Below are 115309 nucleotides of genomic sequence, written 5' to 3' on the forward strand. Positions count from 1 at the left end.
TCACAATGGATTTGCATATTATCACTGACATTACTTCTTGCATACAGCTACCATAGCAACAACTTTAATTAATTTTTTGCAATGACTGAAAACTAATTTTCCTAAAATGGATTTAAGCCAGTTTCGAATGGTTTTCAACCAATCAGAATGCAGCAAATTAATAAAGGTATTTATGAATTGATGTTTATGTGTTGATGAACCTAGGCCCTAAGTTAACTTTCTGACACTTTGTCTAAATGTAGACCTGGAGTTTAGTATGTTTGATTGTCTTACCAACGTTTTTCTTTATAAATTTCGGTGTTTTTCTAATCATTATAACTATACATGATCCATATTCTTTTGTGTTTTTTAATTTTATTTTCAGTCTGTAAGATGAAACATGTTCAATTCAATGGTGCACAACAGAGAAAATTGGCAAAAAAACCAACAAAGGGCTTTGGATTTTGTGGCCAAGACTGGAAAGCTGACTAATTTTTTCACTCAACTTACACAACTTGATCTTCCAAATCAAAACCAGTCTCTGCCATCAGAAGTCACTTGTATTGCATCTGACTCTGACAAGTTTGTAGTTGAACCACTTTGTTTACTTTGATGGCCCGGCATGGCCAGGTGTGTTAAAGCGTTCGACTTGTAACCTGAGGGTTGCGGGTTCGATTCCCTGTTTATCAAACATGCTTGCCCTTTTAGCGGTGGCGGCGTTATAATGTGACGGTCAATCCCACTTTTCGTTGGTAAAAGAATAGCCCAAAAGTTGGTGGTAGGTGGTGATGACTAGCTGCCTTCCCTCTAGCCTTACACTGCTAAATTAGGGACGGCTAGTGCGGATAGCTCTCGTGTAGCTTTGCGCGAAATTAAAAAAAAAGGTCGGAACATCATGATTACGTTGAGGTGTCACAGGCTGGCTCAACTGGCACAACTCTTACAATTGATCTCACTTTGCCTGTAAATGCTTTTGATATCTCTAGTGTTAATGTTGATGAAAGTTTCTCTACAAGCAGTCCGAAGCTGAAATAATTGCTGAAAATGAAACTCTACTGGACTATGGTAAATGCTTTAGTCTACAAAAGATGAAGAAACTAAATCAAAAGATCCAGCGTTGTGGCTCAATTTCTCTGCTGATGATGTGGCTTATTAGATTACTTGTAGATCCACTGACTGTCAACACCACAATGGGCCATTTGGCAAATCTTGCCAGACTTTCAGTAGTGGCAAACCAACGAGATACTGTTCGAAAAACTTTTCTTTGGGATAAAAGCCAATGGTGAGCAAAACAAGAGAAAGTGGTTATTGTATTCACTATCAACGGGGTTTACTGCTTTGTTTGTGAACTTTTTGTTTCTAAATTTTCTTCGCGTTTTGTTGAAAGAGAAGAGTTCAGTGACTGGCGAAATACTATTGTAATTAATCATCATGAAAGAAGCGCTACTCACCGAGACTGTATGCTAACATATCTAACTCGCAGACAAGGTTTAGGCTTGCGACAAGAGTTGGAAAAACAAATCAAAGAAGAGTGTAATTACTGGGAACATGTCTTGGAGCGTGTAATAGCTGTTGTTCGTACGTTAGCTGAACGTAGCCTGGCTTTTCGAGGAACAAATGATAAATTTGGCTCACTGCAGAATGGGAATTTTTAAGGGTTGCTTGAGCTCTTAAGTCAGTTTGATCCATTTTTAGCAGGGCACATTTTGAAATATGGAAATTCTAGAAAAGGAAATCCTTCTTACTTGTCCAAAACCGCCTGTGAAGAACTCATTGAATCAATGGCTCAGAAGGTCCACGTGTTCATTGTTGATGAAGTAAATTATTCTGGTTATTTCAGCTTGTCAGTTGACTCGACGCCAGATCTGTCACATATAGATCAGTTAAGTGTTGAACTTCGATACTTAGAAGATGGGCAGTCTTTTGAACGCTTTTTAACCTTTCTTTAACCGAAAAGCTATACCGGTGAGGAAATTGCAAACCAGGTATTGCAATACTTACGTGAAGTTTGCAAACTTAATTTTTCAAAATGTAGCGTTCAGTCTTACGACAATGCTGCTAACATGTATAAGGGGATGCAGCAAAAGATTTTAGAAGAAAAACGTTTACCATATACGTACCCTGTGCAGCCCATTCACTAAATTTGGTAGGCCGAAGTGCTGTTAATTGGCAGTTATTTTTTTTCTCTACAATGCATTTCCTGTATACGTTTTTTCCAGCCTCAACCAGTCGGTGGAAAATTCTTAAAGCTTGTCTTGGAGAAGAAAGTGTGTTAAAATCCCTCTCTGATACCAGATGGGAGGCACATGTTGTGGCAACAACAGTAATTTTGTAATCTTTCTTTAAGATTGTGGAAGCTTTAGAATGTCTAGTTGAAGACCAGTCACAAAAGGGAGATACTAAAGGAGAAGCAGAAAATATTGCAAACAAGATGCAAGAGCCAGAATTTGTTTTTATGTTGATTATTTGGGATGAAAATTTTCAAAAGTTTCATAAAGGAAGTCAAGTTCTGCAAAATGAGGATGTGAACTTAAAAACACGTGCAGATCCGTACGGGTCATTAGCTGGCCAGTTACGCACTTTTAGGGATGACTTTGGAAGATTTGAAGCAGTTGCAAAAGAAATACTACCAAATGTTGATTACAATGCAGCTCAAACTCACAAACGTGTAAGAAAGAAGGTACTCAATGACGGAGATGCACAAGAAGTTGATCTGAATGGCAGAGATAAATTTCGTATTATCACCTTCTACACAGTTGTTGACAAACTAGAAACCCAGATGAGAAGAAGAGGAGAGGTGTACAAAGAAATAGCAAACATATTTTCTTTCCTAAGTGATGAGCCAAATGATGTCACTTTATCTGCTGAAACTGAAAGGTACTCTCAGTGTTCCCAAAAGCTAATTGATGCTTACCCAGAGGACTTGGACACTAATCTTTCTACCGAGCTTCAGCAGTTTCACTCATATGTGCACCAAAAGTTCAGTGTAACAAAAACTGTAAAAACCAGTGTCAGTCATGCTGAACTTTATAAAATAATTTCAGAAGATAAAATTAAGTGTGCGTTTCCAAACGTAGACATTGCGTTGCGTATATTTTTAACATTAATGGTCACAGATTGCACAGCTGAGCGTTCATTTTCTCAACTCAAGCATATTAAAAATCCCGACAGAACAACTATGCGACAAGACAGGCTGGATGCCTTGTCTCTGCTATGTATAAAAGCAGATTTGCTACGCCAAATTAGTTTTGAGGACTTGACCAAAGACTTTGCATTTAAAAAATTTAGAAGAAAACATTTTAAAATTTAAATTAGTATTAAGGTATAAGTGAATAATTTGCTTACAGGGTTTTAAGTTCAAAGTGATAAATTGTTAACATCAAAGTGAGAATTTTTGTGTGTGTTTGTGTGTGTGTTTTCGTTTAGCAAAGCAACATCGATCTACCTGCTGAGCCCACCGAGAATTTTTTGAATAAAAGGTTTTGAGTAAATGTTTCATTTTTGTTAACATCAAAGTGTGAATTTTTAACATCAAAGTGTAAATTTCTTAACATCAAAATGAAAATTTTTAACCCAGAGTAAAAGAAATATACAGTAAAATATATTTTTTTAATTATCATTAATCAAATACGTGATTTCCCTCATCATTTCTTAATAAAAGGCCTTAGTCATTGCTTGATTTTGATCCATGCCCAATCTGTTAAATAAATAAAATAAAAAGTTTCATTTAAAATATATTTGTGGGGTCTGGCCTGGTGTCTGACCTGAAAGAAAACTGGAGAAGGATCATAAATTTTCAAACTTTTATTTCACTTTCAGCACGTATTGAGCCTTAATGTCTTGTCAGTTAATGGAAGGTTCGAGGGGAGCACCAGTGTTGGACTGTTTTTAGGACATCAGTTACCATTAATCCGACCCTGACATATACAAGTATATCTGGCTACATTTTATTTATAAATAAGCCAGATAATAGACTGAAGAAGATTCATAAATGGATTGTTTCCGTTGATCACAATGCCAAAATTTGAGATTCGAGTAATTGTGAAATTTTGCGTTAAAATTATACAATCAACACGAATGAATGAACTTGTACAGTATCAAGAAAGAGATACTCAGTTTAATCATAGAGATATTAACTAATAAATAGTGAATTAGCATTCTAAGAAATTTTGACAAATGCAATATTTTATTGTATATCTGCCATCGAAGCAGTATATCTAGAATTTGAAGATCCATCCTTGTAGTTAGTACAGCGCAGTAAACTTATTGTGCAGCAGAACAAATACATATTTCTCAGAGACTCAATTCATAAATAACATTCAATATTTTAAATTTAAATAAGGACAAAGGAGATTTTTACAACTACTACTTGTATTGATAGAATAACTCAGTGAAGGTTAAATAAATAACAAACTTTTATAATGCATAGTAAGATTCATTAACAAAAGGTTAACGGAAAGTTTATACTTAGGAACTGTAAAAATAGAATTAGTACATATAAGCCGAAAATACGTTCGTGGATCTTCTTTTCACTAACAAAAGACACATTTCAGGACCTTGAATTTCTGCGCAAGGTGAAAATGTCAAAATGTCGATGTCTATTTTACCATTTGCTCTCTTACATTTTAGTTATCCCACCTAAGTTGTAATAAAGATTTTATCGTGAGTGCTCGAATGTTTTTTTAAATTTTAGTGAATTTATTTATGAAAATAGAAAGCTAACTATTATTGTTCATACTCCTAAAAATATAATGTGCGCTATCTGTATTGTGCTCACCTCTAGTTTGAATATTTTTTTTTAATGTCTCAAACTTAGTGCCCCTCGGCGGCACAGCGGTAAGTATACGGATTTACAACGCTAAAATCAGGGGGTTCGATTCCCCTCTGTAGGCTCAGCAGATAGTCCGATGTGGCTTTGCTATAAGAAAACACACACACACTCAAACTAACCCTTGGAGATTAGTTTCAAAGAAGAAAAGTTCTCAAGTATTTGGACTGTTAAACAAAAATTTGAAAGTTTAAACTTTCCTGCAAAAAACCTTGATTAGAAACTACTGTTTAAGCCTCATCCCAAAAATAAGGCGTAAATAATAATGTTAGCTTGTAGTTTTAGTAATTACGAATAATTGATAAAAATAACTATACTGTTATGAACATGCAATTATGAACACATATATATTTTTTTAATCCGAGAATTTCAAAATACTAGTAAATATTCACAAACATTTTCACGACCTGACTCAGAAGAGTATCGTTATTTTATTTATCGTTTGATTTATTTAGTTGTTTGAGATAAACTAGGTGTCGCCATCTAGTGGTTACACTAATTAGATTTGAAGAGTAACTGCAAGTTATTACAGGAATTTAATGAATTCACGAAAACTGACCCGTAAATATAATTAAATGGCTCATCTTAGTCATAAGTCGCGAGAACGACTAAAATTAGACCATTTAATTCATTGGCATGTTTGGCATAATAACTTTAAAGAGCTGGATGAAGAATTGACAAAGAACGAGGTAGGCTTTACTGGGCTTTTATTTTTAATGTATTTTATAATCGAATCACATCTGTAAAAATAAATAAGTACTGTACTGTAGTTCTATTCTTCGTGTTATGATCTGGAACTCCTACTAGTAATAGTGAGCAGGAGTAAGAAAGATTAACATCTGATCTTTGATTGATTGAATTTGAGTTGGACTTCGCTTTTTGTTTCACGAGTAATTAAACTTCTGTAATGTTTTGAAAGTTTAAGTTTTAACTGTAATCTTAATACCAAGTTTATTTTTAGGCTAAAGTAGGTTTACCGCTATTTTGATTATCGTGTAGAATTAGAAGGAAAAACAGGACTTCATTAGAGTTTCTGAATCGTGTTTCATTGATAGTGCGATGAAGATCTACTGAGGCAATTTCTAACATAAAGGAAAAGAAATAATATAAGCTCTGAATACAGGTTTTAGATAAATAAAGTTTACTAGTTATGTTGAGAATAATAAATGTAAAATATAAAAAATATTAAGCTGTAATATGAAGATGAAAGCTAACAGTGACACTACAAAGACAGCTGTATGTTTAAAACATTTTGCTAGATGTTAAAGGTATTATTTTTTGAGCAAAAGAAATGAAGGCAAAAGGTTAAATATTTCTTAACTTAAAACTTGAAAATTCTGAGGATGAGGGCATTACAACATAAGTCACAGACACAAGACTGTTTAGTTGAACAAGGAGGCTGTCCCTGTACACCAACCATTCCCAAAAAGAAAGACTCAAACCCTTTTTTATTTCATCAAAATCCTTCTTACACCTGAAAAGTGTTCTAAAAAAAACAACTGATGGCAAACAAGGTAACTATTTCCATGGGTCAGACACCTTGCTAGAAAAATAACTGGAGCTTAACCTGCCTTTCAAATTCTAAATCCTCTCACCCTATTGTTTTTATAATACAGCACAAAGAAATTTGAGGCTTTTAATTTTATCTCAGTAATATCTTGTATAATTGTGATATTTTAAGTTAAAACAAAATAACCTCTTGTATTACCTTTCTTAAAATTTGTTTGTTGGTGATAGTGGTGCTTGATCATTTTTAATCACTTGGGAGAAACTAGTTGAATCCCTTTCCAAGGTATTTTCAGTATTATTATTATTTTTTTTTCATAGTTAATTTATCTTTAATTTGTCCACTAGTGGGTTCACACAAAGTATATAGATGTATAAAGCTAAAATATATATATAACTCAGAATTTAAGAACTCTAGGCTGTCCATAAATATGGGGGTCAATTCCTTGTGGTGGACACAATCAAATCTTCAGTGTGCTGTGGTGTGTAATACACAGAATTTAAGGACTCTAGGTTGTCCATACATCTGGGGCTCAATTTCCTGTAGTGGACACAGATTTTTAATATTCAGTGTGTTGTGGTATATAACACATGGAACTTAACGACTTTAGGTTGTCTATCTGTTAAAGTAAACTGATAGAAACCACACTGTGATCTTTTATCATTCAGTTATTTATCAAGCCTTCCCTTAAATGTACTGGATCCACCATACATGAATGCAACCCTTTCTGAAAGTCAACTACTCTGTTAATGTTAGAAAAATAAAACTGTCTTATTTGAAAATGGCTTCTACACTACTTAATTTATATTTCTGTTCTATAGTTCTTTCATTTTCACCAGTAAATATGAAAACAAGAAATAAAAAGATGCGTCAGTGCTGCTAGTTTCCTTAAAAGTCTTAAACATCTCAGTCAGATCCCATCTTACTCTTCTGTTTTCATTGTAATCCATTCGTGTCTGACAACTTTTCCATTCTAAATATTGTGGCTTTCCTCTTTCCAACAACTCAGTGTCCTTCCTCAACTCTTTGTTGGTTTTTCTCCAGGATCCATTCCAGTAAATTCAGAAATACATAATCATTCTTAAACTAATTAAACATTGTTGATATTATTTACAGTTTGATATAGGAAAGAGAGATCCGAGAGGTCGGACACCCCTTATGCTAGCTGTTACTCTGGGGCATCTGGAATCTACAAGAGTTCTGTTGAGACACAATGCTGACCTAAGTGTGGAGGATAAAGATGGTTTCACAGGTAAATATTTATTAATGTACAATGTTAGTAATTTTCCTAACCCTAAACACTCTTTGGGAAATATTGGAATTGATTTGAATCATGTCGGAATCAATCTCTTGGTGGTAAGTAGAAAGACTGAGGGATTAGTAATTGGTAACTTGCAACTACCAGACAATGTTTTATTCAGTGTTTTAAAAATTATCAAGAATCAGATATGTAAGCCTTCTTTTATTTTTGGGATAATAATAAACAATTGGCAGGCATCTGGTGGTTTTAGAGTTGTTCTTGTTTCTCCTATTTTTAAGTGGGGTAATAACAGTTGCTTTGAAAGTTATATTCATGTCAGGTCTTACTTATGCAGTGGTAAAATATTATAAGATGTGATAAAAGAAACTTTCCAAAATCAGTTAGTGAAGTATTATAAAACAAAGCCAATGTGGATTCACTGAGTGGAAAATTACTTTTTCTGTTTTTGTTACCTAGATGATGAAAGAGACATATACTTGATGTAGTTAGATTTTTAAAAATATTGTGAAGAGGTGCTACATAAAGGAGAAGTTAAGAAAACCATGTTGATAGGGGTTGGGAGAAATTGGTCATTTTGATTGTAGTGTGATTTAGATGAAAGAATACAAAAGTTTGATATTATTATATATTGATAAGGTCCAGTCAGATAGGACCATGCTACTAATGGAATGTCTTAGGGGACAGTACTTGGGCCTTTGCTTTTTCTTGTATACGTTAATGATACTAAAATGGACATAATTAGAAAGCTAAAGTTTGCTGATTATATTAATTCTAGGATGATCAGTGATGTCAAGAAAACCCACTTGTAGAGAAATATATATGCAAAAACTGCTCGTTGAGTTGAAAAAATATTTTACGTAGAAGAGCGAACAACGTTTTGACATTCTTCTGTCATCGTCAGGTTCACGTACAAACTGAAAACCCCTACATAGAAACATAAATCATGTATTAACAACTTTTAAAAAATACAACAATGTGCATAAAATATGAAGACAGATAAAAAGTAACTAAAAAAAAGAAAATGCTGATCATACATTAAGCAAAAGAATCGGGAACTTCTGACTAATCATAACAAACCTGATGATGACTGAAGAAGGTCAAAATGTTGTTTGCTTTTCTACGTAAAATATTTTCTCAACCCAAACGAGCCGTTTTTGCATATATAATTCTAGGATGTTTACGAGTGCATTGAGTATGCATAATAAAGAATAACTTGGATAGATTGTTAAATTGGGCAAAAATGTAGCAAATGACCTGTAATTGTAATGAGTGTAAGGTAATACATTTCCATTAACATAACTTAGATCAATTATTTAGTATAGATGGGATCCCACTCAACAGTGTAACTAAAGAAAAGTATAGTCGTTGATAAGTCACTTAAACTGTTGAGGCAGTGCTTTGTTATAAGTAGTAAAGTTAATAGAAATGTAGGGTGTAACTGTGGACATTTTGATCAAAAGTTAAGAAAAAAAGGTAATATCTATTTGAATTCATACAGGGGATGGACAGAAAAGTGTCTCCTCTTGAAAATGTTAATTTGTTATATCTTTTATTACTTAACAGAAAAATATTTAAAACTGTTTTTTTAGAACCCACTTGATGAGATCTGTTGAAATATGACCTCAAGTCCTAATTTTAACACTGGCTTTTGTAATTACCTTAACTTTTCATGATTTTAGTTACATATTCTTAGAAAAAGTGTCGTGCACCTGTTGTAGTTCTCAGATCTTCATATTCCAAATGGCCTATAAAACGATCAATTGAATTTCTTTGCTGTTGTGAAGTTGTTAAAATATATTTTAGAAATAAAAGAAACAGTTTTATGGAATGACCAGGTCAATCATCTGACACCAATTAAACTGAAAATGTATGGGCTGAGTTAAACCGATTAATGAAATATTGCAAGCCAAACAAGGAAGATGAACTTTTAGAAGTACTTGAAGGATGGCAGTTAATGAATAACTGTTTCCATGTCAGTGTGAAACAGTACAGAAATTCAAAGAAATGCCAACTACATATTAACCTATAAAACCAGTTTATGTTATGAGTTTCATTTTCACCCTAAATTATTTTTTAATGAAAGTAACTGAACATACCTTGTTTATGATTTCTTGAAAGCCATCAATATACATAAAACACTAGCCAACTGTCATACATTAAAGTAAGGTAATATCTACTTTCTTCTTTGAAAGAGGGCCTAAGTTGTAAAATACCAGACAGCTTGTCTCTAATGAAAGCTATCTACATGATTACTGACTTACTATAATATAGTCCTTCTAACTGGACTACAGTGTATTAGACTTGTTTCTCCATGTTGTTTGCTCTGCACTTCAACCTCAGGCTGAAATCAGTTGGGTTTGAAAGTATACTTCTGTGTAAGTCATTATCATTCTGTTATAAGCACTTGCAAAGATGTATAAAGCATTTTTCTTCACAAATGGTAAAGGCATACACTTACCTAATGTTATGTCTGTGTTTTCTCTACAGGTGCTGCTTTAAGATACTTGTAATTCTGTGTACCTTCTAAGTTTGTGTATTCTGTCCTTAGTTTTATACAATGTGTTATGTAGTTATGCATATGGAGTTAATTAAATCCAAGCATGAAATATACATTATATACCACCTAATTGTTATAGTAATGTTCTTTAGTGATACACGAAGCAGTGAGTACAGGATACCCAGAGCTGGTCCAGGAGATCCTAGACCATCGGGACTTCCAACGATATAACAGCAAAGTAGGAGGAATACCACAACTTCTTAAACAAATACAGGATGTGAGTAATGTTTATAACCATCTGTTTCATGAACATATATATACAGTCTATAGTATCTATTGTTAGGTAGATCACATGCATACATTCTGTAGTATCTATTGTTAGGTAGATCACATGCATACATTCTGTAGTATCTATTGTTAGGTAGATCACATGCATACATTCTATAGTATCTTATTGTTAGGTAGATCACATATATACATTCTATAATATTTTATTGTTAGGTAGATCACATGCATACAGTATATAGCATCTTATTGTTAGGTGGATGACTTGTGTATACAATCTGTAGCATCTATTTGGATGACTTGTGTAGTGGATGTAGCATCTATTTTCGAGTGGATGGCATGTGTACGCAGCCAATAGCGTCTGTTGTTGGATGGATGACGTGCATGCACAGCCTGTAGCATCTGTTGTTATGCAGATTATTCAATTTACTTCAATTCTTCTGTTAGATCATCTTTCCTGTTGGTTATTCATGAAATGCATATGGTCTGTAGAAAGTTATAAGAAGCACTTGTAGAATATTTTACACTTTCCAATATATTGTACATCATTTCCAGACTTAACAACATAACTAGTGTGTGTGTATATACATAAATATACTAAGTTTGAAGGGTTCTTATTGGTTTCTCTTCATCATTCTGTACTAAATACAGAATAACCCTAGTCTGATATGCAAATATGTAGGTGGATATCAATAAACCTTTAATTTTTCATTTTTACTGTTTACTATCATTGCATTCAAAAGAGGATACAATGCTGTTGAAATGTTTAGTTTTCTTTGCAAGTAGTTCATTTTGATTGGAAAAATAATTTGATAAATTATGGTAAAACATTATTGACATGGCATGCTGGTTTAGGTGCTTAATATGCAATCTGATAGTTCTGAAATCAAACCCCAGTCCTAAAATGGTTAACAGGGCCACAAGCTCCCTTGGTCTAAAAATTTTGTTTTACATAAAATAGTGTTAGACTTCAAACTATTGATGGTAAGGTTGTCAGGGAAAAGGCTATTTATACACCCTTGTGCAAATTAATTGAAACAAGACGGAAAATTACAATTTTTCAATGTTTTGTGTTTTATTTCTGAGAATCTAAAAATTACTCACAAATTAATATGTGATATGACTGCCTTTATTTTTTAGAAGATCATTAATCTGCTTTGACATCAAGTCCACGAGTTGACTGCAATCTTTACTAATTTTTGAATCGCGGTACAACACCTCAATTAGCTTATCTTTCATAGTACAGTCTTTTTCACAAAGTCTTTCTTTACAAATTGCCCAAAGATTTTCAATGGGATTTAAGTCCGGAGAGTTTCCAGGCCAGTCCAGCACCTTTATTTGCATTGTAGTCATAAAATTCTTCACAAGTTTCGATGTGTGGCATGGAGTTAGATCTTGCTGAAAAATGCCAGATCCATCTGGAAATCTTTTTCACTTCTGGAACGACTCTGCAAAACTTCGATGTACTGTGGTCCTTGCATCATACTTTCTATGATATGTAAGCCTTCAATGCCATAGTAGCTGAAAAAGCCCCAAAACATCTTCTTTAAGGGATGCTTTATGAACTGATTGATGTTAGATTCTCAAAGTTTCTCATCTAGAGATCTGCGAACATGCAGACTTCTTTGACCCTGTACGAAGAAATGAGTCTTGTCACTGAATAACACTTTCCTCCATTGTTCTTGCATCCAGTTCTTGCATTTGAGACTCCATTGATGCCGTTTTTTCTTCATTGAGTTGATAAGAAGTTGTTTTTTGACTGATCTTCTTGCCCTTCTAACGCAATTTTGAATGACGTAATATTCCTCAAAATTTCATCATATATCCCAAAAATAGATCGACCATACTGTAAAACACAGCTAATGAGGCTGTCTGTGTGAAAAAATGACTGGAAATCAGCGGGTCCAGCGAGCCTACACTAGCCATATGCTGAAAATATTGTAAAATGACCATTTGTTTCAATTAATTTGCACAAGGGTGTAACTGGTGACTGTCTTAAAAAAAATTTTTTTTTTACTGTCTCAGGATTGTGTATTATGTAACATGCATGAGTACTAAACTGATTAAAGCAAAGAAAAAACTAATGTACCTGTAGATTTTTATTTAAACAAACAGTGACAGAATTATTTCTGTGTTATGAAATGTCCACATGCATTATAAAAGCTCTTATTTTGTTGTAGAATTGAAATGTGGTAGTTGTGAAGTATATTTTTGGTTCATGTTTGAGAAATACTCTATGTTAGAAGTAACAAAAATGCATCTTGCATTGCAGACTCCTGATTTTTATGTAGAAATGAAATGGGAATTCACCAGCTGGGGTAAGTATCTAGAAGTGATAAATTACTTTTGTTATTGGTCAATCTCATCAATATGTTTGTCTGTAAATAAAAAACTCAATGAAAGAGTAATGTATAAAGTCTTACATTTTTCATATTGCATTTTGTTTTTGAAATTTATTTATATATGTACATTTTTGAGCCATAAACAAAATATGCTGCATATTTTTTAATAAGATTCTAGGGTACAAGCAACAATGTGGGATTATAAAAGGTATCCTAGGTTTTTGAGGTGACTGCAGAAGTAGGAGTAACATTGCAGTAAGGATATGCCATCTATCAGTCTTAACCTCCATTTATCTATTCTCACATAAGAAGATTATAAATTAGGAGAGTGAGACATGGGTGCTCAAGCCCACAGTGTTCTATATCTAAATCATCTTTCACTGCATGCAGACAGTTGTGGGAAGGTGACTCCTCTCCCAAGTTAAAATAAGAAAAAGATAACATAAAAATAAATATATGTAATAAAATGAAAATAAAAATAAAATGGAAAAATAAGGAAAATAAGGTAATACCATTTGGGGTGAGTAAGATAAAATTTATCTCTTGAAGTTAGCATTCCTGCCCTAGTGTGGTAGAGGCACTAATTAGCACAACATCAGTAAAGTGATAGTTTAATGTGACTGTCGTGCTTTTATATGTGGCTCAAGGTGTACATCCACATAAAGTAGTGCCAAATTCTTAGGTAACCTTATTTTTTAACTAAATATAATTATTAATAATTTTTAGTAAAATTTCTCTGAATTTACTTTTTTGTATTTATTACAGAATAATAATTTTATCTAAAATTTGTTTATTAAATCCATCAACTATTAATTTTTGTGTCAGTATTTCAAAATTATTAATAACATATTGTAATTTATCACAAATTTTACAGTATCTGAATGACTGTGAAGTTATAATGTTTATAACTGATGGATATGGTACATTACTATGTAAGAAGGGTAAACCATAAATTGGAATATCACAATCTTTTCTTTTGTCAAAAATTTATGTTATTTTTATTAATTTAATTTCTAAATCTAAAAAATGTGTATCTGTATTAGCAATTGAAGTATTTTCAATTTCTAATTCTACTGGATAAATGGTGTCAATAACATTATATATTTCAGAATTATTTATGCTAATTAAATCATCAATATATCTGTAAGTTAAAAATATCTGGATTTGTATAGTTTTCAATAGGTATATGTTCATAATAGTATAAATTCACTATACAAGTTGAACAGTTAGCTCTTATCACTTGTTTAAAAAACTGTTTATTGAAAAATATATAATTATAAATACAGAAACTTAATATATCTTTATATTTTTGGAACTATATTTTCTTTTTTCCAGTTTATAAAGGGATAACAATATTGTTCTATTAATGAGTTTAAAACAAAGATTAAATCTTTTTTAATGGTATTGTGGTATATAATGTTGTAAAATGAAATGCTCACACTTTCTTAGACATTCTAAAATTGGTTTGTTACTTTTTATTATCCAAAACATATGTCTTTTATTGTTAATACTTACATTTTCTATTTTATCAAGTAAAATATTAAGTAATTTATTTAATAATGTAGCCAGTTGTTTGGTAATTGCTTATATTGAATTGGAAATAAATCTAAATTTAAATGGAAATTTATGTAATTTTGAAATAGCATAAGGAAATGGCAAATCTACATAATTCTTATGTAGAAATATGTGTAGTTGTAAACCATACTATTGAATAATAACTTCCTTTTTATGCATATTATGATATGCTACATAGAATTAATTCCACTTTGAGTGATTTCTGTGTGTATATAAATGTTTCTTGTTTGTTCGGGTTTGTTCATATTTAATATTGTTTTGAGTCAGTAAATCTCGCTATTCATTATTTTTTTTTTTGCCTGACATAAAGTTTAGTGTTTTACATTCAAAATTTTACTGAACTACTTTTGGTTATGATATACGAATTAATATGGCATAAAGACTTAGCTAATAATCCACATATTAATAATATAAAAGTTTTAAGTTATTAATTGTATAAGGAGATGTTTTTAAAAATCCTGAATGTCTCATAGTGTCACAAGTAACACTTTTGTTTGTGCAGTTACTCTTCTCAGTTTTATCTATCACCATTTCAAAATGTATGAAATTAAATGTAAATTATTTGCTATAGAATCATTATTGCTCATACAAACTGTTATGAGCTTAGAGCTACTTAGAATAAATTAATGTAGTTTCATGTTACAATTTGAAGTCATTGTAGAAAAAAAAAAGGTAATTTAATTTTTTCTAGATCACACAAAGGAAATTTGAAATGAGGAAAAAGTATTTTTACTCTTTCTGAGAGTTACAAGTATTAAATCTATAGAGATTATAAATGAGTACAGAGAGTTCACATGGTTGGTCAAATTGACTGAGCCTGTGTTGAGAGCTAAGATGGGGTTTCTCATGTAAGGAACTTGTATCACAAAATTTGTAGATACAGTGTGGGTATTATATGTTGCCTTATAATGTTACTGATTTATTTTACAGTTCCTTTAGTCTCCAGAATGTGTCCAAGTGATACCTACAGAGTTTATAAAAGTGGTGAGTTTGAAATATCATTTACTCGCAAGTTCATAAAATCTACCTATAAAAAGAATTGTTTGAAATCTTTCCATTGAATCTCTACCGTCAGTTTTTCCTGATCTTTGGTTATAATAAAATTATTGTGATCAAGATTCTATGCTAGAAATCTAATACAAATATTAGTTGTTCCAGATTGTAGTAACATTTATATTGTGGCCAAAAATGTTCAATTCCTATCTTTACATCCATTCATTGGCACAGAGGTAGGTCTGAAGAGAAGACTTGTAATGTTAAAAATCAGGTTTTGATAGGCATGGGACAGACAGCCCGTTGTGTAGTTAGCATTATGCTTAACAACAACCAGATCTGTTTTACAGTACTAGAAATGAACTGTGTATTGGTTACATAATAATACGGCTTTGATATCAACTTCATTGTTACAGAAGAAGTACATTTTTTTCCTTGGATTGTATTTATGATTACAGTAACAATTACTAAAACTGTATTCCTCATCAGTACTTAATTACATATCAACAGGTTGTTCTGTAATCACTGTATTACACTTTGGAGCTGTGTGTCTGGATGATCTTTTTGTAAATGTGTTGCTACCAATTTCTTGTCCTACCTAAATAATAAAATCAGGTCTTTAGAATTATAAACAGATCTTGGCTGAAGTTAAAACTTGCATATCTTATAATATGAATTGTCCCTTCCCAGTCGGGAAACTTGGGCAGTGTTGCAGTGTTTGTTCGTTGACATGTCATCACTAAATTATAGGAAAACATATTCTACTGTATTTATTAAATCCACAAAGTGATGTTATCTGTGTAGAATACAAACATTTTAAATTTATTATGTTTATTTTAAGATTAAATATCTATTTTATGGAGTGAAGCTTGTTTGGTTGAATTATTAAAAATTATTGTGTTTTAGCTGTAGATTCAGCAGGTGCAAAGTGGAGTTTAATTCCCAACAGGTGTACTATGGCAACAGTTGTAAACATATTTATTCAAAAATTTTGAAATATCCAAATTAAATTCTCAGTGATCTGTTAAAAAAAAGTGTATAAATATATATAGTGAAAATAAGTAGATTTTAATGAAGTTAAATAGTAAGAATACAAGGAAGGACTGTGTTAAAAACAGTAAATCCAAACCTCTGACTATATTAGTTTGTTATAACTCAAAAAACAAGGAAAAATAAATTAAATAAAAAATACTGCACCAGCTGAAAAGATCCCAGGGTACAAGCTACAACATGGGATTATAAAATATACCCTTGGTTTTGGAGGTGACTGCAGAAGTAGAACCCACATTGAGGTGGGGATGCACTGTGTATCAGTCTTAACCTCCATTTGCCAGTTTCACATAAAACAACAATAAAATAAAGAAATGGCAATAAGAATTAAAATGAAAAATAATAGATATAAAAATAAAAGTTTTTGACTCCAGGCATTTAAGTGCATTTCTTTTGTGACATTTGCTGATTGGTAATTGGTTATATTTATGTATATTATGGTAACAGCAAAGTGTTTTGATTACATATATAATGACAGTCAAGGCACAATACAATAAAAAAGAATATTATAAATTTCAGCATCATTTTCTTGTAGTACTATAGTATTATCTGTTATTTATGGTAAAATCACAATTTATGAAATCAAGTATAAATTTGTTTTTGTTTTTAGAATTTCAGCCATCATCCTAAAAGTATACTTTGTTCTTACCAGTGTGTTTTAAAGATATGATTTGCTCTGTAGGGTCCAATGTTAGAATAGACACCAGTTTGTTGGGGTTTGACCATTCCAATTGGCAGAGAGGGAGCAGAAGCTATATATTTAAAGGCCACAGTGGGTACCACTCTTTTTTTTTGTGTGTGTGTATGTGTGTGCGTGCGGAAAGTTGTTATTAATAATACTAACGAGTAGAGCCCTTTAATTGTCAGTTTAATTTTTAATGATTGTAACTGTGAGAATGACTTAAAGTAAATAAACTTTAATTTTTGGTTCACTTATTGATTATAAGTTATTTTTAAAATGGGTTCAATGTTTCAATCACAGTAAAACTTGTGTAAATGGAAATAATTGCACCAGTGATTAAAACATTCCCTCAATGTAAAATTCGAAATTTGTAATGAAGTGTATTAAATAAACTTTATTTCTTTGGTATTAAAAATCAAAATGAAAGAAGGAAAATGAAAGAAAGTGTTATGCTGGATGTATTGAAGTCACTAAAATGTACAAACACTGGCCTATATGTTTGTATGATCCAGTTTGATAATATCAACAGCAGTTTCCAAAACTTGCAAGATTTGTGTTTTATAAATTTTAGTAGTTTTATTTTATGCAGTGTATCATTGTCCTCTTTATAGTGATTTGATTATGAAACAGCATTTTATGTACTTATTATTCAGTTTATGTGATGAAAAGCCATTAATTGTGCATCAGTTTTTTATCATCATTAAATTCGTTTTAGTGGTTGAAATGGTGATGATAAAGGCAGTTTGCTTGAATGCACAATATTTTAATTTTTTGACACAAAATTCAGAGATGCAACTCACCAAAAGAACAGTTTATGAAGACCTACAGCTGATGTGACAGTTTAGCATCCAAAGTTTTAATCTTCCATTGATGGGGTTGAGTTATTTGTGCACTACAACTTTGTCTGATAGTGTTAGGTTACTTAATAGTGAAAGATTGCATAGCCAACCTCATTGCTCATTTTCTAGAATTATGGGTGACCTTACCTTGGCATTTCTTTTTTGCAGTAAAAGCAAAAGATGCTGAAATTCATGTTTTCTCACAAGTATTTATAAATGCTCTTAATGTTCTTTCTTTTATCTACTGTTTTGATTTTCCTGCCTCTAGATGATGGTGCGGTAATGATGGAAGTTGACCATGAGTTGGGCCAGGTATATGTTGAACAGTTGGGGGTGGTACCTCCACATGTAGCAGACTTTTCAAGCACTCTCCGTTCGTCTTCTGAGGCAGTGTCCACTCGATTAACCACCCCTATCATTACAACTTATATTAACATTGACAAAATAAGCTTTGAAAGGTAGGCTTATTCTCCCCTTTGTTAACAAATACCTTTTTTCAGCTTGCTTTTAAGACTCTGCTCTCATCATTACAATGTTTCTAACAGATACAGAACTTGGTTATTAGTGAGAAGTGTAATTGTCATTTTAAGTAACACTTTTATTACTATTCAATTTGTAAGTGAAGGTTGACAGAAGATGGCAGTGTGCTTTAAGTGAAATATTTACTAGTATTAAATATGTTTCCATACATGAATATTAACTTTTAAATTATTCTGTGAATTTTATTTGTTTGCAGGAGTAAATCTGGCATTTGGGGCTGGAGAAGCAATAAAACAGAAATGATTAATGGTTATGAATGTAAGGTAGGAACAAATCTGTAATACAGTGTTTATAATCTTTATAGAACATTACAAGTTATCTACTGGTAGGAACAAGTTTGTAGTACTGTGACTGAAGTTTTATTAAACATTCCAAGTACCTACTCGTAGGAACTTGTTTGTAGTACTGTGTTTGAAGCTTTATTGAACATTACAAGTACCCATTGGTAAGAACAAGCTTGTAGTACTGTGTTTGAAGCTTTATTGAACATTACAAGTACCCATTGGTAGGAATAAGTTTGTAGTACTGTGTTTGAAGCTTTATTGAACATTACAGGCTACTTACTGTAGAAGCTTGTGAGACTATTTTTTAGTTTTTGTTCTGTTGATTTGGTCTGATTGGATTTGTAATCTGTAACATGGAAGATGTCATCATCACACAACATAAGATGTCTGCAGGATCTTCTGTTCCCTTCTGTCTTCTCAGAATGTTTCATAGTTTGTTCTTCTGTGTGTGTGTTTTTTTTATGTGTTGGTTATGTTTTAATAAAATTCACTGATATTTAAAGTAAATTTACATGTTAATTTAGTCATACCACAGTAATTGAGATTTACTGAATTTTAAAGAGAAAATAAATGTTTATATTAAATACTTGTAATTAATTCTAAATGGTTACACCTTTCTCATTGTGAAACTAAGAAAGAATAATAAAAATAACCAATGAAATTCCATTCTTATTTTAAGTTGCTGTTTTTTTTCTGAGACAAATAAAATGTTTTGATTTGGGGGACTTGATAATCTTTCTTTTAACTGTGTTTGAAAATGTAGGTTTTTGGAGCCAACAATGTAGAACTTGTAACAAGAACTCGTACAGAACATTTAACTGATGTTGACAAAGCTCGTCATAAATCTGCTCGATCTCCATTCCAATCATTTTTAGGCATCGTTGAGTCTGAAAATAAAGGTGTACCAGTGGCTATGAATGGAGTAAGTAGATGTTTTCATTTGTAAGTGTTAGATATATAAAAATAATGTTGGTAATGTATGCATTATTTATTGAGTACAAATTTGAAGAATTGAGTTGTAAAAGTGGTATTATAGCTTAACTTTTTTCCATACTGGCTTGTTTGATGTGAGTGACCTTTTAACCACAATGTAACCATTGTAGTTTCTATGCTATAAGTTATAATGTGTATTTTCACAAAACTTTGCAATCTTTCAGCAAACATTACATGTCTTTTGTACACAAGAAATCACGTTTTTTAAATTATATTTATTCAAGATTTGTCATTGGGTATATAAGTCAGTATTGACTGCTTCGAGGGCAAAGTGATTTTCATGTTAACATTAAAAATATTTCATCTAAATTTGTCAGATTTCATTTGCATAACCTCTAAAATCTGGAAAAAAATGTTTTTTTTTCAGTAAAACTGTATATTTTATGTTATTTTCTCTGTCATAACTTTGTATGGACAAGGTGAATTTGATTGATCTTATGACCAGCATATAAGGATGCAATGTAAATATAAATTATCTTTTGTTTCTTTCAGTAATGACTGCATAGGAAGCTACAGTTGTTCATCCTAAAGAAACTTTAAACTCATAACATTTTACATCTGTTTACACTTTATTATGTTGCTTTATTGCTCTATGAACTCTAACTAATAATTCCACCACAATTTGTGAATCATTCAGCAAATGTTTAGCTCTTATTAACCTATTGAATGAAATAACACACAAGCTGCTTGCAAGCATACCTGGTGAATACGTTTTTGATATTATTTTTTATTATCTGATCTAACCAAGTAAGTTTGTAATTATTATGTTTTAGTTGCTTGTATAACAATAAATAAAGAAAATACATGAAAAAAAGAAATGTAGTACTTACCTTTGACCTCTTGTTTTTTAGCTGTTGATTGGCTATGAAATTTAAGCTTTTGTTTACTTATAATAGTTGTACCAGTGTACTATATAATATTTGCCTGCTTAAATAATACACCTTAGAATAGAATAATAGCATACACAAAGCGAATAATGTCCAATAATCATCAAAATTTAATTAGCTTTCTAGCTTATACAGTAAGAGCTTAAAATAATTCCTTTGCTACTTGTTCTAAACACCATGAAATAAACTTTTGAACAAAGAGGTAACTGGCAGTTTAATGTACTGACAACAACATAACATTATACATCATTCAACAGAGTAAAACTTTGTTTCTCTATTTGTTATAAATGATATGAAACATCAAAAAGAATTATTGTCAATTTGTGAAAGAGAGGTGCAGTTGGATGTGGCAAGTTGGTCTGATTTTCTAGTTTTTAAGATTTAAGGCTGTAAAATTATGTGTTACCTTAGTTACATCAATATTATAATGAGTAATGTAAGCTAATTTTGTACATCAGAGAGGGGTGGTAAATAAATTATAGATGGGAAAGGGAAAACCTGGAGCACATAGGTCACAATTTCCATAGATGGAGATTAAAAAAAATTTTCTCATAAAATTAAGAACTTAAAAGTTTATAATATTAATAATTAATTTATTAACTACATTTTGATGTCAAGTTTATTTATATACATAGATGATACGATAGTTTGATTACAATTCTAATGTAACTCTGTAAAAGATCATGAGATGTGCACTTTGACCTACTTGTGATGTGAGGGATAATTAACTTTTGATCAGAGCAAGCTTCTTACTTAGATCAGAAATAAAAATTATCCTTTCGAGGAGTATAGCTAATTAAATTTATTATTTTTATATTTTTACTTGTAAAATTTAGATTGCAGTTTTCATCGGACATTTTTTGCTGTGAAGTTCAGTTCCTCAGCAGATGGTGTGAACTATTAGTAGAATAATTTAAATTATCTGGAACACAGTTGTCTATGTGAACTCTTGTTAAGTGTCTACTCAGGCTAGCTTTTTTGTAGATTCTTTTTAAAGGCCATTACGCCTTAAAAATAATCATTAGAAATAATATAGGAGTGTCATGGGCATGTGCATCAGGTTGGTACCTGTATTGTTTATTTTAGTGCAGTGCCACCAAATAGACTATTTATGCTTTGCTACTCACGAGAAATTGAACCCTGGATTTTACTATTGTAAGTTCATAAACTTACTATTGACTCGCTGCAGGATAACATCACAATAAATACATGCAGATAGGTGACAAAATTTTACAACAAAGGGTTAAATTACTTGTACTTGAATACAATGAGCTTACTGTTGTCACCACCAATCAAAACATGCAGAATAAGATAATGTCATTCAGAGAAATAATGCAATAACCTGGAGATGACCAAGGGAGGTCAAAACGTTGTTCTCTCCTTATCAGTAAAAAGTTTTAATACACACACCAACCATTCAGATACATTTTTACTGTAATAAACATACTGCAGTAACTTGAAGTGACAAGTATGATATAGTAACTTGAAGTAATAGTCATACTTCAATAACTTGAGATAAGTAGGTGAAATTAACTCAATGAATGGATAAACATGGTAGAGTTGCGATAAATATGTTACAGTAATATGAAGAAATGATAAACATGCTACAATAACATGAGAAATGAATTAATATACAATTTGAAATATTTCCTACAAAAATAAAATGGTTAGAAACACCAAGACACTCAGCCAGCATAACTTGTGCTAGAAAACACCTAACACTGAATTATGATTTATAGCTTGATTTTTCTCTAAGTTAATGGTCTTTATGTCAGTACTCATTGTGGTACTTTTCCAGTACCATACCAGTATTGACCTAGTGGTAAGCATTTTTTTGTGTTTGGTTGCCTCAAAAATATTCTCCACACTTGGGGCCATAGTGATGGTCAGTTCCATTATTTGGTTAGGCAAAAGTAACACAAGAGTTTGTAATAATGCTGTTAACCAGTTGATTACTTTTTGGTCTATTGTTTCAAAATTAGGATAGCTGTATACAGGCATACATTTCACTTGTTTTAAAATTATGTATATTAAAACAAGTCAAAGGCATATAAAGATGTTTGTTATATGGTTAATCGCTACAATTGTATCCAGGTCTTTAAATAATCATCTCTTCTCATCAGAGTCCATGCAGACTAGTTCAATTACATTAGAATACAATTTACAAGATGAATTATTCTTCTACACTCTGTTATTACAGTACAATTGGTGATATGCTCACTTGTATTACACTGTTGGTTATTACAGTTTTATCCAGAGCTTTAAATAATTCTATTTTCACCAAAAGTCCAAACAAATTTGCTTTATTACTTTAGAACAAAATTGAACAAGATGAATCATTCTTCTTGACCCAGTTATTACAATACAGTCAATGATAATTTACTTTTAAAATCACCATTACACACTCTTTATGGCTGAACTCACAAACACAGTCTAAATGTATTTGACAATATCTATCACTAACCTCCTATGTAATTAGCTTTGTCTAACTTACTAGAACTATGGTATTGTATGAGTATTTATAGATTGACAGAGGCCTAGAATGTTCCACATAACAAGCAAAAATACAGTGTTGTAATACTAAATTGAAATGAAAAAAAAGACAAAGACTAATGACAGTGGTATAATACAGTAATTTCCAGTTCATAAAACTTGAACTATGCAACATATGATTTGTAGAAAGTTACATAAACAAAACTGAAAATGGCTAAATTTAACATTCATGCTATACTTAAGTTAAAATAGTCATGCATATCAAACATCTTCCTACCTTTGTTAAAAAATTTTGAAACAAACAATCAGTTTCCAGTACTTATTCACTGAATGCACTATACTGGGAAGGTGACATAGGAAAGAGTTTTCAGATTAATTTAAAATGCTAATGTCACATTTAAGTGCTTATTAAGTGGAAAGAATAATTAGCAAGGAAAGTGTAAGTTACAAACATGCATGCACCTTTATGTTCTTTAAGCTACTATGATGGTTATGTTGATACTTTACAACCTCTTGAACAAGGTGGTTAAACAAAGTTTACACTTATCTATCTACAACATACATTATTAACATAAGATAACTACTTCTGCAAGACAACTTTTAAAATGAGTTTGTTGTATATGGTTGCTACTTAATTTTTTCTGGGTTCTGTAAATTTGGTGACACTTTCAGTTTCTTTTTTCAACTGATTGAGAAGCCCATTGTTCCCTAAAAATATTTAGAATGCAAGAAAATGAAGCAAATTGGGTGATAATTGCCCGGTTCAAGGTGACATTTGTAGCATAGACAAGGAAGGACAGAAGTTCTGCAAAGGTAGCACAAGTATATTGGAAAATAACAAAAGAAATTTGTTCATTATAGACATGTTTCAACTTTTACAATAATTTACCCATATTTTGTGATCTTTTTGTACATGGTTTCTGCTATAGAATTGACAGTGTTTCATCCTCAATTTTAACCAGATTTTTGACATCCATTTCACCTTCATTTCATCTCAAATATTCTGCCTAAACCTTTTCTAAAAGCATGTTTGACATGCGGTTTTGTTACTTATATTTGTTTGTTTTAATAAAGGCTTTTATGATGTTAGACCATGTTTACTAACTTTTCAAGACATATTCATAACATAGTAAAACTCAGATTTCTGCTAATGTACATATATAAAGCTTATTTTGAAATTTGAATTCTTCAAGGACACGTCAGAATACAGGAGTAATCCTTGTCACATAACACCAGAGGAATATTTTGACTCCAGTGTAGATCTTGGAAGACGGGATATTGGACAGCCACGAGAGGTCTCCACTAAAGTTCAGAAATTTAAGGCTAATCTCTGGCTATGTGAAAATTATCCTTTATCTCTTCAAGAGCAGGTAAATGTCATTTATATAATCAATCTTAGTCTCAGTAGTCATGTTATATAATAGCAATGTACATGCATAGCCATGACCGGGTATTTTATATTATTCTTGAATTTTATGAGATATAACTGAAACAAATCCTGAATGTGATTTACATCTTTTATTTAACATTATTTAATTGGCAAAACTACAAAATAGTTATACAAAAGTCAGCTGGAAGCTATAATTATAGTACTTAGTGTGTGTTGTGCATTCTATGATTCTTTGAAACTTTAACTCTTTTGTGACATGCTGGGTATAAAATAAATAAGTTATATACATATTGGCATACACTAAGTATCTATACAATAACTTTTAATGCAATATCTCCATCTTCTCAACATTTGGTAGACTATTAATAATGATTACAAATCTCTTGTGTACAAAGTATTTTTAATGATGTATTTCTACAAAAGATTTGTTTGTGAAATTATTGTCTGTTTCGTTACTAATCTGAGTGTGAAGTAGTTTTCATGTTATGATTAAAAAAAACTATTCTTCATCTCAAAAAATCTCAAATATTATTTGTGTAATATCTAAAACCACCTAAATACAATTCAAACATTTGTTTTCAGAAACAGTTTATATATCTTGTTTGTTATTTTCTAAATCCTAACTGTATGGAGTCTGTTAATTTGACCAACCTTGTAACCACCATACAAAAATTATGAAGTAAATATACTCTTCAAAAAAAGAAATGCAAAAGGCAAAACATGAGACACATTGTTAATAAGTTTATTCCGGGTAGTTCTGTATGACATGTGTGAAACTTTGCACATTCACTGCTGAACATCCAAAATCTGCAAAGGCAAAGTCCACGCTCACTAGTTGAAGTTTAACGTCACTCAACGTCAATAACGAGTATGTCCCCCATGAGCATCAATAACTGCCTGGCATCTCTTGCCCATGGAAGCAATGAGATGACGAATCACGTCCTGTGGAATGGCTGTCCACTCAGCCTGCAAAGCTGCTGCAAGCTGAGGTAGAGTCTGCAGTTGAGGTTGTCGCCGTCGCAGACGTCGGTCCAACTCGTCCCAAAGATGTTTGATGGGGTTTAAATCTGGTGATCTGGAGGGCTAGGGAAGAACGTTGATGTTGTAGTGTCTCAAGAAGACAGTGGTGAATCGGGCTGTGTGAGGACGGGCGTTGTCATGTTGAAAAACGTCGTTGACGTTCACCATGATGGGTTGCACATGGGGCCTAAGAATCTCGTAGACGGTTGCGTACGGTCTGATCGGGAAATCCTACGCAACCCTGGTATGGTTGAGGCAGTAGACGTCGCAGTGATGGTCCTATCCCGAAGGTGACGTAACCAGATGTTGCGATCTTGTGTAGGCGTGGTCACATGAGGTCTGCCAGATCGTGGACAGTCATGAGTTGATCCATGTTGTTGGTGACGATTCCACAGCCTTGTGATGGTGCTTGGGTGGACATTCACAGCTCTGACAACATCTGATCGAGATTTGCCTGCTTCCATGTGACCAATGGTGTTGTTGCGTTGTGCTTCAGTCAGTCTTGGCGTAACTGTATTGCGTGTCAGTGGCTTAACACTGAGCTATGGAAACCGAGAACCCGTCACTTTTATAGGGATTTTGCACATGTTGCACTTGCAGAATATGCAGATCTCTCAAACAAATTTATTGGACACGCATGCGTTTTGGCAAAAAATCCTATGTTTTCCTCCGTTTTCAAAGTGCACAACTTTTATTGTCATTTTGGTATGACAGTCAGTGCCTTAACACGTGTAACCTTACATACTCTGAGCTTATAACGTTATTACATATATTTCTCTTTAAAATAACAAAAATATCCCTTTTGCATTTCTTTTTTTGAAGAGTATATAAATTATGCTTTTTTTTTATTGTTGAACAACCACAAATTATAAGCACAAAAATACAAACTTTTAGTCTAAATAGCTTAAATCTCATCAAATTATACATCTAATATTACTTTTATTGACCTTTTGACTACATCTGGTTAAATTATAGGTCTTGAATTGACAAGGTGCATGTGCATTTGTCACTGTATCCAATAGTATGAACTGATCTTTACTAAGTGACCCGTCTTGGTTGTGTTTTAGTGGACAAGTATTTTATAAAATAGTCATATTTCAGTTATAATACCTCATGTATATACATTATTATTTTTTTACAAATGAGTTCTTAAACTTATTTTTAATAAAACATAGAACAGTAAATAAAGAAGTAAAGCAAACAATTATTTTTGTACTTGTTTGCTACTTGTAATACTTATACAATTTTGCACTTGGAAGATGTGAAACAAAATAATTTCTTTAATGTTTTTTACATACTTCTGAAATAACCACAAATCATAACTGTATGGGTGGTGATGACTAGCTGCCTTCCCTCTAGTTTAACACTGCTAAATTAGGGACAGCTAGGTCAGGTAATCCTCATGTAGCTTTGAGTGAAATTCAAAAAACAAAAAATCTTTTGATATTTCTGAAAATAAATTGAGATTTAGACTTAACTGGCAAAAAACAGTTAGTCAGTTATTAGATGCAGATTTTGATATCTGTTATCCAAATATTACAGAATCTTGTATTTAGATTTTTTATTAAACTGTTTTTCTGGAGTTTATATGGTGATGAAATAAAAGTAGAATTGAACTGTCTGTAGTCATGAATTTGAATGACTTAATGATTATTTAATTGGATTTTAAACACACTTCTCAGCTATTTATATCAAAATGTTGTTAGTCCATTAGTTTGTTATTACAGGTTCTCTTATAGCAAATAAGTCACTCAAACTTTTTTACAAAATATTTAATGTCATTAATTGCTGATTGTGTTTCCTGTGTATTTAACATAGAAAAATGACTTCACCCAGTATGTGGAACAGTTTTTTTACTGGTTGTAAGCAAAAATCTAAAACAGTTCAAAATGATGCAATATATGGGCCAATGGGTAGTGAAGGGTATAAAATTGAGTTGATAATTGAGAGGTTTTTTTTGTTTTTTAATTACATTCTTGTGGTAAACTGTTATAGATCTTACCTATTGTTGATCTGATGGCCATAAGTAGTTCCCATTTTGCCAAACTGAGAGATTTTATCACCCTACAACTTCCTTCTGGTTTTCCGTTAAAATAGGTATGGTTTGAAATCCTTGAGTAACATTTATGGTAATTGAAATAAATATTTTGAGCATAAAGATATTTAGTGGTTAGATAAAATTACTCAGACACATAAAGATATGTAGTAGTGAGTTGAGTTAGTTTCTCCATCTTAAAGACGTGTAATGTGTTTTCTTATGGCAAAGCCACATTGGGCTATCTGCTGAGTTCACAGAGGGGAATCGAACCTCTGATTTTAGCATTGTAAATCCATAGACTTACCGCTGTAATAGCGGGGGATAGATGTGTAATGACTGGAGTAAGTTACATCAGTGTAAAGATATGTAATGATCAGAGTAAGTTTCTCCAACATAAAGACATGTAGTAAGCACGGAGTTTCACTCATATATATATATAAAAAATTATAAAATGAGATTAAGCATCTGTAATAGGTGTAATTTCTTTTATTTTTAACATAAGAGTAATTATCATTTTATTAATACTGTGAGATAAAGTTTTAAAATCTTTATAGTGTAATTCATAATACATCTGTACTTTCAGAAGTATGCACTACCAAATTTTAGTTAGGTTATTTGTATCCTGTCTGACAGAATCACTTTGGGTAATGTTATTTGTGCCCTATCTGACAAAGACACTTTGGGTAATGTTATTTGTGTACTGTCTGACAAATTTTATGTTACATAGTAAATAAATGATAGTTCTTCCTTGAAAGGCCTGAAAAGTTATCAGCTATATTTGCTGGTGGTCAAGTATATTCTAATTTAAAATTAAATGTCATCAAATTATTGGAATGTAAGTGGATTATTGGACTGCTGCATTGGTTTTAATAGTTTACAAGTACTTAATATTTAAAATTACATTCTTGTGCCCTCCAGTGGCACAGCAGTATGTCTATGGACTTGCTCTGTTAAAATCGGGTTTCAATATCCATGCTGAGCAGAGCACAGATAGCCTATTGTGTAGCTTTGTGCTTAATTCTAAACAAATAAATACATTCTCACTTCATTGTTCCCATAGTAATATTAATTTCTCCATACAGGATGGTTTATAATTTACACAAAATTGACAGAGAGTGCTTGTAGAATGATGTTCAAAAGAAAAGTGTCTTGTGACAGAAATACTCTGTGATCCACCATTTTGCTGCCAGATGGTTGTTTGAGAATATCAACTTTTACACTCCTAGCCTGAAGGGGTCTCCTGTCAGTGTGGTTATTGTTGGTATTGGATCTCTGTTACTGTCTTCACTACTGAAAGCAATCTAAGATGCAGCACTGTTATATCCATTTGCACTGTACAAAAAAATTAACACATGTTCTGTAAGTTTAAACTTAGACATTCTTAAAGTGTATCCTTTTGGTGCAAGTATCAATGAAATGTAGGCATCCAGCTTTCTTCTTCAATTGTGCAATCATTGGTGCAACACAAAATGTCACTGTTGTAAACATTTTTCTTTCGATTATCTTCTTTCAGGTACCCTCCCATTTTTGAGATGCTCAGATGGCATTTTGCAAGTTACAAATTAGTCTTTAGTTTCTTATGGGAAAAATTAGTTTTGTACATCTATCTTTTTGAGTTTTGCAGAGTCATTGTTTCAAAATATGATTGCTAAAATTCCTAGATTAAAAGAAAATCTATACCTAAATTATCTAGAAGTTTTTAGGTACTCGGAATGTTTTGAAATATTGTTGGTAATTTGTACTGGTAATTTAAAATTTTTTGATAAAAGGATAATTTTTTCAAATTTATCCAATAATAATATATATCTCATTTTGTAATTTTTTATTCCTCCTTTCACTGGTTAACAGAAATTCCCATATTCCATGTTCTCAATGCCCGGATCACCTTTGAGAACATTTTTGCACTGGATGAGCTAGTGTCTGGGGTTACACCAATCAGAGATGATAATGCCTGTGCCTGTGTTGTGGATAAAAATTGTTTCGAATCTCCTACTGGTTACGTCCGATTAGGTACGTACTGTGTAAAATGGAAGAAACTGAATTAAGGTTTGTAGAATACAGCATCTTCACTTTTCTGATAACTTGATAAAATGTATTGAATTTATTCATATTGTTTAACAAAATCCTCATTAGGTGTATTTAAGTGCAAGAAAACAAAACAAGTATGTCATGTTATGAAGATGCAAATCTACATTAAGATCTAAGATGTAATAACAGTAGACATGGAGAACAACAAAAGTATGTTGGCTCATCTAGGCTGTCCCACCCACAAAACTAAAACTATTTAAATAAAGAACAAATAACTTGAAGCTCTTACCATTCAAATATATATCAAGCTTTTCCTCAAACTCTTTTAAATTTACTGCTTCCACCTCAGCTGAAAGCAACCCATTCCAAAAACCAACCACCCTGTTAGAAAACTAAAGGTGTTTTACCTGAATATAACCCCTACCTAGAGATGGAGTGGGGTGAGAATGCATGGACACTGTACTTTCATTTAGATGTAATGCTGTACTGCCACTATTTTGGATGAATCTAGCTTATAAGATTATGCCATAGATTTCACTTTTGGTCCATTCTTTCTAATAGCACTGTTCCTACCCTGCTAGAAGTAGTTATTGTCGAAAAGTGTTATGAGTAACCTTACCACAGCTTATCAAAATCTAGAAATATAAAAAGTAATATATTTGTAAAATCCAGAAAGTGTTTAAAACAATGTATGAATTAGTATTCACTCCAGGAATAGGAGCTGGTAGAAGTACAAATTGGATCATAAAAATTCTTTTTTTGTGCTTGGATGATACCATGTGTAATTTTTGAAATTTGTATGAAATGTTAAATGAGTAATGTGACAAAGATTGTTGGGAGAAAGTATCTTGAAAAACTTTTTGTAAACAGACAAGGCAAACTGTATGAATGTATTAAGTATTTACTAAATACATGCATACATTAGGTTTCATTTAGGCATTCACTAAAACTATTACATTTCACTTTTGTTGACCCGTGTACTTCCATAATCAGTGATGGCTCAATGGATCATTTAGGAAGAAGTAAAGAAAAACATATACTATACAAACAAACTAATGTAGGTTTTCCTTTGTTAACCTGAAGATTACTTTATTTTAATTAAAGTTTTAATACCTGTACCAGCCGTCCTTAGAATACATTCGTACTGTAGGTTTATTTGGTATTAAATGAACACGTAAGGATAGAACACTGAAAAGTATTAAATTTACTTAAAACACACACACAGCTGTTTTTTGCAACTTTTTGTATGAGTAGGGTAAACTAGACTTAATGCTTCAAATGTATGTTTATATACTTTGGTTGCTAGTAGTTTGGCTTCTAAAGAGTCGAGTTAAATGTGAAAGGAAGAATGTAGATGAGGCAGAATATTGCAAATGAAACTTGTGCAAATGACTATCCTGAAATGAACAATTTTTTTTATTGTCACATTCTAGCATCTCCGAGATATCTTTTTAGTTTCAAGATATCAAGGTATGGATTCATGTGAAACAAAACCATTCTTTGTGTTTTAATTAAAACATGTTTTTTTTAACAAAACGTATTCTTAATGGTTCTACTTCTTTCTGATTCATTATCATATACTTTCATCTGCATTATTCTGGCTGTAGTGTAGCTGGAGAGGAAGGAACACGGAAACGTTGCGAGCCTCACAGAGTGGCAGGTGCGTGTGAGAGGTGCTGGAAGGTGGGAGAGAGGAACTCTACCGAGCTCACTGCAGGGTATAGTTGAATGAGGAGAGAGGGAGACCGTGCACAGTTGGCTTCAAACTCCATCGATCGTTTGACTTAGATTTAAACAGGCTTTAACAGTACTTATTCTTTGCATGAACTTGGGTTAAGTTGTTAGATGAAAATAAAAAAAAACATAATAAATGAAAGACATCAGTAAAAGTCAAGCTGTACAGTGTAAGAACTCAAAGTACAATATTGTTCAGTCAGTTACCAGTAAGTGAACCAATTCACACGGTGTATAATGAATTAAGCTCGATACTTGGGACAAGTAACGCTTGAAATGATGTTCTGGCTTAATATAGAATCATCCTTAGGTTATTTGTTTGTAAATGCAGTTCTTTAATACTTACTGAACCAAAAATGTGGGCTGATAATTTTTTGAGAGACTAGTATTGGGCTGTCGAGCTTTAGCAGTGTACTTGCTGTAACTGAAGAGAAAACACATACAATACCCAGGACTCTATTCCTGCAGTTAGAACTAGTAGGTGTGGGTCTTATTAAAGCCTAATAATTCTAGCATCAGCCTTTAGCATGAAGCTTGTAGCAGACTAGCATGGTGTCAGGTAGTAGCCAGCTGGTTACAAGTAGGCTAGTCCTTCAACAGTGTGCATGAGAGAGTCGCATGTGATGTAGTTAATTTCTTGCCTGCGTGAAGAAAACGAACTTTGATGTTAAAAATATTAATACACTTACTCTTCTTGACTTGTGTTACAGGGGGTGACAAAGAAATCCGACACCTCAGCATTGAGACTGATGAAGATCTTCTTCAAGCTGCTATTGAACAATCTCTTCTAGAAGCAGGCAGTGAAGAGGAAGAGGTAATTTACAGGAGTGTTTCAGTGATTACTATTGACTAGAACTTGGGTCTATTCTTTTTGGAACAGCACATACGATCTGTCTTGTTAGCAATTCCAATCAAGTGTTTACAGCCTGTATTGAAAACAGCTAAGTAACCAACGTATTAAATGCAGTAGATTTAATGATGTACATATCTAAGTAGAAACAATTCACCAAACATAACATTTTTAGTCAAATGTTGTGAAACGTTAGTTGAGAACAGTATTTGTGTTTTGGATGTTAGTGCATTTAAGATAACTGCTGTTCCAGTTCTTAGGTGTACTTCGTTTAACATACTTCATATAGTTTCCTACTGTTTATGTTAAAAAAATTAACTTGTTGAGGTGATGTATCTGATAACTTACTAATTAATGGGTTTCTAGGCCCTACTGATTATGCTCTTATTCTGTAAAAAGTCATAAATTTAAACCTCTTTGTTAATGTTTATGAGAAATGTGTAATTTCAAACTTTTTTTAGTCTTATGAGTGAACACGGATACTTTTGTAATGCATCTGTTTTTTACGTACATCAGAGACTTGTACGTTTTAATTAAAGTTTGTCATATTCCACGTAGACCTGCATACTAAAATCAAAATCAACATTCCTTCTTCAATACAAGGTCAGTCAAATGGATTGAGTTTGTGTATATTAGGTTAAAGAAACAACAGTGATATCCATGTTGATTGTGGGCTGCACATAACAAATCTTTCGCTTGAGAATTGGTGAAGGAAATTTCACGTTAAAAATACTTAGTTGTTTGATTGGATTATAAACAATTTCTTATTGTTTGTATTATACAACTGTTTTAGTTTTTACTTCATCTGTTGTTTTTTTTAAAGCAGAATAGCATACCACTGTAGTTTGATTATGATTATTTTATGTTTTTCTGGTAATTCTTTTTATGATATTCTTGTTTCGTAGGTCACCATATGGGAGGCACTAAAAGCCCATCGACCTTTGTCTGAAGACAGGGCTTTACAGAGGTAATAGGTTTGAATATATAAGCATCAACGTTTTCATACTTTAAACCTATATATACATCTTGAACCCCTGTACAACCTTTTTTACTGCCTGGCAAATTTATTTGACAGGAAAAGTTACTACATCAAAAGCCACATTATTTCTTATTTTGACATATCATGATTTAGTGAGTAGCTAAATAAAATGAAAATAAGTAATTTTTGGCACATTGAAACAAAGCTATGTTAGGTACTTAAGCCTACTAATAGGGCTGATGATAATTACTAGTTGACTTAACGCTATAACCACGGGTGTCACTGATGCCATTTTTCAACTGAGTTGCATTGAAAATTTAATTAAACCACTTTGATATGAATGTATTTTAATAAAATTAGTATTTCAAGTACATTAAGTTCTCGAACTTAATCCATTCCAGAAGGCTGTTCGAAAAATGAATCAATTTTTCCATAAGAAAAACTGTAAATTAAATTAATCCGTTACAGACCTCCAAAAATTATGCATTATGAAGCATTTTAAGTAAAAATAGTGCTTATTTATACCTGTATAATAATACTTACATGCATAAAGTCACCCACGAAAACTATAAACACAATAAAAAAACAATAAATGAAAATTTAACTGCACTTTACCTGTGCTGAGGAGAGCTGATGGTGTAAGTGAAAGGTGGTGAGGAACGTAGAGAGTAGGAGGGTTATTATTTGTTTGGAAGGGGAGTCATCTTCCTTAAAAATGTCAGGTAACTCTCCATCTGGGGTTCTTTCTCTTTTCTGTCTCTTTGCACTGTTACAGCCTGCTTGAGACTCACCAGACCTATTTCTCACTAAAAACTTGTTTAATAAGGTTTGTTTCTGCCTGCATTTTAAAATGTTTCTGAAGTGTGACATGACATTGTCATTGAAAAGGTTTATGCTGCAGTTTGCTACAGTTTTGTCAGGTTGAAATTTTTCCACAAAACTTTGTAACCCTCCCCATTTTTCACACACGTCCTTGATTAGTGAACTAGGAACATCCTCTCTTCCCTGCTCCTCATCTGAAAACACTTCCTCAGTTGCCTTCTGTTGCTGCTCCTTCTGAAGGTCTTGGAGTTTCTTCCATGGTGAGCTCAGTGTTGTGGTCTTCTACCAACTCCTTCACATCATCACCACTCACATTCAAGCCCATACACTTGTCTAGTGAGACAATATCCTTGACAAAAGGCTCAGCCTCAAAGCCTTCAAAGTCTCTATCTGCTACTGAGTCTGGCCACAATTTCTTCCAGGCTGAGTTCATGGTCCTCAAAGACACTTCCCTCCAGGCTTTGTCTATGATCCTCAATCAATGGAGGACATTAAAGTGATTTTTCCAGAACTCTCTGAGGGTAACTCTGTGTCAGAGGTCACTTCAAAGCACCTTTGAAACAGTGCTTTGGTGTAGAGTTTCCTAAAGTTCAATATGGCCTGCTGGTTCATGGGCTGAATGAGAGGAGTCATGTTAGAGGGCAAGAGCTTCACTGTAACGAAACTGTACTCCTCCACCAACCCGTCATCCAAGCCTGGTGGGTAAGCAGGTGTTTTGTCCATCACAAGAAGGGCCTTGAGTGGCAACTGTTTTTCCGTGAGGTAATTCTTTACACTTGGGGCAAACACTTCATGGACCCACTCCATAAAAAAATTGCCTGGTTACCCATACCTTACTATTAGCCCTCCACATGACATTTAGTTTACTTTTCAGAACATTATTTTTCTTAAAAACCCTCGAGTTCTCAGAATGATACACAAGTAAAGGCTTAAGTTTTAAGTCCCCACTTGCATTACTACATAACAATAGAGTTAGCCTGTCCTTCATTGGCTTGTGTCCTAGCAGTGACTTCTCCTCCTTAGTGATGTAGGTCCTCTTTGGCATTTTCTTCCAAAAGAGGCCTGTCTCATCACAGTTGAACACTTGTTGGGGAATAAAACCCTCAGCTTCTACATAGTACTTAAAATTCCTAACAAATTTATCAGCAGTGTCTTTGTTAGAACTGGCACCCTCCCCATGTCTCACCACACTATGTATGCCACTTCTCTTCCTACATTTTTCAAACTGCCCCCTACTAGCCTTAAAGGCATCACTTGTATCAGCACTCATTCCAGGGGTGTTTTTCAGGAAGTCAGCATGCAACTGCTTTGCTTTCTCACAAATGATGGTCTCAGAAATGCTATCACCAGCTAACTGTTTTTCGTTTACCCAAATCAACAACAGTTTTTCTACCTCTTCCATTGTTTGTGATCTTTGTTTCGCAAGCACTGTCACTCCTTTTGCAACATCAGCTCCTCTGATGACCTCTATTTTTCAGTATGGTGCAGACTGTAAACTTCACCATACCAAACTGTGTAGCAAGGTTAAACACGTGAATACCACTCTCATACTTCGCTATGAGATCTTTTTTCACCTCTATTGTGGCTCTAATAACTTTTCCTTTTGGTTTGCTGCTTTTATTATCCTTCTTTGACCCCATGGTGGTTTATTTAATCAATATGTTTAGAAAAATAACAAAAAAAAAAGAAAAATGAGAACGTTCACAGCAGATTTTAGCGGAGATGTGGACTGAGCAGCAGGTGTGGGTAAAATATTTTGGGCAAGCTTGGTGTGGGTCGTTCTGGGTCATCAGTTGGGTTATTTCAGGGGTTCAGGCCACGAGAACTTGGTTTGGGAACCGAGTTTATGTTCGACAACCGAGACATTTTTTTTCTGAAACAATATATTCGAACACTGAATTGTTTGAGAACCGAGGTACCACTGTACTTAAGTTGTATTCCTTTATTTTCAAAAGGAACATTTAAAACTGCAAGTTTTTACTGTCACACGATCCACTCAAGTCTAACTTTTACAAGCTATTATACATGATACTGTGAAAATAGAACAAAGACTGTCAGCATAGAATGTCAAATTGAAGTTCCACCTGTTTTTCATTAATGTCTGGAAAATTTCCAAGAATTTCTAATAATTCTAAGCAAGGGTTAGCCACACCCACTTGTAAAGTCAAAGCTGTTTCCAAGTTACAGTTTGAAGTTGAATGACATACTTACAACCAATCAAAAGAGGAGCACTATTCAGTTATAGACCTGAAGAAACATCTTCCAGTGTATGGATCGTAACTTGAGGTATAAAAGAAGCTAAATCTATTGTTCTCTTGAGAGGTACCTAGTGCTTAGCAAGTGTTTCTCACCTTATATGTATCAGTTTGTTAAACAGTTAGATTGCATTTAGGTTTTAAATTTGTATTTTAATTAGTTATGTATTACTTGTTTGTAAATGCATATTTGTAAATTTTAATATTGTTTACATTCAACTTGATGTAATTTGACCTTTGGAAATGTCTAAGCAAGAAGGCACCATTCACATGTGCAAGCATTAGTGAAATAATTTTGGATGACTTTTTCTCTATAATAACTGTGGGGTCATGTTGGCAGGGACAGGTTGGCATACCTGCATCAAGAATAAGACAAATAATTTGAAAGAAAAATTAAAAATAAACTTAAGTAAAAAGATAGACTTGAAATTACCTTTATGACAAAAATAATTACTAAATACTCTGGGGTTGAAAGGTGTGTACATTTATAATATCTAGAGTCTAGAGTTAATAATATAAGAGAGAAAATGAAAAATAAAATGAAAACATTTACTTTAAAACACATTTGATGTTTGCTTAGGAGGTTCTAGAGATTATGCAAATGAAACTGTAAGATAATAAATAGTATTTTTATGTTCAAAATAAAAATAACAGTGAATGTGAACTATTCAGACAAATAATTACATTAAATAACAATTGTTTTATCATAAATGGTAGAATAAATCAAAATTAAATGTTTTATTTCACCAAAACTGCATAATCTTAGGATTGTTTAAGACAAATTTAAAACTCTTTCATCAAAGACTTGAACTATTATTTATTGAACTATTTAGTGTTGATTTACTAATATGTTTGAAGTTGATTAGTAAAATATGTTCAAGACATCTTGTTTCTTCTTGCAGAGCCATACAGGATAGTATGAACGACTATCAGAAATGCAGTAATTTTGCTCTTGTGTCCAACTTTGAACATAGGTGTGCCCTCCAGCAGTCCACTGATCTTTCTGAGGATCCTCAGCTGACTCTAGCACTTCAACTTTCTCACCAAACTGCACTGGAGGAACAGAACCAAAGGAAGGAGGAGGAAGAACATATAGCAAGAGCTATACAACTGTCGCTGTCGGAGAAGTAACCAGTGCTATGAGTGACTGTTTTAACCTTTCATACAGTGTTTTAAACCACAAATAATTGTAGTACTTATTGTTGTTATAATATTAATTAATACATTCTCAGCAGGTTGTTTCCTCGAGTGTAAATGAATAGTCTTCCAGTGATGAACAACAAAACATTTCTGAGGACACATCCAGCAGTGAAACTTTTAATTAATTGAAAAACAAAATCATCAGGGAATTTAATTGTTTGGCAATCATTAGTTATTTGTTTATTTGTTGATCTAAGACCAGAAGTCAACACCATGTAGTATTTAACTTTTATTTTTGTGCTTAAAGTTTTGCGATTCCATAGCTAGCTGTTTTCATTAGCATATGAATATAAGGTGTTTCTGATTGCCTTAGTGGCCCACATAGTTTATTGTGACTAGTCTGATGGCTGTGAACTCAAATCTTTTGAAAAGTGAAAAGAAACTAGTGTGGTTTCAACATTTTCAAACTTCTGTTTACTTTACTTAGAAAGTACAAAAGTAATAATTTTTTATGTTGCAAAATTATGCCCAACAAGAAGTATGAAAAAAACAAACAATGCTGCATTTCAGAGTTGATATTTAAGGTTTTATTTTGTATTTATATTAGAACTCCAATTTATGTGGCAGTAACTATAAGTTAATAGATGCTATAGCAAATGAAAACAGCTAATATTGAATTATGTAAATAAAAGAACTGATACATAAGTTTAAATGTTTTGAAATAATGAAAGAATTAGAATTATATCGGCCATCATCAGTTCTAAGATCTAAGTCGAAATGACTGTTTTGTTATTATTTGTTTTTCATAGAAAACTGTTCCAATCCATTTTGGTCAATCTAATTTATGTATAGTGTATAATATATTAGTTATTGATGTGAACAGTTTTAAATACATTAAATTAGATTTTGGACATTATTAAAAGATCTTTACGATCCTTTGTGTTTTTTTCAAGGAACTTTACTGCTAAAAATGGCAGGTGTAAAAACTTTTCTGAACGTGCAGTTTTCGTTCAGAAAGATCCAAAACTAGTTACACTAGTAAACAATACTAGTTCTGTGGTAATTTATGAAATATACAGACACACACACACACACACACAAGTAGCTTTTAGAATGGCTTTACTTTTTTTTGAAACCCGAAGTAGAAGTGGCTTTTGGATTTTTCCCAAGAATTTGTTGCTTTTTTTCTTAGCAGTACTTCAACTTATACTGGAGGCTACAAACCTTTCAGTAGAAGAAATAAAAGCTCACAAGAAAAAAAGATATAAATTGAAATAAGTTCTACTCTCTTTGATTTATAGAGAAACTATTTGTAGCATGGTCAGTCAAAAAGTGAGAGCTCACAAGAGGTTCCTGTGGATGAAATAGTCAAGTAGATGCTAATTAGGGTGATTCTGATTTTGACCAGTGGACCCAGTACACCAAAGTAGTTTCTGTTTGTTATTATTATTGTTATATATATTGCTCCTTTATTCTGTGTGTGTATAGACTTACTAATCCTAACTTTTTTTGATGACAAGAAACCCACTTGAAATAAAAATATACCTCAGAATGGCTGGTATGGGTATTAACACTTTTACTGATAAGGAGAGAACAACGTTTTAACCTTCCTAGGTCTGAAGATGACCCTGGAAGGGCGAAACGTTCTCTGCTTGTCAATAAAAGTGTTAATACCCATACCAGCTGTTCTGAGATGTATAAACCTAATTTTTGTTGTTTTATTAAATTGGTAAGGAATGACCACTAAACAAAACTTTTTATGATGATCTTAACAGTTTGATATTATTAAATGTGGGATTTTGTAATATATGTAATGTTTTAGTGTAAAAATTGTATTACTATTTCATGGAATGTCACTTTCAGTTGGATAAACCAAGAGGAACCCTTGGAGTAAATGGAAAACTGAGAGACTTTTTATTGATTCTTTTCATAAGAAAAATGGATTAAAATCTAAAATAAAGTCACAAATACAGACATGCGTGTATAATGATATAACTGTGACTAGTGACTGAAGAATCGATGTATGTTAAATGCACACTTAACCAAATGCTTTAGATACATTTAGATATTTAGTTTACAATCATAATTGATTATGATTATAGTTTTTTTGTGACCGAAAACACTGTAAAAATTAAGTTTGTGTTTTGCTACAAATATTGATTTTTGTATCAGTAAGCAGAAGCTGACAGGAATGTACCATTTAAAACTCTGTCAGGATGTTGTTGATAGAGAGAGAAAAACAACTTTTATTATCAGATTTGCTGTTTCATGGAAAATGTTTCAAAAGAAGGTAAGGTGATAATATTGCTGTGATGTAAAATGTTTGTCTTTCTCTTGAGACACAGATTAGGATAAATAATTCTACGTAGATCAAAATGCTGCAAGCAACACATTTGATAATGATAAGAAACTGAGAAAAATAAGTGAGAAAGCAGAGCTTTCAGTAATTTCTTTTATGCATTGTGGTGTCTGGTGAAACTGTCAGTTAAGGATTGTTTTACTAACCTCAAAAGGTTAAAGATTTTTTGACATTGATTTAAAAGTGTCTATTTTTAGCACTTAAAACATTCTCTCAGTCTTGGAATCGGTTGGCCTGATCTAAACAAAAAGCTTCTGAATAGAGCAAAACATTACATTTTGTATTGTTTATACAGGAGGCTATTTACAACTGAATATTTTATTTTTCCAGTCAGAGTTGGTAGTAAATAAGTAACTTATTTCCTAAAGCACAAGATAATAGAAAGAAAGGTCATGTATAAATAAGATGAATTTGATATATCTTTAGTTTTAAATCTCATTGTATTGTTATATACTGGAATGTAAAATGTTATTTACATGTACGTATCAACTGCTGTTTTGTATTCTTTTATTAGTGAACTAAAACAATATATAATGTCTTGTACAAAGGACGTATTCTTGTACTTAATGAATCACTTGCATTTAAATGATGCATGAAGTAAAAGTTTTATTTCAAAGTAGGTCAAGTGAGATCAGCAGTTGATGAGGGGATTAGACTATGCAGAAGTCCACCAAAACTAAATCATAATGGTTGTTTGGCAGTTGAGGTATAGTGTGGAACTTTTTATCCAGTTGAATGGCAAACTAACCTATAGTTAAAAAATTATTTGGCATGAATAAGTGATTTTTAATAAATGTCTGATTGCTGCATGTAGCTATTTATGTGTCTTAAATAAACAGACACCTTATAATACTTCATTTGAATATAATATTTGGTGGTGTTTTCAGGGTATAAACAATGGTACTTGGTTTGATTAAGGTATATATTCTAGAACTTTGTTATAATGATTTTTTTCTGGTATGTACTGAAGTATAAGTAAGTGACTTTTTTCACTTCTGTGTACAGTACACGAGCAGACACAACTATGTTAATATCCTTTCCTACTTTATCTTCCATCTTGACTTGCTTCACAAAGACGTACAGTTGTTTCCACATTCTTTACTACATTTATAGTAGTAAAATAATTACTTTCATCTATGATCAATCCAACTAATTCACTTCATTTACATAGTCACAAAATATTTGCTTTCACTTCTGGTTTTTTGTATCTGATGTAGTTTTATACAAAGGTGGTTTGATTGAACCTTGGAATTAGTTGACTTCACAGCAAACAGATGTTTTATAATTTATTCTAGAAGAATTACTCTACATCAGATCTACTAACTTGGAAATATCAAGGCATAGGTCAAGCTAGATGGTATGCAGTTGGGAGAGACAGGGTGGTTAGGAAGTGTGTTTTTGTGACGTACTTGATTTTTAATGCGCTGTAAGGTACGTAAAGAAGGACAAATAAAGAAAAAGCCATCTTTCCTTATGATCATCTTGTCCACTTTGATATTTGTAATGATCAAAAATCAACAGTTGTAGCATAAATTTCAAATGCTGTTCACTAGAATGGAACACTAAAACTATGAGCATATATAGCTATTGCAGATTACTAAATTGAATCCATTTGGTTTTGTGCTGGTTTTCACACAACATTCTCATAAAAGATTGTTTTTTGAACAAAATTAATGTAAAGCAGAAGGAATTTATTTAATGTTTTGAGCTTTGCTGTGCTTATAAAATGTTCTCAGTGAAGTAGAAACTGCATCTCTAGTTTTCCTCAGAGATTGGTCTGTAAGAAGATGGATGATTTCAGTGTCTTCTTTTGAATGATCAAAGGCTTGCAATTGCTTTTTGTCCTCTGGTTTATATTAACAAGAAGAAAACACTTTCTCTGTCAGCACTGCTATGTGGAACAATGAGCTCGGCTAAAACGACTCTTGCGAGGTTCCTGTATTTTGATTGTTCATTTTCGTATTTGTGGTCAGGTGGCAAGCCCAACTCTTTGGTCACTTTGTCATGGTCAGTTACACTTAGAGAAAGATTTTCCAATTGGCAGAATACAACTCCTAGTGATTATGGTTAAGTGATGTTCCTGTCACATTCAGAAGAGAAATAACTTCTTTGTGAAGAATTTAAGTGGATTGAAAGAGACTGATTATCTTTGTGACACACTGACAATATGCCTCTATGGATGTACTTCCTCTTCTTCAATTTACAGTTGTGCCTTGGTGTGAAGGAAGCTCTTACATTTCTTAAAATATTTATTCTTCTGTCAACTTCTAAGTCCTAGTTTCTCTTTGCACTGCCCCCCAACTAGTAGTAAACATCCACTGATAATTCTTCAGTTTTGATTATGAGTTTAGCAGCAATGGCAACTCATAAATGGAAATTTAGACTAATTTTTTTTTAATTGGCAATGTACAAGATAATTATTATTTGTGAACATATATGAAGAGATGCGTTCATTACGATTCTCTGAGAAACCCAAATTACAAAAGGAGCTGACGATTTACTTTGTACTTCTATCTTTGACTGTTTTCACATGCTTATTGGTTCTTACATATTTTATAATGTTGTCAGTGCTACAGTGACTGGTTGATATATCTGCTCTACAAACGTGATAAGTGGTTGTTTTATGTTTTTCAATTAAAGACACTTATTCAAAGTCCAAGTCTTTAAAAGATTAATTTTCCACCCAATGAAATGACAGGAAAGTGTGAAAAAAAATAACTGTCACAGACAAGAAGTTTGTTGGAATAAAGAAAACATGTTTGTGCAGAATTGCCAAAGATGAATTTCTCCAAGAGTTTTTCTGTGTAACAAAATAAGCTGAACTGCAAATATATTTAAAGAAAGTGCACAGTAGATTTACAAAAAAAACAAAAAAACTTGTGTTAGATGTATGTTAAACCAGTCATAAGTATAAAGTGAGACATCTACTTGTATAAAGTGTTATCAGTTTTTTCTTTAATTTTCACTATATCGTGTTTAATAAATGATTGGTTATTAGAATTCTTAGTTCATATATTTTTTGTTACAAGTTTTGTTGTTATTATTTTCCATGAAATGTTAAAATCAAACTATACTGAAGTAACACAAGAAAGATGTGAAACTTTTGTTTGTTGTTATATTCTTCCCAAGATTTAAACATTTGTGTAATAAATATTTCATCAAAATCTGTAAGGGTCAATTGTTTAATACATGAAATCTTGGCCAACATTATCTGATGTAGGAACTCCAACATTACTTACGAATGCTGTAGCAGTATTTTGTTTTTTGAAATATGATGAGGCTTTGTATAACTAACTTGGAACAAGTTTATGCAGTTGGCCCTTCGGAGCTAACTTGGGACAAGCTTAGAGAACTTGAGACAAGCCTTTCAGAGCTAACTTGGAACAAGCTTGGAAAACTTGACAAGTGTTTCAGAGCTAATTTGATACAAGTTTGGGGATGAGGCCTTTCAGATCTACCTTGAGATATACTTAAGGGTATAACTTTTCAGAGCTAAGTTGAGACAAGCTTGTTGGTAAAGCCTTTCAGAGCTAACTTGGGACAAGCTTGGAAAACTTGACAAGTGTTTCAGAGCTAATTTGATACAAGTTTGGGGATGAGGCCTTTCAGATCTACCTTGAGATATACTTAAGGGTATAACTTTTCAGAGCTAAGTTGAGACAAGCTTGTTGGTAAAGCCTTTCAGAGCTAACTTGGGACAAGCTTGGAAAACTTGACAAGTGTTTCAGAGCTAATTTGGAACAAGTTTGGAGATGAGGCCTTTCAAAGCCAACATGGAATAAGATTGGAGGTGATGCAGGAAGGCCTCTCAGAGCTAGCCAACTTGTGATAAGTTTGGGAATGACATTTCAGAGACTAATTTTAACTAACCACAAATACAAAATTAACAAGTGACCAAAATGGAATCGTAGGTTAAATCTAATCTGAATATCACTTAGTGGTACATCTTATCATTCAGAAGATAGTAGTAAGTATGAGGACTTGTAACTCTAGAATTCATGGTTCGACTATGAAGCAGGCACAGCATTTTATAGTGGTTTCACTATCTGTGTATTTCTCAAAGGGAAGGAGAGATTGGGATTATAAAATTCTGGCATTTCCAAAAATATTTTGACCATGTTTATTTTTTATGGTGAATATAAATTTCACTTTTAAATGTTATTTAAGGGTAAAAAAATATCAAATTAACTACAGTGATAGATTTTAACATAAACTGATTATTTCAGACGCTATTAGGAACAGATCTTTTGTTTAAAAAATTTCTAATTTTTAAGAATTTAATTGTACATGTAAGCGATTGGAACACGATTATTTCGAATATATAGAAATGTATGAATTAATAACGTCTAAGTTTTTACCTTAGAAGCTCATGAATTTGTTTTATTGGATCTAGTTCAATCATGTCTCGACTCCATCGCTTCAAAGCTTATAAAACGACTTCTCACCCATGTGATATTAATGTTCAGTTGGTGTACGATTTATTGTGATGCTGTTAGATCCTGAGTGTTGCATCAAAATTAAAGAAACGTAAAACCCAGTATTTGTTGGGTTTTTTCTCTAGTGTCCAGTAGTATCGGTAGGTATCGTTGTCATAAATGTTATTTACATCCTTGTGCAAATTAATTGAAACAAGACGGAAAATTACGATTTTTTTCAATTTTTTTGCGTTTTATTTCTGAGAATTCAAAAATTACTCATAAATTAATACATGATATGACCGCCTTTATTTTTCAAAGATCATTAATCCGCTTTGGCATCGAGTCCACGAGTTAACTGCAATCTTTACTAATTTTTGGATCGAGGTATCACACCTCAATTTTGGCTTCAATTAGCGTATCTTTCGTAGTAAAGTCTTTTCCCCGAAGTCTTTCTTTACAAATCGCCCAAAGATTTTCAATAGGATTAAAGTCCGGAGAGTTTCCAGGCCAGTCCAGCACCTTTATTCGCGTTGTAGTCATAAAATTCTTCACAAGTTTCGATGTGTGGCACGAAGCCAGATCTTGCTGAAAAATGCCAGATCATCTGGAAATCTCTTTTTCAATTCTGGAACGACTCTTCTCTGCAAAACTTCAATGTACTGTGGTCCTCGCATCATACCATTTACAATATGTAAGCCTCCGACGCCATAGTAGCTGAAAAAAGCCCCAAAATATCTTCTTTAAGGGATGTTTTACGAACTAATGGATGTGAGATTCTCGAAGTTTCTCACCTGGAGATCTGCGAAGATGCAGACTTCTTTGACCCTGTACGAAGAAATGAGTCTCGTCACTGAGTAACACCTTCCTCCATTGTTCTTGCATTCAGTTCTTGTATTTCAGACCCCATTGATACCGCTTTTTCTTCATTGAGTTGGTAAGAAGTTGTTTTTTGACTGATCTTCTTGCCCTTCTAACGCAATTTCGAATGACGTAATATTCCTCAAAATTTCGTCATATATCCCAAAAATAGATCAACTGTACTGCAAAACACACCTAATGACGCCGTCTGTGTGAAAAAAATGACTATTAAAGGAAATCAGCGGGTCCAGCAAGCCTTCACCGGCCGCCATGCTGAAAATATTGTAAAATAACCATTTGTTTCAATTACTTTGTACAAGGGTGTATATTTTTAGTAGTTAATGTACCAATGATGTTTGACTTATATTGAACATTTGCTTTCAACTGATTCTGAAAACGAACAATTTCCGTAAAATTCAGACTATAACATTAGTAATAGAAGCAGTTCTTTAACTATTGTAATATTGGAACTAGATGGAATAGTCGTTGTATGATCGTTTTTTTACGTGTGATGGTTTTATTATTATTTATAAACAGGGGGCGCTTTCAACAAATATTTACTAGTTAATATAAACTATCAAATTGGGTACATATGTATTAATCACATAATTTACTGAATGCAGCTAATTTTCAAAAGGAATTGTCAGGGAGCTCTGAAAAAAACTTGTTAATTACGTATTTGTAGTTCGTTAGGATCACGTGATTTATAGAAGCGACTGTGTACAGTTATCTTATTCTGCAAGAGTAGATGAAAACAAAAATACAAGTTTCGGCCAATTGAAACTGAAGTATTTCTGACTGGTTCTCAATACATCACTACTGTATTATCAAACCAATACTCCACGACATGTGCGGCTGTTCTTTCAGAATCCTGGCGAATAGTTTGATGTGCTTTAGGTTTGTTCTCACTGGATCTATGCCTCATAACTTGGTCAGCAAGCCTGTCTTTCTTTCCTTCTGTAACTCTTCCCCCCCCCCAACATCCAGTAGCACAGCGGCATGTTTGCGGACTCGCATCGCTAGAAACCGGGTTTTGATACCTGTGGTAGGCATAACACAGCTAATTTTGGAGCTTTGTGCTTAATTCCAAACAAACATAAAACAAGTTTATCAGAAACTAGCTGCGGAGGACACAAAATATACGCTGAGAATCTGAATGAAGAGAGAAGACCAAGGCCAGTTACGTCATTCTTCTCTCCTTCTCAACGACGCCATCGGCCTTGGTCTTATCTCTTGTCTCCGAACGGTTTGGACATGCATTTATCCATTTGCGAACCTCAAAACTTAAATCATAAGAAGACAACATATTATCAGTATTTTTGGCGATTTTTGCAACCGATAATTTTGATGTATCAAGAAAAAAGGAAAAGTATTTGAAATGCTGTAACCCTAATAATCCAGTTATTCTGTTTCGCCTCTCACCGAGTTCCTTTTGATCCCAGAACGCAATCTACCTTAAAATTATCAAAAGGAAACGCTAGGCGTCGCCTTTAATTGGAAGTGATTTTCCTGAAAATATTAAGGTGGAGCTAGCCTTATTTTTAGAAACTGTTCCTTGTAGGCTAAACGGAGCAAATGATTTTTTGTTTGTTTTGTCTTTCGATAAATATTATCAGTTCAACAACGTGCACCTCCATTTTAAAATAAACATTCGTTAAAAAAGAAAGGTTTGCGCAAACTCGGTTATGTCTACCTTTCCTATTGGACAATGTGAAATCAGACTGCACGACACGAAATTTTATAACGATAAAACCTGGAGTCAGTGAAGTAACTGAAGCGCTGGAAAGCGTAACGAGTAGTTTGTGCTAGCGGGGAATTTTGAAATTATGCGTGATAGAACTTCGAGTGCACGTTTAAGCACGACTGCTAAACAGAAGACCAGACTGGTCGGTATTACTTTGTAGCTAACTCTCTACATTGATCTGTGGGATGCCGCTGGAAAGGAAACGGTCGTCTCGCCGAAGTAGGAAGGAAGTCCATTACCTCACGGAGAAACGCCGGCATGCCAACAAATGTAAGACTTGCTGCCGCAAGTTTACGGCTTTGATGTTTTCTCACGTCGGCTTGTGCGGTCTAGTGGTTGGTTACAGCATCATGGGTGCTTTCGCTTTCCGAGCTTTAGAGGCTCCTTACGAAGAGGAAAAAGCGAGCGAAGTGACCGAGATGCGGGAACAGACGGTAAAGCGACTGTGGGATATTACGTACAATTATAACGTACTCTATCGAGAAAACTGGACCAAAACTGTCACCTCCGAAATCCAAGACTTTCAGTCGGCCTTAATAGCAGCGGTCAGGGACGGTTATGACGGCAAAGGAGTGGAGGCTGGTCAACAGTGGTCATTCTCAGGGGCCTTCCTGTATTCACTCACTGTCATCACCACCATTGGTAGGGAAATTGGAAATTTGACTTTGGTTTACATACAGATATTTACTACTTTTGGCGCAAGAGTAATTTCAAGTTCAAATATAAATCAAACAAAGAAACGCTGTGATGCCTAAATTTGAAATCACGATTTAAACATTTCAAATTACGTTCTGAGGTTTATTTTGCAGTCAAAAAGATTACCACCGGTTTAGTTGGATATGTTTTTCACATTACTTATATGCTTCGTTGTTAGATAATGCTAGTTAAATTCAGGTTTTGGCCACCAGATGCAAAGTTTAATGTCTCCGAGCTTTCGAAAAGTTTAAAATTTACACCACCAACAAGTTCGCAATTGAGCACAAAGCTGTACAATAAGCTACATGTGCTCTGTCCACCACGGATATCGAAACCCGGTTTTTAGAGGTGTGAATCCGCAGTCATGCCGCTGTGCCAACAAGAATGTATTTATACGCAAACCATAGCAACAGTGTAACGCCATAGGTAGGTAATCCCTCTTTTAGAACATTCTAGAAGGTGGGGAGACGTATTAGACTTGTCTCCATCTCTGTATCGGTTAACTTGTCGTCTGCTTGATTATATTTTCTATTTCTGGAAACAAATTCTTTCACAATACAGTTAAGTGAAGCCATAGTGTCGAAACCTAGAAGGGGTCGCTCTCTCTCTCTCTCCTGCTTACACGTAGTGTTTGTCACTTAACATACCTGTTGCTTCCAATAAGTGGAAAATTACTGTATGTTTTTAAAAAAACAACAGAGTATTAAAATATACACGTGCATCTATCTATATGTTTTATAGTTTGACATTTTGAACCGAAAACGATTTGAATTTGTATCATTTATCAGTTATACTTGAGAAAATGGAAAGCCAAGTTGATTACGTTTTTTAAAAAAACTTGTGTACATGTTAAATGTTAGAAGAAAGTTATGAACGTTTTCGAACTCAAATTACAAATATCGATAACAATTTATTTGCATACTTACCTCTATATAATTCAGTAATCTAATACATTTTTACACACTCTGTATTTTCCATAAAAATACAAGAAAAAATTTCAATAATCTATTATAATTACAAATTTGGAAAAGAATCTGACAGTGCTAGACTTAAGTAATAACATAAATTGGGGTGTGGGTCTCCCCTTTTTCACTTTTACGAACCATAGCACGCGAACCACAAGTCTGACCATGCTCACCATTAAACGTCACTTTCGTTTGACGTCGATTTCGCTTATTTTTCAACGTGCGTCCTCTCTCAGCTGAGCACTCATCTGAGTCATTAGGGCAGTAAAATTAAAGTGACTTCTGGAATGTTTACCTATTTAAATCTTCATGTTTATTTCCTGAGCTGCATGAAGTCTAGATATGTATATAGATAGATATATTTTTGTATAGTTGGAAAATTCGCAACATTTATACGTAAAATATTTTAGTCTTAGCAAATGTAAATGCGTCAACACCACAGTCCTTCGCCAACTGAAGTAAGCCAATACACTCGTTAAGGGGATGTAGTAGTAATCACATTAGACTCACGTTCATTCTCTGCACAGAACGACTGGTAATACGACCCGTGCCTTATTCGGTACATTTTTAAAGACTAAATTATCTTTATATACTTGACTAAAATTTCTATTTTCGCCATATAAGTGTACACTGTTTTTAGATAAAAAAAACAAATAGATTAAAACTAATTTCGACAGTAAAACGACTTTTATTTAAGTATTTATTTAAATATTCTGTGATATTTTAAGCATGCTCGTGATCGTTACTGTTACGAGAGGCGCTTTACGAAATTAAAGCCCTCAGACGTAGAGGTGCGCCACAAACATGCGCAGTTTATGATTTTTTTTTTTCATGGACTTGAAAACAACTGAAATGAATATGCCTAAAACAGTTACATAATCATGACATTTTTTCCGTGAAATAATGTACATTTTACACGTAACATTGATGCAGTTCGTTATATTGATAATCATTTTTAAACGTCGACAGATACTTAAAAATGTCCGCATAATTTTCCCTATGTATATGTTGTATAACAGTTTATGAAAAAACTCATCAATAGTTGACATGAGTAGTAGCCCACATTATAGCTATATGGTTAATAACTCCATAAACTACGATAATAAACATTTACAAAGCGATACATAATTAACTGCACTTTCTCTTAAACTTTTCGCTCCGTGTTATTTAGACAAGTAATGAATGCATTTAACTTCAAGATATCTGGTTTTCACATCTGAAACAAAAAACCAAATGGTCCACTACCACTGTTTTAAATTATCACGATATTTTAAAACCAGATATGCACGCGCCAGAGTTGTGTATGTTTAATACGAAATTTTAAAAACGTTGAATAAATGGTTTGCCAGGTTCGTCAGTATTCCATGCCAGATAATCCGCTAGACTTAATCAATTTGCCACGTAATCCACTAGACCTAATCAATTTGCTGCACAGTCCGCTAGGCTTAATCAATTTGCCACATAATTCACTAGATCTAATCAATTTCATGAAGAGTCCAGAATGAGGGGCAAGTAATGAATTCACTTTGTACATACTTTCAATACGTCAGAAAAGGTGGCGTGAATAATACTGACAATGTGTATCACAATTAATAAAGGCTAGTAGAATACATTTTTCAGAAGTTAAAACATACTTTTGAAAGCTTACATATGTTAATAAACTGAAATGTCGTAGGGCGTATTAACAATAACGTCATGTTTATTTTACAGTGAATCTCAGATCATTCGACAGTGTAATATCTCTAGGTTTAAACTTATGACTTGAAGTGCGGATCACAGCTCTTTATGAGGAAGCATAATCTTATAACAAGATTGTTAAACAATATACAAACAAAGGGCACAACATTTTAAACTACTTTCTCCTAGCCGAAGAACCCAAATAACAACAAAATAGTTAAGACAAAAACAGACTCCAAAACCACACCACATCCCACTGGATCAGCATCCTCAACTACAAAATTAAGGTTATAGTCATGGAAGAGGACCTTTTGACACCTCCCCCCAAAAAGTCATTTTGATGAAGCTAAAAATAAGACTTACAGCAACCACACTCGACACCATAGTTGTGTAGCTTTGAAGATCTGTTTAACACGTAGTCTTAGATGCCGGCGTTCACGTACGATAGAAGGTCTTTGGAAATGTTTTCTTGATGCGTGGTTTAAGACTGACTTCGCCATTCCTCGAGAAGCTTTTTATAATAAACATCACGATGTCGATACTAAGTTGTTTAATAGTAGCCATGAATATGAGAAAGAGCATAAAATAAAATATTTTCAAGGGCAACACGGGAACTGAAGCATCATTCTCACGAAGTGCAGTTAACCCTCATTGTACAACAAACAATAAATTCCAGAAATTTAAATCATGATAACAAAGTACAAGTTCTAAGGTTAAAAGCCATGTTAACAAAGGATAGATTCCAACCTTTCGTAGTCACGTTCACCATCTCAGTGGAGAAATATTACACTGCACGTTGAAGCAATGTAAAAACCGTTACAATATTTTGTTTAATATGAAAAAAGAAAGAAAGCGACACGTCTTACACCATGTCGAAACGCTTTAGTTGAGGACTCTTCAATGTGAGTCCAGCTCCTTATGTAGAGACACATTTAAAATTAAGTGACGTGTTTCGTTTAGCAGTCAGTTGAGCAAAGGAGCTTTCTGAGTATTTTTGCACTTGACACTTATTTTACGCTTTATCTAACATCAAAGCGTTTAACTTTGCTATAAGATAATCAATCAATTATCCAATGTTTAAACGATAATTAGAACCAGCTACTCGAATACTTGTCCGACGATACATGGGTCTTGAAACTTTGTACAACGGAATTTTGTTGAGGTTGTGTTAATTGGTAAAGTGCATGATTTTGGTAACTACTGCGTATAGAGGGAGATGAACATTAAATCACTTTCAATTGATGTTTCTGTTTCTTCTGAATTAAGCACAAAAGCTACACACTGGGCTATCTGCCAATCAAGGGTATCGAAACCCAGATTTTAGCGGTGTGAGTCCGCAGACATACCGTTATGCCATTGGGGGTACTTGTAATTGAAACGTTGTAATATGTAAATAGTCAAAACAAATATTTGGCACGTCATCAAAGTTGTTTGTTGTTTCTTTTTCTCGCTGTTAGGTTAAATGCTCGGTTTCTCATATCGAAAATCTGGCATTAATAGAAACATGCGAACTAGTGATGTCGCCATATTTAACTTTTTTCGAAATTGTAATTGAGAGTAGAAGTCAGTGTTTTGACATAATATTGTTTTCATGGCTAACTCCGTTTTTCTATTTCTTAATTTATACCAGAAAAAAATAATAAAACAACTCTAGAGCAACGTAACGTCGCATATTAACTCCACGCTGTTAGACTGAGACTGTTTTCAACAATATGTCGGCCCGACATGGCCAAGTGGTTAAGGTACTCAACTCGTAATCCGAAGGTCGCGGGTTCGAATCCCCGTCGCTCCAAACATGCTCACATTTTCAGACGTGGGGGCGTTATAATGTGACGGTCAATCCCACTATTCGTTGGTAAAAGAGTAGCCCAAGAGTTGGCGGTGGGTGGTGATGACTAGATGCCTTCTATATAGTCTTACACTGCTAAATTAGGGACGGCTAGCGCAGACAGCTTTTGTGTAGCTTTGCGCGAAATTCAAAAACCAAACCTACAGTACGTCATCAGAACGTGAGAGTAAGATACAGTACCTCTCTCTCCAATTAGGCTAGTTCCCGTTGAATTCTACTGACTAATTGGATGTTTTTCGGCATGATGGTCACCCTCTTTGCGTGAATGGCACACAGGTTAGTGTCTTCGAAGAGACCCACCAAGTATGCCTCACTGGCCTGCTGGAGAACCATGACAGCAGAACTCTGGAATCTCAGGTTAGTCTTGAAGCTTTGGGCAATTTCTCTCACCAGTCTCTGGAAAGGTAGTTTTCAATAAGCAGCTCAGTTTACTTCTGGTATCGACGGATTTCACGGAGGGCAACAGTTCCGGACCTGTAACGATGAGGTTTCTTTACACCTCCTGTGGCTGGAGCAGCTTTAGTGGCCAGTAGATTTTCTTACATTTTTATCCGTGCTGTATTACAACTACGTAGAACTGTATACTCTTCGACTTCCGTGTTGCGAATGATCATCGTTCGCGCTCTACGTCTGCAAAATTTTTAGGACATACATTTGACTCAAAACTAACGTTGGTAAACCACATAAATAATATTAGAACAAACATTTAGCGAAGAACAAATTATGATAAGAGTCTAACTGGTAAAAATAGTGGAGAAAGGGCAGATAACATCGTAAAAATATATAAAACATACATTAGACCCGCAACTGACTATGCAGTCCCTGCATGGATAAATGTAAGTAAAAAACTACTACAAACAATACAAAATACATTACAACAGCTTATAACGTACACATATCAACATCATCTGAATTTATGCATAAGTACGCACACATAGAAGCAATAGCAGATAGACTCCTACATAGTACATTAAATTAGTTTGACAAAAATTGGAGAAAAACGAACTAGTAAGCGAACTAGACAGATACTGCATACATGATGAGGATAGTCCTAAACACCTTTCCCCAGTGAATATATATTTTCTAAATAAAAAAAAAAAGCCACCTATGAAATAGGCTCCACATTAGCTTATTGGTTAATTACTAAACACTGAAAGGTTTTTTATGTATATGTTTTATAGTTAACACCTACCTAAGAAAAGTGTAAATAATTATGGAACTATCAAGAGGAATGATTTAGTTGTATGTGTAGGTAGTACATGGACATTGTTCTGAAAGGGGCCTGAGTAAGTGCGGGTTACTCTGGCCCTCGTGTACAACGTATAAATACATTTGACAGATGTAAAAACAAATATAAAGGAAGGAGGAAGAGGTCGATGAAACCTGATCCTCCTGGGTATATAAGCAAATACACAAATACCTATGAGAGAGAGATCGAGATCACAACGTGATTTTAAAGCAGTAGCCATACCAACCAACACTGCATGATCATATACGTAAAGGAATGAGGAAGAGGTCAAAGTGTACCTGACCCTCCAGGGTACATATGGTTACCCAAATCCCGAGAGAGAGAGATCACAACCTGACGTCACACACTAACTCTACGCTGTTAGACAGATTATTTTATATAACATATCATTACAATGTGACGTCACATATTTACTTCACGATATTAGACTTAGACTATTATCTATAACGTAATCACAACGAGTACAATTTTTAAGGGAAGGGGTAAATATCAAGAGAGTTATTTTTGTAGTTAGGTCTTTAAACTGGTTAAAGGTTTAATTTAGTTCATATTACAGCATTTAAGGAGGTCTTACACCATCAACTGACACTTCAACTAAATTCCCTGAAACTTATCTTCCACTTACAGCGAATGGCATTCTTTTGCAGTCATTGGCATTGTAAAACAAAACCTAAACCAGCATTACTTTATATTGTAAGTTAGCCCTTTGTTTATGCAGCTCTGTGAGAGTTGATCAAATAAACATATACCGTTTTCAGTTGGAAACTTGCCATGGAAACCGTGGTGAACCATTGCGTAAACTCTGTTTATATTTTTATTAGATGCCGAAATTAGATTTCAGAAGTTCCTTTCATATTTCTTCGAATAATCGTATAATATTCTAGCATATGTAATTCTAATGTAAGGAGCTGATACTAGTAACAAATAAAACAGTGATTAATATTTTACTGGTGAGCTGGAAATAACATTTAAAATGGGGTTAATACTTTTATTATTTTTTTGAAAAAATGCAAAAATAATTAACGTTCAGTTCTTAAAATAACAATTAATTGCTTAATTGTAACTATGATTTAAAATTTTCAGGGGAACATGTCCCCGTCCGCCGCTAACGTGCTACCTATTATTAACGTGTATTTTGTTATAGAAAGGCCACTTCGGACTATCTGTTGAGCCCACCGAGGGGAATCGAAACGCTGATTGTAGTATTGTAAATCCAGAGACATACCCTGTACTAGCGGGGGGCTCTATCTGTTAGTAGATCGTGCGAAATTATTATTGCCCTGCAAAATTAGGCCTCGCATTTCAGGGATACCATTTCCAAGTTCTAGTAGCTAATAATATTATTTTCCTTTCAAAGCTGCCATTTCCAAGTTCTAGTAGTCACTAATATATTTTCCTTTCAAAGCTACCATTTCCAAGTTCTAGTAGCTAATAATATTATTTTCCTTTCAAAGCTGCCATTTCCAAGTTCAAATAGTCACTAGTATTATTTTCCTTTCAAAGCTACCATTTACATGTTCTAGTAGCTACTAATATTATTTTTCTTTCAAAGCTAATTTTATTCTGAATTTGAATGATCATATGCTTTGCGTTAACATATCTACTCGTATTTATTTGACATGTTGCGATAGTTAGCTTACCCTAACGTTGTAGAAACACACCTCATTTTTGTTACTGTTCATTTTCAAATAGAGCTTGGATTCTCATCATTTGTGTTTCTAAGGTTAGTTAATCTCGTTGTCACCACCAGGGAGAGTCTTAGCACCTTGATAATTTAAAAACACCAACATGTGTCTACACTAATCTCAGTCCAATTTGGGTGATTTCCAGGCATATTTTTGCCGATTTCCCCAATATAACCTACAGGAAGTGACGTCACGCAAGGACACGGATCATGCTGTTTAAGATGCAAATTCCTGTCCGTTCTCAACTGTATTTCAAACACAAGGTGTCTTCCCCCCTTCCTTTAGTGTAGCATTTATGTCTTTTCATCTTTTCAAGCAGAGTTACAGAAGTAAACGTAACACATTGAAAAGCAACAACAAAATTGAACATTTAAGAATCTGTGAATAAGACAGAACATAAACGTTCCATCACCAGTGGAACAGCAGTGAGGCTAAATACTTATAATGCTAAAAACAAACAAACTAGGTTTTAATTCCAGTGTTGAACACAATATTGATAGCCTATTATGGTACTTTATTCTTATTATTAACTTGAACAACATATTTATTGTATCAAAGGTGTTTTTAGTTCTTTTACTCACCAAGTTGAACCTATATTTGTAAAGGACTTGAAGAAAATTGAATAATTCTTCTACATTATTCAGTAGTCGTTTGGGGAAATTCCATGAGCAATTTTTTGATTTCTTTTTTAATATAGCCTACAGTAATTTATAATAACTATTATTCTGACAACTGGAATTACAAACACTAGAGTAAGTTCAGTATTAGTATACAAAGGTTGATTAAGTTTTACTGAAGATATTTTGAAACCTCAACATGTTATAGTCTAGTCCATGTTGCCACATCGATCATGCTCTATCTGAATGGCTGCGCATCTTGGCAATAGTCCTGTAACTTAATTTTCATAGCAAAAAGCTCCAGCGTAAGACATGTCCAAAGCACACCATACCACTATGATTGCTTTCCCAAACCCATCTAGTGAACGAGGAAGACTTTCTCAGAGCCCGTTCCCAAAAGTTATCCAAGGACATGAACAAACTTTGCATGAAGCCTCTTGTGATCCAGACTGATCTGAATGCATGATACTGAGGAATGAAAATAATCTTTTTACAGGAGTTTTATATGTGGATGTACCCCAAATCCCCAGTTAGTGTCTTGAAAAATTGAATAGAAAAATCATGAAAAATATACTGAAACGCTGAAAATTTCCGTGGCTTGTATCTTTAAATACTTCTGGAAAACACATTATGTCTTAACAATTGGTGTGGTTTATCTATCATGATTTTTTTGTTTTGAGTAAACAATATTTTTGTCATTTTAAATGGATGGGCGCAAGGCTTAGTAAAGTTACTTTTTGTTTGAGATCTCTCTTATAATTGGCGTGTTCTTTTTGGATTGCTCATTGTTCATGCTGTCTAAGTTGAAAATACCAAATTAATAATCCAGTACTATACGTCATGAACAGTTAAAGAAAAAAGCAGTTGATTAGTAGGTTTTTAAGAGCAAAATCACATTGGACTATCCGAACCACGAATTTTAGGGTGGCAACTTCGTAGACTTACCGCTACCTACCGATAGCCAAGAAAAACAGTAAAACCATATATCTATATATTTTCTTCTTCTATTAACTCAACACTCTAATACAAGCTCAAGCAAACGTGTTTATATTTATAGTATGAATAATTAAACCAGACAAAACTTTCAATCAACTTTACTCAACCCTTGTGTAAATAACATAATTTTCGATTCCGAAATCTATCAAGTTTTAATAAGCCTACAATATTTCAGTTTTCGAGACAACATACATGTAATACTCGTTCAACACACAGGAAAGACAGGTTCCACAGGGTAGTGTCATAGGAGGCAGATTGAAACGTAAACCCTCTGTGTCACTCCACAGAACTTCCTGAGGATAAGTGTCAGGATTGGTGACACTCGGACTAAGTGTTCACTGGTTATAGGTGGACAAAATGCACGAGGAAGATAGGGGCAGTCCATGGAGTGACGTTGGGTAGTGGTTCTCAAAGTGAGAGTCATGGCTCCAGGTTGCCGCCAAAATATGAACCGAAAACAAGGATGCTGAATTAGTTTTCATTCTAAACAAACTATAAGCATATAAAAATTATGTTGAATTAATTAAACAATACGTCGAAAGGAGATTTTTTTGTTTTTCAATCACCATGCTAAAATTATAGGTTGGGGGGGTCAAACTTTTTTATTCACATCAAGGGAGCTTTAAACTAAAAGGGTTTATGAACCACTAACATGTACGAAAAAGACGTAAGGAGCTCATGGGGTGACATAGAGGATTAGATCCTTATGTCAGTTCCCTATGATACTCCTTGGGAGGGGGGCTGAGGGTAATGTCAGTTTTGGTAACAATCGGTCCATCGATTTTCCAGTTACAAGCGGACACACACGCATACTACCTGTATATCAGACACTGTCCGAAACATAAGCTGTGCATTAGACACTGTCCAAGATACTTCATGTATATATGACATTGTCCAAGACATCACCTGTATATCAGACACTGTTCGAGACATCACTCGTATATTAGACACTGTCCAAGACATCTCCTGTATATTTGATACTGTCCGAGATACCTCATGTATATATGACATTGTCCGAGAATCACCTGTGCATTAGACACTGTCCAAGATACTTCATGTATGTATGACATTTTCTGAGACATCATTTGTATATTAGATACTGTCAGAGACATCTGTATATTTAACACTGTCCGAGACATCTGTATATTTAACACTGTCTGAGACATCTCCTGTATATTAGACACTGTCCGAGACATCTCCTGTATATTATACACTGTCCAAGACATCACCAGTATATTAGACACTGTCCGAGGCATCTCCTGTATATTAGACACTGTCCGAGGCATCTCCTGTATATTAGACACTGTCCGAGGAACATCTCCTGTATATTTGACACTGTCTGAGGCATCACCTGTATATTAGACACTGTCCGATACATCACCTGTGTATTAGACACTGTCCGAGATACCTCCTGTATATCAGATACTGTCAGTGCGTTTGTTCGCAATACCGAGATAATATTCGTAGATAAAGTAATAGTGATTTACCTTTCTAATGTAGACAAACATGTAGAACTTAAACTCCACCTAAAAGTAAGGTTGTTTTAAACTAGTTCATTCATGTTGGCAGCATACCCAGGTCGGCGCTGACTCGACGAATATTTTTAGCGACAGCCAATTTCTCTTTCCTCGACTGAGTCGATATGTCAGCAACAGCGAGGGACGTTGAAAATGACTCGCTCAGTTCCGGCGTTTTATGTGGAAACGAATGAATAAAATACCAAAGGAAACTCTTGGTCGTATCCTGAGCCAACATGTTTCTTCAATTGCTCGACTTGCAATATCTGGGTTACGTATTCAAAACCGTTACCGAAAATGCTCTACCCTCTTAACCGGAGGGAGGTATTATGATGTTACAGTGAATCCCACAGTTCGTTTGTGAAGAGTAAACCTAAAGTTGGCGACTGGTGGTGTTGTCTAGCTACTTCCTCTAGTCTAGTGTTCCCCGCTGGGACGGCGGTAAGTCTTCAGAGTTACAGCGCTAAAATCAGAATTTCGATTCTCCTCGGTGGACTCGGAAGATAGCCCGATGTGGCCTAGCTATAAGAACACACACACACACTAGTCTAGCACTTCAAAATTTGGAACGACTAACGCAAACAGAAGTGGAATAGTTTTGCGTGAAATTAAGAAAACAACAACAAATAAACAAGAAGTTCTTACAAACGTAATCCGAGGGTGGCGGGTTTGAATCCATGTCACACCAAACATGCTTGCCCTTTCAGCCGTGGGGACGTTATAATGTTACGGTCAATCCCACTATTCGTTGGTAAAAGAGTAGCCCAAGAGTTGGCGGTTGGTGGTGATGACTAGCTGCCTTCCCTCTTGTCTTACATTACTAAATTAGAGACAGATAGTGCAGATATTTCTAGTGCAGTTTTGCGCAAAATTCAAAAACAAACCAAACGAGTTGTTTACATGTGCTCCACTGGCTACTCGGCAGTAAACTTATGACGCTAGAATATGTGGCTCATTCCCCGCAGTAAACAGAGCAAAAGTAGCTCATTGAAAAACTTTGTGCTATAACAAACTAATCTTGCTTACATTACGTGTAGAAATATAACACAACGAAAGATTGCCTTTCACGTTATTTACACGGTTAGCACAACGAAAACACAGTAATCTTGTTAAATAACCCTCACCATGAAAACAATGAAATATATTGTTAACAGTTTTATTTCAATGACCAGTTCAGTTTTTAAATGTTTTTTGTTCACATATATTAAGTAGACAAGAGAATGTTTTCTGGTTTGTTAGTATTGCCCCTCCAGTAGCATAGCGGTATGTCTGCGGACTTACAACGCTAGAAACCAGATTTCAATACCAGTGGTGGGCAAAACACAGATAGCTGACTCTTCTTCCACATTATTCAAGATAATCCTGGCTCTTTTTCCAGATAACTCAAGATTATCCTGAGTCTTCTTCCACATTATCCGAGATAATCCTGGCTCTTCTTCCACATTACGCAAGATAAGTAAAGGATAAATGGAATTTGTAATAGACAAAACCATAATAATGAAATAATGTCAATAACATACCTAAGCCTATTTCCTGTGTAATGTTTGCATGCAGTCTTGGCTTATTCTTAACAAAAATCAAAATACTCAAAACTGTTCAAGTACCCTTTCTTGCCATCGGAAAAAAAATTTTTGGATAGCTAATTGTATGTCTTGAGTCATCGACAAATGAAATTCAACTCTTGCAGTAACCTTAATAATTGGCTCCAACTGTCTTAGTGTGTCATCAGCAGATTGTGAATCTGCTTCCAAATCATTGGTATAATATTTGTCTCGATGTGTGACTAACAGAATGTGTAACTGTAACTGTTTCCAAAACAGTGAGAAAGTGCTTGATTAGGTAAATATCATTAGCAAGTTGCAGAACTGTTTCCAAACCAATGGCTCAGTAATTGATTAAAAAAAAAAGAATGCGGAGCTACTCCCAGATCACTCACATGTTGTTTATCTTAATATTTCATTAGTAGATTGTGGAACTGTTTCTAATCCAATAAACAAACTTAAAAACGAAAGCAAATGGCCAATTATCGTTGATTTTGGTTCATCACAATCATAAACTACGAGTTCTGCTATTGAATTAAATATTGTGCATCGCAAAGTTATGATGTTCCAGTGTAAAGATGTTTGATCAGAAACTTTTCAAGACCAGTATGTAGGCTAGATGGCCATTTGGATTCATTATTTTTATAGCAAGACACGAAACAGTTTTCATGCAATGGTTTCCAATGGATCAACAATATCTGAGGAAATATTCTGGACCAACAAGACGTCAGGCAATATTTTTCGTATAGATGAGTCGTTCTTTACACTGCAGGCAGGCAAAAAAGATTTTATTCGTGTGGGAAATATCTGGAGTCAGATGCAACCCACTTTCACACTGGAATATACCGAATATACTGGTAGTGTAAGCTTGGTCTAAAGACAAAAATAGGTGAACGTACGAGTTTACACGTCCTGTGAATGGTACCACCAGAATCACATATTACAGGCACTCTTTGTGTGATCGCATAATTTACAATTAGAGCTGCTTTGTTTATGGCATCCTCGCAATTTGAGGATGTCGCGCTTTCAGCTATAGGAGCGTTATGACGTAACCGTCAATTCCACTATTCGTTGGTAAAAGGGTAGCCCAAGAGTTGGCGATGGGTGGTGATGATTAGCTGCCTTCCCTCTATCTGTTCTCTACCCACCATGGGTATCTAAACCCCGTTTATAAGATTGTAAGTCCACAGACATCCCACTGTGTCACTGGGAAATGTGCTACTTTTACATTTTTAGGTTTGGTTTGGTTTGTTTTTAATTTCGCGCAAAGCTACACGAAGGCTACCCATGAACTTGTTTGATGATTTTTTTAGGCTAATTGGAATAAGAAGAACTGAAAAACTATAACAGGTGCACAACACTTTATGGGAATATGTAACTAAAATCACGAAATGTTCAGGTATTCACGAAAGTCAGTGTTAAAATTAGGATTTGAGATAATATTTGAACAGACTTGGTTGAGTGCGTTGTAAAAAACAGTTTTATGTATTATTCTGTTATCTAATAAAAGATACAAGAAATTAATAACATTTTAAAGAGGGACACTTTTTGTCCTTTTCCTGTTTATATTTATGTTAATTTGTTTGTTGCAAAAATATGATATTTTTTGTATGCGAAAGACTTGTAATGTTAACTGAAAGACTGCCAAGTTTTGTGAAGATACGATCATTATATTGAAAGTTAGAAATATTAAATCTATAAGGTTTGTTTGTTTGTTTTTGAATTTCGCGCAAAGCTACAGATAGGTTATCTGTGCTAGCCGTCCCTAATTTAGTAATGAAAGACCAGAGGGATGGCAGCTAGTCATCACTATCCACCGCCAACTCTTGGGCTACTCTTTTACCAACGAATAGTGGGATTGACCGTCACATTATAATGCCCCCACGGCTGAAAGGGCGAGCATGTTTGGCGCGACGGGGATGTCGAACGCCTTAACCCACCTGGCCATGCCGGGCCGTTTTAACTCAGAGATTATTCACTGTTTCCACACTGCAAGTTTCTATCATAACAAGAAAGAGCGGCTAAATTAGCTTAAAGTTGCACATTTTGACAAACTTCTCACTGCACGCGAATATCAGTTTTCAAGACTATTTTAATTTCTTTGGTAACATTTTCCATGCAAATATCAATTGATCTCAAGGTTTGGCTGGATGCTTGTGGACTTATGGCTTATTAGTGTTCATCTGCTTCCAGTTCTTTATTATTAAACTATTAACAGATCAAAATATTATGTCTCAGCTCCATTGCAATGGATTTTTGAGTTGATGGATTGTATTTCGTAACAAAACGATTACATTAACTTTGCGAACTAAAGTGTGATTAAGGTGTGGATTCGAAGCCCATTACTGTCCAAATCGTATTCAATAGATAAAATTAACCATGGACTAGGTATGCCACCACCCTCGCATACATGGCATTAACAGGGAGGGGCGTATGCAGAAATCTATAAAGGGAGCGATGATACTTTTTGGAGCAGCGAATCCACACTGAGGTGTTTGAGACATAACCCCCTTCGGAAAAATTTCACTCGTTGCACCTCAGTTTAAGTCGTATGATTAGAATATAAAAATTATTTAAATAGCGCAGTTACCCTCATGTACACTCAACGTTATACGAACATATCACAGTGACTAGGGTTTAGTACGCCATTGGTCGCATTTGTCGTGGTTCTCTAAGTACATATATATATTTGTCTGCCATAAATACGAATTATTTACTCTCACGACATTCGAGTGTGGGAAAGATCAACTCTGATATATATATATATGTGTGCGTTTGTTACGCCCACACGAATTTTCACAACTTATAAGGTCGGTAATCGCTGTCTCAACTTAGATATTCATATTAATTGTTGCGCAGAGAAGCGAGAATGAAGACCAAAAGTAACTAAATGTGAGTTAAAGAGAAATAGTTATTTTAGATCAGTCACTTAAAGCCTGAAAAGTTCTACCACGATGATTAATTTGGTATTAAATGGCACTGCTTCATAATACACGCTAGGACAATAAAGACTTCTGTGGTCCATAACAGAGGTCCCTTTCAAATCCATTTCGTTTTTCTTTTCTTCTGCAAACCAGATGAGTTAGTTAAAAGTCCTGTAATTAATTAAACTCGTAATTAAAGAGCTTAAACAAAGTCGCTCTTACGAGCTTCTGTAGATTTGGTTTTATTCTGCCAATAGGATGCTCAGGTAAGTGGATTAAATTAGAAATGTAATGTTTAAATTCAGATGTAAGATAAGACAAAGATAATATCACGTTTTAAGTAAACATCAGCAAGAAAAAAAAGGTACTGGTATTGAATTAGCTGGAGAAGCGCATTCGAAAGTATAATTTTCTTTTTTTAATTTCGCGCAAAACTACTTGAGGGCTATCTGCGCTAGCCGTCCCTAATTTAGCAGTGTAAAACTAGAGGGAAGGCAGCTAGTCATCACCACCCACCGCCAAATCTTGGGCTATTCTTTTACCAATGAATAGTGAGATTGACCATAACATAATAACATCCTCACGGCTGAAAGGACGAACATGTTTAGTATGACTGGGAGTCGAACGCCTTACCTACCTGGCCATGCTGATCCGTCGAAAGTTTAAGTTCTAATGTGTAGTGTTTATTTTATTGTGAAGACAAAGCTGTAAAAACGTAACGTTTGTTTTGTTTATTTGTTTTTGAATTTCGCGCAAAACTGCACTAGAAATATCTGCGCTAACCGTCCGTAATTTAGCAGTGTAAGATTAGAGGGAAGGCAGCTAGTCATCACCACCCACCACCAACTCTTAGGCTACTCTTTTACCAACGAATAGTGAGATTAATCGTCACATTATAACGCCCTATGGCTGAAAGGGCGGAGATGTTTGGTGTGACGAGGATTCAAACCTGCGACCCTCGAATTACAAGTCAATTGGCATGCCCAACTGGCCATGCTAGGCCATATATGTATATGTAATTTCTCATATACAAAACTTAAGCCTGACAGACGATAAACAAATGGTCCCGTTAGTTATTAATAAACTTAGGGTTACTATTTTGCATTTAAATATTCCAAGCTGCATCATGTTTTAACACGATCATTAGCAAGTAATGTGAACTGAGACACTTTATTGCATTTGCGCGGGTTAAGAAACGAATTATGCTTCTTTCTCTGATGTCTGTTAAAGGAAGGCAGTCGGTAAGCAGTACCTACACACTCACACACACATACTATTCACGCTAAGGAATTTTCTCTTAAAAAGCACCCACAGTTTCAAGAGTGGATGAAAGCCAATAACTGTTATTCGTGTACTTAAGGCATAAAGTACACGAATTGTTTTTAGAATTTCGCGCAAAGCTACACAAGGGCTATCTGCGCTACCCGTCTCTAATTTAGCAATGTATGACTAGAGAGAAGGCAACTAGTGATCACCACTCACCGACAACTCTGGGGATACTATTTTACCAACGAATCGTAGGATTGGCCGTCGCATTATAGCGGCCCCACAAACATGTTTGGTAAGATGGGGATTTGAACCCGCGACCCTCAGATTGCGAGTCGAGCGCCTTGACCACCTGGCCATGCCAGGACTCACTCAGATATTGATCTGAAATTTTAGCCGACTACCAAAATAACCATTTGTTGTTAAAATGGTATTTCACGGTATTGTATAGAGTGACCAACATATTCATGCATTTATATATTGTTCTTTCCTTTTGCTCTCCCCCACCCCATGTCACAGCATTAGACTGCTGGCTTATAACGATAACAACTGAGTCTAGATACCCACAGTGAGGACCGTACAGATAGCCTATTGTGTAGCTATGTGCTTAACAATAAACAATTCTTCCCTTTTATTTTTGTGTTTATGTTTATTACTCCCTCACACACACACACACACAAAAGGAGAACATAACTTGCATTATTATTAGTATTTATTGAATATAAAAATGTGTGTATTATAATATTACAGAAAATTGTTCAAACCTTCTTAAAGACAATTTTTTATTTACTGGTTTAAGCCTTTTTTTGTGAATATCGTTGTTACATTGACTTGAAACGAGATAACGTTGAACTTTTGTTCACCACACCACTTAAGTTTCTGTGTTCTATTACAGGTTACGGTAACATCGCAGCAAAGACCAATCTGGGGAAGGTCGTGACCATTTTGTATGCGATTGTAGGAATTCCATTGATGTTCTTATATCTGACCAACATTGGTGACCTGTTGGCTAAGTCTTTTAAATACATTTACCGTAGACTGTGTGACTGTAAACCAGAGGAAAGTCGCAGACGTTACCGCCAGGCGAAACATTTCCATGTTCATCATATCTTGCTTCAGGACAACGTACCCAATTCACACAACCCTCTCGAACCATCAATACCCAACAAGTTCCCCATTCCGCAGCCCACTGCAGAGGAAATCAAGATGGAGGCCATTCCGGATGACCCATCAGAAGAAGAGGATTTTGGGAAACCGAGAGCCAATGTCCCCATAACTCTCTGTCTGGCTTTGATCACTGGCTACATATGTGGAGGAGCCTTTCTATTCTCGCTCTGGGAAGGATGGAACTACCTTGATGGCGCTTATTTCTGCTTCGTCACTCTCAGTACTATTGGGTTTGGAGACTTGGTACCTGGTGACACGGTCGTCTCGGGCACGACCGGGTCACAGGAGAAGTTAGTAATCTGTTCCCTCTATGTGCTTGGGGGCATGGCCTTGATTGCCATGTGTTTTAACCTTGTCCAGGAAGAGGTCATCTTCAAGGTGACGAATCTTGGGAAGAGGCTTGGTATCGTAAAGGACTCTGATGATTCTGATGACTGAGTTGGCAAAAAAAAAAGAACACTTATTCTTTTAGCTCGTCCATTTTCATCAGTGGATGATATAATAATTGGTATTGCTTAAAAATATGAGCCACTTATCAATGATAAGGTGAAAATGGTTCGGTTTCCAGTACTTCTAATTTACCGCCGTGAAAATATCACTTCTACAAAATCGCTTAAACAGAGGGACGTCAGAAATTAGACAAGTTATCTAGTGGTTTGCACCATTTAACTCCTGAATGTTCGAAAAGTGTTATAAAAGTGAACAATAATCGTAATAAAGCACTGGGTTCTTGATCCTCAAACAATACCACTTTAGAATTAAAATAGGCCTTATTTTTATTGCATGAAATACTGACAGATCTGCGAAAAACAAACATCTAGTGACCAAATGACCAGAAACCACCAACTTTAACATTTCGGTGCACAACAGTGAAGAGGAATAATAGACTGTAGTCAACGTTGATCGAAGAACAGGACAAGATACGATGTCCAATGATAATGTCGTATGTTTACGCTCACGATTCCGACCGCATTCGCCAATGAATCATGGTTTTTTTTTTGTATCGTTCCAAGACGTAATAAAACGTGCCTTAAATGAATGTAACTTTCTATTTCGATGGGGCCACTTTATCGTTATATAACTAACGTTTTGAGTTTTGATCTCAGTAAAAAAATGTTAAGAATCACTGATGATCTTACTTTTAGCCTGCTGATTTCATTTTGTATTCTGTGTGTTTGTGGAAAACGGAAGTTACAAAAAAATGAATTTGTACTCGACTCCTCCCCTCTTTTGTGCTGAACTACTTACGTGGTCGTCGCTATTTTGTAAACATGTAAGGATAGGTGTACTGTATGCCACAAAATATCCATGTAAATTTCAGTTCCAAAATAATATGTAGGCACGAGTAAAGTAATTACAACTGTAAAATGGTGTCTAGCCTCCATGTTTTTCTCTCGATAATTTTGAACGAAAAATGAAGTTGTGTATGGAAATAATGTACTACCTTGAGTTGGCTTGACATGGCTTAGTAGTAAGGGCAATATGCGGGTCACGGGTTTGAGTACCAGTTATTCTTTCAGCCACGGAAGCGTTATAATATAACAGTGAATCCCACTATGAATTGATAAAGACAAACCCATGAGATGGCTATTGACCAATAGATGTTAGTACATCATCATAGTACACTGTCTCTATAGTTTCGTAAAAACCAGTATTGCAACTCCAACCAATCTGCGCTAGCCGTCCCTAACTTAGGAGGGATAGGTTACAGGGAAGTTAGTTAACTAACATTGCCGGACCTCAACCGTATAGTCACAAGATTAATGTTATGTTTCACTAAAATGTAGGCTTAAATTTTATGTCTAATAACAAAAAGAAAGAGATAGCTAAAGTTAAAACACGCAGTTCTCGCCGAAATTTACATTTTTTTCTTGGCCAGGTAATTAGGGCGTTCAACTCGTAATCTGAGGGTCACGGGTTCGAATCCTCGTCACATCAAACATGCTCATTTTTTCAGCCGTGGGAGCATTATAATGTGACAATCAATGCTACTAGTCGTTGGTAAAAGAGTTGGCAGTGGGTGGTGGTTACTAGCTGCCTTCCCTCTAGTCTCACCCTGCTAAATTAGTGACGGCTAGCGCAGATAGTCCTCATGTAGCTTTGCGCGAAATTCGAAAACAAACAAACAGTATTTTCTGAACTTTAAACAGCAGCGCCCCATAACTTAGTACATTTTCCTTTGCGTCCTCCCTTTCAAATTAAAATAATTTTTGCAAGTGGTAATAGCAAATATCAACATTTTATTCACTTGTTTCTAACAATATTTTAGTGAAATAATGCTTCTAAGGAAGGAGTAAATGCGAGAGCAGGCTTTATTACCAAAACCTGCCTCCCACTTTCCTCCCAGGGTGGGCGTCCCACAGTGTGGAAAACACCGAATTACCATGTTCTTGCGTCATAGGGAGTACTGGCAGAGATGTATAAAACACGTATATCCCGTGAAACTCAAAGCTTATGGAAATACATCTACTTACCCGTATTTGGTTATTTCCGATCTCATTGCCACCTTGTGACGCGCATGGACTTTAACGATCGGGTTAGAGATTCTGTTGTAGATCCTTAATTTAGAATTGCTGACCAAACATAGGCAAATGGTTAGCAGCACCCGTCACCTATTTGACTCTTCTTAAATAAATAACGATATTGACTGTGACAACTCTAACGCTCCCATATATGAAAGTGCGGATTTCAGTGGCATATCTCGGTTCGAGCCTTGAGCCTAACAGCTAAGCTCTTTGTTTTCTGATTCAAGTACTTTTATACTTTTATAAAAAAGTTACAAATTATATATTTCAACTTAATATTACAATTTACTGTTCACAGATGGCGCGTGACAACTGTTTTATGATAGGACTATACATTGTCATCTTATGTTTACTTAGGAAGTTAGGAGTTTTCCGTGCAATGTGTATGCTCACCATATCTGTTTGCTTGTTTGTTTGGGGAATTTTGCACAAAGCTACTCGAGGGCTATCTGTGCTAGCCGTCCCTAATTTAGCAGTGTAAGACTAGAGGGAAGGCAGCTAGTCATCACCACCCACCGCCAACTCTTGGGCTACTCTTTTACCAATGAATAGTGGGATTGACCGTCACATTATACACCCCCACGGCTGGGAGGGCGAGCATGTTTAGCACGACGCCTCACCATGTCAAGAAAGTATTTACGTTAAAATGTCTAGGTGCAAAAATATAAAATATAATTAGTGTAAACGCGCCAAATTAAAATGACTTTATTGGTAAACACTAAAACAACGTTTCGGACAACAGTCCTTCATCAAGTTTCCAGCGAGAACAAGTTCTTAAGCTATGAACGAATTAATTGAAGTAACACATGAAGATAAAAAGTAATAATAATAAACCAATTATTCGGTGAAAAATAAAAATTAATTAAATAAAAAATGTATATACATATATATATCTTCAAATTTCAACTCGTAATCGATTTGTTCACTGCAGAGTCTGCGCAGTCGTAGAAGAGACCGAAACGTATGACGTGGACGAGAAAAGTCGTAGCGGAGAGAAGAATGGGTATAGATGGGTTTGTAATGTACTGAAGTCGATAAATATGACGTCATTCAATGGAGATCTAAATGTTTAAAAAAATGTAAAGTCTTGGGGAAAACTGATCATGTGAAGGCAAGTATAAGGTCTTACAAACTGACCATGTGAAGGTAAGTGTAGGTCCTGTGAGAGACTGACCATGTGAAAGTAAGTGTAAGGTCTTGGGAGAACTGATCATGTGAAGGTAGATGTCAGGTCTTGGGGAAAACTGACCATGTTAAAGAAAGTGTAAGGTATTGGGGTAAACTGACCAAGTGAATGTAAGTACGGAATGTATCTTATTGACTAACAGCCTTCCTTTTAGTCTGTTATTCCTGATTAGGGAGAGACAGCGCAGATAGTCTTCGAGCATGTTTGTGTGAAATTGAAAAAAAGTAATTATAACAATGGTTGCAAAAAGTAAAAACAAAGTAATCGTTTCAAAAGAAAAGAAAACAAATGTTACGCATTTTTAAACAAATAAGTTTATATAATTTATCTCTGAGCTGTTTTGTAGTTCATCTATGAAATAAATATGTTGTATTTTTCGTTCGAAAAGCAAGAAGAAGAAAAGAAGGGTTGGTTCTTTCCGATTTCTAGTTTCTCCTTGGTACAGCGATAAATCACAAGACTTTATAACGTTAATAACCAGCTTTCGAAAACCAAGTGGGCATAGTACAGATAGCCAATTGCGTAGCTTTGGACTTAACAATAAACAAGCAAAAAATCGACATTGTTAACTGATCCAATAGCTCTTCTTTGACGAAAATTCTAGACTTGTAAATGTGTATTGACTTATTAGTCCTAACGATTTACGGGACTAAAAATGAAACGTTCCAAAAAAAAAATCAAGGGGGAGCTCTCATTAGTTTTTTTTTTTTTCTAATCACAGGAAATAAATGTTCTGTAATGTATATTTCTTGCCGAGAAAGAAGATAATCAGCAACTAGCGGATGTTCGATCTCTCTGCTTACCCTGGCGTGAAATACAAATGTTATTTTTTTTCAACGCGATAACCTTGGACATCTTAATAACACGTAAAGGGATTTGCTCAACATTACGTGCTTTTGAGATCAATTATAAAATAGGGCGCGTGCCAAGAAAAAACAAACAACAACAAAAAAACTATATTATCTTGTTGTAGAGAAAGTTAGAAGTCCGTGAGTAGTAGATGGTGCAATGAATTCTATTAAAATTCTAATAATCAAATTACCTAATAATCTTAAAAGAAAAGAATAATTCGCCATCTTACTAAACCTTGTCGTCATACTGCTCAGACGTTTTTGTTTTCTTTAAGAGTGTTTTGGGCTGTTAATAAAGTGTAACGTTAAAATACTGTTTCTTAAAACTAAACCTTACTGTTGTGTTAGTGCGTCCACTAATTTGTACACTTGACTATTGTTTAGAGATTTTTTAGCAGTTTGTCTTGTCTGTTTACTCATATCTTGTTCTGTTGTTTAAGCACAGATTTCGTGTTTGTCATAAAGTTTGTCCAAATATTTAACTATCGATCAGCTGTGTTCCCCTATCTAACTCTCAGAACGATAGGCCCGGCATGACTAGGTGGTTGAGGCACTCGACTCGCAATCTAAGGGTCACGGATTCGAATCCCCGTCACACCAAACATGCTTGCCCTTTCAGCCGTGGGGGCATTATAATGTGACGGTCAATCCCACTATTCGTTGATAAAAGAGTAGCCCAATTATGGACGTCTAGCGCAGATAGCCCTCGAATAGCTTTAGGCGATATTCAAAATAAACAAAAAACAAACTCACAACGACACTGACCTGTGTATCTAAGCCTCAGAACAACATTGAATGTGTGACCTACCCACCCCACAAAACTACACTGATTTGTGAATCTATCCTTTAGAACGACACTGACCTTTCTGTCCATCTAGACCCAGAACTCTATTGACCTGTGGCTCTAATCCTCAGAATTATAGTAATTTATCTCTTCAACCGATTGTTCATCTTACTTAATAAACGCTTTTAGCAACTCTGAGACAGAAGTAAAAGTAATACAAACTTATCTCTTAATGCATAGAGAAGTTGACGGACTTATTGTTGACAGTTATTGTAACTTGATTCTGATTGGTGTAACAGAGAACACGCTTTTGCAGCTTATGTTGGTTTTTCAGCTAAACTATTACAGATGTAAATGAACTGGTGAAACCTTTGCATTCTTTGATTTTAATGTTTAATCCTTGGGTTTTGATATCCGTGGTGGGCAGAGCACAAATAGCTCATTATGTAGCTTTGTGCTTAACAACAAACAAACCAAAATCAAATTGTTTTAGAATTCTGAGCAAAGCTGTATACAGGGGAATTTCCGCATAACAATTGCTAATTTTGAACTGATGGAATAGCAGAGAAAGGCAGCTATCCATAGCAGCCACTACCAATTCCTGGGCTACTTTAATTGTTTGTATTTTTTTGAATTTCGCACAAAGCTACACGTGGGCTGTCTGCGCTAGTCGTCCCTAATTTAGCAGGGGAGACAGCTCGTCATCACCTCCCACCGCCAACTCTTGGGTTACTCTTTTACCAACGAATAATGGAATTGACCGTCAAATTATAAAGCTCGCACGGTTAAAAATGCGAGCATGTTTAAATGAATATCATGCTTATAATGCACCCACCTCCCAAAAAAATGCAGGTGCGTTTACACCGCTACCAAAAGAGAATCGACCTCTAATTCACAGAAACACTACAAATAATAGAATCATAATCTGTCTTTATAAGTGTGTGTTTTAAACTCCATCCCAGTGTCACAATTTCTAGTAGTTTTAAGCCTGCCAGTATGTATACACAACATCTATAATACTGAAATTTATATCGAACCTTGTTCTTCCAGCAAACATTTATAAAGTATTTCGTGTTCCAGTCCAGATAAACGTTTCATCTGCCAGCAAGCTTCTGTAATATATATCATGCTATAATTTCTAGTTATACATGACATGCTAACACACACACATATATATAACATACATTCATGAATAACTAATATTATGGTGTGAACTAGATTAAGTAAGGGAATTTATCTGTCATTAACAAATCAGAAATAGTGTAAGAGTTAGTAACATGTATTTATTATCATTACTTAAACTATCTTTATGAGTGACGTAACTACGAAAGATGTTTCCATCCATAATCTAGCCCCCTATAAATTATAAAATTTACTTATTTCTCTATACCTGTAATTATGATTCGTGCTCCCTTTCTATGCAATTGTGGAAGCTGCAAGGGCGTACCTACTCCACTGTTCCTTTCTCTAAAGTAGAAAAAACCCACTTAACCAGCTAGCCAATTCCCAGCTATTGTTCCCAGAGCAGGTTAAATAACCACACAGGCAATGGAAGATTATGTAATGATATGTTAACCACAATAAGTCATATCCTTCATACCAGCAGCGATGCAGTGCCTCTGTACCACTTCAAGTCAGGGGAGCGTTGCGGCACACCTAGCACTCTCACTTTCTCCGCCCTTGGGTTTAGCTTGTGTATATTTTATGAACGAAAATTTTCATAAGAAAGTATATTCTCTAGAATTACAGTCCAGGTGTATGTACCCCATTTTGTCGGGTTTCGCTCAATACACAGGCCCCTAATTATGCTGTTGAAGTCAAAACTAACGTGTATTACATTTATAAATCCAGGAAATAAGTTAGCTCAACAGTTATTGAAGTCAAACTTAAAGTGTGTTACGTATAATAAATCCAGGAGATGAGTGAGTTTTTTTTTGTTTTTTTAATTTCGCACAAAGCTACTTGAGGGCTATCTGCGCTAACCGTCCCTAATTTAGCAGTGTAAAACTAGAGGGAAGGCAGCTAGTCATCACCATCCACCGCCAACTTTTGAGCTACTTTCTTACCAACGAATAGTGGGATTGACCGTCGCATTATAACGCCCCACGGCTGAGATAATATGTTTGGAGTGATGGGGATTCAAACCCGCGACCCACAGATTAGAAGTCAAATGCCTTAAACACCTGCCCATGCCGGGACTCTCTCTTCAACAAATCCCACACTCTCGCATCGCATTGACCGTCACATTATAATACCCCTACTGATGAAAGGGCAAGCATGTTTGGTGTGACGGGGATTCGAACCCGCAATTCTCAGATTACAAGTCGATCGCCCTAACCACTAGGCCACGCCAGGCCTAGTTCAGTCTAAGTGAATATTTCTTGTTTGTTGACGTATGTATGTATATGCTCTTCGAAGTGAGAGGAGTTCATTACATATAATAATATAGAGTTAAATGTTACAAAGAAAAGATATACAAATATAATTTAGTACACCTAATACGAAAACGTTCCACGTTATTAATAAGAAACAAAGACGAACAGAACCCATCACCGTCTAACTGATTGAATGGTGAGATTTGGTCATCATTCTCATAACTCAGTCCTGAAGCGCGATTCTGAGTAATGTACTCTAACTCTTTGTGTCAAAACCCCTCTCACGTGGGTAATTCACGTGTGCAGCCCTCTGCCATCAAACTCTTAAAATAATTTAACCTTTAGTTCATTCGTATCTCCTATTTCACCCTAAAACCTCAGTTATTAAACACGATAGAACTTTCTATGCTAAGTGTATTGTACTGACTCTGAGATGGAACACTAAATGTATTGTACTGACTCGGAGATGAAACACCAAATGTATTGTACTGAATTGGAGTTGGAACACTCAATGTATTATACTGACTCGGAGGTGTGACCTGCAACTTTGAAATACAGATATATAACTTAATATTTGTTGTTATTTATTTTTCTTAGAGCCACTTTGCCTACCCACAAGCTCCATGGTAATTATATTGAGCTTATAACGTTATGAATCTGTTTTCAATATCTGTCTTGGGCACAGCTCAGATAGCCCATTGTGTAGCTTTACGCTAAAATTACAAAAAACAAACTTGAAACTATTATTACAAAAATAATAATAATGCTCAAACCCACACACACACACAAATAAAAACACAACAATAAAAACAGATGTTAACCTATATGAAAAACACCTTATTAGAAGAAAATGTTACACCATATTTAACATTGTACTTCAACAATATAGTGTCAAACATATCTTATGCATTATTATATCAAACGTAACATAGAATTGAATATCACGTATATATTATACTTAAACATTGTTGTATTGCATCTTACATTGTAGTTTCACAGTGTTATATCATATTATACTTAAACATTGTTGTATCGCATCTTACATTGTAGTTTCACAGTGTCATATCATATCATACACCTCTCTTCGTTATTGTTGTATCGCATCTTACACTGTCGTTTCAAACTGTCATATCATATTATACACCTCACTTCGTTATTGTTGTATCGCATCTTGCACTGTAGTTTCACAGTGTCATATCATATTACACACCTCACATCGTTATTGTTATATCGCATCTTACATTGCAGTTTCACAGTGTCGTATCATATCATACACCTCACTTCGTTATTGGTGTATCGCATCTTACTCTGCAGTTTCACAGTGTCATATCATATGATACACCTCACTTCGTTATTGTTGTATCGCATCTTACATTGTAGTTTCACAGTGTCATATCATATCATACACCTCTCTTCGTTATTGTTGTATCGCATCTTGCACTGTAGTTTCACAGTGTCATATCATATCATACACCTCGCTTCGTTATTGTTGTATCGCATCTTACACTGTAGTTTCACAGTATCATATCATATTATACGCATCACTTCGTTATTGTTGTATCACATGTAGTACATTCATATTATTATATTTCCTCGTACACCGTAATTCGACATTTTGATACAGATCTGCTAAATGAAAGCCATTGACTTTGCACGCGAGTTTCATGAACATAAAGTGACCTGTCAATTACCACAGGGCCCGGCATGGCCAAGCGTGTTAAGGCGTGCGACTCGTAATCTGAGGGTCGCGGGTTCGCATCCCGGTCGCGCCAAACATGCTCGCCCTTTCAGCCGTGGGGGCGTTATAATGTGACGGTCAATCTCACTATTCGTTGGTAAAAGAGTAGTCCAAGAGTTGGCGGTGGGTGGTGATGACTAGCTGCCTTCCCTCTAGTTTTACACTGCTAAATTAGGGACGGCTAGCGCAGATAGCCCTCGAGTAGCTTTGTGCGAAATTCAAAAACAAACAATTACCACAGCTTCTAACATTTCACCGTAGCTCAGAGCAACTTGCGGACTAAACAGTCTTGATAAAGAACCTTTAATGGAATTAGTTTACACAAATTATGGCTGTTTGTATTGTATACTACCAGTGTTTCAGAGAGTACCGAATCTTTCATCACATTCATTCTGTGGCCAGTGGTTAGTTTATATTTAACTGAGATAAAGAAAGCAATAGCTTTACACCCCAATTTAAAAGTGTAAATATTTCCGTGTCATTCACTCTCTGGTGTAATATGGTGACTGTGATAATCAGATTTAGTACGCTCTTACGAACTCCCTATACACCCACACTTTTCCAAACATCCTGTGCACCTATACTCTTAAAAACGCCATATGCATCTATACTTTTACAAACTTCCTACGCTCTTTTGAACACCCTATGCATGCACGTCGTTTTACACTGTTTACTACTCTGATATTGTATATCTACGCCAAAGTAAAGAACTATTTTAACATGTTATCGAACAATGATTTCCAATACAACAGTCTTTTCTGGTTGAAAATCCCTCTCACGTTCAAAATTCTCCATTCACATTATTTGGAACTAGGTTACAGATTAATAAGTACTTTGTTTGTGTAGACGTTTCTCAAATGATTTACTGCAGTTTGGACAATGAATAATTCTGGTATGAACTTCAAATCATGGAATAATTTCACACCATAACGAGATAAGAATGTGTCAGGATCAATAAAGATAAACCTATAGCACACTTTTGATTGGACCTTCATGCGTATGAGTTTATCTAGGTGTTGAAGTTCTTCTAGTTGTAAACCAATTTAGTGTTTAATTTTTTAAAGAGTATCTAACGTAAGAGAATTGTTTCGTTTCTCTGTCAACGTTTCTATTTCCAAAATCAATTTAGTCCTGGTAGTTACAACTATGTAAGTGGAAAAAAGAAAGATTATTGGATTCCTCTATAAAAATATGTGTTCAAATTTATTGGGTCCTGATGGTAACAAAACCAAAATCAACATAACTTTCAGCAAATGGCTTTTCCATGTCACAGATATGGGAAGGAAACCGAGGAGCTTATTCGAGCCTTTCGTGGTATCTAATTGTTATTTACTATATTTTTCCCATATTTACTAGAATGTTTGTCTAACAGTAGTTATATTTCCTCGTGACAGAAAACAGACATTTAAAATCAGCTGTCTTAACACATCCACCTGAATATATTATCAACTAATTCTTTTGATGGGAAAGTCCGAGGAGATGAGCACACACAGCACTGATACATTGCATTGTTTGTGTTCTAGTGGAACTTTCCAGAAGAAACTGTAAAGCGAAATGTCGAGTGTCCGATTAAAGAACTTTAACAAATTTGGTTTTATAAAGTCGGTTACTACTGGTATTGGGCTTGGCATGGCCAAGTGGTTAGGGACACTCGATTTGTAATTCGAGGGTCGTGGGTTCGAATGCATGTCGCACTAAACAAGCTCGTCCTTTCAGCCGTGAGGGTGTTATAATACGACGATCAATCCCACTATTCGTTGGTAAAAAGAGTAGCCCGAGAGTTGGCGGTGGGTGGTGACAACTAGCTGCTTTCCCTCTAAACTTACACTGCATTATGGACGGTTAGCACAGATAGCCCTCGAGTAGCTTTGCGCGAAATTCAAAACAAACGAACTACTACTACTAAAATGTTGTTTTAAAGACAAATACACACTACAAAAATTAAACAATGCGTTTTCCTATTTTTTTTAATTTGGTAGAGAACAAGATAGTTTATACTTCAATAAAAAAAAGTTTTTTGGAGGTGCTAATAGATACCTGAGAAAAACGCTTTCTGACGACTCAGCGTAATTGAAACGAAACCAACTACGAGACGAAGGAAAAGACTAGTTCTTAATGACCTGAAGTGTGAAGTGATTTATTAGTTTCTTCACTCCCAACTGTTGTCTGCTACCACCAGGACAGCTTGAGTTTTCTTCTGATGGCTCACGTCTATGAAGATCAACACTTGGACAAAAGAATTTCTCTGGAACTTTTTTAAACTATCCATTCGGAAGCTCTTGTTATTTGTTATCTCGGTATGATTGATGTCTCCAGGAATTCGATTTTCCTCACTTCTCTTTTATGCTACTGAGAGGCTGAAAGGATCTGGAGGAGTTCCTTCCCATCTCGCTATCTTGTTTTTCTATTGTTAACACAAGATAATATAGCAGATGGTCGGAACAAGAAATGCTATTCACACATTAGATACTTTTGTAAACAAATCTTATGAACTGAGAAAACGTCACCTCCGTTTAACGCTAGGATAACTGATGGAGTGTATGTCCACAAGCTTTCTTAAACATATTTTTTCTAAACTATGGCCAGGTGGTTAAGGCACTCGACTCGTCATTTGGGAGTCACGGGTTTGAATCCTCGTCACACCAAACATGCTCGCCCTTTCAGCCGTGGAAGAGTTATAATGTTACGGTCAATCCCATTATTCGTTGGTAAAAGAGTATCTCAGGAGTTGACGGTGGGTGGTGATAACTAGTTGCTTTCCCTCTTGTCTTACACTGATAAATTAGGGGCGTAAATAGCCCTCGAGTGGCTTTGCGCGAAATTCAAAACAAACTAAACCAATCTAAACTATTTAGAAAATATTTATGATTCCAAAACATTTTCGGGTTAGAAGGTCACAAAAATAGCATGAGTCTCGTGAAAAATTGAATAGAAATCTATAAACATTATAATTAACCCCATTAAATGTTTGTTTGTTTGTAGTTAAGCACAAAGGTACACAATGTGCTATCTGTATTTTGTTTATCATAGGTATCTAAACCCGGTTTCTAGCGTATAAGTCCACAGACATGCCGCTGGTGGGTAACCCTATTACTCGGTGTTCAAATTAATCTCGTTAAGTACTGTCGGGATCCTCCATGCATTTTAATCAAACAAGAATGAGTTATTTCCAATTTATGTTTTAAAGAAATAGAAACCTAGTGGCACAGCAGCATGTCTGCGGTCTCACACCGCTAAAAACCGGATTTCGATACCCATGGTGGGCAGAGCACAGATAGCCCTTTGTGTAGAAAACAGAAAAAAAGCAAAATAAAATTACAGATTTGAGAAAAAACAAACACATTTGTACGTTTCAGAAACAGTTCATTTATCAAATGTTTGTTTGTTTTTATACAGCTAAGTCACACATTAGGCTAACTGTTGTGTTCACCGGGGAAATTGAACCCTGGATTTTAGTACCGTCCATTAGAGCAGTAAACAAGTAGACCTACTAACTACTGTTATGTCTAAGGCATTAAGCAGCTTATTTGCGCTAAAACAGACAATTATTTTTCATAATTCCAACTTCGCCTTTTTAAAACACCATTTAGTCATTCAAAGTCATTATTGTGGTACAAACGTTTATTCTGACAGATTGATAACACAGGTCAACAAATTTTTTCGAAATCTCAGTTGCATAAGATTTTTTTACTCATTCTTACCCTTTGTGACCTGCTAAACTCAAATATGAAAACGGTTCAGCTCTACATGCTCTAGTTTTAATGCAATTTTAAGTTTTTCATTCTAGTCGTTTGTGGTCAAATTAACACGTTTCCTGCGATGCCTATATTGGCAAACCGGTAACTGCTGCGATGCTCTTGTACATCTGACAGCTTCAGTGCTGCATGAGCTATGATAACGTTAGGTTGTCGTTACACTTGTCTCTAGCCTGCAACTTAGTTAAAGGTAAGACAATAGTGGGACACCGGTAGGTCCCATCGCAGGAAACGTGTTAATTACTTACACGTTTATGTTATCAACAGAGATATTGAAATTGTTTTAATTTTGTTTCAGATCTGATCATGGCTACAAGGAGACGTCAATGTGAGAACAAGCCGGACGCTTTCTGTTATATTTGTGGATGCTTCATGCTTATTCATCAAAGGCGTAATATAACATCGTTTGTGAGGCGTGCTTATAAAGCGTACTTTAGACTTGCTCTTGGTAACCAAGACAAGAAATGGGCCCCACATATTGTGTGTCATAACTGCGAGGAAATGCTGCGTGACTGGACAAAAGGGAAACGTAAGGGTTTACCTTTCGGAATTCCCATGACCTGGCGAGAACCGATGGACCACACAACTGACTGCTATTTTTGTCTGGTCAATACAAAGGGCATTGGCAAGAAAAACAGACACAAAATCTCATATCCTAGTATCCCCTCAGCAATCCGACCTACTCTGCACTCTGATGAGCTCCCAATCCCAGTTTTTTAAAGGATTTCTTCCATCTGAAGATGTGGGTAGTGACCAAGAGCAAGAAACTGCTGATGAAACTCAAGAAATACTTTCAGAATCTGGCGATCCTTCTTATGAGACCCCACAGTCATTAACTCAACAGTTTAGCCAGCCAGAGTTGAATGACCTTGTGCGTGATTTGGGTCTCTCCAAAAATGCAGCTAAAGTGTTAGCTTCCGGGATGCAAGAAAAGAATCAGCTGAGCCATACAACTAAAATGTCATACTTCCGAAATCGGGAGCAGCTTTTGTGGCATTTTTTACAGAGGAGAATATGTTTGTTTATTGTCATAATATCTCAGGTCTTCTCCAGGAATTAGGGATGCCAGAATACCATCCAAATGACTGGCGATTATTTCTAGATTGTTCTAAGCAATGTTTGAAGTGCGTTCTACTTCATAATGACAATGTCTATGCAGCTGTTCCAATTGGACACTCTGTGTATTTACGAGAGGAATATAATGACATTAAGACTGTGATTGACCTACTAAAATACCACGAGCACAACTGCACAACTTGTGTGGACCTCAAAATGGTTAATTTCCTCATAGGTCAACAAAGAGGATTTACAAAGTACCCCCTGCTATCTTTGCATGTGGGACAGCCGAGCTCGAGAAAAGCACTGGAACCAGAAGGAGTGGCCCATACGTGAGACTCTGAAGGCAGGTATGCCAAATATTGTCAACGATCCAATTGTCAGTCGAGAAAAGATCATATTTCCTCCTCTCCATATCAAGCTGGGCTTGATGAAACAGTTTATGAAGGCGTTGAATACTGACGGTGAATGCTTCCAACACATATTTTCTGTGCTCCCTGGTTTGTCCTTCGAGAAGATCAAGGCAGGTGTTTTGATGGACCACAGATTCGTGCACTTGTGCGTGATCAAGAATTTGCCAGAAAGATGAACGACAAGGAAAGGACTGCATGGCTTTCATTTGTGGCGGTGATGGCAAACTTTCTCGGTAATAAAAAAGCTGACAACTATGAAACCCTTGTAGCGAATATGTTGTCAGCTTTTCGCGATCTTGGATGTAACATGAGTGTCAAACTCCATTACCTGTACAGTCATCTTGATAGATTCCCTAAGAACCCAGGAGCTGTAAGTGACGAGCAAGGCAAGCGGTTCCATCAGGACCTCAAGACCATGGAAGAGCGTTACCAAGGGAGATGGGACAAACATATGATGGCAGATTACTGCTGGAGCATTAAACGATAATGCCCTGAGACAGTCCACAAACGCAAGAGCTACAGCCGGAAATTCATGCCTGAGTAGACTGCAATTGAGCTTTGCCTCCTCATAGTAGCAAATGTCTTATCTACTAATCAGTTTTATATAAATAAATTGAATTATAACTTGATATAAAATTGAATTTATATAAATAACTTGAATACATTTATACTATCTTGTATTTTCTTTTTTTATTACCCAGCTATATTAAAGAGTTTTATAACATATTTTATCACATATTTTTCATGATAGACTACGACGTCAATGTGATGATGACGAAATTTTGAGATTTTCAAATACCTTGATTGCAAAAAAAGTAGAGCACTGAGGAAAAAACTAACTTCAGATCTGAAATCAGGACAAAAAATTATGTAATACCAAGTGTTTGATATAAATGCAACAAAAACTTTGTTGACCAGTGTAACCCGTCAAGTAAGAAACAAAAACAGAGAGGGAGGATATTATATTTGCACTCGTAATTCAGTACTTAAGCTTCATTGTTCTAAAATTATATTAAACTAATAGATCGCTTTGTTTCTAAAACTGGGGGAACGGAAGTTTGTGTGACTTACAGAACAAAATAATTACCATTTTCTTTGTGGACGTTAAGCCGTTTTTGTTTAGTATTCAGTGAAATAAGCATTTAAGACTCGCGCGACATCTTTGGTCTTTTGGTGTAAAGTCAATAGCTGCGAAGAATAATTCAAATAAAAGACATAACGACAATATAGAGTTAGTCTCTGTTGGCACATCGCCTACAGAAATGACTGCCGGCGTTAGGTGGATAATGATTGTGAAACTTCCCTAATCCATTGCAGATCCCTCTGAGAATTAAGCCTGAATATGACTTCCGAGTTAAATATAGCGCAGTTTAACACTTTTTACACAGCACATGCTGCGTGGTTGTTACAACAAAAGTATCTTTATTTCTTTGCAAATGGCAATGGCGTAACCACGTTTCCTATTTGGAGGTAGGGAGCAAAGAAAATTCTAAGTGAGCCAATAAATTAAAAGGCTTGGTTTGTTTTGAAATTCGCACAAAGCTACACGAGAACTATCTGCGCTAGCCGTCTCTAATTTAGCAATGTAAGACTAGAGGAAAGGCAGCTAGTTACCACCACCTACTGCCAACTCTTGGGCTACTCTTTTACCAAGGAATAGCGGGATTGACCGACACATTATAACATCCCCACAGCTGAAAGGGCGAGCATGTTTGGTGGGACGAGGATTCATATTCTCGACTCTCGGTTTACGAGTCGAGCACCATGACCACCTGGCCGTACCGGGCCAATTTAAAGGCTGAATTAATCTAAATTTTTAATACAATGGTCATTAAAACAAATTAAATGTAATAGTGTTTATAGAAGTTTTATTTATTTTTTATTAAAAAACGAGTTTATTAGATGTAAAAGCTATGAAATAATATGTAATCAATATGTCTAGATGTTTGAGGGGGATCCACCCCCATGGCTGCTCCTCTGGCAACTGGATGCTCAGACCTTTGGGAAGATCGCCATTTTGCTCGAGCTCGATGATACAACGAAAGGCGGCGTGTACGATAAATGAGAAAACTTCGTGATTTTTATAGGTGTCTGTTGTTATTCTCGTATTAGTAGAACAACCAGAAGATAAAATTAACACCAGTGTTTTGAAACGAGATTTGTTTGTTTACAATTAAGCACACAGGTGCACAACGAGCTTTTCGTGCTCTGCCCACCACGGGTATCGAAACCCGGTTTCTAGTGTTGTACGTCTGCAGACATACCGCTGTGCTATTAGCGGGGGATTTTCAAAGACATAAAAAAGGAAAGACACAGCTATAATGATAAACGCGGATTTTAAGTCGTTTTACAGAGGATATACCGAACTGAAACACATGCTTACAAACTGAGTCTGTTAATGTATCTATTCGAACGTCGTCTTTAGTGGTGGTTTGATTGTCATACAACCAACTGTTAATAAACTCTTATCAAACATAATCTAACTGTATAAAGAATCCCAAACTGAAAAAAAAACGTAACTTATAAATTAATGAAACCAATCCAAGAAATTGAAAAACTTATATCGAGTAGAACTCATTGGATCATCGTCAGGGGAACAGACATTTGTTTATCATACCATAATTGAGAGTCGCTGTTTTAATTTTGAACTCAATAACAACAGTCAACACAACAAATACGAAAAAACTTTTCGTTTGCGTCATACCTTCGTTGATTCAATCGTTTTCTGCCACATATATCTCTCATTCGCTAAACTAACTGATTTACTTAAAAATGAAATTCGGTTTCGTTCACTGCCGAATGTCTCGGAAGTAACTATAAACGTTTATAAATATGTAGTGATTGTTTTAACGGTAAAGTTTTGCGTAACTTCTTACTTTGTTCGGGTACTTGTATCAGTAATGTCCAATTTTTAGGTTCAGAAACAGAGAAGGGATTTTAAACGCTTTTAATGTTATTTAATCAACATTGCATGTTCCATTATTATTAATTACTTCATGCCAACGATTTACAAACTTCTGAATGCCATTTATATAAAATTCTTGGGGTTTGGAGTAAAAGAATTTAGAGAAGATAGTTTTGATACCTTCATGTGTTTCAAGCTATTTTTCATCAATATAGTTTTGCAAACTTTGGAATAGATGATAATCAGATGGGACAAGGCCTGTGGAATAAGGAGGATGTGGAAGTTTTTCCCAGTCTAGGTTTTCAATCTTTGCAGATGTGATCCTTGCTGTATGGAGCCATGCATTATCCTGGTGTAATACAACACCTTTATGATTGATCAAAGTAGGCCTGATTTTCTTTCAGTGCAACATTGAAGCACTCTAACTGTTGACAATAGAAGTCTGATGTATTCGTTACATTGAGTGGCAGCAATTCAAAGTGGATCACACCAACAATATCCCACCAAACGCTCAACAAGACTTTTCTAGGATGAAGGTTCATTTTGGGCTGTGCTTTAGCCAGTTTACCTGCACTGAGTCATTGTCTGCGGCACTTAACATTTTTATAATATATCCATTTTCATCTCCAGTTACTAACCTGTCTAAAATGGGTGAGTTACGTTCACGAGAGTGCAGAGAAGTGCAAATGTCCATTCTTACTCGAAGGTTGGCTTTTGTCAAATCATGGGGGACCATTTTCCAAGTGTTAAGCCCTTTCCAAGCTGTTGCAGATGACGGTGAACTGTTAAATGGATTAAGCTTCTACGCTAGTTCTTCAACTGTTGCAGATGACGATGAACTGTTAAATGGGTTGAATTAAGCTTCTACGCTAGTTCTTCAACTGTTGCAGATGACGGTGAACTCTTGAATGGATTGAATTAAGCTTCTGTGCTAGTTATTTAACTGTTACAGCACAATCTTCATCAAGTACAGCCAACACCAAATCATGATTAAACTCAACAGGACAACCTGAACGTGGCGCATCACTTAAGCTGTGGTCACTTGATCTGAACTTCTGAAACCACCTTCAACATTTTCTTTCGTTGAGAGACTCCGCACCACAAATACTTTGAACATTTCGTGTAGTTTTTTTTTCTGCTGCACCATTGCCTTTTCTAAATTCATAAAGCTTTATATGCCTAATGTGCTCCTCAGTCACATCCATCTTTATAAGAATTTATTTGATTAATGATCTGAAAAAATGGAGTTAGGTTGCCTTCTTTCATTTGTCTAAATATTTTAATACACGTTCTGCTACATCTTTTAGTCACTAAAGCCTTCTACAGAGACAGAAATAATGATGCACTTTAAGTATTAAATTTTCCTACATTATTTATTTGGTGACCTGATATATTCTCTTAAATATTACAATTCCTTTGCAAGTCTTCCTAGAGAGTGTAAGAAAAACCGCAACGTCTTTCCTGCAATTCATTTTACCAGTATATACACTGCTGGCCAAAATCTTAAGGCCAATGAACATAAAGAAAAAATATGCATTTTGTGTTGTTAGACTCAACCACTTATTTGAGTAAAGCTTCGAAAGTTGAAAATAAGAAAGGTGAAAATAAAAATAAAAAACCTTTTAGCATTTAATAGGGAAAATGTGAACACTATGAAATTAGCCTAAATACTAGCTGGTCAAAATTTTAAGACTATACTGAAACAAAGCATTAATTGGTAAACACATAACGAAATTTAGTCATTTGCGTTCAAGCATTAGCGTTGTCAACATCTCCCACTGGCATCTCTTGTGTTACATTGGGTAGAAAAATGCCAAAGGCTAAAAAGTTGACAGAGTTTGAACGGGGCAGAACTGTTGAGCTGCAAAAGCTAGGTCTCTCTCAGCGTGCCATTGCTGGTGAGATTGGGCGTAGTAAAACTGCTGTTGCAAATTTCTTAAAAGACCCTGAGGGATACGAAACGAGAATTTCAAGTGGTCGACCCAAGAAAATTTCTCCGACGTTGAGCAGGAAGATTCGACGGGTTGTCCGGCAAGACACCAGCCGATCGTCGAACCAGATTGAGGCCCTTACACACGCAGCATGCTGCTCAAGAACAATACGACGGCATCTACGAGAGAAAGGTTTTAAAACCGTAAACGTCTTCAAAGGCCATACCTCCTTTCACACGACGAAACAGCTCGATTAAACTTTGCTGAGAAGCACCAAAGATGGGACGTAGAAAAGTGGAAGAAGGTTTTGTTCTCTGATGAGAAAACTTTAACCTGGAGGGTCCAGATGGCTTCCAACGTTACTGACACGATAAGGATATCCCACCGGAGACATTTTCTACACGATATAGTGAAGGAGTTTCAATCATGATCTGGGGTGCTTTCTTCTTCCATGGAACAATGGAGCTTTAGGTTATACAGGGGCGTCAAACAGCAGCTAGGTACATTGGCATGTTGGAGAGAGTATCCTTATTGACTGAAGGCCCTCGCATGTGTGGAAATGACTGGATTTTTCAGCAGGACAACGCTACAATTCACAATCCCCGCAGGACAAAGAACTTTTTTTGTGAACAACGTGATTCTTTTGAACCATCCATCGTGCTCGCCTGCACTTAACCCCATTGAAAATGTTTAGGGGTGAATGGCAAAGGAAGTCTATAGAAATGGATGTCAATTCCAAACAGTGCATGATGCATGATCTTCGTGAAGCCATCTTCACTACTTGGAATTACATTCCAGCCAGTCTTCTGCAAACGCTTATATCGACCATGCCAAAACGAATGTTTGCAACGAAGCCGTGCAACTCACTACTAAGACCTCTTGTTTGGCATTTCCAATCCTGTTTAGGACTTCTTTTTGGTATGATCTTAAACTTTTGACCAGCTAGTATTTAGGCTAATTTCTTACTGTTCACATTTTCCCTATTAAATGTTAAAAAAGTTTTTTATTTTCCCTTTTCTTATTTTCATATTTCGAAGTTCTACTCAAATAAGTGGTTGAGTCTAACAACACAAAATGCATATTTTTGCTTTATGTGCATTAGCCTTAAGACTTTGGCTAGCAGTGTGTATATATATAAGTTATTAGTATTACGAAATTTTATATTCCTCTATAGCTGTTGTCATATAAAAGAACACGTAACAAGACAGAAGTGTCGTCACTTTATTCTTTGAAGATTTAATTTAATGAAACGGTTCTGCTCATGCGCAACTTCATTCTTTCTCTTGTTGAGGTTTGCTTCCTATAGTTCCTCATACATTTTAAGTATACAGCGATATGGCCTAGCATGGCCAGGTGTTTAAGGTACTCAATTCGTAATCCGATAGTCGCAGGTTTGAATCCCTGTCACACCTAAAATTCTCGCCCTTTTAGCCGTGGGGGCGCTATAATGTGACGGTCAATTCCACTATTTGTTGGTAAAAGAGTAGCCTAAAAGTTGGCGCTGGGTAGTGATGACTAGCTGCCTTCCCTCTAGTCTTACACTCCTAAACTAGGGACTGCTGGCGTAGATAGCCCTCGTGTAACTTTGCGTGAAATTAAAAAAGAAACAAACAAAATCTTTGAGAATGAGATATAGTTGTTGAATCGTGATAAGGTGGGTATGTAGGGATTTTCAAACAGTGCTAGAATATAGCATAGTACAAGCGAAAGGAAATAATAAATTTGGAACTCCATCAATTTTTCGCGATAACATTAGGACAATTTGGTTTATTAAGGGCATACAGAAACCCTTCAGTTAAAGAGGAAGAGAAAAAAAGGAGGCAGGAATTGAAGGGAATTTTAAATGGTATTTATATAAATGAAGTAAACTTAATGTTCTACGCATACGTTAAGTCGGACGTAGACATTTGTTTTTAAATTATAAACTTTATCAGATTATTTTAAAACGTACGTTTATATGAACATAAATATTCGAAAAAAAATGGACGAAAGTTAACCATTAGTGTTCCTTATTTCATTCTAATAACGTTATCAATTCTTTATGTCTGTTACATGATCCGTTGCAATCAATCCTTTATGTCTGTTACTCGATCCGTATGCCATCAATCCTTTATGTCTGTTACATGATCCGTTGCAATCAATCCTTTATGTCTGTTACTTGATACGTATGCTATCAATCCTTTATGTCTGTTACATGACCCGTTGCAATCAATCCTTTTTGTCTGTCACTTGATCCGTCGCAATCAATTCTTTATATCTGTTACTTGATCCGTATGCTATCAATCCTTTATGTCTGTTACTTGATCAGTATTCAATCAATCCTTTATGTCTGTTACTTGATCCGTCGCAATCAATTCTTTATATCTGTTACTTGATCCGTATGCTATCAATCCTTTATGTCTGTTACTTGATCAGTATTCAATCAATCCTTTATGTCTGTTACTTGATCCGTTGCAATCAATCCTTTATATGTTACTTGATCCGTATTCAATCAATTCTTTATGTCTGTTACTTGATCCGTTGCAATTAATCCTTTATGTCTGTTACTTGATCCGTATTCAATCAATCCTTGATGTCTGTTACTTGATCCGTTGCAATCAATCCTTTATGTCTGTTACTTAATCCGTATGCAATCAATCCTTTATGTCTGTTACTTGATCCGTATTCAATCAATCCTTTATGTCTGTTACTTGATCCGTATTCAATCAATCCTTGATGTCTGTTACTTGATCCGTTGCAATCAATCCTTTGTCTGTTACTTGATCCGTATTCAATCAATCCTTTATGTCTGTTACTTGATCCGTATTCAATCAATCCTTGATGTCTCTTACTTGATCCGTTGTAATCAATCCTTTATGTCTGTTACTTGATCCGTTGCAATCAATCCTTTATGTCTGTTACTTGATCCGTATGGTATCAATTCTTTATGTCTGTTACTTGATCCGTATTCAATCAATCCTTTATGTCTGTTACTTGATACGTAGGCAATCAATCATTTATGTCTGTTACATGATCCGTTGCAATCAATCCTTTATGTCTGTTGCGTGATCCGTTGCAATCAATCCTTTGTCTGTTACTTGATCCGTATTCAATCAATCCTTTATGTCTGTTACTTGATACGTAGGCAATCGATCATTTATGTCTGTTACTTGATCCGTTGCAATCAATCCTTTATGTCTGTTACTTGATCCGTATTCAATCAATCCTTGATGTCTGTTACTTGATTTGTTGCAATCTATCCTTGATGTCTCTTATTTGATCCGTACTTCATCAGTCCTTTCTCCAGATATTCCGCGATTGCTATTTTCTCTCTTTTTATTGTTTTTGCTCTTACATTTCGAATTCTTGATCACACTTCATTGTATACACTTGGTTTAGAAGGGGTTGGAAGAAAATAAAGTTAGAACAATTTTGTACTAGTTACTGTAATACGAAATATCGATTAAATTAGTATTCGGCCCCATAGTGGCCCAACAATAAGTGAGCGGGCTTATGACGCTAAAAAATCAGGTTTCAATAAACCCGTGGTGGGCAGGTCATAAACAGCCCTTTTTGTAACTTTGTGTTTAACAATCAACCAACCAATTATTTGGTATTCAAATTTGACATACATCCCATGACTATTTATTTAATTTAAGTCCACAGTTTCTTCGCAAGTATGATATAATTCTCAAATTTACGTTGGTCCTTGAGTCGGAATCTATTTTCCACTTCATACATATAAATATAATATGATTTTGGCAATGACAGCCTTAACTTCAATGGTGACTTCTGAGCTGATGTATATCAGCCCTTTTTTACTACTACATTTGGTGAATTTCTCCATAGAAAAACTTTGTAAGTTAACCAGGTTAATTTCTTGATGAGAAGTAATACGAACTTCGTGTCCAAACCTTTAAGTTCTTGCATTAATCATGAAATTTTGATGAAGTTTGCGTATAAGACTCTGTGCGTGCTACTTATAGTTCTGATTAATGCTACATTGCTATCCGCCGTTCCCATCGAACTTGAGAAATTTTGGTTTGTTAGCGGAGATGAATCTTTTGATTTATGAATGTAATGAATTGGACGATGGCCGCTCCATCTGTCGTATAAATGAGTAAAGTATTATTTATTTTATGTTGGCAGTAGTTTAGGTTTTAATTTCATAAGGCTTGAGAGACAACCAGATGTACTCAGAAACTTTTGTTTCTCTTAAACCGTAAACCGCTCTCGCGGAATTGAGATGTAATGAGCGAAGTAAGAAGTCTTATATTTGTATAGTTGTATTTATATGCAGGTATCTTAGTACATAATACACCAAGTGATATTTTAATCCTAGCAGAAACTTAACCCAACAAATTATATATATAGCGAAACTCTTAAAGAGCCGTGTACTTATACATATTGTTTCGGTGACATCTGATTACGATAATAATATAAAAAGTTTTCAAAGCAGTTTAAATATAATCAGAAACACACAGCATATCATCTTTATATGTGTACATATAACACTATTAAAAGTTACTGTTTGAAAAATAGGCCCCCCGCTAGTACAGTGGTATGTCTCCAGATTTACAACCCTAAAATCAGGGGTTCGATTCCCCTCCGTGGGCTGAGCAGATAGCCCGATGTGGCTTTGCTATAAGAAAAACACACAAACACACACTTGAAATATAGGCGAAGCATTAGGCCTAAAAGAATTTATAAAACTCTCGTCATCTGTAATATTTTATTTTCCACTGTCCCTTCAATTTATCTCTTGTGGATTTAGCGCCAGAGGCGTGTTAACATATTTTATATTCTATCACCAACAGATCCCTACATTTCTTAGTTTTTTAAAAAAAGTTTTTTCTTCACTTCTTCACCTGTTTTTCTAATGTAGTGTCTCAATAAACATAGAAAGGTTGTTTTTATAACCAACATTCCAACTGTAATATTTATTGTTTATCTGTTATTGACTGATAATTCCTGTTTCATCCTGTACTTTAAGTTTTTTTACAGGAACGTTACTAGAATTATGTATTTTTCTATTATTACTACTTGTTAATAACACTTATAAAAACGAATATTCCATTTGAAACTATATCACCTCAGTGGAAATGGTTGATACAATTGTTTTGGTTTTTGAGTTATTATGTAATAAAAATGAAGAAAGAAGAAAAAGAAATTCATTTAAAGTTCTAATGACCTGTTTTAGAGATATTTAAAATATCATTTCAATGCCACTAGTATACCACAATGGTATGACTGCGGACTAATACTAATAGAAACTTGGTGGGCAGAGCACAGATAAACATTCCGAACCACCTCTATGCACGCAGTGCTGCCACCTGCTTCATAAGCATGCTCTTTTTTTAGTATCTTAATATTGAATACTGTGTTTTTTCTCCTTGTCTCAGAATTGTGAGGTCTGGATGATTAGGGTGTCCGGAGTGTGAGTCCAACAATTACTTGTTCACGTCCATATGTCCAGAGCGTGAATACTACGGTTAACTGTACACGTCCCGCTATCCAGGGTATGAATCCAACAGTTACTTGTTCACGTCCCAATATCTAAAGTGTGAATCCAACTGTTAAATGTTCGCGTCCTGATGTCCAGAGTGTGAATCCAACAGTTAGTTTTTCACGTCCTGATGCCACGAAAACAACGTTCTTTGTGCTTTAGTTTTGGTTCGTTAGTACGTTACAAGATTGGCTCTCAATACAAGAGTAACCCAAGAATGGACGGTAAGTGATGTTGACTAGCTGCCTTCACTCTAGTTTTACACGACTAAATTAGGGACGTATAGCGCAATAGCCCTCCTGTAGCTATGCGCGAAATTAAAACAACAACAAACAGTTTACTACACAAACGTCAATGCCAACAGACAAAGGCTTTTGGGACAAAGATAATGGCCTATCTGTACCCAAGTTGCAGTGGGTATCAAAACCTTATTTTTAGCGTTATACTCCCCCAGACTTACCATTGAGTTACTAGGGGTGGACAGGGATGCCTTTCTTATGATTTCTAATGTTTTTCTCCTTAAATACTTCTTATTTCACTATTAAAGTCAAATGTTCTCTCTTCATGTATTTAAACGAAGATAACCATGGTTTTTGCGCTTTCTTACTTAGGGTTCGATGAGCAGAGCTCAGATAGCCTACTATGTGGTTTAGCGTTGAAACAATCAAATATTCTAAATTCTATTGAGATTCGCAAGTTTACCAACATGATTAAATATTTTTTCAACTCTGTACGTACTTTATTCCTTTTGTTCAGGTAATTAATAATACTAATATATCCTCAGAGGTAAGAAGGTTATAATGTTTACTTTAAACCTTTTGTTTCAAAGTTTTACTCAAATTAATCACTTTTGTATCTGTGTAACAGATAATCCTGCCGTGGTGAAAGGCGTAAAACACAGCGATTTACAGTCACTGTAAAGTTTATTTTTCCTTTATTTAAAGAACGAAAGAAATACTCGAAATAAAGCTAGTTAAACAATGTTGTTTAAATTGGATTGTCTGCGGCTTACACGATGAAAAATAAAAGAGGATAAAAGAAATGTGGCACACTTTTTAACAACAACAAGAACCACGTTTAGTTCTCTTTGAAGTTTATAATATAAACGAGTCTGATTACTTCAGCTACGATGTTAACCATACTAACAGAACAGGATATGGTTTCTCTAATATCTGCAGTTTGTTAGATTTTATTGAAAGCTTTTTCCTGTTTCAATTTGTCGTGGTTTACTTGTCTGGACCTACAAGTGTGGAGGTCGGTCGTGAGGTAAAATGGACGAGACTGATATTTTATCTAGATTAGATACAAGTTATCGTATAGTTCACGGTATCGTTTTCCGACGTTAACGTCCCGTATAAACTGCACTTTAAGCTGATTTAAAAGTTGCCCAGGAAACGCAGGAGAAAAACCATTGAAATGGAAGAGTGCAAGTTATTTTATCTTCTGATATATCTTCCAATTATTGAGAGGATTTTCTTAGCCTGATGACAGTTTGTTTTCTAGTGCGGAATAAGTTTCATCTCTTGAAGTTCGAAAGAAAAACCCTTAAATTCTTTTATTTCAAGTAACGACTCAAGGAAACGGTAAGAGTGTTTAGGAGACAGATAAGTTCAGTTGACTTGTTTGAAAATTGATAAGAATTACTTCATGTAACGTTTCGATCTCTTTATCTGTCCGTCTTACTCTCTATGTGAATGTCTATGTAAACCCTCTTTTACCATCCTAATTTATGCCCATATATATATATATATATATATCCTAAAGTTTATACTAAAATTGTTTGTCGATTTTACTGTTACAGAAATGCACTGCCATTAACTATTGACAGCTACTTCCAAAATTCTGGTTTTGTTTGTTTGTTTGTTTCAACGTTTTCTTGCAAAACGACACCTAACCGTTGATAATGTTATACTAATGAACTATTAAAAAAAAAAGACGGCTAACACAGGGTGTCTCAGAACGGCTGGTATGGGTAATAACACTTTTATTGATAAGAGGGTCGAAACGTTGTTCTCTGCTTATCAATAAAAGTGTTAATATCCATACATGCCGTTCTGAGATACATTTTTGTTTCAAGTGGGTTTCTTGTCATCAAGAGGTTGTCTGTACATAACCGTCGCTAATGTTATACTAATATACTATAAGAAAAAGACAGCTAACACAAAGGTTGTTTGTACACAAATGTCACTGATGTTATGCTAATAAACTATAAGAAAATGACAGCTAACACAAGGGTTATCTGTACAGCTAATTAACAGCATCAAGCGCTAACTTTCAGTTTACTTTTGACTAATCGAATAATGAGATTTGACCGTTTTACGTATTACAGTCTGTTATGTTATGTATTACAATTTTAAATAGCCTTAAAATGAGTTAAATTGTAATTTAGATTTAAAGGTTAAATAAATGTTGATAGGAATGTAATTTATGATATTTTTCATCAGGATTGATACACGCAGTTTTCCTTTTTACTACAAATATATTTTAACATACAAACAACAATACAATTTATAATAACGGTTAGTGCAAATAATGATCTACGTTCAAAAGTTTTACAAACTTACAAACAAAATTGAGTCTTCTCTACATATCTGATCCTGAACTTCTTTGGTATGTTATCGAGGGTCCACGATGAACGAATTAATTTCCTCTTGATGTAGGTACAAGTCACTTAACAGGGAGCTAGCTAGCTCTGTATACTTCTTTACTCGCAGACCACACGTCGAGTTACCGACCGATGAATTATGTAATGTATTTGTAAAAATACTCATGTCGGATGTGAATTCACTGAAGTTAAATGGTTTGTAATGATCAAACTCTATAAACGTTCTTGGTCAAATATCCGTAGTTTCCCGATTGATAAAGGTTAATCACAGTTATAACTTTCGAGGTTTATAGTATATTAAATGTAGCAAACCAATAATATATACTGTCTCTTGACGTGTTGCATTGGTTGCATTTATAGGTGCGAGGAAAATTACTAGAAATTTCACCCTGTACAACAGTACTGACGATACACGAATGTTTACGTATATACATATATAGTTGATTCTTACACTAGAGAATCTTCTACAACTTTAGTGAATAGACGAGAATTTCGCAATACACATTTAGAAGTATAAGTTATGTACATTTCTAAATCTAACTCTAAAATAAACAAATATGGATAATAAAAGAGATATGTAACAGTAAATCCATCACAACCGTCATTCTTTTAAAGAATACACAGCCACAAAGGGTGAAGCTTGGTTTTACAGCAACGGGTTGCGAACCACGAGTCCACGAATTAACTGACCGTAAACGCTAACCACTATGCTTTGTGAAGCCTAATTCTGGAATTTAGTATCTCGGAAAATTGTTTTCTATAAGGAAAAGTAAAAAAGATAATTGTTTTCAAAATGTCTGAAAAGTGAATAGGTGACTGACTCGTTTTTTAAATTTGTTTTATTAGATTCTCTGTATCCGAAATTAAGTAGTTTAAAATTCTCAAGTTGTGAATGTTATGATGAGCCTTAACTAGAACAGACTAACAAGTGCTGTATGTAAACATGAAAATAGAAGACAATCTTTTTACGTAAACCCAAGCTACTGAAGTCATATCAAGAGAAACGTAAACGATTTATAGCAACAGACTTCTTGGCATGTTTTGCTGGAAAATTTAGCCCAAAGAAAAAACTTAAAATGCAGTGAATGCATTTTCAGTTACAGCTTCATTTCGTAATTTGTATTTTTTCTTTACTGTTGTTATTTTAGATGTGGTTTCTTGTTACTACCATAAAATTCTACTGGAAACCATTGTTGTGATTATGTTAAGATTCTATTGAAAAACGATTTCTTTGGCAATGTTAGGATTTTACTGAAAACCATTGTTATGGCAGTGTTGGTATTTTACTGAAAACCATTGTTATGGCAGTGTTGGTATTTTGATGAAAACCATTGTTATGGCAGTGTTGGTATTTGATGAAAACCATTGTTATGGCAGTGTTGGTATTTTACTGAAAACCATTGTTATGGCAGTGTTGGTATTTTGATGAAAACCATTGTTATGGCAGTGTTGGTATTTTGATGAAAACCATTGTTATGGCAGTATTGGTATTTACTATTTCAGAAGCGACTTTTCTATAGAATTAGCCGGAAAAATCACTGATTGAACAACTAAATAGATTAAACTATGTTTTATATGAAGGGAGTTATGCAAGATATAGAATCCGTCACAATGAACTATCTATGGTTCGACTTCCTGGAGGATATAACCACAATTTTAGCGACTTAAACTCGGAAGCTTACGGCTGAGATACCGGAGAAAAAATCGGGGTTCCGGCCTGTATTGAGTGACGTCAATGGATCACAACTACATGAGGAACAAAACCTTGACCTGGGATACACAGCATTAATTAAATTTCTAATTTAATTTCGGTTATTTTTAAACAGCTAATTTGATTTCTGTTCATTATAACTTCTATCATACTGATAAATGTAGTTGACTATATTTCTTCTTGTATACTAATTGGTACTGTTGCCTATACATTCTTACTTCTTTGTGGTGTCATATACCCCATCCACATTTACCAGTATAATCCTACTATGAGACTTAGTTTTTTGTGGTAGCACATACTCCATAAAAGTTAATCAGTATAGTTTTACTTTGAGATTAAGTTCCTAATGGTAGCATATACTCCATAAATGTTTTCCAGGATAATCCTTTTTTCAGACTTAATTCTTTCTGGTAGCATATATTCCATCCAAGTTCATCACTATAATCCTATTCTAAAACTTATTTCTTTGTGGTAGGATATACTCCATAAAAGTTAATCAGTATAGTTTTACTTTGAGATTAAGTTCCTAATGGTAGCATATACTCCATAAATGTTTTCCAGGATAATCCTTTTTTCAGACTTAATTCTTTCTGGTAGCATATATTCCATCCAAGTTCATCACTATAATCCTATTCTAAAACTTATTTCTTTGTGGTAGGATATACTCTATAAATGTTTATCAGTATAACCATTCTATAAGACTTACTTCTTTGTGGTAAAATATAATTCATCCAAGATTATCATTATAATCCTATCATAAAACTTATTACTTTTTAGTAGTATATACACCATACACGTTTATCAGTATTATTATACTTTGAGTCTTAATTCTTTTTGTATATTCTCCATCCAAGTTTACCAGTATAATCCTACTTTGGGATTTAGTTCTTTGTGGTAGTATATTCTCCATCCAATTTCACCAGTATACTCCTACTATAAGACTTTGTTCTTTGTGGAAGAATATACTCCATCCAAGTTTACCAGTATAATCCTACTTTGGGATTTAGTTCTTTGTGGTAAAATATACTCCATAAAAGCTTATCAGCATAATCCTACTATAAGACTTAATTCTTTGGGGTGTCAAATACTCCATATGAGATAACCAGTATTATTTTCCCATAAGACTTCATTCTTTGTGTTGTCATGTACTCAACATAAGTTTAGCAGTATAATCCTACCATAAGACTTAGTTCTTTGTAATAGCATATACTCCATCTAATTTACCAGTATAATACAACTATAAGAGTTAGTTCTTTGTGGTAGTATATACTCCTTATAAGTTTACCGGTATAATCCTACTATAAGACTTTGTGGCGTCAAATGCTCCATCGAAGTTTACCCATATAATCCAACTATAAGACTTAGTTCTTTGTGGTGTCATATATTGCCTATGGCTTTGTGTTTAATAACAAACAACAACTTTACTTCATTTTTGAATTAATTTCTCGCTTTCTCCAACATTTTAAAAACTTAAAAAGTTCTCGAAATTAAAAACAGTAGCAATGAACTTTCACGAAGGGTAACTCCAGGCAGTAGTACAGTTACAGCTACTAAGTTATATCTAACTAACTATTACTAATATTATACTTGGATGCTACATTAATAAAAACAATCGTATATTTTTATTAACTACTTTAATTACAACAGTGCTCGAGATTTATACATTTTAATTCCAGCAATTACTTATTTGATTACAGAGCTCTTATTTCCTGAAATTCCGTCTTTTAATAATTGGTTACCCAAGTTCTATTTTTAAAAACACTGAAACTGACAAAAAAGCAACTTACTTAACAGTGTTCCTAAACTAAGTATATAGCTATAAAGTATATAATATCCGGCCCGGCATGGCCAAGCGTGTTAAGGCGTGCGACTCGTAATCTGAGGGTCGCGAGTTCGCATCTCCGTCGCGCCAAATATGCTTGCCCTTTCAGCCGTGGGGGCGTTATAATGGGTTCGTCAATCCCACTATTCGTTGGTAAAAGAGTAGCCCAAGAGTTGGCGGTGGGTGGTGATGACTAGATGCCTTCCCTCTAGTCTTACACTGCTAAATTAAGGACGACTAGCACAGATAGCCCTCGAGTAGCTTTGTGTGAAATTCAAAAACAACAACAACAAATATAATATCCACGAAACGGAGCCAAAGGCTTTCTGGAGGGGGTTATTTGTTGTAAGTAATCGCACCGCAATACAGTAGTGTTTTGTCAGTCGGCCAGTAGATACTAACATGATGTCGCATGTGGGGCGCTTAACGTTGCAATTTATACCGTTGTAATGTCAGTAAAATGGGCGCATGCCATGAATCACGGAATGAATTATTCCCTCTGTGAGCTACAAAGTGTGAATTTCAAAAGGAAGAAATACAAATATTTATTACTCTTAATTTAGGTTTTATTTACTCTTGAAACAGAACACCTTCAGGAATCCTGAGAAAGTAAATCTAGTATTTCATCAGCATTTTTTTCTTATATACTGAAGCAAATAGGATTGCCGTTTCCAGAAGGATGAAAAGCCAAATGTCATTTGTTGGGGCCTTTAGTGCTTCTTACTAGTTACAGTTAAAATGTTGGCAGTGGGTTCTGTCTTTCCTATAATCCAGCATTTCAGATTTAGAAACGGCTAAGGATGTTAGTCCTTGTGTAACTGCGCAAGTGTTCGACGTAAACACAACTTAGCATTTGATAGTGCTAGCGTAAGAAGGGTTTTTGGCCTGCTGGTAAAAGCAGCCGACTCACAATCTGTGGATCACGGGCTCGAATTTTATCGCCGAACGTATCTTAGCACTTTTAGCTGTGGAAACGTTATAATATGATGGCCAATCTCTATTCATTGGTAAAAGAGTAGTGAAAGAGTAAGCGGTGGGTGGTGTTGATTCAACGAAAAAGAAATATCCCCCCCGCATGACATATATATATGATCTGGTTTAATTTGTCTCGAAAGAAAGATTTATTTTAAATGAATACCGAACTTAGAACTGTACAATACAGTGGTATCTCGGTTCTCGAACGACTCCCTTCTCGAACAATTTGGTTTTCGAACATATTGTTTGAGAAAAAAATGTCTCGGTTGTCGAACATAAACTCGGTTCCCGAACCAAGCTGTCGTGGCCCGAACCCCCGAAATAACCCGAGTGATGACCCGAACGACCCTTCGACCATTTTCGGCCCACGCCAAGCTTGCCCAAAACATTTTACCTGCACCTGTCGCTCAGTCCACACCCCCGCTAAAATCTGCTGTGAACGTTCTCGTTTTTCTTTTTTTGGTTTTCTAAATATTCTAATTAAATAAGCCACCATAGGGTCAAAGAAGGATAACGAAAGCAGCAAACCAAAGAGAAAAGTTGTTAGAGCCACAATAGAGGTGAAAAAAGATCTCATAGCGAGGTATGAGAGTGATGTTCGTGTGTCTGACCTTGCTACACAGTTTAATATGGCGAAGTTTACAGTCTGTACCATACTGAAAAATAAAGAGGTCATCAAAGGAGCTGATGTTGCAAAAGGAGTGACAGTGCTTACGAAACAAAGATCACAAACAATGGAAGAGGTAGAAAAACTGTTGTTGATTTGGGTAAACGAAAAACAGTTAGCTGGTGATAGCATTTCTGAGACCACCATTTGTGAGAAAGCAAAGCAGTTGCATGCTGACTTCCTGAAAAACACCCCTGGAATGAGTGCTGATACAAGTGATGCCTTTAAGGCTAGTAGGGGGCAGTTTGAAAAATGTAGGAAGAGAAGTGGGATACATAGTGTGGTGAGACATGGGGAGGGTGCCAGTTCTAACAAAGACACTGCTGATAAATTTGTTAGGAATTTTAAGTACTATGTAGAAGCTGAGGGTTTTATTCCCCAACAAGTGTTCAACTGTGATGAGACAGGCCTCTTTTGGAAGAAAATGCCAAAGAGGACCTACATCACTAAGGAGGAGAAGTCACTGCTAGGACACAAGCCAATGAAGGACAGGCTAACTCTATTGTTATGTAGTAATGCAAGTGGGGACTTAAAACTTAAGCCTTTACTTGTGTATCATTCTGAGAACTCGAGGGTTTTTAAGAAAAATAATGTTCTGAAAAGTAAACTAAATGTCATGTGGAAGGCTAATAGTAAGGTATGGGTAACCAGGCAATTTTTTTATGGAGTGGGTCCATGAAGTGTTTGCCCCAAGTGTAAAGAATTACCTCACGGAAAAACAGTTGCCACTCAAGGCCCTTCTTGTGATGGACAAAACACCTGCTTACCCACCAGGCTTGGAGGACGGGTTGGTGGAGGAGTACAGTTTCGTTACAGTGAAGCTCTTGCCCTCTAACATGACTCCTCTCATTCAGCCCATGAACCAGCAGGCCATATTGAACTTTAGGAAACTCTACACCAAAGCACTGTTTCAAAGGTGCTTTGAAGTGACCTCTGACACAGAGTTAACCCTCAGAGAGTTCTGGAAAAATCACTTTAATGTCCTCCATTGATTGAGGATCATAGACAAAGCCAGGAGGGAAGTGTCTTTGAGGACCATGAACTCAACCTGGAAGAAATTGTGGCCAGACTCAGTAGCAGATAGAGACTTTGAAGGCTTTGAGGCTGAGCCTTTTTTTCAAGGATATTGTCTCACTAGACAAGTGTATGGGCTTGAATGTGAGTGGTGATGATGTGAAGGAGTTGGTAGAAGACCACAACACTGAGCTCACCACGGAAGAAACTCCAAGACCTTCAGAAGGAGCAGCAACAGAAGGCAACTGAGGAAGTGTTTTCAGATGAGGATCAGGGAAGAGAGGATGTTCCTAGTTCACTAATCAAGGACATGTGTGAAAAATAGGGAGGGTTACAAAGTTTTGTGGAAAAATTTCAACCTGACAAAACTGTAACAAACTGCAGCATAACCCTTTTCAATGACAATGTCATGTCATACTTCAGAAACATTTTAAAATGCAGGCAGAAACAAACCTCATTAAACAAGTTTTTAGTGAGAAATAGGTCTGGTGAGTCTCAAGCAGGCTGTAACAGTGCAAAGAGACAGAAAAGAGAAAGAACCCCAGATGGAGAGTTACCTGACATTTTTAAGGAAGATGAGTCCCCTTCCAAACAAATAATAACCCTCCTACTCTCTACGTTCCTCACCACCTTTCACTTACACCATCAGCTCTCCTCAGCACAGGTAAAGTGCAGTTAAATTTTCATTTATTGTTTTTTTATTGTGTTTATAGTTTTCGTGGTTGACTTTATGCATGTAAGTATTATTATACAGGTATAAATAAGTAATATTTTTACTTAAAATGCTTCATAATGCGTGATTTTTGAAAGTCTATAACAGATTAATTTAATTTACAGTTTTTCTTATGGGAAAAATTGATTAGGGTTTTCGAACAGCCTTCTGGAACGGATTAAGTTCGAGAACCAAGGTACCACTGTATTTTTATTTCTTTGACAGAGTCAAGTAACGCAGAACCTTTTTTTTTCTTGTCACTGAATAATCGATTATTTTTCCGGCAACTGAAGTAATTATTACTGTTTACGTGCTAACGTACACCCATTCTCTATGTTAGAATTGCGGGCTTCAGCCAGAAGGAGTCTTTAATGGAAGGCAGTTCTCGTGTGAAGTGCGGTTGCTGATTAGTTTCAACGATTTACCTTTAAATGAACTTTATTCAAGTAATATTAACCCCCTTAAATCAGCTCAAAATGTATGAACCAGGTGGAAATTTTCTGAAGCTAGATTGAATTTTATTTTATAATTCTCTTTTCTTTTTCTTTTCGGAGCGTGCGGTTTGATAAACTAAACCTTCCTTTATTTCTTTTCGTTTGCGTCGGGAAATATGAAAGTTTTAGACGCTAAAGAATCGGATATGCCCATGTAGCACGTAAACCTAATTTTCGTTTGTTTGTCGAAATTCGCGTAAAGCTTCTCGCTGAGTGCCTGCAATACAAAACTGCGCCTTTTATTTAGAAATGGTAGACAAAAGGAGAACAGCTAGTCAACACCACGCACCGCCAACTCTTGAGCTACTTGTTATCAATGAAAAGTCGCAATACCTGGCAATACCAAGCGCCCTAATGTTGCGTAAGTAGCAATATAACTTCGTTTGAATTTCGCGCAAAGCTGCACGAGGGCTACCTGTCCCTAATTTAGCAGTATAAGACTCAGGAAAGGCATCTAGTTATTACTACCCACCCCCAACACTTAGGCTCATCTTTTACTAACAAATAGTGGGATTGACCGTCACACTATAACACCCCCACGGCTGAAAAGGCGAGCATGTTTGGCGTGACGGGGATTCGAACCTGCGACCCTCGGATTACGAGGCCTTAACCACTTGGCCATGCTGGGCCAAAAACATCCTTCATAATAATTATAAACAATAATAATCGATAAATTAGATTGTTAGTTGTCGATTATAAACAAGCCTACAGACACGTTGACATAGTAGTTATTTTTCTCGGTAATTGGCTCATGAGAATATTAAATCTTTCTCTCTTGAGAACATTAAAGGTACTTTTCCGAGACTGTCGTTACGTCACTGTTCAGTACTGGTAGCTTCTCTTGCATATTTGTTTCACTTGAAATACGGAACAAATAACTCAATTTAAGTTTATATATGTTTTGTGTGTGTGTGTCGGCGAAGTAGCATGTAAGTTGGATTTAAATGGAATTAAAAGAGATCCCGTTTCTCTGGATACTATCAGGGAAAGTGTTAAGTATTGATTTATGTGCTAAAACTAGTTAACACTGGTATGCACGTTTTAAACGCGTACACGGAAGTATTTCAGTTGGACAGGTACATAACTCGCAAGGATAGAGTTAAAAATGTTTAAAGAAAAGTATCCTAAAAGTACTGATAAAAGTATCACATAAAGTGATTCATATCGAATAGTATATAAATAGTGAAATAGTTTTCCACACATCAAACCTCTTGGGTATTAAAAGAAGAAATCGAGAGTATATAGGACTCACCCCAACAATGAAATAAGTGTCGAGGTTCGGGCTCATAGGTTCTGAAATGTTCGACGTTTCGTCATGTTAACAGTCATGGTTTTCTATTCTGATTTTTAAAAACATCAACTGGGGATTAGAGAAACTGTCGAATACAATTGGGGCAAGGGCCACGTGTGCCAGCACAAAGTGACGCCCATTCATCCTGTAACTGGAGATATTTAATTATCTTGGTTTCAGTGGCGGCGCCTGGAATATGTAGAAATAAGTAGGGCTCTTGTTTTTTTGTATTCGTAAGCCTTTAAACTCCACACTGTTGAATGAAGGCGCGCAAGTTTTGTTTCTTTCTGCAAAGGAAACACTGAGCTTTTTAAAAATCGTATAGCTTTTAAAGCACATTCACGAACAGACAGTGGCGACGTCAGGATATTTTGCTGGGGAGGGGGGCTTCCCAAAATGCCATCAATATGAAGTATAGATGGTAAATTATAATAATGTAAATACCAAGGTACATTTCAAAATGGTGTACTATTTTGAACTGCGTTTTCAATGCAGTTTTCATTGGAAACTCATACTCTGATTAATAATTCATTATTACAAATTAGAAATAATCTGTTTATGAAAATAAGCGTATATGTAAAAGAGGAAGCTCACCTAAATTCCACCCAAGGTAACACATAATAATAAAGAAAATCAAGATTAGCTTAGATTGAACATTTAATATACCATTAAGAGCAAAGCTACAAATAAAAAGAAATCTAACATGAAGGCATAGTTTACACAGCAGAAACGAATATTATAGAATATGTAATGCAGATTAAAAATAAATATGCAAGCTAACCAGACTGTAAAATGGTATTCCTGACATATTGAAAATATGATTCAAATCATAAAATTTAGAAATGTTGAATATTAAAAACATTTCCTTTTATGGACCTACCAAGGAAAGAAAAAAAATGTAGTGTTACAAGTTGGTAATTTGATTCATCCAAAAGCAGCTTACATCAACAAGGGTTTATATTGAATAATAATTTCAGTCCCAGTAAAAATAGTTGTAAGCCCAGAAAATGTTAAAATTTGTAACTAAATAATTGTACATTTTGATTGAAAGGGAGATTTGATAAATTATGAAGAATAAAATAACAGTGTAGAAATACATTATTTTCAAGGAACTTTTTAAGTGTGATCACAGTAACAGTTACAAGGTTTATAGATCAAAATAATCCGTAGTGTTGTTAATATTCTAAGACTTAAAGGTATACATTTACTAAAATGGATTAATTTCTGCAAATAATTTCAGTAGAACTGTTGTATTAAAGACTCAAAACTAATATCATATTATGAGGACATTATTAATATAATGGCTAAACACACTTCCAAAAGGTTATTAATGTATCTTGAAAGAAATGGTGCTTTCTTGTGTGAATATAATGTATCATTTAATCTTTATCAATATTTCAGAGTAGAATTTGTATAAATAAAAAATTAATTGTGCACAATTTTCCAACTGTTATATAATAAACTTATATAGAAAACATACAGTTTTATTACCTTACAAAGGTATAAGACAAGAAACATGTTAATCAATTAGTTTTTAAAAGGCACATTAACTTTATCAGTAGCATGTGGTAATATGTTCATGTTCTAGCACATTACAAATTTTAATGATATTTTCTTTTATTGTTTTAGTGGTTCAGGAACAGTCTATACAGCTGTAGCAAATGCTACTGGGTTGGAAGTTGCAATTATAGATATTAATGTAACCTAGCAACCCAGAAAAGAGCTTGTCATCACTGACCTTTTAGTATTGAAGAAAAATAAACATCCAAACATAGTAAACTATTTGGATAGCTATCTTGTTGGTGATGAACTCTGGGTAAGTGTTGTTAGTGGTGCCACCACTGTTAGGTTTGTCCAATCCTGGTGACTAACATTAATTAAATACATTTATAAATCACTCAGGATTGCCCAAACTAGAGGTATCTTACTCGTGTTATGGACGAAAATGTCGATGACCGAGAGAGGACCAAGACCATGACTCAATAAATTCAAAACACTTTGATGTCATATTTCCTTGTGAATTAATGAATGATATTACAAACATCTGATTAATCCACATTATAAAAATTACCTACAATTTGCACACTTTATATTTTTTTCTGATCTCTTGCTTCACTCAGAAGTTATTCACAATGGCTGTAAGTAAATCAGTGACGTAGTAACGTATGTGTTTGGAATGAAAAAGAATAGTTTGCCTAGAAGAAAATAGTCTAAAAACTTAACATGGCACTTAGTCTATCCAAAATAAAAAACAACAGTGTTTTCAATAGAGAAATACAAAAACTTCAAATGTGAGTCTATCATAAATAGAAAAGTTTGTTGAGTAAAGAACACACTGAAAACTTTAATGTGAAACCCAGTTTATCAAAAATAGAAAACAACAATTTGCTCAGTAGAGAATAGACTAAAAACTTAAAATGTGAAATTCTGTCTTTCAAAAATAGAAAACAACAGTTTTTTTTCAGTAGAGAATATATTAAAAACCTAAATGTGAAAACCAGTCTCTCAGAAATATGAAACAACAATTTGCCCAATAGAGAACAGACTAAGAACTTACATATGAAGACCATATGTTTTCAAAAATAGAAAACAACTGTTTGCTCAGTAGAGAGTAAGCTAGGAACTTTAATGTGAAACTCAGTCTATCAAAAATAGAAAACAACTGTTTGTTCAGTAAAGAATAGACTAAAAAGGTAATGTCAAACCCATTCTATGAAAAATAGAAAAAAATAGAAAACAACAGTATCTTCAATAGAAAATAGACTCAAAACTTAAATGTGAAACCCAGTCCATCGAAAATAGAAAACAAAAGTTTGTTGAGTAGAGAATAGATTAAAAATTTTAATGTGAAACCCATTCTACCAAAAATAGAAAACAACAGTTTGCTCACAAAAAAACTACACTAAAAACTTCAATATGAAAACCATTTTATCAAAAATAGAAAACAATTTGCTCAGTAGAGAATAGGCTAAAAACTTAAAATGTGAAACCTAGTTTATCAAAAATAGAGAACAATAGTTTGTTCAGTAGAGAATAGATTAAAAACTTAAATGAGAAACCCAGTCTTTAAGAAATAGGAAACAACAATTTCCCAAGTTGAGAATAGACTGAGAACTTAAATATGAAACTCAGTATCTCTGAAATAGAAACAACAATTTGCACAGTAGAGAACAAATTAAGAAATTACATATGAAGACCAGGCTATCAAAAATATAAAACAACTGTTTGCTCAGTAGAGAGAAAACTAGGAACTTTAATGTGAAATCCAGTCTATCAAAACTGGAAAACATCAGTTTATTGAGTAAAGAATAGACTAAAAACTTAAATGTGAAACATACAAAACAGAAAACAACAGTTTGTTCAGTAGACAATACATTAAAAACCTAAATGTGAAACTGAGTCTCTCAGAAATAGGATTCAACAAATTGCCCAATAGAGAACAGACTAAGAACTCACATATGAAGACCAGGCTATCAAAAATAGAAAACAACTGTTTTCTCAGTAGAGAGTAAGTTTTTACTTAAATGTGAAACCTAGTGTATCAAAAATAGAAAACAACAGTTTGTTCACAAGAGAATAGACTAAAAACTTGAATGTGAGATCGAGTCTCTCAGAAATAGAAAACAACAGTTTGCACATTAGAGAGTAGACTAAAAACTTAAATGTTAAATGCAGTTCATCAAAAAGAGAAAACAATAGTTATTCAATTGAGAATAGACTAAAGACTTGAATATAAAACACATTTTAACAAAAACAGAATATAAAAGCTTTTTCATTAGAAAAAAGACAAAAACCCTAAATGTGAAACCCAGGATATGAAAAACAGACAATAAGAGTTTGTTCAGTAGAGGATAGACTTGAAACTTAAATGTTGAACTCAGACTGTGAAAAATAAAAAACAACAGTTTGTTCAGTAGAGAGTATGCTAAAACCTTGAATGTGAAACTCAGTCTATCAAAAATAGAAAACAGCAGTTTATTCAATATGGGCCGGCATGCCCAAGCGTGTTAAGGCGTTCGACTCATAATTCAAGGGTCGCGGGTTGGAATCCTGGTCGCACCAAACATGCTGGCTCTTTCAGGTGTGAGGGTGTTATAATGTGATTGTCAATCTCACTATTCGTTGGTAAAAGAGTAGCCCAAGAGATGGCAGTTGCTGATAATGGCTATCTGCCTTCCTTCTAGTTTTACACTGCTAAATTAGGGATGGCTAGCGCAGATTGCCTTAGATTAGCTTTGTGCGAAATTCAAAACAAAATTGTTCAATACAGAATACACTAAAAACTTAGATGTGAAACCCAGTCCATCGAAAATAGAAATCAACAGTTTTTTCAGTAGAGAGTAGACTGAAAACTTAAGAGTAGAATGTACTATATCAAAAAAAGGAAACAGCAGTTTGTTCAGTAGAGAGTATACTTGAAACTTAAATATGAAACCCAGTTTCAGAAAAATAGAAAATAACAGTTTGTTCAGTGGAGAGTAGACTAAATACGAAATTGTTAAACCCAGTATGTCAAAATGGAATACAAGAGTTTGTTGAGTAGAGAACAGACTACAAACTTGAATGTGAAACACAGCCTATCAAAAATAGAAAACAACAGTTTTTTCAGTAGAGAACAGATTAAAAATTTAAATGTGAAACCCAGTCTATTAGAAATAGAAAACAACAGTTTGCACAGTAGAGAATAGACAAAAATAAATAAATATGAAACCTTGTCTATCAAAAATATAAAAACAACAGTTTCTTCATTAGAGAATAGACTAAAAACTAAAATTTTGAAACCAGTCTGTCCAAAATAAAAAAAAAACAGTTTGTTCAGTAGAGAGCAGACTAATATCATAAATAGGAAACCCACTCTATCAAAATAGAATAAAATAATTTGCTCAGTACAGAATAGACTAGAAACTTGAAAGTGAAACTCAGTCCATTAAAAATAGAAAACAGTTTGTTGAGTAGAGAACACATTACAAACTTTAATGTGAAACCTAGTCCATCGAAAATACAAAACAACAGTTTGTTTAGTAGAGAGTGGACTAAATACTTAAATAGAAAACCCAGTCTATCAGAAATAGAAAACAGTTTCTTGAGTAGAGAATAGACTTAAAACTTGAATGTCAAACCTAGTCTGTCAAAAATAGAAAGCAACAGTTTGCTCAGTACAGAATAGACGAAAAACTTAAATGTGAGACCCAGTCTATAAAAAACAGAAAACAACAGTTTGTTCAATAGAGAGTAGACTAAAAACTTAAATATGAAACCTACTTTAGCAAAAATAGGAATCAACAGTTTGTTAAGTAGAGAGTAGAATAAAAACTTAAATGTAAATCCCAGTCTATCAAGAATAGAAAACAACAGTTTTTTCAGTAGAGAATAGAGTAAAAACTTAAATGTGAATCCCAGTCTATCAGAAATAGAAAACATCAGAGTGAACAGTAGAGAGTAGATTGAAAATTGAAATGTGAACCCTATTCTGTCAAAAATATAAAATCGAGAACATTACATTTGGTTATCAGGTGTTGATTTCTTACCTCTCTTCTTATTAGCTTACTACTGGTAACTTAATCGTCGTTTAAATTCGCGCAAAATTCTAGATACCATAACAAGAGCTAAAAGAAAAAGATCACCAATTTGAGGTTATATGATTACTTATATATATAAAGATATGATTACATAAAGCATATATATATATATATGATTACTCGCTGGACTCAGAATATAGCCTGATGTGGTTTTTCTACAAGAAAAACACAAATACACAAGATAAACGATGATAATAAAGGCAGATGGATAAAAAAAGAACGTAGAAGGAAAATTATATGGATCTATATTAATGTTTTTATGAGGTACAAAAGCGGAAGGTCGTGACGCATAATTCATTAACTAAAACTGGTTCGCGTCCAGACCACTTCAGTGTTATTTTTGAAAGAATCTTTACAAAACCACGAACGTCAACATAAGATATGAGAAAACTTAAAGAGGTAAACAGTTGTTGCGAGTCTAGGGCGCGTGTTAGTATATAGAACCTTAATGGCTCGAAACGAGTGGTATATCACCCTTAAATAAAGACAAAAGCCTAGCTGTTCGTACACGAATTGGAACTCATGTAACAAACAATCGTGATGGTGCTATGCAAGCAAATCACTTAGGGCTAATGACGGCATCTTGTAGCGAGTTTGTTTGTTGAAAGAAAATATTTTGCGTGGACGTTTAAAGCTCTAGTAAACATCAGCTACGAGAAATAACTATTGTTCCGTCAGTAACGACTGCTGTAAATCAGAGCTGACAAAAAACAACAACAAAAACAACATCCGGATCGTTATTATGTATTAAAAGAAAGCCCCCTCCCTGGGACTATGTTGTTAAAAATTCAAAGCTTGATAAGACAAACGTGTTTCTACTGGATAAAAGGAATATTGTGATTGACTGTAACATTATAACACTCTCCACGGCTGGAAGGGCGAGTATATACAGTGACGGGGATTCGAAACTATGACCTGCGAGTGGAACGCCAGGCCCCAAGGGAAGATACAATTACTTGTTGAAAACACACGTGAAAAAACAAACAAACACAGTTTCTCAGATATCTACAGTAGACTAGGGAGGAGAGGATATAGAAAACGTAGCCAGTGGAAAGTATGTAAATCACTAGCCCTATCTTGTCCTTGAGTGACACTACTGAGTATATATAAAACTAAGTGGGTTTGGAAAATGAGTTTTATGGACAGAAATATCAGCTATCAAATCGCAAGGTTGATTGAGAAGTCTCTAGTAAGTCTAGTTGATATATGTTGGAACAACTATAAGTTTACAGATTTGCAACGTTAAATCCGTGGTTCGAGTTCCCGTGGTGAACACATCAGATACGTAATGTGAACCTGCATTACGACAACGAACAAAGGGTCTTACGAGACGTACGTTTCTTTATAGAAAAGAATAAAGAATATGTTTATAAATATATATTTTTATTTATCTTTCTTTAAGCGTGTAACTTAACAAAGCTCTGTTTACTGCCACCGTGGAACCACGTAGAATCATTACATGTGTATGTAGTCCACACTAAAAGGAAAATATTGTTATTCAATCCGAAGCTACAAAATGAGCCATCTGTGCTGTTCCCATTACAGGGATCAAACCCCGAATTACAGCGTTTATAAGTTATCGAGCTGATCTACAAGAGCGAGGTCACATACAGTCATGTGAAAAAGCTTTGACACCCTATAAAAGCCTGTGTATTTTTGTAACATTTTTGGATATATAGATATTTAATCTCAATTTTAACAATACTGAGAGATTATAGGAATATAACTAAACAATTAATACTGAAGAAAAGACTTTTGAAGATCTTCTGTAAACGTAATTCTACAAAAATGCATATTCTAACTGAGGAAAAAGTGAGGACACCCACACATTTATTCCCACTTAAAATGGCTCAACTCACACACAGGTGTATCACACCAGGTACACATGATTAGAAGATCGTTACTCAGCATTGTGAATGAGGCTTGCCCTATTTAAACCTCAGACATTTAGTTTGATGTGCTCCTGACTGTTGAAGTGAAAGTGAGCACCATGGTGAGAGCAAAAGAGCTGTCTGAGGCCTTCAGAAAGAAAATTGTAGCAGCTTGTGAGTCTGATAAGGGATTTAAAAAGATCCCAAAAGATTTTGAATTAGCCATTTCACTGTTCGAAAAATAGTCAACAAATGGAGGGCTTTCAAAACAACTGCAAACATGCCCAGATCTGGTCGTCCAAGCAAGTTCACTCCGAGAGCAGACCGCAAGATGCTAAAAGAGGTCTCCAAACACCCTAACATGTCATCACGGACCTACAGCAGGCTCTGACTACTGTTGATGTGAAAGTGCATGCCTCTACAATCAGAAAGAGACTGCACAAGTTTAACTTGCATGGGAGGTGTGCAAGGAGGAAACCTTTGCTCTCTTAGAGAAGCATCAAGGCCAAACTAAACTTTGCTAGAGAGAATGTTGACAAAGACCAGGACTTCTGGAATAATGTTCTTTGGACAGATGAGTCCAAAATTGAATTATTTGGACACCAGAACAGAGGACACGTTTGGCGTAAACCAAATACAGCATTCCAGGAAAAGAACCTCATACCAACTGTGAAACATGGAGATGGAAGTGTCATGGTTTGGGGCTGCTTTGCTGCAGCAGGACCTGGACAGCTCACAATCATAGAATCCACAATGAGTTCTACTGTGTATCAGAGGGTGCTTGAGGATCATGTGTGACCATCTGTACAAAATTTAAAGCTGAAGCGGAACTGGGCCCTGCAACACGACAATGAGCCAAAACATACCAGTAAATCCACCAAGGAATGGCTGAAAACTAAGAAATGGAGAGTTCTGGAATTACCGAGTCAAAGCCCAGATCTTAATCCCATTGAGATGCTGTGGGATGACTTGAAACGGGCTGTACATGTAAGAAACCCCTCAAACATCTCACAGCTGAAAGAATTCTGCATTGAGGAGTGGGGCGAACTTTCTTCAGACCCATGTCAGACACTGGTAGATGGCTACAAGAAGCGTCTCATTGCAGTTATTTCAGCCAAAGGGGGTAACACTAGCTATTAGGGGGTAGGGTGTCCTAACGTTTTCCTTAGTTAGAATATGCATTTTTGTAGAATTACATTTACAGAAGATCTTGAAAAGTCTTTTCTTCAGTTTTAATTGTTTAGTTATATTCCTATAATCTCTCAGTATTGTTGAAATTGAGATTAAGTATATATATATCCAAAAATGTTACAAAAATACACAGGCTTTCACAGAGTGTCCTAACTTTTCACATGAGTGTATGTGATTTAAGTAATTATTTCTGTCAATCAAACTCGAGTAAGAAAGCTTCAGTTGTACTATTTCGTAGTGTCACCTTTGTCTTTCATTTGTCAGTTTGACACATCTTAAATTTGTTGGTTTGACCCATCTTTCATTTGTAGATTTGACACATACTTCATTTGTCAATTTGATTCATCTTTCATTTGTCAGTTTGACGCGTCTTTCAACTGTTTCATACGGTGTCCTAACTTTTTCACATGACTGTATATACTGAGTACTTTTCATTAAATTTTTGTTAGTAGCAAACGGAGCGGTTCTCTAAATGAACCGAGTTCTCATTCTGGGATACCGTAAGTACAGTCATCACCACAGACAACGTTTTATGTTTGATAAATCACCAAGTGTATCTGCATTTCATTTCTTATTAATATGGTACTAATGTGACTTCTCCTTCAAGCATGGAATAACGTGGATTTAATTGTGTCATCAGATGTGATGTCCACTATTTATTTGTTGAGTTTCGCGCGAAGCTACTCAGCGCTATTTGCACTATCCGTCCCTCATTTCTAGATGATAAACGGAGATGTTTATAAATCACTGTACATATATGTATTTATTTATTTGCATATTAATACACGTCTACTTTAATGGTCTTCCCCTCAGTGGCACAGCTGTATGTCTGCGGACTTACGACGCTAGAAATCGGGTTTCGATACTCGTGGTGAGCAGGGCACAGATGGTCCTTTATGTAATTTTGTGCTTAACTACAAACAAACCTTTAGTGGTTTAGTGATGAGCTCTAGAGTTTATAACGCTAAAATTCGGGGTTAGATCCTTGAGACAGACACAGGGTAGCTGACCAGTTATGCTAAAATAAAAGCAATCAATTTTTACACGTGACTAACACCAGTAGTCAGTCTATCTTGTTAATCTAATATCCAAAACTTATGTTCATCAGATGTATATACATTTGTAGTGATGAAGAGTGAAGAATGTTACGTTTAGCAGTAAGTGAAGGGAGATTTATCTGCAGCAGAATTTAAAAAAAAATTAAATCCTACTGAAGAAGTTATAGATCCGCTTGGGGGTCTCACATGAGTGTTAATTTAAGCTAGAGTATTTTGAGAATTTTTTTATTTATTTAATACGGGTTTACTTTATACAGAAAATGAGGGATTGTTGCAACTTCAAAATAAGTTTTTACTTCGAAAATATTTGTTTAGTGAACTTTTGTGTGTGTGTGTGTGGAATACAACGCACCAACAACAGAAATACTATAAATCAGATGGAATAAATCACGACTTAGCGCGTTATTTTCGTGACGCAAAAACTTGACATTTCAGTTGGTAATCGCCTCTTCATTTGTCCTCAATATTTATTTAACAGTCAGCATCTTATCAAAAGTATATTTTACAAGTATTAAAAGAACATTCAAGTTACACGATATTATAGTGAAATATAACGACTGAAAGTTTAAGGTTAGAGATAATTAAGTTTTTTTGTTTTTCTTTACTAACAACCAATCTAATACAAAGTAATAGGATTATTTTAAGGTTGTTGATAACTACAGTAAATATTTCACATTAAATTATGATTTACGAACACTGACCAATCGAAAACATGAATTTTGAGTGATTAACTTAATTTATTTTCAGTTAAATCTGAATATAAGTTTGGTATTGATGCTCTTAACAGAAGGCAACATTCGACTATAACTAGAATTATGAGATCATTAAGCGCAATAAATTAAGTAATTAAGAGTATTATGTATTATTAAGAGTATAATTATAGGCCTAAACACATGCTACATCGACTACACTTACTAAATGCTTCAAAATACAGGTTTCGATTCTATTAATTGTTTCCCTTTTACTAATTGCGACTCGTTATTTTATTAGTCTTCGCTTTCTCAAGCTGAAGGAAAGCGCCCTCTGCATTTGTTTCGTGATTCGTCTGAAATAAATAATGTAACTTGTGACATGCATCTTAATGTGACCGTAGTGTATTATCTTTCCATGTAAAACATGTTCATCTCTGTAAATAAGGTTATACACTTTATATAAAAGATTCTGCTGGAAAATGCTCGTTTGGTTGAGAAAATATTTTATGATGAGGAGCGAACAACGTTTCGACCTTCTTCAGTCATCGTCAGGTTCATAAAGAAAGAAAAAGGTAACTGACCCGAAGCTGAAACTTACTACAAATTTTAATTACCATTCACATAACATGTATTGATAAAAGTGTTTATTTTAAGAATTTTACTTTCAAGAACATGTGTACATCTAAGTGTTTGAGCCTCATTCCTTTATTGAGTGCCATTCAATGAGGTATTACGTTTTTGACGTCAGTTATCAACTATTCATTTGACCGTAAGTTGTTGTTTTAGCAGCAGGTCATGGTAGAGGAGAATAAATAGATAAGATGATATAGAACTACTGAAAAAAAAATTAAATTTGCATTTTGGAGGTCATTCTTCGTAAGCACTTTTATTAGTACAAGTCAAACTGACATTATTTGAGACATCTTGAACACGCCTGATCTCTGTGTACAACAGACTTGTAAATTTATCAAGTTTGTTGCATTGAATATTTTCTTGAACCACACCCACAAGTGGTTTTAATGTTCAGAGTTGTGAGTGCTTCTGTGTAATGCAGGTTTCTAGTTGTATAGCCCTTAAGATGTTTGCTACACATGAAATTCAAAAACAATATTTGTTGAAGTGACACTCCTGGCACTTTCAAGCAAGACAATGTAACCATTTACTATGAAATTTTAATTACAGCAAAATAAAACTTTTTTTTTTTAATTTATAGAAACCTCAAGATGAAAAATATCCTGTTGGTCCATGGTTACTTGGCTTGTTCATTTTTATTGTCTGTGGGTCAGGTATGTAAATATTCATTGTCTAATATCCATGTTCATAACTCAGAAAATGGGTTTTCTTTCACATCAGAGCAAATATGAGAATTTTCCACATTAATGGTGCTGTTTTAGAGCATGCCAAGGAGATAGTGGAAGATAAATGTATTGAAAGGGTAATTTTCTGAAATATTTATATTGAACTGAAGAATAATGCAGCTACAGTGAAGAGGAATTAGTGTTTGAATGGTTATCAACATTAATATAAAGAAACTGTGTGTATATGGAGATACACTTATCTCTAGATTAACATAATACAGTTTAGTATTAAAACTTAAATGGTGGATTTGTAATACATTACTAATGTACCTTATTGTATCAAAATAAGACTTTCTATTAATGTTCTCATGGGAGAATAATTGAAATGTTGTTACTTTGTGCACATAATCTGAAGAACTAATGTGAATTTCCATTTCTTTACAGCATTATTCCAGATTATTCAGAGCATAAGGTTTGGCTGAGTTCTCAGTTCTTCAGTCCAGCAGACTTCTGGAGAAGCTATACTGATTATAAGTTCTTTTGTACATATTCGTAAATTGTGTACATTTTGAAAAGGTGTTAATATAAATTACTGCCAAACCTCTTGTCATTCCAAATAAAACTGCAGCTGATGCACTGAGAAGTATCTCAATCATATATGCAACAAACACAATGAACTTGAATATTCTGTTTGAGAAAATACCAGCTTAGTTTTTATGCTATAAATAAATGTAATATAAACTTCACTGAGGGTAAAACAAAGTCAATAAAAAAAATTATTTATTTCCGTTATATTGAAGGACTACGTACCTCTAATAAAGAACAAATGAATTTTGTAACGTTTTTAAATATTCTATGCAGTGTGCTAGCCTTCAGTGAAAGTTTCATTATTATGGGTGTTGTAATATAGAAACAGGGTTTGCATAATGAATTAATACATTAATGAAGAATATAATTCTACAAAAAAATTATGGTTTCCTTTCCAGTCTAGTATTTTTTTTTTTGAAAGAGGGGTAATGTTAAAAATATAAATTTTTCATGGATGATTATCCACGCACAGCCATCTCTTAAGTTTCAACTGATAAAATAAAGAGAAAGCACGTACTTTTTTTCTTTAAGCAAATAAAGGTATTTTACCTTCACTCTTAGAGCGCATCACGGCCACAGTTGTTTTCCGATGGGAAACAACATGTTTATGAATTTTAATACTAAAATCCGGGGTTCGATTCTCCGCAATGAACAAAGCAGAAATAAAGTGCACACACACACACACACACACACGGACCCTGTGTGAGTAACGTTAGGCCACCTTCGCCAATTGACTCAACATAACTTGATAAAATGTTTCAGAGAGTGAAAAGAAAATCAATGCATCTCTAATTGTTTCATGTGTACCAATATCAAGGTAAGATATCAGTTTTTAGTTTTTATTTTACGGAGTGGTGATATTTCATACTATCGACCCTATTGGATCATTAGACCGCTTTGCAATGTTACCAGGCTTTAGGCCTGTCGACTCTCAGGGTCGTTAAGGCCGTCAACGTGTTGGGGCTTCTCACCCTTACTGAAGATGTGCGCGGTTGGACAAATGAATTGCGCAGAACTTTATTGGTAGGAGTACAGCCGCGCAACTAAAAGAGAACTCTTTTTCTCAAATTCAACAATCAATTTATACCCAAAACGAGATGTTCTTTTGTTTTTATAAACAACAAGAGAGGGAGCGAGAGTCGAATTAGGTATAAACTTTTCGTTTGTTTTTATAGTTCAATATAATGCTTCAAACTAGTAATATAACACACTAATGTTTTTTGTGACTCAAAACGTTATCTTGAGAACAATCAGTATGATTTTGTAAAGGACATTAAAAGGTTATCTTAGTGTGAGCGAAGACCTTCGAAATGTTGTCCTCTATACTTACTGAGCCCATTATGGCCAGGTGGTTAGGACGCTCAACTCGTAATCTGAGAGTCGTGGGCTCGAATCCCCGTAACATCAAATATGCTCGCCCTTTTAGCTGTGGGGGCGTTATAATGTGGCGTTCAATGTTGGTAAAAAATTAGCCCAAGAGTTGGCGGTGGATGATGACGACTAGCTGTTCTCCATCTAGTCTTACACTCCAAAGTAGGGACTGCTAGCGCAGACAACCCTCGTGTAGCTTTGCGCGAAAATTAAAAACAAACAAAAGTATACTTACTTTGTAGATTTTGATTAACGTAAAATCTTTACTCGATCTTAGAGACGAATAGCTATGTAATATTACTAGGCAGGCAAACAAATCTATTTCTTTAATTAAAATAAGTAAAGGTAAAAGAAAAAATATATAGCAATTATAAACTAAACAATAAGCCCTACAAGTTTTCAATCTGAGGTAACAACCTCAATCGACGATGAAAGAAGTTCAAAAATGTTTTGTGGAACAAAATTAAAGTTAGCGGAATTTAAAACCTTATGGTCAACAGAAGTGAAAGTTTTTATCACTTGTGAAAAATCAATTTTAATCTTTTGG

The 115309-nt window shown here is 34.8% G+C and overlaps 3 protein-coding genes and 1 long non-coding RNA gene across 4 annotated transcripts; 3 read left to right on the forward strand and 1 right to left on the reverse strand.

Moving 5' to 3' along the window:
* The first annotated feature begins 5282 nt into the window (after positions 1–5282).
* LOC143244066 (ankyrin repeat domain-containing protein 13D-like) lies at positions 5283–37432 on the forward strand. The gene is made up of 16 exons (XM_076488091.1): positions 5283–5496; positions 7431–7566; positions 10225–10349; positions 12630–12675; positions 15205–15258; positions 17000–17089; positions 18107–18296; positions 18575–18641; positions 19426–19584; positions 24229–24405; positions 27441–27532; positions 28117–28127; positions 29332–29493; positions 31956–32059; positions 33001–33062; positions 37054–37432. Exons 1-16 carry the CDS (start codon positions 5383–5385, stop codon positions 37280–37282), a joined length of 1818 nt encoding a protein of 605 aa, XP_076344206.1. The 5' UTR covers positions 5283–5382; the 3' UTR covers positions 37283–37432.
* Positions 37433–46156: 8724 nt separating this feature from the next.
* LOC143244067 (TWiK family of potassium channels protein 7-like) lies at positions 46157–65939 on the forward strand. Its single transcript, XM_076488092.1, has 2 exons — positions 46157–47312; positions 64548–65939. The coding sequence occupies exons 1-2, from the start codon at positions 46856–46858 to the stop codon at positions 65255–65257; spliced, it is 1167 nt and encodes a 388-aa protein (XP_076344207.1). The 5' UTR covers positions 46157–46855; the 3' UTR covers positions 65258–65939.
* Positions 48260–101269, reverse strand: LOC143244069 (uncharacterized). The gene is made up of 2 exons (XR_013024886.1): positions 101076–101269; positions 48260–52487 (listed from the first exon to the last, which is right to left on the reverse strand). It is a non-coding gene; the product is annotated as an uncharacterized LOC143244069 (long non-coding RNA).
* On the forward strand, positions 99027–113455 carry LOC143244068 (uncharacterized). The gene is made up of 3 exons (XM_076488093.1): positions 99027–99281; positions 112719–112791; positions 113248–113455. Exons 1-3 carry the CDS (start codon positions 99027–99029, stop codon positions 113283–113285), a joined length of 366 nt encoding a protein of 121 aa, XP_076344208.1. The 3' UTR covers positions 113286–113455.
* The last annotated feature ends 1854 nt before the right edge of the window (positions 113456–115309 follow it).

This window comes from Tachypleus tridentatus, chromosome 2 (assembly GCF_004210375.1).
Source record: "Tachypleus tridentatus isolate NWPU-2018 chromosome 2, ASM421037v1, whole genome shotgun sequence".
Lineage (NCBI taxonomy): Eukaryota > Metazoa > Arthropoda > Merostomata > Xiphosura > Limulidae > Tachypleus > Tachypleus tridentatus.

Coding starts and splice junctions, on each gene's coding strand:
- LOC143244067 (XM_076488092.1), top strand. CDS start 46,856: ATGCCGCTGGAAAGGAAACGGTCGTCTCGCCGAAGTAGGAAGGAAGTC. Junction 47,313..64,547: donor CACTGTCATCACCACCATTG/GTAGGGAAATTG, acceptor GTTCTATTACAG/GTTACGGTAACATCGCAGCA.
- LOC143244068 (XM_076488093.1), top strand. CDS start 99,027: ATGTCATACTTCAGAAACATTTTAAAATGCAGGCAGAAACAAACCTCA. Junction 99,282..112,718: donor ATCAGCTCTCCTCAGCACAG/GTAAAGTGCAGT, acceptor TTTAATTTATAG/AAACCTCAAGATGAAAAATA. Junction 112,792..113,247: donor TTTTATTGTCTGTGGGTCAG/GTATGTAAATAT, acceptor ATTTCTTTACAG/CATTATTCCAGATTATTCAG.
- LOC143244066 (XM_076488091.1), top strand. CDS start 5,383: ATGGCTCATCTTAGTCATAAGTCGCGAGAACGACTAAAATTAGACCAT. Junction 10,350..12,629: donor TTCTTAAACAAATACAGGAT/GTGAGTAATGTT, acceptor CTTGCATTGCAG/ACTCCTGATTTTTATGTAGA. Junction 18,297..18,574: donor GACAAAATAAGCTTTGAAAG/GTAGGCTTATTC, acceptor ATTTGTTTGCAG/GAGTAAATCTGGCATTTGGG.